The sequence below is a fragment of the Vanessa atalanta genome, chromosome 10 (genome assembly GCF_905147765.1).
Source record: "Vanessa atalanta chromosome 10, ilVanAtal1.2, whole genome shotgun sequence".
NCBI lineage: Eukaryota > Metazoa > Arthropoda > Insecta > Lepidoptera > Nymphalidae > Vanessa > Vanessa atalanta.
In genome coordinates, this window is record NC_061880.1 from 8,313,527 (window position 1) to 8,457,705 (window position 144,179).

The following is a 144,179-nucleotide window of genomic DNA, read 5'->3' on the forward strand; positions in this document are numbered from 1 at the left end:
TAATGTCTTGTCCAATGTTATCCGCACATTTTTAGAGTGGCTTTAAGAATTATGTCATTCGGCTTGATATTTAATTCTGACACAAGACCTAATATCTGACATAAAAGAAAATTATGAACAAATTCAAGAGTTGATTGTTTTTATAATTGAATATATGACTGTTCGACCCACGTTTGGAGTTGAAATGTTTTTTAATCAAACATTAAAACTTTTTACGATCAATTTTACATTTATTTAATTAAATCATTTTACATGATTTAATTAAATAAATGTAAAATTGTTCTGTTTCGATAAATTAAAATTAAAAATATATGATGTATTTTGATTGTTAACTTGACGGACTGAAATTATAAAATTGGGAACAGTGTCCTGTAACTTTTTAATTAACATATTGTGTCTTTATTATTTAACTTCAACAAGTACGTTAATAATACATAATATGATTGTAGCTATTTTGGTGTATAGTTATGTACCATCTGAAATAAATATGATTTTATTATGATAAGACATTTTACTGTTAAGAGCGTCACGCGATGAAGATACTAGTAAGTTACTACTATATAATACTTTTTGTTACAATATACTAGAACACAGTAGTACTAAGAACACGGTTATATTAGAAAATTTATCAAGTTCTTGTGGTAAATTAATAATATGTAACGACAGTAAATTTCCATATTTCTCAATGAGATACTGTTATACTGATATCTTCGCCTTGTTCATTGGTTTTCCATTGAATCATACGATATCAGATTGAAATGCATAAACGATACATTAATTTATCGTATTTAAATCCTATGTTAAGATGTAAATGTGTGTTGAACAAAGTCAATCATTTTAACGAAGGGAGTTATAAGTTTAGTTTCGCTTGTTCATTTGTATATATTTGTGGCATCATATTCCAAAACAAATAAAGCGATGTTAATGTTTTGTAAACCGTGTTTAAATCACCTTATAGTTGAAAACGGCTCCTCAGTCGTTGTGAGTCTAAGAAGAAATATTTATAAAATATAAAAAGATCAAGAGGTTCGAAATTTAAAAAAATACAATTAAAATTAACGAAAATGTTAAATTAATTCTAGGGCCTTTAGTAACATTACTAAAAACTATTACAATACACATGTATTGTAATAGTTTTTTTTTTATTGTTGAAGTAATACAAGTATATAATATAATTGCTTTATTTGTTGCACGTATATTTATATAAAAAAATATATACAACCTCTTTTATATAATTAATAGGAATAAAATCTAAGCTATTGAAACTAAAACATAATGATTCTAATTAACGCTAACAATCCGTTTTAATTATCGTTCCGTCTCATTAATTACATTCCGTACTGAAACCGATTTGAGCCGTATTATAAATGTAAAACAGTTCTCGGAATGAGTTCTCGGTTTCATCTAGAGTATTAATTAGACTAGTCTAAATTCGGCGCCGTCTAACTTGAAATACGTAATTTTAATGTATTGTATATTCAATTGTTACGTTAAAATAACAAAAGTTTGACAGACTTCTCCGAGTAGTTTATTCTGTTTTTCTAAGTATGTTAAATATGTTCTAGTATAAGATTTATAAAAAATATAAAAAAAATATATTTTAGGAGGACAAACAGACAAACGACCTGCTAATCGTTTGTGTTCCTCCTCACCCGTAGACACTATAAAAAGAATAAACTACTTTCAGAACCGTGATACGGTTCGTATCCCTTGTACGTGTAATTACTCTAGCTCGATTGCTGTCATTGTTTATAAAATATCTTTTTTTTGTTGCTTTTATTTTCTTTATTGTGTTTTTTTAAGATTACGTAGTGTATACATGTGTATGCGTAGATTATATAATATAATAATAATTAGTACTGTTTTTGAGCATGTTTGGCGGAAGAATATTACACATAAATCTTATTATAAAATATTCTATACGACGATTATAAAACTAATATGATGAGTACCTACAACCCTATCGATATTATCGATTATAATAAACATAATCACATTAAGGCAAGGGCTTTTGAACCTATCATTTTCTTTTGATGAACATACGACTTTAAATCCTATGCCATTGTGATTAGATATAAATTTGTGTCAAAATACTCAAACCATATTACAACCATATCAAACGTCAACAATGGAGATTCCTGACGTCGGTCTATTGTCATATTGTCCAGCGATCGTGTGCGACTACGTACTATACGAAGGAATATTATTAAAAATTCCATCAGAAAATCCCTCGGGGCCCCGTCACGTATTATCGGCAACGTATAGAGGCTATTTACTCGATTTTATTACGAAAATTTTGAGTGAAATTCCACTGGGACAAATAAGTATTCGAGGAAAATTTTGATGTTCCATATAAAATTGCGTAATTTAAGTAGATATACATAAATTGCGCAAGTAACAATATGATACAGCACAATAGTACTTACGTATATACGTAATATTATCAATAGGAACCATGTCTTCTTTCCTCTTTAATTATTAAGCTTTTTAAAATATTGATTTTTTTTTCAAGCCAGTTATTCCACCGTCCAAGAAGAATGCTATATAGAAATTTATTCTAATATGAACAGTGAGTCACCCATAAGTCAAACTGTAAAATATTACCAACATTGTATACCACCAATAATAAAACATACATAGGAATAAATATTCACTGCAGCGAACACTATTACATATTTATACTCTTTACCTTGAAACCTTTTTTTATTTATTATTGGCATAGTGGGCAAACTTGCATAAGACTCAGACCTGATTTAAAGTGATGAACGTCGCACACAGAAATCTACAATACTTGGGGGCTTCCAGGCTATTTGCTGACCTTTAAGAAATAAGTAGATTATATACTTGAAGATTCTCAAGTCGAATTCGAATAACAAAAATCCTTTCGAAACAATCGTCAGTGAAAGCTAGTTCCATAGAGTGGTTCTGCGAGGCAGAAAAGGCCTTAAAAATTACGCTTTTATAGATTTCCATACACCGAAGTGTAGATGAAACGTAGAATTATTTGCTATTTCCGAAGGTGAAATTCATGGCCCATGTTAATCCAAAACAAATGCTCGGATCATTCGTAATGAAAGAAGCAGTTGAAGATCAAACATCTGTGGAAAGTCAGGATCGAACAGATCGAGAATACGAGCCAAATGAAATAAACTGAGAGGTGGGAGGTGAAAGCAGGACTCCATGCAGAGCTGAATTTTCGCCTTGTATAGTTTTAAGCGATTGGCCGATGTGATTTACTGTCTTGTTTTGCTAAGCATACCAAACTTTTGGACGCCAATTTGGCTTTATCTTCCAATTGACAGCGTAACTGAATGACACTCGAAATATAAACGCAAAGTATTCTGATGCTAGCTGTAGCAGCAATGTTCTCAAAAAGTGGAAATATAACAGATGGTTTGTAGCGGTTACATTATGTTACTATACTAAATAAGTATTAGGTACCATCATAATATCCTTATAAATGAAAAGTAAGTGACATTTAATACCTCGTTACATACTATAAATTATTTATTTATTATTTGAGACCCTTCAAATTACCGAAATATACGTAGCAAATACCCTGTACACTATAATATGCCTCACTGTGGTTCCACGCCCACGCTTTCCTTCAATATAAGAAAGCAATGTTTAAGGGCTTATAAATATTCAGTACAATTATAAAATAGCAAAGTTTTGGAACAAAGTTTTTTTATGCGACTTGCAGTAGAGTTAAGACCTTTCTGATTTAATAAAATATAATTTAAACTTACTTTTTGGTGTTTCAAATCACATGGAATTTTTAATTACAATTTTTTTTTTTTGTAATTTAATTATTCTCTAACTTTGTTAATTTATTCCATTGTGTCTGTTTTTTAATACATAATGTATAATGTAATATGGGTGTCCCAAGATACATTTTTTTTACTTGATTGAGAAAAATAGAACCAACGCGTGCAACATAACCGATGATTTCGGGTTCAAACCCAGGCAAGCACCACTGAATTTTCATGTTCTTAATTTGTGTTTATAATTCATCTCATGCTCGGCGGTGAAGGAGAACATCGCGAGGAAACCTGCATATGTCTAATTGCAACGAAATTCTGCCACATGTGTATTCCACCAACCCGCATTGGAGCAGCGTGGTGGAATATGCTCCAAAACCTTCTCCTCAAAGGGAGAGGAGGCCTTTAGCCCAGCAGTAGGAAAATTTACAGGCTGCTAATTCTAAAAAAAAAACTTTTATAATTATTACAGGCGGTCTGGTTGAGGCCTACACTTAACATAACACATTATCTGCGAAGATTAAGTATGAGTATGAATTAAGAGAGCCGAGATGGCCCAGTGGTTAAAACACGTGCAACTTAACCGATAATTTCGGGTTCAAACCCAAGCAAGCATCACTGAATTTTCATGTGCTTAATTTGTGTTTATAATTCATCTCGTGCTCGGCGGTGAAGGAAAACATCGTGAGGAAACCTGCATGTATCTAACTTCAACGAAATTCTGCCACATGTGTATTCCACCAACCCGCATTGGAGCAGCGAGGTGGAATACGCTCCAAAACCTTCTCCTCAAAGGGAGAGGAGGCTTTAGCCCAGCAGTGGGAAATTTACAAGCTTTTAATGTATGATTGTATGTATAAATTGAGTTAAAATAGGATATAATTTATATATTGGTAACTGGCAAATTCGACACCTAATGATACGTGATCACCACCGCCCATTAAAATTAGAACGCAAGTATTACCCAATATGCCACCAATCTTGGGAACTCACAAACCTTCCAGCCGAAACACGAAAATACTAAGTAGTGCTTTACGTAGACGATTCAAGTGTTTGCAAGAACCAAAGTGTGTACAAGAACCTCTGGTAAGAACTTAATTAAATAAATGTTGTTTTTGTTTACGTTTGGAAGAAAGAATGAAAGACTTTTAAACCGAACACCATTTTAATATCAACATTATCAGTTATAAATACATTGTTAGTTATGGCTATATTTTTTATTGTAAGAGGTAGGCGTACGGACAAATTGACCAGCTGCTGGTAAGTCACCAATACCCACAGACATAGACGCTGTAAGAAATGTTAAACAATCCTTACACTACACCAATGCGCCACCAACCTTGGGAGCTACGAAGCAATGACCTTTGTAACTGCAGTTACACTGACTCAATCACCTTTTAAACCCAACAATACTGAGTAATACTATTTGGTATACAAAATACATTTATGAAATACAACATTCAATTAGTAACCGAGTTTCATTGAGCTCATGTTTTTCGATTTTGTTTAGCTGTATGTGCAAACTATGTTGGCACAACACACTCGTGTGGGGAATAGCTGTCGATATCCATGCAGCGCTGGGTAAAATATAAATAAAGATGGCTGACCCTTCAAAGCGGCTGCAATCACACCGTTGCGTATCGAAACACTACTCTTAAAATATTCATATGATAAAAATAACGTGTTAAAATAATGTTCATTTCATTATTTTTATTTGCATATATATATAAGGTCGTGGGTTTTTCAAGCATTAAACAATTTGATTCATCTAAAAAATAGAGTTTAATTTTGTTAATAACAAATAAATTTTACAATACAAATGATTAAACTAATACAAACCTAAAAAATAGAGAATCGACAATTGCAATGTTCATGCTTTATTTATTTCCTTAAAGAGAACTGGAATTGTCCTTTCCACTCTTAACTGAACTAAAATACTAATTAATAAAAAAAAACGTTTATCACTACGTTTTAAATAAATATTTAAATTAATTGACACTTCTTATGTCATTAAAAAAATATTATATAGTTTTTTACTGAGACGGCCTCCTTCGACTCAACTGCCAACACTCAAATGTAATCACAAAGCTTACATCTCCCCCCTTCGAAATATAAATGAGAAAATTTATATTTCCTCTTAAGTAATATTTAGCTGTGAAAACTAAAAATCAGTATGCATAGGGATAAGCTTTGTGACATGATATAGTCCAGTTGATCTTGTTCCACGACCAGTATTTATTTTAAAAACTGAATCCGATATTTTTTCTTCTATTTCAAATGGGCCAATTCTAATTTCATCCATCTTTTTTTTGTTTAATTTGTTCCCATAGTCAACATATACCATATCTCCTTTTTTAAAATCATATTGTAATCTATTCTTGGCAAATAAAGTTTTATTATAGTCATGCGATTTTATTGACCTTTGGAATGCTATTTTCCTGTCTTCTTCCAAACTTTTTGTTAATAACTGTTTTTCTTTTAATTCATGTGGTAACAAGTCTGTAGATTCCCCAGATAACAAATATTTAGGAGAAAATCCTGTTACAGAATGGTCTGTTTCATTATATCTGTTTCTACATTCTTCAGCTATTTTTGACCAATTTCTTTTTCCTTTTGATTCATTCATTTTGCATCTTATTTTGTTTACAATAGTCTGATTTAGCCTTTCGTTTAAACCATTTGAGAACGGTGCGTCTACCGCAGTAAATATTAATTGAATATTTCGGTTCTTAAGATAATTTTTGAATTCAATCGAATTAAAAGCTGGATATTGATCAGAGAGTAAGATGTCTATTGTTTCTTCTTTAGGATTTTTTTCTATGAGTTTAATGAAGTCTCGAGCGTGTTGATTCTTAGAACATAGAGTATATGCATATCTAGTAAAGTGGTCAACTAGTAGATGTAAATACTTTTTTGTTGATCTTTGCCCACCAAATCCTCCTATTGTGTCCAGTGACATTATTTGAAAGGGTTTATTAGCTGGGCCCAATTGCGATATAAAGCCATACTTTTTATTTAACCTTGTTTTATTTTTTATACAAGTCTCACAGTTTTTGCATATATATTTGATATTTTCTGATAGATTCGGTGCAGTATAAAAGCGTTTTATTTTAGATTCTGTTTGATTTATTCCAGTATGACAATATTTTTCATGGGTTTTTTTATTATAATTTTACTGTAATTTTCACTTAGAAGTATTTTTTTATTACTTTTACCACTTTTTTTATAGTAAATTCCATCTTCTAACACAATGTTCTTTTCATGTTCTTTTATTTGCAAATTTTGTGCTTGATCACATTTTATGTCATGAATATCAATAATATTAACCGTCCTTAAATTATCTTCATTATTAGCATCTATGTCCAACACTGGGTTTCTGCTGAGACAATCTGCTTCTGTATTATTTTTTCCTGGGAAATATTTTATTTCACAATTATATTGTGACAGATAATATGACATATCGCCTAATTCATCATCAGGTCTGTTTCTTATATTTAACTTCTCTAAGGGTTTGTGATCTGTATAGACAGTAAAATAGTTTCCAATCAACCAATGTTGCCAAAATTTTATACTCTCTTTTATGGCTAAGCATTCCAAAAATATAGCTTTTTTATTTCTTTGTGATTCATTTATTTTTTTAGAAAAATATGCTACCGGTTTTTCTTCACCATTATGTTGAATTTGTTTTAAAACTGCTCCTATTCCTACAGCACTGGCATCTGTATAGATAAGTATTGGTGCTTGTGGATTATAAATGGCTAGTATTGGTTTGGAACACAAATAATCTTTAATTTTCTGAAATGCATCCTCACATTGTTGTGTCCAATTAAATATCTGATCTTTCCTCAGTAATTTATGTAAAGGGTCAAGAACGATTGAAACATTTGGAATGTATTTTCCATAAAAATTAATTTTCCCTAAAAATTGTCGTATTTGTTTTCTATTTTGAGGAGCAGGAAAATCTTTAATTGATTTTAAATTGTCTTTTAGAGGTGTAATCGTATTTTTTTGTAATATATGGCCTAAATACTTAACAGAATCACTTGCAAATTTGCATTTTGTAAATTTCAACCTGAAACCCTCTTCTTGAATAGCATCCAACAATTTTTTTAAGTGTGTGATATGTTCATCAAATGATTTAGAAAAAACCAGTATGTCATCAATAAAATTCACTGCAAATCCCGACAGGTCATTTTTTCTTATAATATTTCCCAAAATTCGTTGAAATATGGCCGGTGATGTTTTAAGGCCAAAGGGTAAACAAGTCCACTGGTAATGACCTTCCTGTGTTACAAAACCAGTTTTGTATTTGTCTGTAAATTTTAATGGAATAGACCAAAAAGCTGAATTTATATCTAGAGTTGTAAAATAATTACAATTTATTGTTTTTGTTATTAAGTCTTCTATGAGGGGAAATGGTTGTGATTGAGGTATGATTAGTTTATTTAAATCTCTGAAGTCTATGCATAATCTACTTTTTTTTCCTTCATCCCTTTTAAAAGCTAAGGTCACAGGTGCCGCAAACGGACTGTATGATTCTTCAATCAATCCATGTTTTAACAGTTGTGAGATTTGATTTTCTATCTCTAGCTTGTCTTGAACTGAACATCTATAAGGTCTTTTATAACAATATTTTTCAACTTGTAAATCTATACACGCTTCATAGTTCTTCACTTTTCCAGTGTCAAATTTATTTTTTGCAAAGATATCAGTGTAACTATCCAATAATATGTTTATCTGTTTCCTTTGATCAGTATTTAAGTGTTCTGTATCTATATTAAATTTGTTTGTATCTATACCTTCATTAAAGTTTACAGCATATTCTTTTTCTTCTATATATATTCCCATATTTTTAGTTTGTTCGTCTTCAAAATTATTCTTATTTCTTATTTTGAAATTGTCTGTTTTTTGTATTTGGATATTTAAATTCTCATCATGAGTCAACCCAAATTTATGTATTGAATCTAATCCTAGTATTAAATCATACTCAAAATGTTCATTTTCATAGATAAATGCATTTATTTTAATCTTCTTATGCAATAACTCCGCATCTAACGTAATCAATCCTTTTGTTTTGCCTCCTCCACTTATTGTTTTTATTGTGTTATAAAAATAATTTGGTTTCATATTCGTCACATGAACTAGTTTTGAATTTATTAATGTTATTCGTGAACCAGGATCATATAGTCCCTTGGCTTCTAATGTATTATTTAACTTCACTGTAATCTCAATAAGTGGAGGAAATTTTAGTTTTTTGGATCTTCATTACTCAGTTCAACTTTTAATATTGAATTAGAACTAAGGTTTTTATCATCTGTTGTTTTTTTTCCATAATTATACCAGCAAACACTCTCTGGATGAGATCTATTCATTTTTCCTTTATTCTCACAAATCCTGCATGATTTTTTTTCAGTTTGTTTTATTTCTTGTTTATTGTATTTATTCACAGTGTTTAAGTTTTTCTTTATGTCGTTTTTTCTTGTTAAACTTTCTAATCCTCTTATGCTGTTAAATAAGTCATTTACTTCTTTAAGGTTTTCTCTGTCTATTCTATCCGTTACAAAGTTTGGTAGACCGGTGGCAATCAAATATATTAAAGTTGGTATATCTATTGATTTGTTTATTTCTAGTAACAGTCTCTCCTTTTTTAGAGCGTATTCTAACATTGATCCTTGTATATATTTAAAGTTCATAGCGTACCTTATTGGTGACCAACCTTTATCAGCAAATGTTTCACTCAAACTTTTCTTCCATACAGACCAATCTGAATCTATAGTATGTTTAATAATCATTGAGCTGTACCAATCTACACAACTATCTTCCAATAGCAATCTTAGAATTTCTACTTTTTGTATATCTGTATCTATTTGTAATCGTGCACATTCATTTTCAAAAGTATCTAACCATTGTTTAACATTTGTTGTATTTTTTGAAAACTTCTCTATTGAAAATTCTGATATTAATCTCATCTTATTTTCTGGTTTTTTCAACAATATTGGTTCTGTTGTTAAAGACTCATTTCTTTGTTCTATTTTTTCAAGTAAAAACCCATCAAACTGTAAGTTGTCATCATCTAAATATGTTGATTTCATTTCCTTAGTTAATGTTATCCATACCTGTCTCTTATCGTGCCTTTTCTGAAGAGATTTTTTTATTTTGTCAAATATTTCATGCTTTATTATTTCTTTGTGTAGATGCACTGGTTGGTACTCTCTAGGCACAATATAAGTTTGGTTTTGTATATCCGTAATGGAGGTTATGGCATAAATACTTGTCTTATTATCATCTGGTTTTGCTTTTATAATAAATTCAAATCTTAATTTCTCCATTACGTAGGTACAAAGGAAAATATTTCCTTTTTTTACATGTAACTAAATTGTCGATTTATAAGGTCGTGGGTTTTTCAAGCATTAAACAATTTGATTCATCTAAAAAATAGAGTTTAATTTTGTTAATAACAAATAAATTTTACAATACAAATGATTAAACTAATACAAACCTAAAAAATAGAGAATCGACAATTGCAATGTTCATGCTTTATTTATTTCCTTAAAGAGAACTGGAATTGTCCTTTCCACTCTTAACTGAACTAAAATACTAATTAATAAAAAAAAACGTTTATCACTACGTTTTAAATAAATATTTAAATTAATTGACACTTCTTATGTCATTAAAAAAATATTATATAGTTTTTTACTGAGACGGCCTCCTTCGACTCAACTGCCAACACTCAAATGTAATCACAAAGCTTACATATATAATATATGATACTAACATTTTGCAAAGATAATTACGAATTAAATTAAGTTAACATTACATCGATTGAAAATAATTCATCATTTCACACGGCCACATTATATTTTTAAACATCTTGTAAAATCTTAAAAAATGCTGGTCCAATTTGTAAATGGCAATTAGTATTAACCGATAAATTAATATATCAGAACCATGAATATCTATTTCACTATTTATTTTTATCACCATAACAATGAATTAGGTTAAATTACATTATTACAAAATATATACAACAATACGCTTACCTGGGTTATTACCAAATGAGCAGTACAGGGCACCAATAGTGCCGTGTCCAACACCGAACCTCTTCTGATCTGTTGACATCTGTCGAGCTTCTTATAAAGACTTGTCATTTGAGTCAATTATACAACCGTGTTATAAGACCGGAACTTGATTAATAATATTATTTCCCACATATATATGAATATCATCACGTTTGAAACTTGAAGACTTGATAGGCTAATATTTAAAACTTCATATTAATCCGATCAGTAGTATATCAGTAGTATATCTATCCATCAACTGTCCCGTACTAACATTCATATGATCATCATTTTTTATAAGGCAAATATAGAAAAAAAATATTATGAGATTACAGATGAATGTGCATGAAGCCAGTGAGCGCTGTCGACGGCATTGCGTTTTCAAATACCCACACTACGCATACATCCAATATCGTATATATATATACGTTGTTTGAACCAACTTTCAGTTTTGCTGATGCATAACCATTCGTAAACGAACCTCCTTATCTTCTGAGCGCAGGTCAATCCCGCGAGTACCTTTTTATACTTTTAGTAGGGGACGCTAACAATAAACATAATGGCTTTGATTTCTGAGTAAACTTTTAACATTTTCCCGTTTTATTATACCCTGGTACAACAAAATGCTTTGTACGTCCCTCATTTCGTGGCTATGGATCTTTATTTGTGTCACTGACAATTCAATCATGAAAGTATTTATAGAAAAAAAAACTTCGATCTCTATCAAAATAATTCGGTAAAGAGAAAAACAATTCGCTGAAAATCTTTTAAGCTGAGTTCAATGAATTTATTTGCTTATTGTTTTATTTTTATTAAACAATATTCAATAACAAATCGTCAACTTTATGTCAATTGGCTCTCTTTAATAATAATATATTATGTTTATTCAAATATAACGTATGAATCCGTCTGACAATAACATTTTGTCTTGAGCTATCTTTGTTCGTGTTATTCCAGCCACCTCAATGATTTCATCGTCCCATCTCTGGAACGTCGAGTTCGTTTCCGTTTTGTTCCACGGGGAACCATTTTGTTATTGTTTCATTCCATTTGTCTTCAACTCTTATTGTGTCTAGTCTGTTTCAACTTAAAACATTATTTTTTTTTATATCCCGCTGTTGGAATTAGCAAATTATTTTTTAGCAAATCGCAGCATATCTTTATGACTTTCGAGCTTGTCATAATTTTGTATTGCTTTATACATATTTTTGGATTTACTTTATTATACGTTATGTACCAAATCGGATGTTCATAGATGAGTTTGTGTAACGTTATACCATATTGAGTATTTTGGTATTTATTCTCAACTTTAATTGCTTTTTTTAACAAATGATTACTTATTAATTCATAATTGATTGATCAATGTTTCTGTTGTATTATTCTTTGTGCATGTCAAAAATAGCTCAAAGGCTGCGCAAAAACACGCTTCATAAATAGTGAGCTTCCCTTCTCGATGTCTAAAACGTATTTGACAAAGTCTATACCGTCTGCCATGTTTATAAGCTGTACCATTTTAGACTACCAGACATACTTGTATTCATTATACAAGTCTACTTGCCGCATCACACATTTTCCTATACATGCCGATATCAGCGTCAGCATACTCAATATTTACTTACGCTAGTCCAACCTTCTGACATTCTGCGCCTAAATATTTAAACAAATTTCTACACCCATATATAGATAGATAAGTAGGGGAAACACATCAGACAAACTAAGGGACCTAAGTATAATTATGTCGTATATGACAAAGGCAGTAAAATTGCAGTAGCTCACACTCTCTGAACGGGGACGAGAGCAATTACACCCTGCTTGCTAGGTCTATTTGACATATGCAACAATCACATACGCTTGGCAAAGTGTCTCCTATATATCGACAAGGTTCTAAATTAAGGTGCGTTCTCGCAGGTAATTATCTTAGTGCCCTTAGAATGTTCGTCACACTGAACAACCATAACCCCCAATTATTCACGGCTAAGATTCCTCCCTTCCTTTAATTGTGATTCTGTGGCTAGTAGAGAACACAGCAGCAATATTTGTGCTGAACAGCAGTTATTTTTTTGAAATCGATTCAGTTGCTAATAAAAAAAAAGTAATTACTAAAGTGATTTTAATCATTGTTAAACATTTTTCTTAAATGTATTTATGTGTAAAATTATGTTTAATTGAAATGCGATCGATCGCACTGATATAGTTATTGTTTGATGAAAGCGGTGTATCTTTGATATATTCAATTAATCAATTTAATAATAATTTTCATCGTAAACTTTTATCAGCTTTGGTCTATAATTCAATATAAAACAATCTATCTCATCTATCTCAAAAAGGGAAGAGACACTGTAACAAAGGTCTTACCTATTTTCCCTAGCTCGGGACACTGTCAACTGCCTTTTTATTGGCTGCTTCAAAAATGTCTTGCTTGATCCCGGGACATCGTACCCGACAATCAAACAAATGAACGAGGCACTTAGAGGCAGTTAGCACCTTTGTAGTAGCTTTGATTTTCTTTTTTGTGAGGTTACCCTAAATTTTTCATTTTTCTGTGAAGATAATCTTAATTCTTAATTCTGGACACAGCAAGATTATCAGATACAAATTAAGTTATTGCTAAAATATTTAACATCGTATTTATTGTGTCGATTACTTATACTAAAAATAATGTTCTTTATATTATAAAAATTTTGACTAGATAAAATTAAATACTTATCTTTTTTTTGTAACTTTTTCGAAACTAATTGACGTATTGTGACAATGATTAACCATAAATATTTATTCTGACTCAGCGACCTCGCAATAGGTCGGTCATAATGCTATTTTACTTAGTAACAAAAGTTACCTATCGCAATTTTTTGTGAATTAAATTCCGCCCTGAGATAACTCTATTCAATAGCAAACCCAAAGCGAAAATAGTGAATTTAAACGTTATAACGGAATTTAATTTTTATAACAATTCGTTTAGTTGATATATACGCGAAGATCCTGTGAGCGAGGACCTCGTAAAGCTTCGCGCAGATTCCGCCGGCTTCACGAGACGTTCGCCCTGAGGTAATGTTTGCTGTCCCGTACTATGCTTTGTCTTCAAAGATAATATTTTTATTTTTGGTTATAATTTACTATAAGCTTCTGAACAAAATTATAATAAAAGCTATGAATCCCATTTTAAAAATATTCATAATTCACATGCTACTAATTGAGTAAAACTCAAAAACATAATTTCACTTTATTGCCATAAATATAACTTAACATGTTTAACTAATAAACTAATCAGTCATGATATAATCCAAATTTAACTAATTAATTCCTTTGAATACTCTTTAAGAAAGACTTTGCCAGCATTAAATTAAGCTTCAACGTTGTTCTATGTAAATGTAGATTGTAAAGGTTTAGTTAATGTTCCTGAATGTAGTTTTCTTGAGACACTCATAACATCAACATCATCACGATCACACATCACAAAACCACGTACTAACATTTCATTTCAAAATTTTGAAAATACCTTACGAACTCTTCAAAATATATATAAATCCATATTTCTAAGATCAAAAAAAGATTTATAATCTGATTGAAATATCTAAATACCAGCTACCGTTCGGTGGTAGACTTAGAACGAAGACGAGACTTTGTGAAATTAATATGAATTATTAATCTTGTTTTGTTTTACTTCATCGTATACATCCTAACGCTTGCCTGTCATTTCCCAGAATCTTCTTATTACGATTCATCTTTGTCAAATGATTAGTTTTTATGTCACTTAATATAAAGTAAATGGTAGGGGTGACATCAAAAACAGAAGCGCTAATTTAGCGGATAAAAGGCACATACGAGAGGACAGTGGCCCTGTTATGTCCCCTCTGAAACAGGGTAGCGATGGTTTTATTAAAGTAACATAAGATAGGATTTAAAATGATTTCGTTTAATTGTTTCGAATATTTGAAAATCGAATATTGACTGGAACGTAAATTTAAATGTTCTAAGCTTTAAAATTCCCTTTTTAAGTTTTGATATAAAACCTTCTTTATTAAGTATAAGTAAGAGATGTCATTAGTATAATAATGACAACTGTTTATATTTTCTAAAGACCGACTAAAATCTAAAATCATATCGTATTGTCATTAAAGTTTTATGTTAAAAAAGATTCACTAATAGCAAATACGGCAATCATAAACGGGGATGGGAGATTCCTCTAACGCAGGGCGTTGACCGCGTCATGTTACATTGGGGGGAAACATGAAAACAAGATTATAGGGTAATGTTAAAGGTATTTGAAACTCGGCGGATACAAATTCTATTAAATATATATGTATATATTATAAGTCACTTCAACGAATTGACCATTGATAAGTTTTTAATATATTTTATTGTACAACACAAACATAAATTACAAATATCTTAGGACAAAACACAAAAAAAATAAATAAAACAAAAATATAAACAACTATTTTATGTGTTTTACAACGGGCGGACTTATGGCTAATTAGCCTCTCTCGTCTCTTCCAGACAACCCTTATTTTCTTTTAAAAACCCTTTTCACTAACATTTTTCACATATTATAAATGAATTAGAATTATATTTCTTTAGGATATCAATATCCGCGACCTAAATATTATGCGATGGCTCAGAGAAATATCACTTTGAGATTAATTATGTATTAAATAAAGGACCCGTAGAAACTTTTTAATGATTTTTTTTTTGTCATAAAAAGTATATCTTCATTAAAATGTAATACATTTTATACGATTTATAAATTGTTATTTTAACGAAATTTGAATTAATATTCTGTTATGTACAGTCAGAGTAAGAAAACCTTCGTCAGTTTTCAAATTCATTCCTTTATCAAGTCGTAAACTCTTAGTACCTTTTAAATCTAAAGCACTAATCAAAATATTGTAACATCTTTGAACTACGTCTAGTGTGATATCAACATAAAAACTTTTTTGTGGCCTAATTTATCATTACAAGATTTAAATTAGATATGATATCTTCTACTGAATTGTCAAAGTCTGTTATTGTCATATATTTTCTTGCAATATCTTGCAATCTTAGACTAAAAACGCTTGTAATATTATTCGGCCTTTATTTTAAGTGACGGTTAATGTTATGACGTGACGTGTGATGAGTGGTTCCATCGCCACCGGGAAGTGGTGGTGATTCGTGGGCCTGCAAAAGCGGCGGATATACCCCATCGAAAATCTATGGGGTTTGATGGTGCAGCGGTGGATAAATAATAACGTTAGAACCAAATCAGCTGTCGTAGAACATTGCCGAAGTGTCTTGAAGGGCTTCAGAGCAATCGAAATATACTCTCGCCTTGTTGGATCAATGCGACAGCGACTACAAGCTGTGATTGATACGAATGGCGGATACAATCGTTTTTAATAAAATAAATAAGATTTGTTTAAATGAATAAATTTTAACATAATTACTATTTATTTTTGCTATTTTATTTACTACTTTCGTCCTGTGGTTTCACCCGCGTTCCCGAGAGATTTTATGTTTTCCTGGGATAAAAAGTGTCCTATATGTTATTCCACAGTACATATTCTATCTGTGTGCCAAATTTTATCCAAATCCAAACATACATCCTAGAGAAATCAGCCAGATCCATACACACAAACTTTCGCTTTCGCGTTAATAATAATAGTAGGAAGTAGGATTGCTACCATGCACTCTCTTTTATAAGAGACGAGACAATGTCCTAATCTCCAATGTTATACGACCATTCACGAAGGGCTATGAGGTTTCGTGAAAAGTTATTTGAAATTATCATCCCGATTGACGGCGACCGACAGCCGACTGGAACAATTATATTAGGAGTATATATTATTTTACTCTATATTATTATTATTAGAGCTTTTAAACGCTATTTTACTCTGCTAGATGCGACTTATTATTACATTGCAACGCAAAATGTCATACTCAATCGGTAAAGCATATTATCGCTCATACTGAGCACACGAAAAAAGATCTTAAGGTGACTAACCTTTTCTTACCCCAACTGTACATTTTAGTCTCAAAGAAAAAGAACGTATTGGGTTGTTCCGTTTTTAAAAGGATTTATTTAACTTGCAACATCTATCCGTCAGTTTGTTTGATTAGGTTGACTCCTGACTAAAGTTCTTGTCAACGATTAAGAGCACACACAGAACTTTAAAAACGCAGTAAATTAAGATATATCGTTTTAAGTGTCAACATGATATAGCTATTGCAGAGGACAACTCATGACGAGGGAACTACTGAACGGTCATAAGTAAAGACACCACATTTTGTATACGCATTCAATTATCGTACGTAGTTTTAAACCCTGACATAACTAAGATTGTATTTACATAATTCTATACAAATATCGACAAAATTTAGCTACGGCACCGCTGTAAGGAGAATATTTCAAATTATATTATGCTGGACTTCACGATATATAAAATACAGGGTAGGACTGACGACTTTGTCTATTTAGGCTCGAAGCTCTTCGACGTAGCCCAGCCTTTGTTGCTTTAATTACGGTCAATTCACAAGATCCCTTCCTTAAACCTTATTGAAAAACTAAATAGGAGTAAATTAACAGACAAGCAATTATGCTTTAATTAAATTTACTTAGAAACGTGACCAGCGAAAACTAAATAAAAATTCGCGAGATTTTCTTGTCTATTTTTTTGTAATTTTAATCTACTTATATAAAAATCTTTTATATTACACACATTTAAGTCATAGACGTGATAATAATTATCATTCATAGATTTTTACATATTACAACGTTTTTGTACTGCTGTTGGCCCAAATTTTTGCACTTGGCGCCAACATCTTGAGTACAAAGCTAAATAATAGTCTCTTGTAATAAAAATAAAATAATATAAAATTTATATTATTTGTTAGTATTGTATTAATAAACAAATTCCCAACTTGTTTTCATTCTGTACATATTTCTTCTTTAAGCCGCATTTTTAATTTAGATTCACATGGTTTACTCATTTTTATTACACAGGATAACCTTCAAAGGATATCGGCTCCCTGGTGGAAAAACCGGCGAATTCCCTGGGATGGCCGCTCTCAGCACGGATCACTGGGGATATCGTCTGGCGAGGTCGTTTTGAATAAGTATTCGCGGCCTACCCGTTCGGCGTTGCGCGTGCATTAGACAGAAAACGCCTCAAGGGGCAGACTCGTCTTGATCCCGTACTCTTTCGTGTTCTGCACACAATCAGCAGAACTAGCCTTAGAAGATGTAGTTTACCCACTTTGTCACATCGTTTGCCATTGATGACCAGCTATGGCAAAATAACGCCTATAATAATAAATCTACTCTGAAAGATTTTAGATACCACAATTATTATTCAGTATTTCCGAAATCTATTTTCATATAATATAGTACAAAAAAAAGGTTTTTTTTTTTAAATAATCGTTGTATAGTCACGCGTAAAACCTAGTGATGTATGTAGTTAAAATTCAATTTTATCAATCACGGACGAACAATGTAAACATTAATTAATAATCGTTTCCCAATAAATTGTTTCATAATATATTACACAAGTATTTTATTAAAATTTAACATAAAATATGCGTTGTTAAGCTGAATTCATTACATTTTCGCTTTGTACAGTCTCTAAAAAGAACAATATTAAATATATTATACCGTATTACAATTACAATGATTAATGTTGTAGTAAATTGCTGAACGTTCAAATAAATGAATTCATTGAAATTCGAATATGAACAAACACTTATACATTAAAAAAAATGATTTTAATTGATACTTTTTTTTAAATAAATTTTTGAAGTTGCATTTTTGACTTATTTTGAAAAAATCTAAAAAAAATATGGGGTTTAAATTATCACAAATAATCACCCCTATTACCTCCTAACGGGAATACGTCGAATTACCATTAACCCTGTATAAGCCGTGTCACACTCAAAACCGTTCAAAGAAAATTTACACGTTACTAATCTAGTTAACACATTAACATATAGAATTGCATACTAAGTCACCATCACTCATAAAAAATTCACACTGAGAAACATTCCTTGTATCGTCAATGCGTTACCAACCATGGAAACTAAGATTTTATGCTCCTTTTGCCTCTAGTTACTCGGCCTGCCCTCTTTAAACAGGAACAGAACAATACTGAGTTAATACTCAAACAAATCCGCGTTCTATCGATTGCTATTTGGCGGCATGTGATAAAACATACACAGGCGACTTTGCAAAAAAGAAATCTTTTGATAATAGTTCTAAGAAAAGTATCTGGGTATTAACTTAGTATTTGTTTTATACGGAAAGAAACACGTTCTTGTCTTCTGAAATATATTATTAAATATAAATATTAAGGAATAAGGAAAATTATGGATGGCAAATTCCCCATCTCAAACGGGCAAAGTGCAAAGGCTCAAGATCTCATGTTTTTGTAAGTAGGCTTTGATGCGAAAGTATTAGTGGACTGCAATGACTTAAATAAGACGAGGGATAAAGGTTTTAAGGAAAAAAAAATCTTTTATAATTTTACTGCTTCGTTCCTTGTTACTCCTGTTTGTTTTCGTTAAAAGATTGTAAATAAGTTAGGTAAATAATATATTAATTTAAAAACTATTGATAACTTAATACCGCTTAAATTAAATCTGTATCATTGTTTTAATCATCCCTTTATAAAAAGTGTTGACTATGTCTTTCTATTGATTTATGTATGTATTGATTATGTGTACGGAGGTGCACTATGAAGCACAGCACGGGACGACATATCCGACACGACCGGATACATTCTGGCGCTTGACCGACCGTTTCACGTGCTCTCCGGGGTACGGAATTATAAACCAACACCTAAACTCCATGATGCTAAATTTTTGACTTAAATAATGTATGTTACAAAAATGATTCTGCAAATGTTATAGTTTGCATTTATAACATTTACTAACAGTATACAGGATACCAAAGGCTGAATTAGAGCATCATATCAGTAACTCAAGCGCTGTGTTTAAACAGGTATATAGCTTAATTTTCAAAATATCTTAGATGTTTTATTTTTTCAAGAATTGTAATGCATTTATTGATAGAAATGTAATAATTCATGTAACGATGATTACATTTTCAAATCTATATATCTAATTCTTATTCTTCTGTCTTTTGCCATTTTACAACAACGATGCCAAATTTATTAACCCAGATTAATCCAATGGCTAGAATATATAACAAATATTATTGATCTTTACTAGTTAACTAACACTAACACTAACATTAGTGTTACACATACAGTATTCTAATATAAAGATGACCGCAATAATCATGTTTAAAAATTCTAGGAAATTAATTTTAATTTCCTGCTCTAATTACTCCAAGCACGCTAAATGTCAAATCTTGCGTATCCAGTTTTCAAATAACCGTTAATTTAGTGGTTATATGTATGTACATACCAACACAAAACGCACACAATATGATACAAGACAATAGAACCTTTATCAATATACCTCATCCCTTGTTCTTCATTGTAACTATGCTGCCAAGAACAGATATAAGTGACCAGTGTAAGATGATCCGCCTTATTAGACGTTTGTGAAGTTACTCGACGCATATTCTTATGTCTACAAGATGTTATATCAAGTTATTATGGTTGCCAGTCATTATTACATTTTTCATGACGTCGTTATATATTTTTATATACAAGGCCATAAGCATCTTGTTTATATGATTTTATAAAAAGTTATTCTTATAGTCAAGCTGCCGCTGACGCTTGGGACATTAATAATGATTATAGTTTGTATTTGATCAAATTCTTTTAACGCTTCCTTTAAATGACACATAAAAACTGTCATAGATATTTGTGGTGAAATGGCGGTACAAAAAAATATCGACTTAAAAAAAAATTCAATACAGGACTCTAATTCTACTAATGCTTACACTTTAGTGCGACCAAATCACAATGTAATAGTTTCCGTTTATTCCGGTTCTATTATTCATAAGGATCCCAGTCATTATGGTTCGATTAGATAACGGTCGAACGTAAAATTGATTTAAAAAATATGACCCCTTACAGTAGTCCATATGGAAATTAAAAATGATAAGTATAGTTTTAATGGGTGGCTAATTTAAATATCAATGATCAATATATAAAATATTATAGCCCTTGTATTGACATCAAACAAATTTTATTAATCCATATTATGTTAATTTTTTGTAACGCGAATATTGGATCCATAGTAATAAAAACTTCAATCGCAAAATAGTTAAGCTATTGACTTTCCTTAAACGTTGGCATGGTATTGTATTGTTATAAAATTTGTATTACATATATTTTTAACAAAATTTCATTTAACATTTTCGTGCTTATTCCATCGAGCAATTTTAGAACGCATAGTTTCAGCCAAGACCATCTCAAAGTGAAAATCTTTATTCAATTTAGAAGCACTACACTTACTTATTGAGTGTCAAAAATCTTCCACTGATTCGGAACAAAAGACGTCAGACTGGAAGACCAGGTGTAAAGACAGTCAATGAGTTTTTTTTAGGTAATATTTAAAACATCCTCAAGGATAGTTTATGTATGACAAATTCTTATTCTTGTAATGTAATAAAGTACAGTTTAATCACAATTAATTGAATATACCTAACACTATGTTAACATGTTATGTTTTGTTTCAAAATGCGCAGTTCAAAGGTGATTCGCTCAACGCTGCTCAGCTTGAACAAGCACCAACTTCTATGGACACACACAATTGTATGGTATGAACGATAAGTTAGCCAGTAATTAACAACAAGTAACTTAACTAAGATACCATTGACTACTGCATTTCAAAACGATACCTTTGTTTCGCCTGGTTCCTTCCTTGTACTCGAATAAGCTGTTTTGAACAGATATGACGACCAGCTTAAGAAGGTCCTCTACTTTAGTTAAGCAGCGAAGAATTTTGTTTTGGTGTTTTTTATTATATTATATATTAAAGAAATTAAAGTAAGCTCAATAAAAATGTAGTTTGCCTTCCTGTGATAAGATATACTTTATGTATTTATAGTCTATCGAAGAAGAATTTGATAAAATGAAATGTAAATTTACATATTCCATCCGTTTTACTAATGACTGTACTGTATATAGTATATATAGTCCTTCATTAATATATATTTTATATTATAAACTGTTCTTATTAACATCTTGTATGCACATTATTTTATTGTAACTTCTAAAATTCATAATGACTACCGTAGATAAATTATGATCTCGACCAATAACATCATATACATATATACTCGTACTCTATCCCAACCAAAATAGGAGAAAAGCCAAATAAACAACATTTGACAACAAATTGATATCATTGATTAATCGATGATATTAATTATGGTTTTGCGAAAAAATTGCGTTTTGAACGTCGACGAAACTGTTATCGGAATATTGGAAGTAAAATTAATGTGGAAATAAGTAGTTAAGTGTTATTGTATTCTATTATAAATAAAAATTAATCAAGAACTGTAAGTAGTGCACAATATAGCTGAGCTAGTAGGAAATCGCATGAAATACGTAAATCTAAGGTTTGTTTATATTTTTTCTTACTTCCATTGGAATAGGCTATAAGTACATGTATCGATTCAATATCAAACTTGTTTATTTATCTCATTCTCTACAATTTTATTCTTCTCATTGGAATAGTTTATAATTTAATTCTACTAAATTCGTACTCCAAATATATTTTAATATTCATAGACTAGACATAATCTCACAACATTATAAATATAACTGTAATGAGTATAGAAACGTTTATAACCATGCATGGTATTAAATTGATAGACAAATTAACCTAATTGTTACAATCTGATTATACAGTCGTTGTTATTTCACAATTTACACTGTATTCAATCGTGCTTGCATAAACCGATATAATGCTTTTGTGTCTGTTTTTTTAAATTAATATTCTAGAATAATCAAGAATAATCATATGTGGAGAGTAAATAAATATGAGCGCAGACTATAAGTACTAACATGAAAGTTCAAGACAATCTGGTTCTTCTACCCTCACTTTCCACACAAACACATGTATATAAAGCACTAATTGTTTGCTCGGTCTTCGTATATAATATTTGTATTTTGTGCGGATCAAAGACACGGCAGGTGGATTTAGGGAGGGATCTGTTTGTTCATTTTCTTTTGTACCGCGGTACAGTCTTTGCGTAAAGATTTTTTTTAAGTAGCTTAAGAGGTTTTTAAATTGTTTTTTTTTAATGGTTGAGGCTGTCTCTAGTAAAAGGAAAAATAATAATATGTTTCCTAATACAACACAGTTAGAAAAAATGTAAGCTATTTAAAAAAAGGACGATAAAGATAACTAAAATTTTTCATGCATTATACCTAAAAATCTATTTTTTTATATATATATATATATATATATATATATAATAGTATAATAAATAAAATAGATATGTACACACCATATAAAATGTACGTATTTTCCTAACCTTAAGCCAAAGAATCATCAAAATTGGCTTACTATCAGCGAAGATAACGCGTGACGTGCAAACAAAATAATGTCGAATAAAATTGACAACCTATTTTAAAGTCGGGTAAAAAATTGTCTCTAAAGCTACGGCTATATACTCGTTTGTGAGATCAAGTTACATAACCACAACAGAGACTTGATAATGGCTTGGCCACACAACAACAAACTTTTGCAAAAGTAACGACGGATTACAAACAATATTAACAAGTAAGTTCTCTTCGGATTTACAAACCACACAATTATATAAAACAATAATGATCGCTTCAATGAATAAACGAATATATTTTCGTGTCAATGTGTCTATAAAACGGCTAACGAATTCGTTAAAGCCAATTTAAAAATCTCTTCAATAAATAAGTATCGAACACATTTTTAAAAACCCCTCGGCTATAAAAAAATATTAATTACTTAAATTTAGTGAAGCAAATCTTTAAAGCATTTTTTTTTTCAAATCTTGTTCATTTTATTTTTTTATTTTAATTTGAAATTATAGAAATACATTCTAAAAATAAATGTTCGAAGTTACCAACTGAGAACAATACAGCTAAAAAGCGCTTTAAATTACAATATCAACCAAGATCAACTATTCTATGCGAGAGTCACGATATCACATGCAAATGGATTCTAAGTTTCCTTGTTGGAGTGGAAATGAGTAATGCAACTTTAAAGCACATTTGCAGGTACGCTACATGAACTAGACTTAACGACTTACAGCCAAAGTACTGTTTGTATATACCTACTTATTAGTGTGATAAAATAATAATGACATTTTTAAAAAAGTATTATGTTTTTAATAAGACTATTAACTTGAATATTAATGGTTTTTTTTTCAACTATATTTTCTCATTTATCACTACCGCAAGTTTAATTGAAATCTTAGTTTGAAAAATATGCCTTTTAAAACAATGAATGAATTAAAAACCTACGTAATATGTCAATTCTCACGCACATGATAGATAGTTGGATAAAATTATCAATATAATTAATTATTGTGACTTAATATTATTAAAATTATATTATTTTTCAGTATAGTATTTATTTAAGATAAAAAGTTTTAATAACATAATTAAAAAACGTAATATGACAACTTTGACACTTAATTTTTGTATAAATACCCCTTGTAAGTATTTTACCGGTTTCTTTTGGTGGCGATCTGAAGTGTCAACATCTACGAGATACGTAAGTTAAGTAATGTATTTTTATTTTTGCTAGTGTTAGTAAATTATTATTTTAAAATATTTGTGTATAAAAATGATACTAATATTTCCCTATAATGTTATTTTGTGTGTTAAAAATTGCAATAAACAGAATATTTCATAAATATGAAATATGTAACATTTGTCGTTTGTTTCATTTGTTTTTTGATTTTGACAATTTTTAAAGTCTTTGTGTTTTTATAGAAAAATAGCTTGATTTTACTTAAAGTGAACAGTTTGAGTAATAAAACTTATTAATATTATGTAAATAAAGTTTCCTTTTATAGCTCTAATTTAATAAAATCTCACACACACATATGCATAAGCTATACACACAGAAATATCACCGCACAGATCATCAATAATTATATGCAATGTTTATTTACTCTCAACTGAATAACTATTCGAATCAAATTTGTATGATATAAGCAATCTAAATTATACGACAAAGTTGAAAAGTTTTAACGAATTCACTTCAGCCAACTCAACCATAAATGCCTCTATCTGATTATACTCGTAGTTCGGTCAACTTAGACCATTCCAGATGGAGTTCCTAAGTTCATCCATAAATTAGCTCAGAATAGGTATTGGAACATTCTGTGACATACATATGCTTAGACGATTTTCGGATACTAACTCAGATACTAATTAAAATTCTAATAAATGTTATTTTTCTTTACTAGTTCTTACTGCAGTTATAGTAAGGAACTTAGAGTAATAATACTTATAAACAAAAGTAAAAATTACTGGGTATTTTATGAAACTAGACTAGATTACAATTAGCCATTGGTAAGTTTCACTATCCTCTGAACTCTATCCTTAGCCATTGTGCTTAATTCTTGTGTTTCCATTCGACTTACATTTACTCATTTCAAAAATACAAAAAATACACTTTTACGAACGTTGCCCTCGTATAAAATGTTTGCAAACATCGATGGGGACATTTAAAAAAACTATTAACTTTAATATAAATTATATTATAACTTCTTGGGAATTTAGACAAGGTTAACCCTATTCTAAGGGCTAACTTGACCGGTTACATTATCTTTCCCAAACTTTAATTCTCATTTTCAATACTTTTCTTAGTTAAATGCTGTCTGTGTTGCCAACATCATGCACACGACGATTACCTCTCTACTTTTCTATCTCTGGCGTCATTCAGTCTATTTCTTTTCAAATGACACCTTGTATCAACTTCCTCGTTTAAGCTGCATACAATTCTCTGCATCTATTCTCAAAGTCTTCGATTTCGATCGATAATAATCAAAGGTCTTATTTAAGTTATATTATGGGATAACCACGATACCTAACAGGTTCCAATGTACAGATCTGGCATTTTGTTTGGCAAGCAAGCACTTGCTGTCATTCTGATCGAGTTTTAGTTTTTGGACATAAATCAAAGGCAAGCTTGTGGCAATCGCTTGCAAGCTCAAAAGCAACTAGAGCACTCACAACCGCTTCAAATATTACGTACATCAACCGAAATGCGTATGATATTTAACTTACCTGCATTTGCTTAGTTTTGGATACGTGTGGTTTTGACGAGCGTGTATTTGTGGCATTATATAATAAGTATGAGGCAACCAATAGTTAAGCTATCTTTTGCTATAGTTGAACAGCTCGATTGCTTTTTTTTCGGTTTCTCATGCTGTATGCATCGAACTGTTTTTCTCCCCTATTATTTTTTTTAATAAAAATGACAAATACGTATTATAACACAACAATTTAATAAGAATGGGTAGTATTATTTATGCGGCTTAAAATAATTAAAAGACCCTTTATACAATTAGTGACAAAAGTTAATGGTCAGGTGTGCTAGGTGTCCTTGGGAATTAACTATCGTCGCCAAGTAATTTTCATTGATAAAATACGTAGAACAAAATGTGATAAAGAAATTTTAAATGATGAAACAGTGTAATATTAACCAGAATTTTATTATGTATTTATTATTGCTTTTTTATTAATATTCCAATACTACAAATGGAGCTTAGACTAAGCGCTGTTCATTTTTTTGTCTTTTAGTTGTAATTTTTTTTACAAACAATATTGTTTCGATAACTTACAAAACTAATAATTTATTTAATAACGGATGTTTTTGCGTTTACATTGAAATAATGAAATAAAAAATTCTGTCTTATATTCTGTAAATATTGTCCAAATTACGTCCTCGGTTTACGGCGTGTTACGTCTCGGTTTATGGTTTAGGCGCGCATTCTCAACAGAGAATAACCAAATGCGCTGGACGTATTATTATTATTGTGCTCAAGTATGTGCTCAAATATTCCTCGTATTCTCTTCTCTGATGATCAAATGGGACGGCAATCTATTACGACCGGAGAGAGCGTGATCTATGGCATAACGCGCTTTTCTATGCACGGGAGGTTCAACATTATCGACTTCCGACCTTTGACCTGCTATTGATAATTTTCCACCCCGAAAATCATGCAGGCATTAATCAAAACTGCCAAAAGTTTTTTTATACATATTATAATGTATGTAGGCGGACGAACAAATGGACCACCTGATAAGTAGTCACCGCTTCTCAAAGACGTAGAGACAAAAACAAAGACGCTGTAAGAAATATTAACCATTCCTAACACAGCCGATTCGCGATCAACCTTGAGAGCTAAGATGTTATGTCCCTTGTTCCTGTATTAAAAAAATACTAACTACTGCTGTTTGACGGTAGAATAAAAATCCTATCACCAAGTTCAAAGCAGATTCGCGAGTTAGGAACAAAAAAAAGGATAAAACAAACGACTATAACATATAACAAAGTTACACAATTCGAATCCACTAAAATGCTTTGTCTGTTTCTTTTAAAAATAAACTTCTCGTACATACGATGGGATCTGATTTCGTGCAGCTCTGATTAAATGTTTTAGCAAACAGCTTGCTCCACTGTTTATCCGTTTAATGTTATTAGCTATCGATTTCAGACTTTTGGATTTTAAGACTATTCTATTTAGGCTGACAAAACAAATAAAACACAATCGACAACTTTAACATAGTTTCTGTTACTGTTCAGGTTTTAAAAATTTAGGAAACTTAGTAAGTAGCATATATACTGCAAATACAGTATTTAATTTTGCTATAGTAATCAGCAATGAACGTTAACGGCGTCGTTTATTGTTATCGAAGTTTTTTTATGTAGGTTTTATATATAGGACTTTCAGTTTACGAAAAAACACTTATTAACGATATCAAATAACTACTACTCAGTTGTTCTTAATAAATAAATTATTGAGTTCATAATATTTACTTTCTTCATAAAAATGAAAATCAAAACGATTCAATTCTTTTGCAACAATACATCACTAAAATACATTATATACGTATAATAATAGTATAATATCCAAATCGAATATATTATCCGCAATGGGCCATTATACGTAAAATTGGAAACGTACTACAATGAAACGGTTACGTAAAATACAAAGCACAATAAATTCCTATCCGACTGGATTATAGCCTTCGTAATTCGAGCCTTTAGCTCCTAAGCGTAACTATCGCACTAATAGAATTGGCTTGCAAAACGATTAAATAAATGCGCGCCGCCAGTAGCGTGGAAAGCGTTCGATAGAATGGCCTATAAAACGACCGTGTGTAGACTAACCTGCCTTACTTTACACTGCTATGTATATTAAACTACTATGCTATATAATGTATTATTATCATTTTTTAGGGGTGATTATTCTGAAATGTTTTTCAGTGTAATCACAGGCACAAGGGACATAACATCTTAGTTCCCAAGGTTGGTGGCGCATAGGTGATGTAAGGAATGGTTAATATTTCTTACAGCGCCTTTGTCTATGGGCGGTGGTGACCATTTAGCATCAGGTGGCCCATTTGCTCGTCCGCCAACCAATGCCATAAAAAAACAAACAAAACGAACATGTCGAATAGATTATTAATACTAATTTCTCGATTGCAACATTGATGGATCCGCAACAAATATTTGATAGCAACAGTTGCTATGGAAGAATCGTAATAGCCCCACAGATAATAGGGGATGGGAAATACCTTGCATGTGAGATGTTGCATCGTTATTGCTTTTATCGATTTATCAATACATATATACATTATACTATAATAAATACATACATAGGTAAATACATGTTACAGTAAATTGAAAAACGCCTCGAGCATGGAGAATTTGTCTTTAAATCTACTACACGAAACATAAATATATTATATCACATATTTTTTTATAAATTGTAACTACATATTTTGAAAGTATTAAAGAAATCGTACAAATCGATCGATGCTCGTTATCTCTGATTATTGGGCTTCCCTCGAAGTTGTTACGAAAACTTTTATAAAAATCTATAGACATTTAATTCCTTCCATTCCAGAAAACAATAAATTTTCATAAAGTAAAAATATAAACCAAGTACACTCGTAATACTTAATTTCACCGTTAATAAGATTAATAAATAATTGGTCTCGTGAAAAGATTCCCAAAGGACGCTGAAGCCTTCCTTAGTGTAAAACCTTCCACGGCAGATCAAAAGGCGAATTTATTATATTTTTATTTTGTGGAATAATGTAATAAAATAAATACTTTTAAAATACCTGTTTTCATGGATTTGTCTAGCCTTGTAAATCTATACAAATTTATACTATACACATAAAATAATTATTTACATTGACTTCTTCATATATGTATATACTATAAGTATAATTTATACAAAATAAAAATTTTATACAAATACTATACTAGATAATGCAAGCATTATCAATGTAGTAGTTTTTAGTGTGTAGTTATAGTATTGATAGCAAACATGCTAGCAACATTTCCCCGTTAAATCGCTTGAAGGTATCTCTTTTATAAGTAATTTTAGCATTTAGTATACATATACCTAATTTATCGTAGTGTAGAATAGAAGATAGACAGTGGCAAGTTCATGCAAGTTTTATAGGCGTACACGTGGTTCGTGCAATCAAACCTGTTTGACCAAGAATTTGAAAACTTGAAATGACTTGTCTACGAAGCAAGTGTACCAACATCGCAAACATACAGGTGAAGCGTACACGTAATCAAATATACTAAAGCAATAGCTCTAGGAATGTTTTTAAAGGTTGCTCTAGGTATAAGAAGTCATTATAACAGCATTTTATAATTATCCATACTAATATTATAAACGCAAAAGTAATTTTGTCTGTCTGTCTATATGTTGCTCTTTCAGGGCCAAACGACTGAACTGAATTTGATGAAATATCGTATGATTTAGACTCGAAGTCCAAGGAAGGACAGGGTGCTTTTTATTCCTAAAATTTTCCTTCAAACCAAACATAACATGTGTTTAATTTTTTTCAAAACGGTCTAACCTAAAAGAAAATGGAAAAAGGACAAAGACTTATCACCTTAATGTTGTCTTAGATTTTCGCGATTATTACACATTGAAATAAAACTAGTTTTTAACGGATTTAATCGCGTATATTAATTATTTTAATGTCTGCCAGTCTGCCCGTGACCACGAACACTGCAAAGTGCTCGAAACGTCGGGATGTTAAAATAATTAATATACGCGATTAAATCCGTTAAAAACTAGTTTTATTTCACTTATCACCTTTTCAAGAAATGCAAAGGCATAATTAAACGGCAAACAATATCCAACCTCCGTTATCTGTAGATCTCCCACTCAAGGCGTCAATGACCTTCGTACCTTATACGTTTCATTATTAAACGCAAAAGCATAAAAAAACAATTATAATTGACGCAGACATTATTTTAAAAGCAATCCAAGAGAAAAAGTAATAGTAGAAAAAATAAACTCTTCTTGATCATAAGCCACCGATGACCAGCAAAAAGCTATAAACAAAATGGTAAAAGACATTACTCAGAATAGAATTATTAAGAAAAAGTGCATTTACTTCACCAAATAACGTTGGTTTAGTTTTACTATACGTACGATTTACAAAATTATTATAAAACATGATATTATATGCTAAGAATTTGGAATCTAATACAATAGAACAATCTTGATCCCAATTGCAAAACTGTGTATAACGCTGCTCCAGCTATCACAAAGCCTCATAAGAATCCTAAAACGCCTTTCATATAAGCGTTATAAATGTAATCGCTGCAAGCTATATGAACGTCAATTCACTAGGTAATTAAGACATCAAGACCATAGAAGATAAGATTGTAGAATTACTCGGTAAGTTTTTAAATAAAAATGATAATGACTACAATCTTTTGTCGCATATAAAATGACATAGGCTCTCTCATAATTGAATATATTTTTCTAAACCGTTTTTCTAATCTATTTGACTCAGGACTAAGCTTGATATATAGAGACGAAAAATTACGCGAAAACCTTACATTACTTTACATCGCTTTATCAACAAACCTGTTTAAAATATTTATCAAGCCAGGGTGGCTATTATAGAAATACTTCTATTATACAAATGAAATCTAAGAAAAGTTAATACAAGTACTTTTCCAAATTATCAGTCTCTACAAAACCGGAAGATATTATAAACTTACTCACTATTGACAATTGGAAGTTCTTTATGGTTATTTTACAGAGCATTTCCAAGATATTATAAACATGAATACCGAGTTGGTTGATTGGTTGGTTAATTTTCGATCATTTCGCAATTACCAGCAAAAAGTTATAGACAAAATGGTAAAAGACATTACTCAGAATAGAATTATTAAGTTATTAAGGAGATGCAGATTGTCTGTTTTATGTGGTGAATTTACTCAAGAATGATGGAAAATAGAAGAGGATTCGTAGAACACAAGACTAACAAATTACTCAACTGTGCTTAAGCATGAATACCAAGAAATCTGACTTCAAAAATGAATATCAGTTCCCGAATTATGAGATCAACCACAGAAGTTAATAATAGCATTTTCTTTATCCTACATGGCTGAGTATTCAGTTCAGTAGCTAATATACCGTCAAAGAAGAGGATCAGACTACACTTCACTGAACATAGCAATCTACGATTGATGGTAACGAAATTGTAGATATTTTTCAGATAAACAAATTGTTAAAATTCCTCTAGCCTAAACATCTAATTTATTTGTTTTTTAATTCGTAAAAAATAGACAAATGTTGTGTACATTTGGTGGTGTTATTATAAATTTTTACTTCATGATTTAAACGGCTGAATTAGATGCAGATATTATACTACTATAATTTAATATTTCATATAAAAATCATCTATTGAATGTAATATTGCGTCGTTGATATTTTTCTTTTCTTGAAGGTTATTATTTTTCTTAAAGGGATAATGAGTATCATGGTCTACTGTAGTTTTCGAGCAGAACAGTTTGCATCTTCAACACTAAAGGGTTTGCTTGTCAAATTTTAAGAAATGAGTAAGCTCTTTTCATATGACGGATCGATTAGGAAGAACCGCCGATGTAAGCTGGTACCACAGAGTGGTTGTGTGAGGCAGAGTATACCTTAAAAATCGTACTGTTATAAATTTTCAGATATCAAGGTGGTTTGGATGAAATTTGGAATTCTGACGTGATGTCCGAAGATGATTTTCTGCGATTGGTATTGGTATTAATCCAAACAATTCCTCAGAACAATTCACTTGAAAAATACGGTGCATGCCGATAATTTAGCGTCGAGGGCCGCCTTCGTGAGTAACAAGTTATATATGACTCTACAGTTTCTTAACGAATTTCAGTTAATAGACAATTTCTAATTTTGTATTATTAATTTTGATGAATTTAACACCTTTATACATAACATTTGGTATTTGGATTTATCCAAGCCTCCTCTTCCCCATATCGGCCAACGGAAGCTACGACCAGCTCGTCATATTTTTAAATTATTCGAATCCGTAACGGAATATTTTGAAATGTATATATTCAACACTACAAGATTCACGAGATTTCATCGTCTGAGCTGTCCAAATAAAAGAAACTTTACAATTCAAATAGCGCCTAAGGAGCACTCCTGTAGACTAACGGCTCTCTAATGAGATCTGCTTATTTTTTCTATTCCAATTCACAATTTCCTTTGGAAACGCGCAGCTGATAAAAAATTTAGCCACACTCATTTAAAACGGGAATTTTCCGCTCGTCAAAGCGAATGGACACAATTGCATTGTTCATTCTTTTTTGTTTGTCGTCACGGATAAGAATCCTTGAGATTGTCATTTGTTATGACGATGTTATTCAGATGATACAATTTGTTTGTGCAAACTGACAACATTATAGTTTGTTTTTAATATATGAAAGTACTTTGATCTCCTTTGTAAGAATCAAAGATACATACATTTTTAACTAACGTTACATTAATACCACAGATTTACTAACAATTAAGTAGCGTGACGATATAAGCTCTATACTTTTCCCTAAGCAGAAGTGAAAGTCTTTGACCAACAATGGGATAAATACAGTATGTAACTTGATTTTACCCTGTATCTCACGGACACATGAGTTAAAATTATTACCCTCTACGAAAAATTACGCATTGTAATTTATTCGTATTACTTTGTGAGTGGGTATTCCCTGAGCACAGAATTAAGCAGGCTTATCGGAGCCGCCTCGGATTTATTACCTCGACGACCCACAGACGCATTAATAACATAATTACTTAATATTTATACACTTTCTTAGGGTAGTTGACTGGGAACGTTATAATATAAGCATTGGGATAAGATACGATTATATTAAATTACTGTTGTAGCTTAGAATGTAGTACAAAGAGGTTTTAGTAGTATTTAAATTTGTGGCATACTACGAAATATTATTCTTCATTTAACTATAATGCCACCCATGCGAACTTATATGTTACGTTCCTTATTTTTGTAATTACACTGACTATCTTGCTTAAACCAATGGATACTTACAATACTTTGTATCAGAAATATGCCTTAGGCGACGTGAGCATAGCCTACAGTCTCGCGGTCAAATAAACCTCATGTTTCAAATGTTTAGGGTAATTACATTAACTTCAGTTTGGGATACTTAAAAAGCCTCAAATATCTTAAAAAGTAATGGAAATATTTTTATGTTTTTCGTAAATAAAAGCCTTTACTGTATATTGTCCAAAACCAGTATATATACCCTATAAATAAATATATATGTATTTTATATACAAATATAATATGACTTTAATATGTATGAAATAAAATATTTATTTTATTTTTATCGAATTCGAAAGCACCACGAGTAGACCTTGCAAAAATCTTGTCCTCATAAAGTTTTGGTCTTGCCACGATATTGATTTTCATTGCATGCACTTGCACGAAGCAAAACCACGATTTAACAAAATCATCAAGTAATTTTAAAATCACAAAAATCGTTTTCGTTATATTGAAATTAAATTTAATCTCGTATATTTAAATACTCGTAAATACATACATTTAACGATTTAATTGTAACTAAATTAATCTTTTCCGGCTTGTTTTGACAATATTTTGACTCTAGTTATATTTGAAAACAGAAATATTCTCATTGCATTTTACACACATACAAAATTTTGTAAATGTGAACACGTCTTTCTGAAAACGAACTGAATACATTGCATTATATTCATGGAGGGTAATAATTAAAACTGCGGATCTAACTTTACATATCCAACCACGCGAATCAACTCGTGGATAAAGCATTTCATTGCATAATAAATGTTACAATTTAAGCACTTCTGATACGCATAAGTTAGAACCGGTGGTGTGCAGCTTAATTCTAATAATGGCTAGTAGGTACCACGGGTGCTAGCTTATTTATACTCTACAAAAGCAATATATTACACCTCAAATGCATCCCTGTGTCGCCTGACTCGAGAATCCTTCCGAATACATAACCACACTTTATGGGAACATACAATCTTGACGTCGAAACTCCTTATATATTACATGTTAGTGTAGATTCTCTATTTATTAAGAGACAATAATAAATAACAATCGCCTTACAATTAATGGCTTAATATATATTAATCAACTATTAAACTAATTTTAGTTATGATTTTCATCTAAATAAATGTCTAATTAAAACATCGTGAGGGTTTCCTCACCTGCATGTGTCTAATTTCAAACGAAACTCTTCCACACAAATCGCATTGGAGCAGCGTGGTGTAATATGCTCCAAACCTACTCCTCAAAGGAAGAGGAGGCCTTAGCCCAGCAGTGGGAAATTTACAGGCTGTTAATGCTTAAATGTCTAATTTACATGTTAGATGCTATTGATGTTAAATGGATATGATTTATATTAATTTCAGAACATTATTCAATAACTGTAATTGTTTTTAATACATAATTTTGAAAAATAACTATTTTCGTATTAGTATTAATAAAATAAAATTTGATGTGTTTATAACTGTATTATTAAAATTTACGGCTGTTTATTTTTTTAACGAAAACGCCATGCTCGAAAAATTATCGTTGATTTGTAATTCAGTACATACACTATTATACAAATAAAAAAAATCAAAACGTCTGTTTGACCAAAAACCTTGCAATTAATAAGAGCGATTTAATTGATCGTGTTTAAAATCTTATAATAAAATTATATATTTCACTTTAAAAAAACTCAGAGTAAACATTGAACCAGACCTTTTCACAACCAAGTGTAGCCAATAAATAAATTCCCATTTCATATCATGTATTATAATATAATTTATATAACACGGAGGCATTTCTAATGACCCTTGCCCTAGATGCTACGCAGGCGTAGCTGTAATTGTATAGTATATCTATTATAAAATTGATAAAGTATTTGTTGGTAACAAGTAATACTTTTAGTGTAGAAAAACTATGTGAACTGAATTGACGACCTCCGTGGTCGAGTAGTGTGTACACCGGTTTTCATGGGTACGCCACTCTGAGGTCCCGGGTTCGATTCCCGGCCGAGTCGATGTAGAAAAAGTTCATTAGTTTTCTATGTTGTCTTGGGTCTGGGTGTAAGTGGTACCGTCGTTACTTCTGATTTCCATAACACAAGTGCTTTAGCTACTTACATTGGGATCAGAGTAATGTATGTGATGTTGTCCAATATTTATATTTATTTATGAATGAGCGAGCAAAAACTAGTTATTGTATAGCAGAAAATGTGAAAGTCACGGGCTGACAAGCAGATGTGAAAGGAATTTGATGGTTATTGAAATAAATGTGGAGTCAAATCAATAAAAACATATCGTTTAATTAGATAAAATTATAATTTTTTTATTCTTATAATAATACTAGCAACCCATACCAATCAACAATGGGTTGTATTCGACTTTCAAATGAAGAGCAAAGAGAGATTATTTTTTTCAGGATACGAATATTAAGATTCTCGAATATTCTTGCCTAATATACATGTATTGTATTGTATTTCACTTGAATCACTTTGTTTATTGATGAAATATGCATTAAAATCCGTTGCGTAGTTTAAAAGATCTAAGCGCATAGATGGCGGGAAGCGCCTTTGTTTTAATACTATGTAGAGATACGCAACGAATTATATAGTATATGCACGTACATATAGGGGAGTACACAACGGCGGCAGAGTGGCCATTACGACATAAGAGAACCTATAATACTAATCATGATTTTGAAACTATAGGCAATCAAATAATATTTCAATAACATTCAGTAAATAATTAATCTATAGGTCTAGGTTGTTAATGTTTACTGTCATCTATGTACTAAGATTAGTAATTATGTAATAATAATAATATTATTTTTTTTGTTCAATTTCAATGGGTGCCTCCGAAATCCCGGGTTCGATTCCCGGCCGAGACGTTGTAGAAAAAGTTCATTAGTTTTCTATGTTGGCTTGGGTCTGGGTGTTTGTGGTACCGTCGTTATATCTGATTTTCCATAACACAAGTGCTTTAGCTACTTGCATTGGAATCAGAGTAATGTACGTGATGTTGTCCAATATTTATTATTTATTTTATTTAATTAACCGTTAATGTTCATTTTAGTTAAATTATAAACACACCATACAAATTTATTGGATTATGATCTATCGATTTTTTTCTATCCGTTCACAATTTTTAAGCGGTTTACGAACTGTCTGGAATTATTATAAACTAACAGTTTGTTGACATATGTAAAGCTATCAAAGTTTTTTTTTCATATTGAGTTGTCTTAATAAAATGACTCATAATATATATGTTTAACCATATATCGATTTCCGTACGATATAGGTTGATATAACAATAGACACACAAAAGGTGAACGCATCGTTACTTGTACAAGATTTATCCCTTATTGCGAGGGTGCGGAACCATAAGTTACGATGTCTGTCCACTTGTCGACGACATGTGCGAATTGGGATGGTAAAATGTTGCTATACGCTATCTAGTTGATTTTACGACGATTATAAACGAAAAATATTCGTCTTCTTATTAAATAAAAATGAATGCATATCAACGTGACATAAATATTACAACAAATCCTTATATTCCTAAACGATTTTGATGAAAATAGAGATGTTCTGCATAGGCCAGCAAAAGCTCCGTTAAAAAAAAATTGGCTTTGTATTTTCGCCCTTTAATATAAACTCTATTAATACATAGACTACAAATACATAGACATAGATACTATTAAATAAAAACTCTAATGTATTTCGTTATCATTCGTTATGTATAAATCAAAACAAATCAATACCAATACTAGTTCCATGATTTTTCAGTATGCTTAAATTTATTAATTTGTAAGAGTTTTATGATATTATGTCCCAAGAAGGATTTGTTGACTTCCCGGTCGGAAACTTGGTGTTATAAGTTTGTGTTTACTTCTACCAGTTTTCTAACCTATATAATTATATTACCTCACAGCAAAACTACTGACAAACTTTGGTCTTGTGGGTTAATAAGTTTTTAACTTTATATTCTAGGTTAGTGAGAAAACATCATTATCATATCATAGCAATAAGAACAACATTAAGGACTGACATAAGATTTCAGATTCGGACGAACAATTTAGACATCTCTAAGCGATCCACATACCGTGCATCAAACTATTAACTATATAGCTAAATGAAATGAAGAAAACGTTTAAAGTAATATCGTATAAAATCATGAACCCGATCCACGTATAGGACGTATAAAAATAACGTGAAAAAAATCCATAATCGAACGTATTTCTACAGAAAGTAAAAAACCAACGTCTCTCTTATTTCATTCGTATATCGAAGTATATGTATTTCGAAGCAATGCTGCCAAAAACATAATCTGCCGCGCAGCATTTTACTCGCCGTCACCGGCACGTGTCGTGCGATCTTTATTAGCGCGGTTTCAACAAATAGCCCGCTTTACTAGTCAACGCCCGTCTGAAGCGTTACCACGGTTTTTACAACGAAAACAATTTGAAAAATAAATTCTTAGATTAACTATTTATTAAAAAAAATTAAATACAGGTTTTTTCCAATGTCTGTTTATGAATAACACAGTATTTTTATGAGAAAATATTAAATTTACCTCATCAATAACTTTAATTGTCATAATTAGGTACTACATTTATAATAACCTAATTATTTAAATTTAAATTTAAATAAAATATACAATTTATTTTTCTCACATTATTCTCGAAAACTAAACAAATTCATGGTAGTAACTCAACACTGCGGATTATGACGCACGCTGAAACGTGTAGATAAGTCATTTGTTAAATACATCCAATGAAAAGTTCGTTCATATTGCGCAATTATGAAGACGCCCCATTTTGGCTATTGCAACTTAACTGTGGTTTAGAGTATGTGAATTAAACTAAAGTTATTTGAATTTATTGTTGGCGTTGAACTAAATGCGTTATTATAAACGAGTAGTTAAATATATCAAACTTTAACAGATTTTATTTAAGTTATATAGGTAGACGGTTTGGCACATAGGTCACTTGAAGGTAAATAGTAACTACTGATATTTGTAATATAAGAATTATTAGCATCATTACATCGTCAATACGCCACCTACGAATTTAAATATTTTTTCCCTTGTACCTGTAGTTATACTTACTCACACACCTTTATAACCGGAACAAAACAATGCTATAAATATTGCTGTTTGGTGGTAGAATATATGATGTGTGATTAGTATAGGTACCACCCACTCATGGGTAGGACCCAGACCGGCTTTCAAAAGCCCTTACCACCAAGTATGTAGTAAAAAGTTATCACATCAATGTTTATTTCATATTTATACTTAGTAGTCATACTTAGTATATTTTAAGTCCTTTCAAGAAAATTTTAATTGTTCTATAAAATTAAGAGCCCGTAAAGTCTTACCTACTTTGATAACGCTAGTTATCCTTTATAAAGCTTGGAGTATTCTACCACTGTACTGTACTGTTAATTTGGTTTGGTTATATATTGATACATATTTTAGCAGATTTTTATCAGATTTCCGATGCATTATACGCACGAATTAAGCACTTGAATGGTCATTGGTGATTGCCTGAAATGTAATCTAAAGCTTTCGGATAAGGTTTAGGTTTTCTAACAAATACGCAATACCTGCTCAAATGTCATATTACGAGTTCGTTAAACTAAACTACTGGAAGCTACTAAGTTAGGAATTTATATTCTACCGAAAGCCACCAAAGTACATAACAGCATCACCTTTTTTACTTATTTAATGACATTCATTAATTCATTTACAGGTAATAATAATAATAAATAGCTTTTGTTTTCCGCGAAGATGTTATTTATGTTATTTTTAATTAATGATAAAGTTCGATATACTAATAAATAAAACGTATGTATTTACACAACACATTATTATTAGCATTTCGAAAATAAACATTATCCCAAGTGAAAATATTTTTTATTTCTATGTATGCTCAGCTAATGCTAAATGCCACCTATTATTGGACTAATTTTTATCTCAATTTTGTTACTCTAAAATAAAAAAACACAGTTTCTGTTTATTAATTAAAAGAGAAACTGTAAAAGGAAACAAATATCACTAAACTTCTCCAGTGCAAAATGTAGCAGGAAATGGGGTATATTAATTCTCTACGATATAACGTAGGCAGAATTCGTAGCTCTTTGCTACGAAGCTCTACGAACGATGAGGTAATTAAGCCATACATACAACTCATTATACAGCTTAATAACATTATAAGTCTGTTTGTACAATGTTAATTGATAATTAACGGCCTTAATATAACCAATAATTCTTAATCTAAAGTTGTGTGATATATTGAATAAATAAAATATTAATAACTTCAGAAGATAAAAAAGTAGTGTGTGTACCTGTGTAACCTTCTTTGTAAAATGAATTATGTGTGTGTGATTGCTATCTTTCTCAATAAACGTACATATATTATAATATTTAGGTATTATCAGATATTGCAAGGGTTGGTTGGACATAAGAATCAGACACAATTAAGTGCAGTAAAGGCCGACTATAATAGGTCTAAGTACCTGATATTTTTAGACCAATACTACGCTGCCTGTTGCGTACACAGTACACCCGTACATTATACCCGTACAGTATAGTGATATTACTGAAACATTATATGATTAATAATTCAAAAGACGTCCAAATATTTTATAACTTAACACGTTTGTACCTCTCAAAATTAAAATCAAAATTTTCCTTTTATCGAATGCTGACTTTCGACATACTCGTATCAATACGTGACAAGATTTTCACACAGAAACCTGGCGCATATTGAGGAGCCTACTGCTCTATATTTGAAATTTAAGGCAAGATCAAAATTCCTCAAGACTAGCCACGAGCTCTTGAAGAAAGAAATATATCCTTTATTAATAGAGAAAGTATTGGTCCAAGTGAACTCCTATCATAGCGATAGTAACAATATCTGAAGATATAAATATATGTGGTGATTATTGTAGGTCTTTTAACTAAGCAATTGAATTGCAACACAAAGCCAACACTACTACCAGTGATATGTTTTCTACTCCAATAATCTGTAGCATCAAAATGTGCGCAGGGCTTACAAGCTTCGAATGAAAAAGAAAAAGGTCAAGCCTTTATAGTTCTGATGAGAGATTCGTATTCCAATTCGAAACTTATATTATAATGCTGAACCTATCATCAATTTATTACTTACAAAAAACGTATGTGGTAATAGTCTTGTGTCCGTGCAATACAAGTTCAAGTACAACTTGAACTTCCAACTTCCAGACTTCGGAACGCTACTAAGAATTTTTCAACGAAAATTCAATAACTTCATATTGGCCGAACTTGAACCCAGGACCTCAAGATCTGTTTTCTTGCCCTCTAGTTCTACGAAGCTGTCATTTATTTAATGAAAATATAGTCATATTCTTCATATATAGTTCTGATAATAAAGTTAGAAAACCTTCTTCATAAATATGATATCAAATAAATAATCTTTTGACAATCTTCTGTCACTGTATGACCATATATCACAAACTTTGATCGTACTTATTCCTGCAGAAAATAAGAAAGCGCAACACATTGAAATACCAAATAATAAAGCAAAGTAAATTGACATATATAATACATCAACAATAAGTAACAATTTTGCGTACACCGTTATTCTAGTTAGAACAATGAGAACCTTTGTACGTGGTCTGCGATAACACGCAGCTGTTATTCAGAACTTATGCACAAACATATCAATCACATTGACAATAGATGTCACAGGAGAACTGGATCTTAGAAGGAACAAAGGCATACTGTGATCTGTATTATTCTATAGTAAAATAAAAATAAATCTATAGTATTATTTTAATTATATATATTAGACTATACATAAATTAAAAAATATAAAAAATCTATATGTTTCAACTTCATATCTCATTCAATTGAAATATTACCATAGCTATTTTTACTTAAGAGTTGGTGCAATGATAGTGGTTGATTTGATTATAAATCTATTTTTGAGTATGTTAAAAGTACGATTTTTTTGTTGCTAGTAAGTACTTATAGATACGAATCAGTACTGTCACTGATTCATACATATGAGTACACATCGGGTGTAGAATCACCATATAAATAATAAAATTAATTTAATAAATTTTATCTTTCTTTAATTAAATAGTCCTCGGTGACGCAGTTTATAAGTGCTTGTGCTAACTTTACCAATGGAAACTTACACTTCAAGAGATATAAACCATAACGAACACTTATTTTTGCCTCTATCATTGTGTAACCATGGCGTATAAAATGTTAAATGTATGTAAAATGCTTGTCGTAACTCTGGCCTAGGAGGATCCGCACAAAGCCGCAGTTAATAAAAAACTATATCTGACAATTTATACGACATGAAAACGAGTATGTTCCTTCATATTGTAATAAAACTTACATCATAACGCTTATGACTGTTTTACCGACAGCTTTTAGGGAGATAATTAAAATATACTTCATCTGAAATTGTGAGAATTAAAGTCACAACTCTAGCGCTCTACGCCACTACTTATACTAATTGATAAAAAGGAAAAAAAATATACAACTAATATCGAATATAGAAGAAGTAAACACATTACTACAATAACCGTAGTAAAATGCATATATTTTATATTGTATTGAAGTTTTTTACACATTATAAAATTAAAATATCATAATCTTATACATCCTAAAAATATTTATATCGAAACTCTGTCCCTGTTTTTGTTTTCCCCGAAATGTTATTTTAATGAATTAATTATAATTTATTTTACAATGCGTGACATTTATTCTTCTTTGTATTTTATTTACGTTCGCGGCTTTCCCCGTTCGTAATACAAACATTCTTATTAATATTTATACTTATGTAAAGTATGCTTGCTTTTTACATGCCAGTATCATAACAAGTATAAAACATATGTAACCTTGTTGTATATTTGAAAAAGATATCATTTATAATAATGTATATGTATAAAATAAATATGTAATGTATATTTATTTTATACATATACATTATTATAAATGTTAATTATTTTATTATATTATCAATTAATTTATTATATAATTTTTTATGCTCGGCGGTGAATGAAAACATCATGAGGAAAACTGCATATGTCTAATTTCAACGAACATGCTTCTAAAACTTGTCCTCAAAGGGAGAGGCTCTTGGACTAGCAGTAGAAAATTTACAGACCGTTACTGAGTCTACGACAACAAAGACTAGTTTATAAAAAAGAAATCATTTATAATAATGTACCTAATATTAATTATTTTATTATATAATCATAAAAAAACTTACTTTTAGTTATTTATCTGGTGGATATGAAACTTTCATATAAGGGCAACAAGGTAATATAATAATATAATAGTAAGGTTTTATAATATAGTTATATTAAAAATAATATAGTTATATATAAAAACTCAAGTTAGGCATGTCTTGAGTTTTTATATTGTTTAGTATTAGTGATATAGTTTATGTGTACGTTGTAGGAAGACATGTCGCTTCGAGCTTATTCCAAGTAAATGCTACTAAAACTATAACGTATACATGGAAACTCTGCGTGATCACTTAAATGTCTACATAAATATACCATAGTCGAATATGTTTGAAAAAAATAGTATAAATAACACATTATTTTAGCGTTATTATAAAATAGAATAAGAACCTTTTACAGTAATCGTACCGGTACTTTAAGATATATTACAAGATATTTACTTTGTGCAAGCCCGCCGGGTAAGTACCATCAAGTCATCAGATATTCTACCGACAAACAGCAGTACTCAGTATTAAAAAAAAATATCTTTGTTTGGCTGGACTATTTTAAGTAATCGTCTTTTGAATAAATTTACTATATTTATTGATAGGGTTAGCTCACGTTATCCATTTACTAATCGGCATAACATTGGACTGCGGTAAAAGGCGGTGGGTATTATGTGTACGTAGATGGTTCCAGACGGTTCCTCAGTCTCGAATACGCGGGATTAGAACAGGGATTACATATCTGGAACGGTACTGTAACCGGCTGGCATTAGGGTAAGACGATTGCGTAGGCTTTTGTTTTGAGGTAATCAAAGCGAATGATTTGTTATCTGTTTTGGTAAATATAAGTATCAGATTAAAAAACAAAAGGCAGTCGGTGCGACAAATAATACTACAACAAAAGCGAATACGAAATCAAAAACAAATACAAATTCCCGGTAGTTCATATATTTTATTTTTTATATATTAACGTGTTAATGAATTTAAAATTACGACACACAGTACCGGCAGCCCTCAGTCTGACTTTTGTTTTATAATCAGAGACATAAGTATTAAAAGTACACATTAAGTTTTACATGGTTAAAGCACAAACGGAAAGAGTTCCGTTTTTGAGGAGAAGATTTGAAGCTTTTTCCACCACGCTACTCCAAAGCGGATTGGTAGATCCACATGTGACAGATTTTTATTCGAAACATGCAGGTTTCCTCGCGATGTCTTACTTCACTGCAAAGCACAAGATGAGATATAAACACTAATTAGGGCATAGAAATTCAATTGTTCTTGTTTGGATTCGAACCAGCAACCATCAGTTAAGACTCTAGTGTGAGTGTAACTCTAAGTGTTCTAATTACTGTAAATCCAATACGTAAGTGATATGTCGTAATGTATATGTAATAATTCCATCGGTGTGTATTTCATTGAATATCATATTCGATGAAATCAATAATGCGTCAAACGCAAATTCATATGCGATGATGCCACCAAAGCGAAATCAATCATAATATCATCCAACGAACCAAGTACAACTATCAAGTATGTACTATAAGTAATGTAACCTACCAAAGTGGTTATTCACATGTTCCTTATTGAAAATCGATAGGCATAGTAAACATCGCATCTAATGGTAGTTGGTCACCACCTAGTTCCGACTTAAGGGCAATAAGGGCCCATGTGCACGTGGTGAATCGGCGATAATCCCTCATACCCAAAAACGATATCAATGGTCCAATTGTGATGTTCTAAGACTTGATCGTCTGTTTTTAGATAGCATTTTGCATCAAAAATGTATAATAAAATTCAAATCTGGTACCGGGACTACCAACCTAAGAGGTACATTGCCTAAAAGATTACCACTCGGCTTTGTACATAGTACTTGCACTTACCACCTACGTAGCTTGACAAAGTGTAACGAAATCCAAGTATCGTCATCATCAGACATCAAGAATGGTACATCTATGATAAAAATAATAGTTTTTTTTTTTATTATTACCTGAAAGTTTTTTAATATCTAAATACATATTACAGAATTATATCCGACAAATACTAACTTTTGATGATAGTGATGTTTGGTAGTAGACCACTCATGGATTTTTTATATTTATGAGCAAAACGATAACATAGACTGCAAAGGCCGAGATGGCTCAGTCAAGGCCGAGATAGCGCAGTGGTTAGAACGCGTGCATATTAACCGATGATTGCGAATTCAAATCCAGGCAAGCATCACTTAATTTTCATGTGATTAATTTGAGTGAGTTCATAATTCATTTTAAGCTTGGCGGTGAATGATAACATCATGAGGAAACCTGTTTAATTTCAACGAAATATTGCCACATGTGTATCCACCAACCCGCATTGGAGCAGCGTGGTGGAACATGCCCTTAAGCTTCTGCTCTAAGGAAGAGGCTCTTAGCCTAACAGTGGAAAATTAAAAAGCAAATGAACGAAACCGCAGTCTATAAAACGAACTGAGTATTTGTATGCAGCACGTATAAGTGACCTAGTGACATCAGTAATGAAATACAAGAACGATGTTGTACACAATTGCGATAGTAATGAGAGCAAATTCAATTCCGATATCGCATTAGGTCTCTTCATAGAAAACCTGTTCCAGCTCGTACTATAATTAGATCTGTGTTCTAAAGATAGACATTTTACAATTTCTTGGGACATTATCTTATAATACAAATACAGAAACGTTTACTTGGAAGATAAATTTAGATCTTCACAATTGAAGCAATTTGTCATATAAACAAAAGTCGACTTAGAAGACTCAGAACTGGCGATCAGAGGAGGCATTCCCATTAGTAAATTAATAAATTTAATTATAATTAATTTTAATAATAATTGCACTAAATATTGCCAAATGCACTAAATAAAGTTTTGTATAAAAACTATGATATACAGAAATATTTAAAATTTTGTTAAAATGCTTCGTTTAACAAAACGTTTATAGTCCGTTTAAAACAGTGACAAGCGTAGACAATACCCGTGTGAAACTCGAGGTGCACATGACATTTACCCTCTTTACCTACAATGTATTTTATGCTACAAAACTCTTGCATTTTCATCATATAAATATAACATACAGGTGACACTCTTAATATCCGAACTGTACAACTGAAATAACATTTTCGTCAAGCAATACAAATACTGAGATTTCATTGGTACTTAAAATCTATCTTGGATTATCTATATTTATAACAATATTTACAAAGTAATCTGATACCTTTTCTCATTATAGTTTCAATAATTATTTAAATAGAAAGTAATTAAAGATATGTATCATGAATTTAATATTTTTGTTTTCTAGAGTTTGTTTGTGTAGTATATGTTTTATATACTAGTTATGATTTTTTTCGTATTCGACATTTGTATTTTCATAATTATGTACAATACAGATTTGTACTGTCAAGTATATTGGTGTATACTAATGCTTTTAAAAAGTAATATATATATATATGTACATATGTTTTGCACCACATACGTGCATAATTATATGTTTTAGTGTGTTCTAGCACCGGTTTAATAGCACCCATACTAAAGCACTTACTTGTTATATTTACGTCCTTATAAAATATATTTTGGGTCAGATACAGTGTATGTACAAGGATTAGGCAGACTTAACATCCTTCAATCCTTTTTGACCGGGTCACCTGCCTGACGCCAGCTTTCTTCCTCCTTGGGGATGCTATTCTTGATTAGTAGGTTACCCGGTTTGTGTTTTGGAGACTGGACTCTATTTAATGTGCTTGAAATCAAACACTAAACGCACGTAGATTTTAGTGATAACAATAATCAAGCAAATATATATTTAATCTTTTATAAAATATAAAGCCTATTATTACAATGTTTTTAAATGTCTTATTAATCCATTATTTATAAGGTTTCAGATGCTGAGGTATGTGTGTATATACTGTCCATCAAAATATTCAATGTCACGCTGAGTTTTACCAATGATAAAAATAAAAATAAAATCTCAACATAAAAACACATGATTAAATCCATTGGAACGTTAATTTAAAGTCTTAATAGCACTAAAATTATCATGACTTAAAAGGATTTTAAATACTACATATCTCCAACTTAATAAACCAACTGGAACTGCACTGCACAACAAAATGATATTGCCTTCCTACGCCGGTAGACGCATAAAGAATAATGAAAAAGATTTTCTTTATTGCGGCCCGGCCATGCTGCAACTTTATCTGGTTACGGAGGGTCTTAATTAGATAACTTGAAGTTAGGTGCCCCCGCTCATACTGTTTGCTATAATATCAGCAACGGCTTTATTAAGGTTACCGCAGTTCATACTCAGTTAAATTCTCGTTGTTAAAAGTCTTAAATATTTCATGCATATTTACGTAATTTTTTTTTTTTTCATGAGCCACATTTAGGGTGGCTCGGAGACAGCCCAAATAAATAATATCAGTATCTACGATTCGTTTAAGAATTTATTATTTGTTTTAAGTTCATGTTATATGTTAGTATATTTTCGGTTCACATGAGTAAAAATTTTAGATTCAAATTCAAATTACAAACATTATAATAATTATTGTGCAATAATTCGAAACTTTCATTTATTAACAATCTAAACGACTGATAATAATACAACAACAGTTTAAGACCCAGTTTGCGCACCATTGACTGGGAGGTTGTAGTAAAATAAATGCTATGCACACATGTATAGTCATCGAACGAGGCTTTTCTTTGTTACGGGGCTCATTATTCCAAAGAAATGTTGTATGAGCCATGTATTGATTTTAGTATGTACATACTTTATCAGGTACTATCAATACAAACAAAATTTATTATTATTATGTTTAAATTCATATTTTGGCTAATTTCTATCTATTGTACAAAAAAAATACACATATATTTAAGTTTGACGCGGGAGAAACTTCGAAGCGCAGCTCAGTCGTATATAATAATATTATATACTGAAACATTTTCCGAAACCTACCTCATTTTATGGTACCAGTTTTATTCAAATTGGTCAGTGGGTTTTTTCAGTTAATTCAAGCATTCAAAGAACCTGATTAATTAAAGATAAAAGTTAACATTATAGGTACATTATCCACTGTAGGTACATGTGACTGCATTAAGAGATAACATTTGATGAAATCAATATTAAATTTTGTATATTACCCTGCAGCTATAAAATTGAAGATATTTATTCACGCTAAGCAATTTAGTATTTTGTATGGAGGTTAATTAATTAGTCTTCAATTACATAAATATTGCATTCATAACGCATTCATCATTAAATAAATAAGTTTACTTAAATTAATATACGTGACTTTCTATTTAATTTTCAGAAATTATCAACCATAATCAACCAGCCAAATGTAGGTGCGCCAATAAGGAGGAAAGAGAAAAAGGTTGAATGTAAATCCAAGAAGACGGCATTTTATATTTTCTGACGTCATTTTATTTACTTCTTACTTCTGATGCGAGTGTGTATCCGATGCACCTTTTCCAAATTTCTGATTAAAATTCCAATCACACGCTGCCAGAGGTTGAGTAATGTGATAAAACCTCTAATCTGCTTCATGAAAACAGTAAATTTCTTCGAAATCCCTTTGTAATTTCATTATACAAAGTTTGTATTCGGGGTTGAACGCACATAAGTCCGACGATGAGTCCCTAGACAGCTAATGCGACGGACCTTTCCAGAGATTAAGTGAACAAATCCAGTCCAACGCTTCAATTAAAATTTGCATACTGTCACGCATTACAAGAGAAAATGTGCTTATGACCTTAAAGAATGATTACTTCATCAAAATATACTGACAAAATATATAATTTATTCTATATATAATTTAGCCTTACATTACATACATACATTAGCAGCCTGTAAATTTCCCACTACTGGGCTAAGGCACCCTCTACCTTTGAGAAGAAGGTTTGGAGCATATTTCACCACGCTGCTCCAACGCGGATTGGTGGAATACACATGCGGCAGAATTTCGTTGAAATTAGACACATACAGGTTTCCTTACGATGTTTTCCTTTACCGCCGAGATGATTTATAAACACAAATTAAGCACATGAAAATTCAGTGGTTGTCAGTGGGTGTCAGCCTGCCTGGGTTTGAACCCGAAATCATCGGTTAAGATGCACGCGTTCTAACCACTGGGCCATCTCGGCTCTCATTTTAATCTCAATAAATAAAATTATTAATTAAATGTATGTAGGGCATCAGATGTTATGCACCATTGAAGTTGTGATATATTAATATACCACAAATATATGAACATTTAATAGTTGTATTTAAGTAATACGACTCAAAAATATAAGTGTGTTTGTATCACTATACATTGCCAACAAAATGAATATAAAGAGTAACAAATAAAAAAATATTTGTACGAAGTATTTCGTTTTGGAGGATCAGTGAGCAGTGAAATAACATTGTATGTATATTATAAAATAATAACATAAAAAAGGTATTGGATCTATTGCTTAAATCATCACTTATTTGTATTTTTTTATACTACCAATAAGAAACACCGAAATTACAATAAAAAATACGTTATATTTGTCATCATTAGTTCAAATAATAGCTCTAGCGTGTTATAAAATAGTATACCGAAAAATATATTGAATTATAAGCAACACAACAGCGTCTGTAAATAAAATATGAACAAAAAACACGAGTTCAAAACAAACCTAAACCTTTATAAAAGTAGTTTGAAGCTTTGAAACCGATCGCTCACTGTCGTACCGTACTTCAGTCATGTTGTTGTTGAACCTTTGTTTAGAAAATACCTACCTATTTTTTTGCATTTAAATATGACCTATTACGTTATTATTATACGTGTGGTAAGTACTTGTCATCCACTAATAGTATACTTATTTTATGTTCCGGTTTGAATAGTGAGTAAGCCTGAAAATACAGGCACAAGGGACATAACATCTTATTTCCTAAATGTGTGGTCGCGTTGACGACGTAGATTGTTAATATTTCTTAGAGCAACGAAGTCGTCGGTAACCGTCACCACTGTAGTTACATAACTAACAGGTAACTTACCTTTTTTGGATACATTATTGTAAAGACATTATGAAAATTATCTGAATCGTGAACCTTATTGCAGGACTAGAACGTAATTACAAAAAAAATACTATTTATTATATAAATATTAATTAAATGATGATGAAAACAGTTTAAATATATTATTAATAGTTTTTCAAAGTTCTATATAACGTTGTGACGTATTTAGGAAGTAGAGTTGTTTTGTTTACTTTTGTATAAATACGCCATAATAGCGCCGTGTTTCTGTTTTCGAAATAAACTGCATCAAATTATATCTGTTTTTAATTCGGAGTGTAGTTTTTAATTTTAGTAGCGTATTTCAGTTTAGTTATCTATAAGTAGATAATTATATTTAAAGACATAAGAACATCGCGGACTAATAAAAGAGACGTTTGTTGTACAAATATTATAAATAGGTAAGTGAAAATTAATACTGTACTGTTTTTTGTAGCGTTAGTGTGGATACCAGTATTGGTCAATTTTTAAGAAATTTGCAACTTAAAATTGTACACTATATCAGCCTATGCGGGCAGCATAAGCTATAAAGATACAAACTAATATAATTTGAAAGTATGTACTATATTAATTGGATTAGCAGTTTTTGGTTAATTCGAAAAGTACAAACAGACATACCTCGCCTTTTATAATACTAGTATAAGTTAGTTTCAATTAATACAAAAATGCGTAAATTAAAAAAATGCGATTTAAATAATTCGTTTACAATAATATGATTTTGATAACAATTAATTGTACTAACCTACGTACGTACTTACAAGTAAAATCAAACTTTTAACAAAGATATTTTATCTAATGTAACGAATACATTTAATGTATATACTGTAATTAATCTTAATCTAAATAATAAGTAAAATATATATACTCACCGTATACTATACTTTATTTCATTAAGTAGGTACAATAACTTGTACTGCTTAACGGAGTTTTCAAAATGGCTACTTTTTTATGAACTGACTTTTTTATGGACAGCCCTGAATACTAATTCGCGTATTTCTTTAAAAATGACGGACTCCATAAAATCTTCCATTCTCTATATAAATAGGAGGAGGGAATATAGGAGGGATGAAAGTAACTTATTTCTGAGTTTAGATGAAACTGAAATTTCAAGCTGAATAAAACTTATATAATTATTATGTTTTATATTGTTATGAATATTTAATCTGTTATCGATTCGCAATATTTCACAATCTTGGTACACATACGGATTAAATAATACTTACCTATTTATTCTGTTTTGGGTGCTTAAACATAACTGAAATACTATCTTTCATTTGGTCTTCTAAAAACTCCACTTTAGGGTCTTCATTACCATTTAAAGTGCGGCAAACGTTGGAACGCGATAAGAGATTATGCAAATTTAAATCAAATTGTTAGTGGCCAGAGATTTGTCCAACTAAGCCTTAGATGGGCTCCGCATACGTATCTAAGGTTTCTTTTATGTCCCAAGGAACCTTTCCGACTTTATATTTGAATTTGTTAAAATAAATTTTACTCTTCTTTTACTTAATTACTGTTTGCTATGGATGTTGACAAAGTCACGGCCATTTTTTAATAAAGATTTGTTTTGTTGAGTTAACGGTATTAATTTGGCCTAGACAGATGTTTGCTGTTGTTTCATTTCCAAAAAAACAATTCAGATAAACGTGAAATTGCACTAATTTCGGATTGGAGATCCTAAAGAGAACAATAAGTGTGCTGTAAAAAGCGATCACATACAATATTTTGATATATATATATTTATCGAACTCAATTACAATTACAACACCCTATCCTATATGAAAATTAAAGTTTATGAACAGGTTTTTCTAATACAAATAAGTTTATGGCAGACTGGCAAATGAGCATAAAAGTGCTACAAGTAAATTTAATCATCCCTCGCATGACCCATCGTTAATGCGCCATTAGACTTGGGAACGGTATGTACCTTGCGTCGGAAGTAACACTGTCTCACTAACTGAAACACAACAAGTATTGCTGCTTGCTGTGCCGGTAGAATATGTAATGGTAGGTGGGATTGCACAAAGACCTATCATCAAGTATATTCTTTTTTTTTATTATTTATTTAATAATATATAAAATTATTGTTATCTAGCCTTTTACTTTATTTTATATATTTTTTTTTTATGTCAAAGGTGGCAAACGAGCAGGAGGCTCACCTGATGGAAAGTGACTACCACCGCCCATGGACATCTGTAACACCGGGGGGCTTGCAGGTGCGTTGCCGGCCTTTCAGGAAAGAGTACGCTCTTGAAGGTTCCCAAGTCGTATCGGTTCGGACAAAACCGCCGGCGAAAGCTGGATCCACAGAGTGGTTGTGCGAGGCAGAAAGTTTGTTTTGAAGGGAAGGTAATCGCAATGCTGCTTATTTTTATGTAATAATAAACTACTAAGTGCAATAAAATTGTTGAAGTCTGTTAAAATTTTCGATTTTTAGTCAAACAAGCTTTATAGTTGCATATTGAATAGTTTGAACTTGGACTGTCCTAAGGTCATGTTCATCGGGCATATCGTGCCAGGATCAAAAGAAAACTTCTGAACGTTTTTAGGTTTATTTATATGTATATATACAGGTTCAAGTCATACAGCTCGGTAGGAACAGCTTCGATTATGAAACCGATAGATGAATTCGCTTGGGACGGGCAGGCATTTGACAACCTTCGTTAAGAACTTAAGTCGCTGAAGTACTAATCCTAAGAATGAAAACTTAATTTGACTCTCTTTACGCTTGGAATCTTCTTACAATAAATTAACAGTCAACCACAGTATAAAAATATGTATCATGAAATAAACGAACATACATAAAATTTTAGAAATAAAACCAGTGCATCTGTAATAATATTAGGTATATTTTGTTTATGAGATTTCTAATAAAAACAATGAAAAAATAACGAAACGAAACGAAACGTAAACTTGCGGGTTTCCTACCAAAATTTTAGTCAACCATACTGTCCTGACATCGTCAAAATTAACATGTGCTAAAAATCCAAAACATCTTGCCGTTCAAAATTTCAGTCTCCTAGTGCTGTCTGTAGATTTAGAGAACAGTTACTAGACAGGAAATGTGTGGCGGTCGATGTAAATGTGTTTTAAACATAATATATATATTTAAAAATATGAATGTGCAAAATAAATGCAAATAAATATTTTACAAGAATAATTTTATCAAAGGATTTTTATACAAAAATTCACACCACTGAATACTGGCATTAATATCAGCATGCAGATTATTGTCAAACATGCACCGAAAAACACTTTACTTATTGCGATACTTTAGAAACTATACAATGTTGTATATACTATTTTATTTTTTAAACCAATCTGATTTCATTCTTTATATGAATAATTTTGTGATTATGTGACGTCAATTAACTTGTCAGTCTGTGACTGAGTGATGGTGATAGATAAAATAATATGAAAATCGACGTATTCAAATGCACTTCACCACCAACAGATGGCGCTAGCTATGAATATATCTGTAAAATACATAACATAAATCGTAACAATGAATAATATTGTTATATTATTGTTGTGTAACAATGTTAATATTTATAAATATTTATTGGTTATGTTTCTTTATTTTCTCCCGGTGCACCGACGAGGAACCATCTCGTTCGCGCTTTCACCGCCATGTTCCTTACTAGCCTCTTTTTGTCATCGAGAGATGGCGCTAAATCTATTAAAATGTCCTGTTTGTAGGGTAGAAGTAATCTCGTGTCATATGAATTCGCTATATCGTATAGACATTGTAAACTCTTTATTCTTACATCCTGAAATAATTTATAAATTATCATATATTCCTACATATTTTGTATTCTGTGTCCGAAGTTTAGTGTCAAAATTCACTACAAATAAAATGTATTATGTAAGGCTGTTTATATACGCGTCGCTGCATTAAAAGCAGCACCGCCCCAACGGTTTTTTCCGTGTGTAAAATAATTAAATAAACTCAAAACATTAAGTAAGTAGTAATAAAATAAATGAAAAATTAAATAATTACTTTTTTAAACAAATTAATCCCATTCAAAACTTACCATCGATTTAACATATGTAGTCAAATTTATTATCCTAGGTAATATAGTCTGTAAGCTCTGAGCTAAAGCGACGGTTTTCGCCTGAACGAAGTAAATGAAAATATCAATCATAACTATAAGTAGATCTTTATTGTCATACTCCAGTGCATCTATAGCCAAGGAAGCAATCTGCAAAAAAAATTATAATAATATTTTATAAATTCGAATAATCTGTATTAAACCATAAAGTAGTAAAAAGTTATAAGTAATATTTAGATGTTTTCGGTCGGTCCACAAAAAAACCTAAACTCCATTCTACGAGTCAGACATCAAGGGAAAAAATCCATCGCACCTCATTAGTCGAAACGCACGGCTAGAAATAAACAAGACGAATCTGGCATGTCTGACAATGAGCGCACAAAGGCAATTCCTCTTTTTGTGGAGTCTTAATAATTGAAAATATTTATAAACTCTAATGACAAAACAAAGATCTCTCTAGGGTTAAGTGATTTGAAATATTGAGTTATTGTATTTTATAAATAGGGCTTTGAGGAAGCCCATCTGGTTAGGTACATTTATAGACACAAGGTAGTGCTGACCACATACCAACATGTAGCACATTTGGACACCCGCCTAACAACACTAGAAAAATAAAAAAAATACCATATTAATATTAATTTTACATAATTTACAAACACCTACCTTATTTACTTCATTATTAAGTACACTTTTCGGCGTTTTCTCTAAAATATACGCCCAACTTAAAATGTAAGCCTCCTTAGTCTCCGGACAAATAGACATATTTTCAGTCATTTTTGTAAAAGTCAGGAACATCCTCTGTTTGTAAAGTAGACTTGTTCTACAATGGTGACGAAAACTGAGACAGTCGGGGAAGTCTGTCATGATTATTCTTATAGCTTCCGATCCTTGCTGACTACATTCAGGATTTGATATTGATAACAGTATCTGAAATCACAATATGATATGAAATATACTCGACTTTATTCTTGTATAATAAATTATTCCATCCATATAACGTAGACAAGATTCTAAAATATTCATCATATTGATAAAATTAAAACAAAAATTTCGGAAATGATAATGATCCTTTTTTTAAATTACAATTTTGGGTGTACACCATTAGTTACAAAAACAACCAAACTGTTGATTTCTAGCATAATTGTGTCACCCATGAGTTTTCCACTGAATTTAGTTAATTAAACCATGACGCTGCATTATATCAAATGCATAAACAAACAAATAAAGGCAGATATTTCTTTTATTACATAATTGTTACTGTTTAAGATAAAATTTTACTGGTCGTCCATAGAATAAAAACATACCACTGATTTATGGAAAATGTTTCTAATGATATTATTTCAGTTGTGTGTATTTACAATTATTAAGCTCTCATAAAAACAAAAACTACACTTAACCCTCTGTTAATATTTATCTTACCTTTTTCAGCCAAAATTGAAATAGGTCACTGCCTCTCATAACAAGGGCCTTCGTTATCCATCCATACAAAAATATTAATCTTGGACAAATTTTCAAATCATCTCTATTACATGAGGATAAATTATTCTTCAACCCCTCATACATCAATTCAAACTTTTGCCCATTCTCTGCTTTATTTAAAAAGTGTGCGATTAAATAACATGCTTTTAAACGTACCACATCTTTATCATTATTTAATGCAAGTCTTAGAGCTAAAGATAGGATTTCCTCGAAATGTTTATTGTACACATTAGGTCTTATTGATCTATATAAACATTCTAACATTTGGAAGTTTGCCTCATTCATAGAACACTTTTCAATAAGAGCGCTTGTGTGATTTGATAAAATATTTAGCTGCTTATCCGCAGGTAGGCTACAAATTGTATTGGATACCAAAGAGTAACCATGTTCTAATGATTCATTAGACGTCGCAATTTCATTATACAGCCAAGTTAGTACAGAATCTATTAAGCCATGATCACTCTCTATTTGGGCTACTTTATCATACGAATATAAACTTGAATTAGATATCGAGCTGCTTAATGCTTTGATAACTTTAGAAGCTTCTTCGTTGCTTGAAGTTATGACTTTAAGCATTTCTCCAATGATTACTTTAGTGAAATCATCTATACTAGCCAGACTTGATAGGAGATTAAGACGTTTCTGTAATGCAGTTTTATCTTGAATCAAATTCTCTAGATCACATTTTCCTTTAACAACAAAGTCCATTATTAATTCCGGATACTTTCTTGCAATTGCATGTACAGTTTCTACACTAACGCTTAGTACTTCATCATCTTCTAAGTGTTGAATGTTATATGATAAAATTTCCACAAATGGTACAACAAGATCAATTTTAAGAGCATCCTTTGCTCTAATAAGTGTCCTAAATCCTACCACTTGGTATTCTTTTGTTCTTTCACTAGCTGCTGTCAAACACAACTGAGGTATTTCATCAACTTGTTTCTGGATTTGATCCAGCACCCCCCAATGTTGGGCCAACTCATACAAATCTCCTAAAAATTCTATACTCGCGATCTGTAGTTTTGGAGATGTTTTGAATTCATAATAGGCAAGAACTGCAGGGATCATTGCTTTCGTAATTATTTCACACGACTCTTTCGACGCATTAGCTGCCGTCAGTAATATTTTTGTTGCTTGTACAAATTGTGCTACAGTTGCGGACTCTGCTAGTGCTGTTTGCATGGAAATGAGTATCCCTTTAATGAAATTCTCAAAAGATTGATCCGTATTGGCTATTGTAGACAATTTGGACACTAGTGCAGATAGAGATTCATGAGCAGCTAGTTTTACAACATCATCAGTTTTATGTGATATCTCACGTTGCAGAGATGACCACAAAGCTTTTAAAAATGGTCCATAGCTTTCTGCCTTAAATGTGTCACAACTTTTTGTCTGGAATAAAAAATAGAAACATTTTACTTAACTTAATCAAAAGTTATTCTATACTTTAGTAAGAAAACAACTTACCAATAAAACAAGCGAATCAATTTTAGCTACTCTTAAACTAGAGTCTAACTTTTCTATTAACAAAACTAAGCAATGCTCAGCGAATTCTGGAATTGCGCACAAACATGGGCACAGGGCTGCAGCCAAATCATTTCTCGTTACTGGCGCCGGGTCATTCGGGGAAGGATGGAAATCAATTGGATAATAACAAGATATAACTTCAAACATTTCTTCAACTAAATGCCCTAAAGGAATTTGTGCTAGAAATTTTGGCAGAAAATTAAAGAGAAACAGCAAATTACGAGGATCACGTTCACCATCCATTGAGGATATTACTCCATATATAAAGTCTGGACCTAGTGTTTTCATATCTGAAAAAAGAAATATTGCTCTACAACTTTCCTGTTAAACAGCAGACAAAATTGGGTTTAAAAAAAAGTAGCCTATGTCCATCTTTGTGGCTTATGATAGCTCTGTACTATAAATTTTATCAAAATCAGTTCAGTGGTTTAGTCATAAAGCATAACACGAAGACAAGCAGAGTTAATATCTTTATAATATTAGTAAAGAAGTGTAGATTGTATATAGAAACTTTAGTTTAGAATCAGCAGAAAGTCATTAAAATCATGAATGCAACATGTAAATAACATACATACATTTATTTCATATAACAAAGCATCACATTCATAAAAGACAAAAACAATTATTTTCAAGAAACCAAAAACTAGTTTTGAAAGCATGAGATAGACATACTGGGGAATTTTGAAGACCTTTTTGAGGTGTACAATACATACAATAGCTAAAAAGGTGTTTTTTTATAATATCACTTTAGAAACCTCTAAAATTATCAGTGTTTCTCTACTATATTGGGCATGTATTATACATATAAACCTTCCTCTTGAATCAATATATCTATTAAAAAAAACCCTTCAAAATCTGTTGTGTAATTTTAAAGATCTAAGCATTCAGAGGGACAGACAGGGGTAAGCGACTTTGTTTTATACTACAATACTGTAATGATTACATAGAATGTAACTATAGGTATATAAAGATACAGACATGGGTGATAACTGCATAATTGTAATTTAAAAAAAAATATGACTATTGGTGTTACTTTGTGATAAACATTTGGTAAGTATCCTTAAGGCCAGGAGAGAAAGAAAAAATATGGACCATGTTTTGATAACAGAAGATAAATATAGGAAAGTACCAAGATGAAGAATAAATCTGACATTGCCCAGGCTTACATTGTCAGTCTGCACTGACTAGTCACTGTAGAAATTGCAATCACAAGGGGCAATTATCGGTCCAGTATCTCACTTTGTGTGGGAAAGTTAATTGACGGTGAAATTAAAAAAAATATTAAATACCTAACCGAAAGTAACTCACTGGTTGGAACTGGCTCAACTTTGTTTTCACGGACCCAGTAGCTGTCAGACTAACTGACTTTCACTGCCTGCCAGAAACTGTGTCCTTGAAAACTAGGCTTAAAATCTGAGTAGAAATAAACCTTGACCTGTCTACATACTAACAATGTACTACTTAGTATTTTCAGTTTGATATATTTTCCATCCATTAAACAGACGAGTGAAGGTTGTTTCCTATTCAGATCCTCTACTATTAAATAATTTCAAACATGAATATACAAAACTAAACGTAAGAATCAGTAATTTTGACTGATATTTTTAAATACTCTAATATTAATTAATGTAAATTCAGTGAAATAAAATCTAATTAAGATTCTATACTTACATTGAACATCCTTTTCCAATAACTTTGATATTGTCAAATAAATATTATATCTGTCTTGCCTCACTTGTGATTGGCAAGCTACCTCTCTAAACAAAACATTAAAATATTCACCGCTTAACTGTACACTATAGTTTTTCATATCAATAATATAGAGATAGCCTTCTAAAACAGCAGGTATTACTTTGTGGTTATCTTTTAAGCGATCTATATAAAATTTAGATATAAATTTGATTTGCATATCTGTTAAAAAATCTTTAGAAATCTCTTGTAATATTTTTGTAAAAAATCTCATTCCTCTTTCTCTGTTGTCCACTTCTTTATTTGTTAATACACCAGCCATATTTTCGACTAGGATGGTTATTTGAAGCCGACCTGACATGATATCTGAAAATTAATTAAACTATTTTAGTTTAACACCATAATATACGATTACTATATTCGTCAAGTAAAACTTTGTATTAATATTAACCCGAAAAATAATCTTAATCTCACCTGTTACTATACTGTGTGTTTGTTCAAAAATGTCATTGTTCTTTATAATTTCGTCAGCTAAATCCGATCTAAACCAAACAGGCTCCATTTTCACAAATTTTGTTTTATATAAAATAGATTTTTATAAGATTTTATAAAAACGAATTATAAATTTTCTTAACACTGTAATTTTATATCTTTGCAATAAAATTTACAATAATTTAGACATTGACCATTATTTACAATAAGAAATCATTTTGTATAAATTAAACTGTTGAAAATACGGAATTGGTAAATTTTAGGTTATTGTTTCTTGTGTCATTAGTGATTTATTGAATAGTGAAAGTGACATCACAATTTACATCAATTACGCGAGATAATATGTCCCACAAAATAAGTTTTGTGTGTGTTAATTAAATGAGTTTATACTTCCTATTACAGTTATAATTTAAATGTGTAATAATTTAATGCTTATTAATACCACTGTTTAGTGTATACTGTTAATCAAATAATCAGTTAACACAAGTTTTTATTAAATCATTCTGCATGTGAGGTACACATGTTGTCAGCCAAACGATAAGAATACGAAAAATACTTATCAAAATATGTATAGCTTTATAATAGTATTTTATCTTTATAGATATCAACTCAATTAATAATTGTAATTACACCACACTTAAAATTATACTGGCAATATGAAATCCTGAATTTTATTTTGACATTGACATGAAAACAACGTGATTTTGATGTTATTCAGGAACAGTAAAAGTGATGCAATCTTGTATTTAAAATTCGTTTTTCTGAAACAATAGTACAATGTCTCGAAAATCATTAATTGACTTTGTAGTAAAATATCACAAGCCACGTCTATTAAACAACGTGGTATGTTTTCCAAGTAATGGCAATTCATTTTTCGGAAGGCGATTTTTGATCCCAACTGCTGTATCAACGCCAAAAATGCAATCACCAAGAAATTTCAGTACCTCATATTCAAAACTAAACGAAGTCCAGCTTACTAACGAGCCAAAGAAGACTGACGGAAAGTTTCAGTTGATGTTTACATGTAAAAAATGCAATACTCGTAATTCAAAGTTCATTACAAAACTAGCGTACTACAAAGGTGTTGTAATTGTTATATGTGACGGTTGCGATAATAAACATCTTATTGCCGATAATCTGAACTGGTTCACCGATATGAATGGAAAGAAAAATATTGAAGATATCATGGCAGAAAAGGGGGAGACTGTACAGAAGATTATGTCAAATGATTTAGAATTTATAGCCAATGAAATTGTTAGTAATATTGAAAAGAAAGCATTAGATGGATAGGTTTTTTATTTTATTTGAAATAAATTAATGTAAAGTGTATAAAATGTAAGTTAACATACAGAAAAGAGAATTTTCTAAACTTAAACATGTGGTTATAATTAAATGTTATTCAAGCTTTTTAGTAGTTCAGGGTTGTTGACTTCTTATTCTACTTTTTATATTTCACTGAAAGTTATTGCAACTATGGAATTAAAATTTTGTTTCTGATATATTTATTAACATTTTACATAAATATGTTATAACAATAAATTTAGTTAAGTCATATTATGCTGCATATAAATCATAATTATTAGTCCTGTATACATTTTTACTGAATTGTTAATAATTGTGAAGATCTGATTGATACTGATATTAGTTCTTAAAAAAAATATCATCAACTTCAAATCATTACAAGGTTAAAATGGATAGTTTTTATTGCTATCTTTAATAATTAATACTTATTTAACTATGTCCCTTCAAGGTCTCTACAATTAAAACAATTTTATTAGTGAACTGAATACATTGAGGTAATTAAAATAAAACATTAATTTAATGATTACATGACTTATTTTATTTTATTATATGGCTGACATAGTAAAAATATAATAGACAAACTTTTGAGTAAGTATCTTAGCAAATGACATATTAAAAATGAATTATGCACTATATAAGACAGCACCATAGTGCTAATAGAAATTATTGTACTTAACTTGGCACCAGATGGTAAACATTAATATTAAATCTAAGTAAAATTAGTTTACATGTAAAAAAAAGAAACATTAAAATAATCCAAATCATATTATTTAATCTATGATAATGTTTTCCCTATTTTCATATTCAAAAAAACTATATATTCCTATAACTTGCTCAGAACAGAAATATTCCTATCACCTCTGCTGTTATTACATACTTTTATTTTTAATTTTACATGTAAACTAACAAAAATAAGGCACATATAAATCACATTGTAATAATCTCTAAATATCTTGTGCATCTAAATAATATACTTTAAAAACACTATCTAGATTATAAAGATTTCTTAGAAATATAAAAAATATCAAAATGGGAATGCTACAACAGTCTCAAATTTTAGATAATACTTTTAAAACAATTCAACAAGCTTTATTTTACAAAAAATAATGATTCAATTTATGAAATTCATGTAATGTATAAGTTACTGAAAATAAAATTACTATTAACACATGCTATTATTGGACATTTTCTTATAAACATATGTCATGATTAAAATAACATAGATACATAGGTTTATTTTAAAGTTGAAAGTATTAGTAGTAAATAACTCGGGAATGCTTAATAATTTCACAGTATATCAATATCACTTATATAGAATGTAAGTTAACTGTAATTTTCAGTCTTTAGGATCCAATCTCATTGACAATATTTTTGATTACACTATTTTTGGACGGCTAATAATTGCATAATCAGTTCCATTCCAATTAGAATGGGTAATATCCTCCAACCCAACTTGATTTTGAAGAATCTGAGCTTGAGCAGCTGTTGGTACTTGGGGTCCAGGAGTGTTTGGTTTTCTTATCATACCATAACCTAAATGAGAATCATCAGCCAACCTTGCTGTTTGCATAACATTTTCCACTTCATCATAATCATTCCAAGTGTCTTTACTTTTTGGCTCACTGAGAGCCAAAGTTGTTGGCCTTGCTTCTATCTTCTTATATCTCGATGATTTGTTTAGTTTACTTGTTGAACCAAAGTATTGTAACCTGTCATAATTCTCATCCTCCGGATCAACAACAGAGCTAGGTAAGAGAATAATCCTAGAAGATTCAGGTCCAGATGTGTTTAAATTATCCTGAGATCTGGATATAAGCTTCATGCAATTTGGAGTATCAGCTAGATTTGGAGTAAATTCAATATGATCTGGGTCATCAATTCCTAAAGTCCTCCAAGCTTCACTTCTCACTTCTACTTTGTCATATGGCACAGATGGGGGACTATGTTCTCGCTTTACTTGATCTATTGGTTCATAGTTGTCTAGCTTTTTATATCGTCCAAAGTCAATACTCTCGTCTGATGAACTTGGCAGATCTTTACTTATTTTTTGGAGATTTATAATTTTACGAGGAGGCTTTTGTGGTTTCGGTTTGAGTGCAGGTTTAGGCATCAACAGTGGTGCAGTATCTCTATCAGTGCTTGCAGACTGATGACTTGAAACTGATGCTGTTTTAAAGGAAAGAGAACTTAGGTTCAGATCGTCTGGTCTAGTTCCTACTAAAGGACTTTTTGACCCAGGACAACAAAATTCAGGACTGTTAAGGTTTTCATTACCAATCATTTGTTTCATCGTCTTCATTTTAAGAGATAAACATTTAAATATTTCCGATTGATTAGGATGTTCTAGATGAAAAATGCCTTCCCCTGTATCACATTTTCTGCCAGCTTCAAATGTAAATTTACCCTGTCTATAACCATATCGCCTAATGTATCTATATGGCCATGTTGCATAAAGCTTGTTATCATTGACATCTCTTAATTCAATAGCAGTTGTAGTTAAGAGAAGGAGGTATCTAATTGGTTCGAATCCACATCTTGTTGATGCATCAGAAGTACACATTTTTACTGAAAATACTCCTTCACCTGATGAACAGTACAAGTCATTATCTTCATCACAACTAATGGGACTGATATCTCTCCCTTTAAAAGCAACAGACTGTAAAGCAGTCACCCATTCTAATGTTTCTGCTTCTGATTGGGCACTGACTTGCTGAGTATGTGACTTAGTCAGTATAGTTATTGTGTTTGGACTAGAATGTGTAATTTTTATGCAATTTTCAAGAGTCAAAACTTTCGGAATTGCACCAGATGTAACATCATCTTTATTGTCGTAAATTTCAAGGCGTTCGATACCCTGTATGCTAGCATTGAATAGCATACAGTGTTTTTGTTGCCAATTTTTCTGAAAAAAGTAAATAATATACAAAAGATATTTTTGCTATCATTATGTTGATATACACAATAAAAATTACGTTTACAACACATAATATGTAATATCAAATTTAGGATTTATTGAGATAAATTAACGAAATTATAACGAATTATTCAGAATATAAATTAGTATTCAGAATGACACTTTAATTGAAACAAATAGGAAATGCAAACAAATGAATTTCCGCTTGTTATACGTACAAACTTACTGAATTCGTAATCAGCATGCAGTAATTCTACATGTACACATATTTCGAAGTCCTGACTCATTAGAAAGCATATTGTCATAACTGTATCATGCCTCGTGTTTATTGCTGTTTATTACTTACCTTATAAATGTATAGTTTTTTTGTAAATAATTTATAAGCATTAGAACAACTAAGGTACCTTTTTAGGGAATTTACTAAACATGTTTCCTCCCGCTGGTGGAAATAATAAACATCCCGATTTTATTTCATCGTCCGGTTCCATAATGATATTTAATTTTTTAAACAATATATATATTGTTCACGGTTATATTAAACACATCACGTTCAATTTCTTGAAAAAAAAATGCAGGTAATTTCAAATATTAATATTTTTAAATTTCACACGGAAGACAATATTTTTGTGTTATGTACCTACTCTGAAGTGCAATGCAAAATGCAATATTAGATGACAGCTAATATAGATAAATAATACTAGGAAGTTCACAGACTTGAAAAGTTAATTTTATTCAAACACGCGGGAATTTTTAAAGAGAAAATATATTATATCACCAAAAAACGTTTTATCATAATTTTTAATTCAATTTGCAATAATAGAGAAAATTCAGAAACTGAATAAAACGTTGAAATTCGTGACAGGAGGTTCGTTTTTAGCCCAGAGGATCGGAATTGCGATTTAACGGGGAAATGCTGCTAGCATTCTTGCCACCATTCCACGCGGTCAAGATTTATACAGTAACTATTTTTAATTCATATTTGTATATATATTTAAGCACTTAATGTTGTCTATTCTTATAAGTATGTACTTTATTTATGTATGACATAACATATATAAAAACAATCATTTGAAAACTGAAATTACCTTTTACAAATAAAACTCCAATCTAATATATTTTTAATGAACTACTATTTTACACACAGGTACATAAATAAAATAAATAATATGTATAGAATACGAATAAAATATTATGAAAGTTTGTTTTGAGTAACTAAGAAGTAGGATAGAACATAAACGTATGTTAAATTTAACAATTTTATACGTTTTGCTAATAGCTTAGCTATGTTGTGCACTACTGACTGACTGATTATTATATATTTATTTATAATACAACACTATTTCACTTAACTACTTATATCCATTTTAATTTTACTGCTTATGTTGCAATAACATCATCGTCGATATTCAAAGCGTCAATTTTCACAAATCCATAATGAAATAATGAATGTTCATTGTTTATAGATTATTCAAGCCCTCGATCAATGATATCGCATCAATTCTATGTCAAATGTTGTTTATTTGTCTTGTGACCTCTTCTAGTTGGTATAGACAATAAACTTTAACATAATTATAAATCAACTTGGGGACTGCAGCTCCTATCAAGCTACCTGTAAAATAATTATAACATTTATTTGGTGCCTAGAAATCTTGTAATCCGCAACTATAATACAACCAAACCAAAGACTAATCGATGACAATCTGTCATTGAGATTGTCAGATGTCAGAACTCAACTACTCAGTCAGTGGTCACTTGTCAATTGTCATACTTAACCGGGTAGGAAATTGGAATACATTTTTGCTAATGTTTCTATAAATTTTATTTATTGCATTTATTCTAAAATAAAGAATCAGGATGTCAAATAATGTTAATCCACTAGCAGGAACAGCACATTTGTTGGACGAATTGGACAGTAGGTTCATTAGTTATAAAGTTAAAAATTTATATTTTACATTTAATTATACATTCATGATAATAAACCTTATTTCATTAAGAGAAACTCATGGTGTTGCTGCGCGATGGCAGGACATTAATCGGCTATTTACGCTGCGTGGATCAGTTTGCAAATTTAGTTTTACACAAGACAATAGAAAGGATTCACGTCGGCCGGGAATACGGTGATATTCCGCGAGGTATATTTATTGTTAGAGGAGAAAATGTTGTCCTATTAGGTGAAATTGTAAGTACTTTACTTTTAAACAATATTTACTTTTTTAATACATTTAAAACATTAATAAAAAAAAAATACCATTTTGTACCCTTTAACAATATTGTTTTCAAATCTTAATTATTAAGATTTACTGTTTTTTTTATTACTACTTACTTTGTTGTGGGATGGATGATCTTTGTTTACTTATGTTTTAATGCATTAATATGTTATTCAAGAATTGATAATTCTTTCAGGATAAGGATAAAGAAGATAGTCTGCCATTGACGGAAGTATCAGTTGATGATATCCTAGATGCTCAAAGAAGAGAACAAGATGCTAAAATAGAACAACAGAAATTACTTTCAAAAGCGCTCAAAGAAAGGGGACTTAATTTATTAGCCGACTTGGGTCATGATGACATGTTTTGATATATATAACTACAACAAATCATTACTCAACACCGAAATATCTTACTGTGCTAGAGGTTAAGATCTAAAATTTTTAATATAAATTTAATGAATTTGAGTTACAACTTTTTCTTACTTTATTTTTCTATCAATAATTGTTCCTTTAAGAGTATCTGTTCATTAAATTTAAATATATTTTGCCTTTTTCAACATCATACTTTAACAAATTATATGTGGTTCTGCTGTGGTGGAATGGAGCCCAAAAGAAAAGAATTGTCAATGAGGGTCAGGTAGGTTTACTGTTCACAAAAAGTACTACTTAAAGGTGGCCAAGAAACTATGATTATTATTGAGGATGATCATACTAACTTATACATCATAATAACTTGCTATGGAAATTTTATCTTTAAATCGAAAAATATTCGATTTTGGATTTGAGTGTTGTATATAAATAAAGAAATATATTCAAATCAAGCTGTTTACATTTGAATAGAGAAGATAAAATTAAACAAACATATTCAATAGAGTTTCTTGACAGAAAGTCAAGCACTTTTTGTTAGACCAATCAGAAATAACAGCTTAATAGAATTACCTATAGTCTATTCTAACCACTGGAGGTCAAAAGCCGAATAAACACAATTTGAAAGCAAATTGACGCGATTTCATTGGTCCAGAGCTTGATTAGTCTCTTAATCATTATGGATTTGCGAAAAAATGCCGTTTAGGACGACGACGCAACTGTTATCAGAACTTTAGAAATAAAATTAAAATGAATATATGTAGTTAAGTGTAGTAGTGTTGTTTTATAAATAAAGACATATAAATCAAAAATTCTTAGTAAAGCTACATAAATATTTTATAGCTGAGCTTTTAGCAAATCATCATCAATGAAGAATGTTACTAGGTATGCCAAATCGCTTGAAATTTTTTCTCAGTAAAGCCTGTATGTATACAAATACACTAGTTTTTGTTGTAGTCAAAAATACCTAGTAGTTTTGATTTTATAGGCATTCAAAGTTTCGAAAAAAATCGTGTCCCGCTAACAGCCGCTTGAGTACCTGTGACGTCATATCACAACGCGTCGCGCGGGCAGCGTACCGCTTAGTATCAAGTCGCCAGCACTTATAGTTGTTGAAATAGCTTGCGCAGTATTTTGTCGTGTTTTCGTTCGCGTATTACGTTAATAGTCTAATAATAGTAAATATTATTCGATTATTTATATTAATAAAAAGGACGAAGGATTCGAAAAAGGGCAATCGGATAATCTACCTAAAATAGATGGATTAATGGTTGCTCATTATTTATCAACAAATAGTGATTTTGTTGCCACCGAAATGCGAGGGATAAAAATGCAAAGGTAAGTAAACTTTCCAGAATTAATGAATTTATTTAAAAATGCACGAGTATTTATACAAGCATAGGAGTGGGCATAGACAGAGCTACCTTATTTCAATGCACACTTGTTTCAAACGAATGCACAAGTTTTTATACAAAAAACAGACGTTGCAATAAATAATTATTTTCGGAGAAATAAGTTACAAACGACCGCGTGCTACTTCAAATTCCAATAACAAAATCTGAAAGCTTTTCATTGTTTCAAAGGGGTCGTGTAATAGGTGTGGCATGCGGTTCAAATAAGTTAAGTTTATTATTAGTTACTTACATACTTGACATAAGTTTTGGTTTCTGTTGATAATGCGACGACGTATTGCTACAAACTCAAATAGTAGAAGTACCTACCTATCATTAAATTTAAAATACGTAAGGTCATTTTATTTTATTTTACTCAATTTTTATTGCAAATATAGATGTTTGGACAGTTGTACTAAACCTTTTTTATTTATTTGTATTTTTTTACTAACAAAATACGTAAGACCATTTATTTTTATTGAAAACTTATTTCAGATCGGCAAGAGACAGCTATGGCGATGATGCTATTGGTTATGTTCAAGTAAAAAGAGTAGGTGATGTATGTACGGTTAAATGTAGAATCACGCCAGAACACCGCGTACGTACCACACCTTATCATTGCAGCTTAGAATGTAATGAAAAGGATGGAGAAGTTTTAAATGTAACCTGCGAAGATTGTGCCGCCAGCAGAGGTGGCTGTAAGCATACTATAGCATTTTTAATGTGGCTACATCGTCGAAGCGAGGAGCCTTCAACGACTGCTACCAAGTGTTATTGGAAAAAATCTAAGCTCTCAGGTATTGGTACCACACTGAAAATAATTAAAGCTAAAGATTTCGGTACAAGTGGTATAACACTTCATTCAGTCGGCCAGAATGGAAATATTTTTTTTGACCAAGTAGCATTAAAACTTAGAGAGCTTCAAATACAATGTTCTCTTTCACATTTTATATGTGAAAAAAAAGAAGTTGAAAAGATGTCCATTCATTATTTAATTAATCGTTTCAAAAAATCCTGTGTTGATTTTCACTTTGAAAGTTTTATAACATTTTGTAAAAACGAAATGACGGAATCAAGATGTCATCAAGTAAAAGAGGGTACAACAGCTCAATCAGATTCAAATTTGTGGTTTGAGATGCGCTACGGACGTATAACAGCTTCAAAAATGTACGAAGCTGCTCAGTGCACAACAAAAGATGGCTCTTTAGTTGAGGAAATATTTGGTGCTGTAACTTTTAATCAAACGAATGCTATCAAAAGAGGAAAAAAATTAGAAAAGGATGTCATAAAAGAAGTCTCGAAGCTACATAGTATTAAGATAGTGGATACTGGTCTTTTTTTAAAGAATGAGTGGCCTATGATTGGTGCCTCGCCTGACGGACTTACTGATGACTGCGTTCTTGAAGTAAAGTGTCCAACCAAGGCAAACACTTTTACTACGTATTGTAGTAAAGGTAAACTAGGCAAAAAATATTATGCTCAGATACAAACACAAATGCAAATGACCGGAAAAAGGAAAGCCCTATTTTGTATTGCACATGTTGACTTTGAAAGCTCAAGGAAGGTTGATGTGCATGAAGTAGTTTATAATAAAAAATATTGTGATGATATGTTTGAAAAATGTATTAAGTTTTGGAAGGAAAATATTTTTGATAAATTAATAAAATAACATTATCCTAATGTAAGATAGTTTTATTAAAACTCTATAAATAACACAAACATTAATGGAAAATGGAATGTACGTTACCTCAATATTTTATATTTTTAATACAATAAAATAAACTTAAATGTATTTTGCTTAAAACACTAGGAAGCTACTCTAAATTAAACAGACTGCTTTGAAGATTAACTATTCCCCATGCAGAAATCACTACTGAATCTAGCAGGTCAACTTGCTTTAGATCTACACAAGCGTGTTGTACAATGACGTCACACCGTCACCCGCAGCCCGCGTCGTGCGGTTGCAGCTTGTTTTACTTATAAATCGGAAACTAATTGACGTATCGAATTAATTCTTTCGCTATTATTTTTTATTTTTGACAGAAAATATGGAGTGCCAATAATCAAAATTAGTTAACATTCTTCATTATCTTTAGTAAATCAAACATGAAATACATAAATCTAAGCTTTGTTTATCTTTATTCCTACTTTGATTGGAATGGGCTATACTAATTAAATTTAATGGATTTAAAATCTATATTATATACAGGTAAAATTGAAGTAATTAATTATCAATTACTATTTATAATTGCACTGAATTGTTTTCAATCGATTTCAATTTAAAGTATGATAGTAAATAGTACGCATACAGTGAGTTGTAAGTTTCAATAATCATTTGTATGTAACACAATAAAGTTGTAAAAACCCGTACTGTTGACACCAATGAAACCAATTATAGAAACAAAAAAAATAATAAAATTGACAATAAATATATTTTTTTTTTAACAAATATATATCTATATATTTATTTTTAAACGAGTTAATTCATTTATCAGAATCAGATGACTCTGTATATAAAGTTATAAAACTTTAAGAGGTTAAACCAGTTTAAAAATACTTATTTAGAGGTTGATATTATAAAAATGCCTAAAAAAAACATAAAACTAAAAATAGATTAGACATTATAAACCATTTCTAAAAGTAAAGTATCCTATTTAACCAATATATACTTTACCCAAATTTAAATATATATATATCTTTTACCCAAATTTAAGATTTCACATATTGCTTTGAATTGACTTTAACGATTTTCTTCACGTTTTTGAACGTATTTCAATTTAACCGTTGTGACTGACAAGGACAACTGACGTTTCATTTAAAAACAAAAGTACCAATAATTATTACTATACAGAATTCGTTCAAACATTTTTTTTATATAAATACTTTATTGTGCAAAAGTAAAATAAACATTACTTAAGTGTTTTGTGATGAACGACGAAAAGACATATTTATATTAAGTAATGGAAACTTCCGGTACGAATGCGTAATAGTAGATATCGCGCATTGTGAATTATTTTTTATTTTTCGAAATGTGTTCCTCTGATACGAAACTAATAGAAAGGCTTAGACATGAAAATTTGGAGCAATTCTTTACATTAGTGCGCATGCATTTATCTTTTGTTGTAGATATAAACACAGACGAGTAAGTATACCCTGTGAATTAATTCATGTGTGACTGTTGAAAAGTTATTAATTTTATTAATTATTTTAGTGTCGATTGTTCGACGGATAAACCAAAGCAATTTAGATGGAATTTTCACAAAAAAACAAAAAACTCCAATACAAATTCTAGTCAAAATGTTGTTAACACAAAGAAAAACGAAGAGGCAAATTCTATTACTGAAGATGGGATACTTAGGCTTTATGAGCTAATAGAATTCTTATCTAAACCAGATAGTAAGTCTTATTTAATAAATGTACTTAAATCAATATAAAATTATCTCTAATGTACCCGTATTTGACTGGTATGTGGTTAACAAAAGTAATTGTTTTAATTAATTTTCTAGATGTAACTCAAGAGGGTATATTTCGCCGCACTGGCTCACTAAGCCGACAACAAGAGCTACGTCAGCTACTCTTAACTGGTTCAAGTCTTGGTCTTGATGATGGAAAATTCTCTGTGCATGATTGTGCATCAGTTCTTAAGGGATTTCTGGCAGAGTTGCCTCAACCTTTACTAATGGATCAGTATTATCAAACATATTGTACATTAGCTGGTGAGGAGCTTCTAACATCTTAAATTTTGTATTATTATTCAAATATAACATGGCTTATTAAGAGTGTCAAAGATGTGTCAAAATTGATTTAGTTTTTCTTTTGTATTCTTTTTAAAATAGTAATTAACTTTGTTTCTCTTGTCTTATTCTTGAATGGAATTATGCTTCATTACAAATAAATAAACATTATTTAAGAAATATTTTTATAATAAATACACCATAAGCTCAAAATTTACTTAAATAATATAATAGCTATGTAGTTTAATTTGAAGTATAAATGTACACTTGACTATTGATATGAAAAAGCTCTTCAAATTTTGTCTATATTTTTGAGGTGCTATTAATAATCTAGTTTCTAGTTTTGTCTAGAAAACATTTTAGTAAATTCAATTAATATTTTATGAAATAATAAAGTAAATGTTTGATTCCAATGCTGATGTTTGCAATGGCGATGACCATTAAGGATGGTAATGGAAGATACTGATGCCAGTTTGCTTGCATAATTAAAAAGATGTGCAAAAACAAATTCATTGTTACACAGTTTCTTCTGAAACCTAGATCTATCAAAATGTATATGGTCTGCAATACATATATTTTGACACTGATCTAGCATAGCATAGCTTGTAAGCATTATTACGGTCAGTGGTGGTGTACAAAACTGCGACGCCAGATGTAGATTTCGATCTACTTTCGTGATCTGCAGTGTGCAAACGTCTTTATAATTTTACATATGATATAAAAACAATTCTCGGTAAGTCATTACAAAGATTTAATTGCATGAAATTTGTTTTTTCAGCTCAATATCCTACTCATGTTGACTCATCAGAAACCAAATTGCTGACGGCTTTACAATTACTGCTGTTACTTCTGGCACCTACACACAGGAATTTTCTAGAAAGATTACTCAGTTTGTTGCGCTTAGTAGCCGATAATGAATCTAGTAATAGGATGTCACCAGACACACTGGCAACTATGTTTACACCACATTTGTTGTGTCCAAGAAAAGTAAGTTACTTTATGTTATAATTTCAATGTGTGTGTGTATGTGTATATGTTTCTTGATGTCAACCTGTTTGCACTGTAATGTCTCCTCTCAAATATCAAGTAGGCACTTGATACTCGTCCGTTCTGGCAATACATCTTGGCATTTTAATCTAACCTGCATTAGAGCAGCACAGTAGAATATGCTAGAAATTTCCACAAAAGAAGAGAAGGCCCAGTAGTGGGATAGGTTATCGACTACTGCATATTATATTATATATCAATAGCAATATCATACAGTATCAGTAACATATACAATGTTACTGATACTGTATGATAATGCTAGGCCATAACCCTTTTAATTAATTGATTTTTGAGTAAAAAAAAAGGGAAATCGTATCTAAGTAGATCAATAAAAGTAATTAATTTGTCAGTAAAATTACAGTTATTATTTCGATTATTCCAGCTATCACCAGAGACCTTCCACGCTGACTCCATAGCTCTCTCTCCTCTTATCAGTTTCATGATACGTCAGTGTCAGCGTCTGTTCGAAGCACCAAAACGATTAGCTACAGACGCGGCTGCATACTTTACGTTACGCGAAAGGAAACGTGCAATGTCTCCAGATGTGGATTTAGATGAGAGCATTACGGACAGGTGAGATAATTAAAATTATATTGTTTAGTTTTATTAATAGGTAAATGTGTGACAAGTGTATTTATGTAATTTTTATACTAGGTAAACTTAAGTAGCTTAAAAAAAAAATAATATCCCAAGAACAGATTGTAGTAAAATATATTTAAGCGTATCATCAATAATGTTTTTCCTTCGAACTTTAATCGATAAGAAATTTAAATTGAATACTCATTATAAAATTAACAAAAAATAGTTTTCTACTAAATCTTTCGCATAGTTTCTTTGTCGTTATCCATACGAGCGTGGACGTCAATGTGGCGTTCCGTAAGACCCGTGAGTGCGACAGAGCGCGACACACGGGCGTCCCGCTCGCGCGCGTGTCCGTGGAGCTGACGGAGAGCCTGTGCGGTTGCAGGACGGCGGCCAGCACGGTGTTCACGTTCGTGGACCGCGGCCGCACGCGCGCCGAGAACGCCAGCAACCCCACCGACACGGCGCTGGCGCAGCTCTACGCGCACATCCAGGCGCTGCCGGACTCGCAGCACAAGCGACGGCTCGTCAAGCACTTCAACAGGCAGAATGGATACGGTGAGTCGCTAAGCAAGCGAGGAATGAGCTCTCTAGATGACATTGTCAGCCGCAACTAATTATGCTATGCACATATGATTTGTACTTGGCTGCAGTTTTCTAGATTGGGTAAGGTTGACAGTCAAGCTAAAGAGTTTTTAAAGAACTTTTGAGATTAGCGCTTGTTCTCTAACACAAAAAACTAATAGGCTACTAGAAATTCTGTGGTATTAGTATGAATTTAACGTTTAAACTTAAATAACTAGCTGTGCCGTGGGATATCCCATCGATATATATGTTACCGTAAATTGCTATCATATTTCACGGTTCACAATTTACAAAAGTTTACAATCTGACGAGAAACATTGTAATCTAACTATGTTTGTTATCTTGCAGTGACATATACACCGCAATATTTAGTATTAATATGATCCAGTTTGACGAGTGAGTCAACCAGTGTAACTATAGGCACAAATGTCATAATAAACATCTCAGTTCTCAAATATCTTTTGCCACCTGATGGTAAGGGGCGACCACTTACCATTAGGTGGCCCATTTCCCATTCTGCTTTCCGATGCCGTAAATAAATAACTAAAATTGTGTGCAATGAATAAACTTATAGATTCCACGGAATTGCCGATTTTGGTCAAAATGCTCAATTTACACAACTATTTATGGTCAAATTAGTTGATCAAATGATGCTTGAAGTTCTATTTAACATAAATAAAATGGTTTTAATTCAAACTTAACAAATTACTGTAAATTATACGTATAGTTCAAAACTAGTCTTAAAACTCTGTACCGAAGATCTTGACTGCGTGATTAAAAAACATACATTAATTAATTGCCGCCACCTTTTAACGCTCAGCTGTAACAAATGTACTTAATACTAAAGAAATAAATGAAAATATAAAAATAAATAACTTAATTTTAATAATTAGTAAAGTCAACTCACATCAGAAAAATTGCACATCAATTCTTTCACTCCAAATTTTACCCTTATGGGTACTAAAAGGCTATAACAGTAGTATTTTATTCATTAAAAGAATTTCAAACAACGAATTCCATACTTTTATCATTCAAAAATGTTGAACTTTCATATACACTGCTCATTGGAAGATAAAAAAAGGGAATTATAACATCTTTTTTTAACTTATTACACATATGAGTCTAAATACCGATTTTAATTTTCCTGACATAAAAAAAAAAACTAAATAAACTTTCATCTCCTATTAAAACCGCTTCAAAGAAGCTTTTCTCAGTGGTCACGTACTTTTTTAAATTGTGATCCTTATAATTATTGAAATTTTGCTCACCTTTGTGTGGCTGTGACTTGAATGATTTCAGTCACCTTAACATTTTATATATAGATATTTCTTAGGAATATTATTTAAACGTATGTTTTAATTGCCTCGTTGATGTTGAAGCCATTAAGGCTCGTTAGACTAACCAGATCTTCAGTCTTCGAGGTTAAACCCTCAGAAGGAAAACATTATTTTAAAATATCTTTATTAATTTATTGCAGGAACACCAATACAAATACAACGGACAGGTAAAGTAGCTGGTTCTAGAAGTTTCGGAGATTCGATCAAGAGGCACATTTTCAACAAGGGATTACTGAACAAGACACCAAAGAAAGGTTCCAGCTCCGTTATTAATACAGTTGAGGAGGTGAGATTAATCAAATATTTATATGTTTCTTGATATGATCTGCAGAATTATATTGTAATTAATAAATATTACTATAAGTATTTGAAACGGGATATTTACCATGTTTTTTATTTTTATTTGGTGGATCTCGATATTTCGACATTATCTACGAATGTCTTGTTCACGAACAAGACAAGTTGACGAAGTTGTGTCGAGCTCCACCAAATAGAAATAAAAAACATGGTAAATATCCCGTTTCAAATACTTATAATAATAAAAATAACCATATTAAATTAAAATCTTAATAAATATGGTTTCGTTTTTCGAAACAGCTCTCAACAATCACTTAGCTAAAATTATGAGTTTTTATTTTATGATCGTTTGTCTTAATCGTTAACTCAAAGGTCTGTGTTATATAGTCAATAATTTAATTTTGCAATCATATCGAAACCTCGAAGCATGTCTGTGTAACTAACAAGTTTGTAACATTTGTCTTTGTCCTTCATACGTGTTCGTCTTCTGTCTCTGTCCCTCATTAACTTTCGCTAAAACGACGCTAAACGCATGCGTTACTTTCAGAAACACAAAGGAAAACGATATACCGATGATGGTAAAGTTGACGTGTCCCATAAAAATATCATATTAAAGAATTTAGCTAATAAATTAGTTAGTTCGGAATCTCTGGATGATGACGATTACGATTCGGATGCGAGCAACGAGAGTACGTTATCCGAAGGTGCGTTAAACAAATCTAAAAAACATAGCCCGAAATTCGTATCCGAACCTAATTTAAGTAATCTAGATACAAATGAAGAAACTCCAAAAAATACGAAAAAGCGAAGTTCAAGACTATTTCGATCCAAAATAATATCTGGATCACAAAATTTAAACAAAAAGTACCAAAAACGAAGTACCGTTATACGCAGTACACCGAAGTCTTGCGTGTCGTGCATAGATGATCAAGATTCGGAAAACGATATGCCTTACCCTGAAAAAAGTTTGGAGGATACACCAAAGAAAAATAAACTTTGTACAAACGATATAGAGTTTAAAATGCATTATTTGACAAGTACCCCGGGGATATCTGAAACGGTCTTCGACGAAGATTGTACGACGCCATACACAGTTAACTTTAGAAGAGCATCTATGTCGCCTATAACGAAATCTACCCAAAAATTGTCTAAAGCGATGCAGGTTTGTTGCATGTGTCAATGTTGCTTAAATAATTGCCATGTGCTTATATTTCTAAAAATTCATACAAATCACAATCAATTATGTTACGCTATATATAAACTAACGAAAGGCGTTCCCTTTAATCTATACTCGTACTAATATTATAAATACAAAAGTAATTCTGTCTGCCTGTTGCTCTTTCACGGCCAAACCGCTGAACTGAATTTGATAATGGTTTTCACTTCTGGTCAACTTTTTGGACTAAGCCGATATTCACGATTACATGGTCTATAAAATATATAACAAGAACAAGGAAATATGATTTTTTGTAACACAATAAAGTTTACTGACTTTCAAAATGTAGTCGTATAATATATATACTTTAAATAATTTTCACGTCGACATTTTGTAGAAATACGTTATTGTTGACAATGCTGCTTGATTATTTAATTATCATAATAATATATTTTTTAGTTTTTTTATTAAGATAGATACAGTAGTATTTGTATAGATCCTTCGTCCACGACAGCGCTCCCCTCCACGTTAAATTATTATTGGCGTGCATTGGTACGAGTGAGTTTCACTCGTGCTTACGAGATGTGTTGGTGTGCGTGAGACGACTAGGAGTAAAGACAGCAAAAATTAAAAATACATTTATTTTATTAAAACGCCTATAATTCACCGCAGAGGGGTGCACCTTCTTGTGTAAATAATGCGTAAATCTAATATAGTCTCCTCATTCAATTAATTAAAATGAATATAAAACGGTTAATATCTATTGAGCATTTATGTAAAAAACATTCTTTATAGTCGAAAACGAAAATTTCCTCTCCCTTTGAGTATAAGGTTTATTATAGCTAATTCTTCCACACTGAAATGTGGTGTTAATATTATCATGAGAATATTTTTTTGAGAGAAAATATTTACTTACAATAAACGTTAAGCTTTCCAATCGCCATTCGTTAGTCATCATAAAGTATTTACACATTAAATTTAGCTTTAATCTTCGGAATGAATCTATTAACATTTAAAATGCCTTTATTGATAATTAAAAAAGGTCTTCGGTCCATGAACTACACAAATAAAATATCATTAAGGACCATTTTTAAGTTAATTCTACGAAAACTAGGTTAGCTAGGTTACTAAAGCTACATTATTCTTAAATTAACTGAATTTAAAAAATCGGTCCGTTATCTTAGGAATGATATAAATTTTAAAGTCCTGATTCCGTTATAGATTGCTCCATTTTAGTAGTTCATATAAAATTTTTACACTGTTTTATTGAAAAAAGTTAAAAATGGACAGGACTGGTTATTACTGAAAGAATGTTTGTATTTTTTAGGAATCCATAATGACACCTCGATCTCGTAAACCCTTAATCATAACATCAGAACAACCAGAGAGTTCAGAGCGAAAGGATTTATCGGTTAAATCAGAAATTTACCGATCAATATCTCCCAAGAACGACAGTGATTTTGTATCATCCGATGACGATATGATGTCGAGATCCTCGTTTTCTTGTGGAAGGTAAGTTTTGATTATGAAAATTAACGAACATGTTCAAAATAATATAATTATTTAATTAAATTTTTACAGGTCAAATCATTCTACAAACGCGTCTCTGCGAATGAAAACACCGTTAGACGCAAGGTCCGATTCGCTATCTGACGTTAGTCTAATACGTTCAGGAGTAACGAGATTTGTTATCAGCCATGAAAAAAGGAATTATGTAGACGAATTAAATACAACTCTATGCGAAGATGTAAATTTACCGAAATTCAAAATAACCCAGGAACCAACGAATTTGGGAACAACAAAATCGTTATCAGAACCGTTCCGAGAATATTTGTTAAGCAGATCTGTGTTAACAGCAACGCCGATCGATCTATCGATTCTTAACAAATCGGACGCAGACGATAAAATCTCGGATTCCCTCATGTATTGTTTGGATGGAAACGTTCCGTCCGATTTAACATCATCGATTAGTAATCTAGCAGTCGATTCTAATTTATCAGACGGCTTAAGATCGCCGTTGAAAAGTTTAAATAATGTAAATATAGATATAAGTCCGAATAGAAAGCGATGTGCGAGCGCTTCGACTTGTGACACAGATAATAAAAAGATTATGTTCGACAAAGAAAATATAAACGAGAACCAGTTTGATTTACGGGAGACTGATCTATAGTTTAATTTTACACAGATTTATATTTTCTCTGCCTTTGTCATTAGTGCCTTTAAAAAACTATTTACTGGTAATAGTAACATTATATTAGAACTTTTTTTTTAATTGTATTTCAATAATGAAAGGTGTATTACCAAGCAGTAAACGCCTCGTAGATTAACAGTATATATGTGAAATTCAATTATAGACTACGGAAAACAAAATATGGTTTTATTTAATACGTTACACGATAAATATAATAATAAATGTGATTATAATAATGCAAGTGAGATAGCAATAGAGTTGACAACAAAAGCGGTAGCAACAATTGACGAATCTCGTTGTTATGGAATCTCTTGGATTGCTGAAAAAAAAAAATACTTTTACTGTTTAAAACTTTGTCATAGTAAGTTAATTAGTGATTTTTTTATGTCATCATTGATAACATGGAAATCATATTTTTTAGACTTATTCTAGACTCCGACTGTGGCTCATAGTTTGTTATCGCATATATGTCTAATATTTGGATTTTCCTGTGAACATTACTCTTGATTCTTCTATACACAATGTAAGTTGAATTTGTTGTATGATAGGTCAGATTTCAATAACTGAACACAAAAAAATAGCAAGACAGTGAAGAAACTACAATGAATTTCGCTTTATATATACGTCATATGTTAATGAAAATTTTCCTAAATTATTTATTTTAAAATCGAATTGAATTAGAAAAATATGGACTCATTTGGATCGGGGCTTGTCTGTGTGAACATTAATTTCAACTTTCATGTAATTCTAAACTGATAAATATCGATTTGTAAGACAACATAATTCTAACTATTAATCATCATCCTTCTGCCCTCATCCCAATTTTACTTGGGATCGGCGCAGCATGTCTCCCTCTTCCATACTTCTCTGTCAGAATTCTAACTATTAATGTTGGTAGTAAACTGTAACATGTTGCTAGTGATTGCTAAGGTTTATGTCCATTTAATCATATCTGGATTAAATCATAAAATCAGCCTGATAAAGCCAAAGAAGACAAAAGTGAATAAATGCATTAAGAATTCCAAACACAAAACTTACTGCTGTTTTACGGATGCGTATTTAGAACGTGCACGAGGTTTTACAATCGCAGTTTTATTTTTGATATGTATAAATTTCTTTCGAGGAGGTGGTAATGACTGATTCCTTTGGGTTGTCGTTTTTTCCCATTTAAAACTTTTCAGTGAAGATGGTAATGAACTCGCTCTTTGATGTTTCTCTTGATTCCAATTAATAAAATCTATTATACGCTCTCTTTCATACTCCTCTCGTTTCTTCTTCTTTAATAGTTCTTTCTCTTTTTTGTGTTCCTTGATCAACTGTTTTAAAGCTTTTCGTCTTTTATACCATCGACAGATTGTAGTTGACTTTGGTGGTTGCGATTCAAATTTTTGCCGTTTACGGATTTTCCATCGATGTGGTTTCTCAAAAAATTGGACAGTGGTTGGGCTGTGCTTGTAATTTTTTTCTGTATATTTGTGATGCGTACCGTTTTCTAATTCTGGAAGACTTGACTGTTTGATGGTTACATGTGGACTGCAAACAAATTAAGGTAAAAATTTTACACAATTAAGTACTGATAATGAAAATTATTTGTTAAATCAAGCGTACACAATGTGCAAAACGTGTACACAATATGATCTTGACTTATATTGTGGTGATGAATACGACCCTATATATTAAAACTCATTGAGAATATAAGAGAATTAAATTGGTGTGTGTTCCTTTATACAAAATAAAAATAAGATAATTTGTGGGAGAAATTACTGGACATTTTTCTTTGCTGTGCAATTTGAACATATCTTGCCTGATGGACAAGAACATGGTTTTCCTTTTGCCGATTTAAGGATTGAATTAATCATTTGCACATTGTTGATGTTAAATGTTATTCCTTGTCTATTTCAAATAATTTAACATATCTATATAATTTTGGCGTTTGTGTGACATAAATGGTATTTTGTCAATTGCGGATTCTATTCAAAATGACTACGTGCTTTTTTTGTTGCTAGCAATACTTTAACAATCTTTCATATTTTATACAAAAATATTAAAGGATTTTTAATTTGGAGCATCGCAGGTGTTATATAGAAAATCATTATGTATACATTATTCCGGAATAAAAGTAAAATTTCAATCCTATCCGTTCAAGCACTTAGAAACCGTTTGATAAACAGCACTATACAGCGAATTGACGCAATTTCATTGGTCCAAGGCTTGATTTATATTAATTATGGATTTGCGAAAAAAATGCGTTTTGAACGTCAACGTAACTGTAATCGGAACGTTGGAAGTAAAATTAAAGTGTAATAGTGTTGTATTATGAATTAAGAAATGTTAAACAAAAACTCTTAGTAGTGCACAATATAGCTGAGCTGTTAGCGAATCCTATGAAATACCTAAATCTAAGGTTTGTTTATCAAATAGGGACTTAAGTTATTATGTGCATGTTATGTCTACTCACCTCGACAGCCTTACAATAACACTCCAAATAATAGCCCCTCGCCCTGACTGCGTCACCATCGCACCACTGACAACTACCATTATTATTTTGGTTACGCGTTATAAAAATTTAAAGGTTGATTCTATAAAGTGTTCTTAGAAAATAGATCAGATAATATACATTATTTTCGTGTTACTTTAAGGCAGTGAAAGCTTTCAAGATACAAGTCACACTCAAGTCATTGGACAGATATCATCATGAATTAAGCTAATTCATATATGTGTAGGTATAGGTATGTTTATAATGTTTTCAACTGGGCGTGGAAGACCAAATCCTAAACTACACAGAATAGTAAAAAGTACTCAAAATAGGCTCGGGAACGATTTTCGTGAAAATTAAAATTGATACATTGGATTTTTAAAAAATCAATATTCCTACCCTGGATTCGTACCAATGTATGTTATAACACTATTCGATTGTGTAGTTAAAAAAGATCATAATCGGGGAAGTTAAGACATAATATGGCACATTTCTTGACTTAGATTCGTACGTTATTGAGTATCTTTTTATTTTTTTCAACGTACGCCCGGCGCTCTGTTTCCCTCGCGTATGTTGTAATTTTTTTTTAATATCTCTTCGTGTTAAAAAACACAAAAAAGAATATTTCACGAACTTCGCTTGTCAATTAAAACGCGCACATTATTGCATATCGTAATTAAAAGTATTTATTTTATTTTATTTGAATAAGAATTTATTTATAAATAATCAATTATTGAACAACAACATAAAGAAATAACAACAAATTGATTTATTATAAAATTGTTTTAATTTAAATTCCGGTTTCATATCGTTCCATAATTATTATGGTTATTAAATTATTTTGTTATAATGTTTTGCGTATTTAACTAGGTACTATTGTTTAACGTAAACAAACTTAACAATGACCTTTATTTTATCGCGAGACCGCGGAAATATGATTTAGTTGAAGTGAAGTAAGTACATAATTATCTACCAGTTACTATTATAACGATACAGCTGTATTTTCGTATATTAATAAGGATTTGATTTAAAAAATCATGTCTATTTATTATAATTTAGATAGAAAGACTTAAAAACAAAAATAAACAAGAAATAAAACATTATATCTTAAACATGCATTAACAAAATTATCCATTAAAAATATATATGAAGATTTTTTCACAATACTCAAGAATATCTGCAAAAATAAATTCCAAAATCTCATTCAATTGAACGTTAATATTTAATAATTAAAAATAAAATTAATTCACTTTTAAGGCATTAATTAAAAAAAAAAATCAAATCGAAAACTAAAATGATAAACTGTAATGGCCTCAGTTAGTGCATCTAGAATCTAGACATGATTAAAGCTTAAATAGATCTGTAGCACGAGTACTGTTTATATCTTTTAAATGATTACGCATTAGACAATAAATAAACAGTAGGTACACTATGTGATAAAATACGATACATAACACTCGTTTATTATCATACACGTCATTTTATTGAAACAGAGTGGTCGCAATATTAAATATCACAGGATCGATGGAAGACTTTAAACGTTGAATACAGTTAAAAAAAAATAAAAAAAATATAACAAGCTGAATAATTTATTTCTTTTCATATTTATATTATTCATCTTTATTAGCTATGTGTAATTTATTAAATATCTGTGCAAAAGTGAGTTTTAAAAATGTCACGTTACGAAATTCAGCGGTAATTTCTACGGCGCGAAATTTTAGTGTTAAATGTCGACATTACGTAAGTAGTTGTTTATTTTTTTTATGAAAAGGTTTATTAATTATTGGTTTGTTACTTTTAATTCTAATAAGATAATGTGCAGTTTAATTATCAAGCTTGAAAATGCGTCTATTCCTATGAATATTGGGATGATAATTTTAATCGATAATATAAAATCATAATTTTGAAGTTGCATCAAAATCGTCAAAAAATATTATTGGTTAGTTTATATAGTCTAACTGTATTGGACAAAATTATTAAATAAACTCAAAATCTTTTGTTATAAACATTATTCAATTTAAAAGCATTGCACTTACTTATTCTATTGTTACGAAAAACATCATGTCCTGTGAAGAAGTGGCAAAAGTAACTCAGTTGTAAATTCCAATGACCCTCATGACACGGAACTACAGCGTTTTTATAGATATGAGAGAAAGAAGTTTTGATAAAATTCCTTGACAACCGTTCACAATCAAACGCTTGGAATATTTTATCTCAAGAGTCTATATATTATAGTCTATAGTCATATAGTAAATAGTAATGTTTATATCGTTATTTCATAAAATGGAAAAGACAAAGGAAGGTCTGGTATAATGCTTCACAAAAGATACTTTTTTTTTGTGAATGGCAAGTTTTAAGTTTACTATCGTGATTGTACCCAACTATTAAAGCATAATAGTATAAAAATAAATAATTATATAAACAATAATCCACACTAATTATACGCACCCTTTGAACCGGAACCCAACAATGCTAAGTGTTGCAGTTTGTGAGTGGGAGGTAACCTAATTAAACGGGCTACAAGCTCAAGGGACATAACATATTAGTTCCAAAGGTTGGCATTGACGATGTGTACAATGGTTAATATTTCTAACAGCGCCAATGTATATGGCGCTGACGCTTACCATCATGTGGCGGTTACATACAATACTAAACATGGATTGGGTGTAAAAATTCAAAAATTATCCCGTCGGGAAATTTTACACGGGTAAATGTCATAGATATGACGACGGAGGTTTTGATAGTTAAAAAGGATATGGGATATAGTACCTTCGTCAACGCGAATTGCACAAAATGAAACTGGCATTGTAGGTCTAATACGTTCCACAGAGCCAATGTATATGTCCAGAGGTAACCATTTACCGTTGGCTCGGAAATTAACACATTTGGAGACTAAATTAAACATGCTTATACATGACTGTAAATTACACATTCAATTATTTTATGAACCAAAACAAGTTAATGTGCTTAAAAAATAATAACACAGTTTTTCATATTTATCATATACTTATACAACGTATAGCTAGACCAATATAATAAAATCTTTCATGAATTAACTTTAATTAAACTTTATTATCTTAATAAGTAAAAATGAACGTTTCTTTGTATGTTTGTCTTGTATAGGTTTCGAAAACGTTCATCCAATTGCGATTAAACTTTTGTGACTTTTAGGATACCCTTGTGAAAGTATCTGGTCCAAAAAAATACACATTATAGAAATATACCTAAAATTTTTATCATTATACACATCTACGTAAATATTAAGTGCTATTTCTATAATGCCATTAACAAGCTTAAGATAGCGATCACTATTTCTTAAATAATCAAATACTTCTGATGTTACAATCAAATAAAGTTTCGCTAGATATAGAAATCTATACAAATATTAACATTGAGGACCCATTTATTTATACAAATGATGACCAGGCTCAGAGCGATGACAATGTTAGAAGCTAGGTGACAAGTTCAAGCGTTCCCTTCCCCCGTTTAAATAAATATTAAAGTTGGACTGAGATATTGTCATCCGTTTGACACATGTACATCACGTATGTGGCGACGTATTAACTTAAAAAAAAACTTTGTGAATATTCTCATACAACTGATGTAAAGATGATTTCTCATTAATGTAATGAAATAAATAACGTTAAAAATATTCGCTAATTAAATACTTTCAATGGATATTCAGATATCGTTAAGAGCCAATTGAACTCACAATAGACAATAGTGATCGTTGTGTAAGTATTCACGTGATATAATTAAATAACAAACAATAAATTATCTCAACTGTTTTTTGTAGTTCTTCAAGAAGTTAATTTAAGACGCTCTTCGTTTATTCTTTTGTTAATTCAATGAACGTCTAACCTAAAATCGTGATTAGAACCCAAAAGAACCGAGTAAAACAGACATTTTCATAATTAACTCACTTAAATCCCGAGGGTTGTTTCTAATTTGTAAAAAGAATAAATTATACACTTCCTTTGTTTTTAAACTTAAAAACAATACACATTTTATGATAGAGACTATAACAGAAAAACCGCATTTGGAACGAATTTGCATTCTTAATCGCAATTGTACTCTCCCAGATATATTGAAAAATAATTCGATTTAAAATGACATTTTTTTTTTTAATCCATGTTTTAAATGTGCTCATATAAATTATTTATCAGCTTGTTCAAGCCCGGCAGTGTGCTGCAGTGAGCTGTGCTCAGGTACTCCTCTGCCAATAAGGTTTCGAGATTATTTCACTACGCTGTATCTGGCACACATGCATACTTAGCTTGAAATTTATAACTGGCAGCATCATGCATATTTGCAGATTTAATATCGGATAAAATTAATTTCTTACAAGTTGATACAGTATTATACAGGAGTTTTGGTTTCAAATTTGATCGGCTGTATAACATTTGCATCTTGCAAATGAATATTAGTATTTATTTACAGAGATAAAATGTATGACGTGATGCTAATTTTAGTATGGCTTTTGGAAACTGATCAGACATCTAAGTTCTATCTACTGTTCTTCCTATAAAACTATTCGAAAATAATGGGTGTTCCGAATCTATGATTTCTAAATACTTACGTAGAAATTAGTTTCTTTGTCAAAAAAAAAAACAAAAACACTTTAATTTGTATTTAAAACGGGGCCAACATGATAAAATATTTTCACATTTACTTTTTGTCAAATCGAACATGATAACCCTCACCCTTCGGATATAAATTGAAGTTATGATAACATTTGAATCGTGGGCTCCAATAACTCGAAGTTTTACGGATCATTTTCACGTTACATAGTAATATATGTTTTCGTACATTCTGACTGATATTTTTATGTGGATAATGAGGATGAGGATATATTGGATTGAAATATCTACGAATTGATTCGTATGATATATTTACATTACACACATTAGCAGCCTGTAAATTTCCCACTGCTGGGCTAAAGGCCTCCTCTCCCTTTGAGAAAAAGGTTTGGAGCATATTCCACCACGCTGCTTTAATACGGGTTTGCGGAATACACATGTGGCAGAATTTGGCCTGCCTGGGCTTGAACCCGAAATCATCGGTTAAGATGTACGCGTTCTAACCACTGGGCAATCTCGGACATATATATCGTATAGTAATATATATCGTATGATATATATTATTACTTAAATATTAAGTACGATGAATAAAAAATATTAACAGTCATTAGCTTTTATTGTTAATATTTAATTTTTATAAAGTAAACAAAACCTAATATTGTCTGAATACACAACTGATGAAAAATACAAAGCTATTGCTAGGTGAATATGTTGAGTGTTTGATAACCGGTAATCCTTCACTTATAGCTTTGTACGCGTTATAATATAAACAGTTAATATTTGCTTATTATTAGAGAACAACAAACAAGTAATTATAATATGTTATCTATTCATAGTATTGCATTCATTTCCTAATTATAAATTAATATACATATACTTTACCCCTACTTTCCATACGGTACAGAGAACGTTTTTGGGCAATGGTATACGCATATATAATAAGATACCGGGAAATATAATCAATTTACCATTTACTAAATTTAAAAAGTTTATTAAGACTAAATTAATAAATAATAATTGAAAGAATACTTTTTAGAAAAAAACCCTTGATTTATGCTCGGGTTCCATCACAGGCACTAATTATTGTAAAAAAAAATGTTTATTTGAAAACACTGTTTATTTGAAAAGTGCAACTATGCGAGTTTCTTGCCGTTTCTTTTCGCTAGAGGCTGCTTTATGAAAAGGTGGTATAGTATTTAAATATCGACGATTCAAAAACGCTTAATTGTGAAAAATTGATTTGATTTGATTTGAATTGTTCAATGGTTGATGCGTATACTACAGGTTATTGTGTTTCTTTTTGGTATTCCAATTTTGCCGACCACGTTATATGTTTTTGTGAGCTAAATAATTGCAGGTTGAATACACATTGCTTTTTCCTGCATATTATACATTAAAATAAAGTATATTCAAATAATAGAGAATCTATAAAGAGACTATATGTGGAGATATGATTATTTAAGAATAAAAATATACCTACACTGGGCGCTCTTCGCGGCTTTGCAATTTATAAATATGTTTTTTTCTCAGAATTCTTGTTTCGCATTCATCGAGTTTGTATAAAAATTTTGTTAAGCTTTTTATACAGTTGTAATTTTTCAAATAATTTATAAAGAACAACATAAATTGGCAACCTAACCTAACCTTATAAATCTGTTCTTCTCTCGGTCTACTACGTGGTGTCAGTATTTATTTATCAATATAAAATCATCCAGTTTATTATATAAGGTCAGGTTTATAACTAACGACGTATAGGAGTATTTGGAGTACAACAATATTAAATACTCAACTTTACAAACCACGACACTAACGAGGTAGTTCGATTGCTATCGTACAATTATTATAAGAAAACCAATTTTGAGAGGTTAGTTTCTGTTTTAATGTCCAAATTCATGTTAAAATATTTAAGGCCCGGTTGGTTTTACTTACCGAGAGAAGCAAAGAGGCGTAATTAAAATGGTTTATAAGTTTAAAAGTTGCATTTATGTGATGTAAAAACTCATAGGAATGACTGTAATTATTTAATACTCGGCAATGCAACTGCAAGCCCCCCGGTGTTGCAGATGTCCATAGGCGGTGGTAGTCACTTTCCATCAGCTGACTCTCCTGCTCGTTTGCCAACTATGACATAAAAAAAAGAAAAGGCAAATGGTTTGTCTATGTTATCACCTACATCGTTTATATTTACAGTAAATAAAATTTATTGTAATTACAATTTATTGTTGCCTACTAGATTTTGTAGAAGTTGGAATATGATTTTCTTACAAAATCTCGGTCGATCGGGAATCGTCTCAATTTCTCAGAACAAGATAATAATATATGCGAGTTTTATTGACATTCAATATCCTCGGTGCGCATATGGAATGATTTCAATACTCGTAGTTGTCTTTTAGTATTTGCTCATAGTCATATTATTTTAAAAACTGCTATGTACGTTACAAAAAATAACGTACTAATTCTTAAATACGTAAGGTTTTTTGATTCGTTGATTTATCGACACATTAATGGAACATTTTAGTTACAAATGAAATACAAAAAATATATTTATCTCTTTATAAACTTACATTGAAGTCTTAAGAAAAACAATTATATTTATAGTAATAATATAGCTAATATATTAACAGTGGAAGCCCTTGAGAGGTTTATTTAAATATTTATATATCATGGTAATGTATTCATTGCAGTGGACCTAAGACAGTTGTGTTAGTGCAAGCGTATTGTGAATCAATTTGTTGAGATCAAAAGATCAAATGAATCGCTAGACGATTTTTTCATATCGATGATATAATAAACTGTCGTTTATTAGTCATAAACGTCTGTTTATAGTATTATAAAATAAAATATGGTATACTCAAAGTTATGTTTCCAAATTATTTAATTGTTTTTAAGCTTTGACTTGTAAGATTTTGTAGTTAATATGTTGTATTTATAAAAATTCTAAAATCATTTGAATGTGTTCATATGAGACACTATATTTCTATAAATTATCATCATCTGCATGCAACTAACCTATTATTTTCTTTTGGGCCAGTTTGTTTAATTAAAGACACAAGGGATACATCTTAGTTTCCAAGGTTGGTGTTGCATTGGTGATGTAAACAATGGTTTATATTTCTTACAGCGCCAATGTCTATGGGCGATGGTGACTGCTAACCTACCAGCAAGTTTCCCATTTGACAGTTCGCCAACGTAACATTAATACATTACATTAACAGCCTGTAAATTTCTCACTGCTGGGCTAAGGCGTCCTCTCCTTTTTGAGGAGAATGTCTGGAACATATTCCACCACGCTGCTCCAATGCGGGTTGGTTTAGAGAAGGTGAATGAAGGTTTCCTCACGATGTTTTTTTTCACCGCCGAGCACGAGATGAATTATAAACACAAATTAAGCACATGAAAATTCAGTGGTGCTTGCCTGGGTTTGAACCAGCAATCGTCGGTTAAGATGCACATGTTCTAACCACTGGGCCATCTCGACTCGCCGACGTATAAAAATAAATTTTGGAAAGAAGGCGATCCATGAGCCAAGTTTTTGCTGTATGGCTTTTGATTGCTGAAAACAAAATACCATTTTGTCGATTCTTACGATACAGACGTCGTAAACAACGGAGCCAATTATTATGTATTATATTGGTTAATATACTGATTAGTACAGCTCGGTACAGGATCACCTAGAGACGATTGTATTCGATCATCACAAGTGATCCCGTGGCGCTCTTCGAATTAACGGAGAGGGTGGGTACTGCTGTTTTTTTTAACGAGTATTCCGTCGTTTTGCCGGTGAGATCTCCATAAGCCCCACTTCATGCGGAGGATGTGTTTCTTTAGTGAAAAAAAAGTTCGACTCTAGAGTGACTAACAATTCACAGACTCAAATAATCCACTAACGAGCATAGATGATCTTAGTACGGGTAGTACAATAGTAATATAGTCGGCAGAGTAAAATAAATATCATTCAATATCGAAGTCTTAAAATTTAGTGTCTTATGGTTTTTGTTAACTTTGTCGAATCACACTATTTTGCCTATAACACACGGGTATTTCCATTCAATTCCAAAAAATTGTCCGCCTAGTTTAGTTATACCCAGGCGGCAATTGCTACAAGAGAACCACTTAAAAACTTTTCTTTCTTTACATTATACAGATAATAATCAATTTCATTTTTACTATAAACTGAAACCTTGAAAATCAAGTAAATACCAGAGGTTACTAGTTAAAGTTAAACAAACTGATCGTTGCTTTGTTTGTTAAAATTATTTCAACGTTCAATATTTAGTTAGTGCTACTATCAAATGTTGATAAGCGCTCTCATTTGGCTGAACATATTTATCACAGACGAGCGCGTTTATATATAAAACAACAATATAAAAAAAATAGTTTATTACGAAGTATGTAGTGATTTGATTTTTTACAACAATATAAACATTATAACAGTGAGAAAAATGTTGCGCAGCAATTTATTTTTGAAAAGTATATTAGGAAGGAGGTTTTATACCGTGGCTGGAGGTGACTTCTTACCATCGGGAAAGATTAATTTTGGACAAGATGTGAGCATATTATGTTCATTATTATTAGAATTAAAATTTAATAACACAATCAAATCGTTTATATATTAAATCAATTAATTAAAAAAAAAATCTTTGCAAGCTGTATTTTACCCGAGGAATTGAAGCAGGCTCTTATAGGCATAAGCAATTATGAATCTTCATACAAGATTACCTAAATCAAATTTAAATTGACCACTCTATATTCCCATGTAGAGTCTACTGAAAATAGCCGACATTAATATGCAGTAGTTACTTTTTTACACTGATTAAATTACGTAATTAATTGAATGATAATTAGATACAATAAAATACTATATAACTATAATAAAGAAGTGTATTCATAGAGTATATCTATTGTCGGTAAATTAGTAGGTTCATTCTAAAAATATATGACAGCTTTAATTTATTTGTGACGTGATATTAATATTTACCGCATTGGAGCAGCGTGGTGGAATATGCTCCAAACCTTCTCCTCAAAAGGGAGAGGAGGCCTTAGCCCAGCTGTGGGAAATTAACAGGCTGCTAATTTAATCTAATGTAAATAAAACGTATTAATATTTATATTAATTTTAAATACTTTCTAAACGTTGAAAAAGTCGTTTCGAAATATTACATGAAGTTCGAATAGACTTAAGAACAATAAATCTAATTTTATTACAATTATTTTAATACTAAAAGATAATATTGATTAGGCTCTGATCCGGACGATCTTGTATATACAATCATTGAATATTATATTGTATATATTTACCATACTGAAATATTGCAATAAAAGCACGTCACGTGTGTGTATAATAATTAATTTTTCGTCGTGTTTTCTATTCACCAGTAAAATATAAATGTATTATTTTTCGACGAACACTTTCGTTCAATCGCAAATTATCGTTTATTTATTGTGGCGTTAGTTGCGTCACTATTTTAATCTGTGTTTATAGTCGATGATCTCTTTATAAAGATATTTACGATTTAATTTTAAAATATGGCCATATTCGTTTGCGATGTCAAAGTTTTTATATATTTATTTGTGAGGACATTTTATTGGGTAATCGCTCTCAAAAAGTCAATTACGAATTATTCTTAATGTTTATTTCATTACAGATATAATTATATGTACATACAATGTATATTACAAACAAGTTATAAATAGTTTGACATAATAATACCTGTTCTTTAATTATGTTCGTATGCTTAGAAATATAAGTGTATAGTTCTAGGACAGTACTTTAAACGTAAACAAAGACTTGAGACTCAAATACACACAAAAATCAATCCAACTATTTAATCCTTCTTCTGTTACAAACATACATACAGAAGATTTAAATATATCTAAAGATTAACTCCATATTATCTGCTCGTATTGATTTAATTTTTGTAAACTTTAAATTAATATTTTTAATATTGTTTGTTTGGTATATTTTAAGTATTCTTATTAAATACAATTTGATATAAAAACATAATTCCTCAATATTGAAATAAAATGTTTTGTATTAAAAGTACGTCATCAATATTGACGTTCCATTAATCATTCCATTTATATATGATTAATTATAATTATTAATAACTAATTATACTAATGTTTGAAACCGTTGATACTATATATATATGTATATACACCTACGTTTGAATACATTCGTCCATAGAGTAGTTGGTACTATTGTTTTCCTACTTCCTTGTATGCGACGTCACATTACTCGTAACCATTATTGACTAATAAAACAATCCGTTATATCATATGGCCCGGGAAAGGACTTGTTCTAGCAATAAGAGGTTCAGAGATAGTGTGAGAATTTGTTTTGATTCATGCCTTTTCTTCACAATATTTTTTTTTCACTCCTAAATACCAAATAATATAAATAAATAAATAAATATTGGACAAGATCACATATATACTCTGGTCCCAATGTAAATACTTAAAGCACTTGTGTTATGGAAAATCAGAAGTAATCACTGTACCATTAACACCTAGGCCCAAGACCACATAGAAAACTAAAGAACTTTTTCTACATCGACTCGGCCGGGAATCGAACCCGGGACCTCGGAGTGGCTTACCCATGAAAACCGGTGTACACGCTACCCGACCATGGAGGTCATCATTTATAAACATTAACATAGTATGAAAAACTTAGTGGTGTTTACACAGGAGTGCCTAACTGGCATTGACCTTTTTGTAAATACATCCGTTTAATCCAGTAGGATAAATCAAGGATTATCATGTTGATACAACATTGTAACAATTGGACTATTCAAAATAAATTTGTTCAAATCTTATGATTTAAAATGTAGCCAAAAACTTTTTAACGACGTTTAACATTGGCTTTAAATAAAACCAACAATTAATCAACTATTTTTCGGTGATTAGCTATAAAATTGCCAACGAAAAAATGTGCTGTAATTTTTTATTTTAATGACGAATTTGTTATCTGGTATCATTACCTAACTTTTCTTGTATAGATCATGTTATCCTTACGCTCAAAATTTCCGAGTCAAGTTTCACATAGATCATAAGTTAGTTTTCTGGTAAATTTCGATTTTCAACTTTGACCACAAGTTCTCGCTGAACCAGACTTACTGTTCAATTGCAGGCTTCACTTGCGGCTCATACATGCAAATAGTGTTTAATACTTAACTTCTGTCTATTCTCGAAAACTCATAACAATGAAGATCTAAAGTAATATCTTGTCCGTCCACGAAAACTTACATAAACCAGTTTATCAACGTGCGCTAGAAATATCTTCCGTTCAGATGAGTCCAAAGGACGATGACCGCGATTTATGTATATAAAAACTATCCCAACCCGACTTAAGAATAAAATAAGGAAGAAGAACCGATCTATTGTCTATAACGTGCTAATCGTACATTACATATTTAGTAAAATTTCTTAACTATTGTTTTGAATTACAAAGACTTTATTGATATATGTGAAACTATTAAAATTAATATGTTATTAATCTTCATAAGTATAATAAGAAGTTGGCGTTGATTTTATTGGTGTTTTTTTAAATTATAGAAATACTAAGAAGTGGAAATAAGCGGAGAAGGAATGAGATGTTCTTCCTATAAATTCCGTCAAGACCGAGAACTTTTTAAATTTTATAATATTTTGTTCACTATTTACTTGAATCGAAATGGCAAATAGTTGTTCAATCGTTTTATAGTATCTATATCTATAGATATAGATGTTAAACTATAAATAGCAGACACTATAAAACCTAATATTATAAAGAGGTACATACGTAAACTTCAAAACTAATGACCCAATTCCAAAAATGGTAGAAAGCTTATTCCTGAGAGCTATCATATCATTATGAAGAGGATATCATATCATTTTCTTTCTTAATAAATTACCCCCGTGCGAAGCTGGGGCGAGTCGCTAGTATTTATAAATTAAATTTGTTTCAAATTATAAATTAAATTATATATAAATTAAATTTGTTAACCTATTATATTTCATTATAATACGTTTTTTTGATTCGTTAAATACCATAACAGCGATGTGATAACAAAAGAGACCATTATTGTAAACGGGAACAAGTTTAATTTATAGCTTTAGGTATCTTATTTAGGGTTGCAATTCCTCCTGTCATCAGTCATGTCTTATAGTCTTTCGACGATAGTCATGTTTGATAAAAACAAAAGCTTGCTGATGCCAATTTAACCCTTCGCTTACCGTAACAATTAAAGGAGAGATTTATCTCTTCTTTAACCGTTTAACATATTTATTTTGACAATACTGAGGATTTTTAATGAAAATTACAAAAAAGTTTTTATTAAATTATATTTTTTTTAAGGAATTGACAGCCCTATTTATATTTGTATAAATGACATGCATAGGAACATCACGGTGCGGTCGGGAGCCAAGGTCCAATCGTATTAATTGCACATGCACGCGCGGTTTGCGTGTTCCGTTTGCATATATAATAGAATAAAATACTAGTGTTTTATATTTATATACTATGATCTTATAACAAAAATCGGCAGAACATTTTATATTTATAATAAAAATATGCATAACTGTTATCCCGTACATGATTATAGATTGATAAATGATAAAGGATTATATGTATTCGTTGATTTTCATTCAGGATGCATTTTAATTGTTATTGAATACATATGTTTGTTTGATGAAAAAGTATAACATTTGAGTTACGTGTCCAATTCTTCTCGGTACCTAATTAACATTCCGAACCGGTGCAGTGGTCGCTTTACAATAATTCTTGTAAACTGAATATTAAAAAATGCCGATTTAAATAAAGTATGTTTCGCTTTTTGTATTTATATCACAAATAATTAATAAATATATCTCAATACTTTTATATTCGTTACTATCATTGCTGTTGTATATAACGAATGCTGAACTTGTTCTCCTTTGACGTGTTATTCCAAAGGTCACGATTTCCTGTTAAGAAATTTCTTCTATTGGAAAACTTTGACTTACACTTTTAACTTCTTTGTATGTTCTTGAACTTTTCTTACGTCTCGTATAACTCGAGTTCTAGTGACGCTATTGACACCTAACTATTTTTGTCATACTCCTTAACAAGATATAAAATTCGCGTTTTTAATCCAAATTTTAAAAAAAACAACTTCACCCGTTATATAATATTTAAGTACATAATGTTAGCACCTATTATGTACTTAAATATTCTCCGAATCACGCTGTATCTTCTAGCTATATAAAATAAAATGGCTCCTCATTGATCATAATAGATGAATATCTAACTATGTTTTGGAACAACTGTTCTGTTGTTGAAGGTATGTTATTTAATAATAGATTATTACTGCCAAGTTCTTAAAATGAGAAGTATATACCGTTAGCTTTCGTCATATATTTTTGAATCCGATCCTTAAAGATAATTTGACTTGAAATAATTGTTTTTTACAAATTCTTGATTGAGTTTTAAGGATTAAATTGAATGCGAAATAAAATTACAAGGAAAATCACTTCATTTGTCACTCCCTAACTCCTCAAACTGTAGAAAATGTCAAACTTAATTTACATGGAAGTAATTTTTTAAGAATCTTCTCTCGGCCTTATTACTTTTTCATTCTTCATTGATTTCATTTGCTCGTCGAATTCTACTTTGGGATTATTATTACAATTTCAACATATTAAATCTAAATGAATATCTATGTGTGTTTATATTTAATCGACTTAAGAGTCTTCGTGTCATTCGCCCACATTATGTATCGTAGCATAAAACGTCTAAAGTTGTTTTGTTGTATGTTGCTTACACCTTTCAAGACGTATCACTTGGAATGTTGCCCACATCAGATATAAATTTTAAGTGCTTATTGATAAGTTGATGGTGTAACTTTATCAATAAATAAATAAATAATTTGGTGACGTTTCGTCACCCGCAAGTAACATTGCGACTCTCTAATAATTTCGACGTTTCACAATTGCCAGGCGTCCCGCTATGGCTCATTTTATTGTCACAATTGTATCAAAAGCCTGATCAAATAATGATAAAGCAAGGCGAATAAATCTATTTTCTTTATTTTTATCTATGACATTATATAGGACATGTCGATGTCATGTTATTGGGATGACACAAAAAACTTGGAAATCCATCAATCTTCTTCGTGTTTTCTACGTGACATTCTCGAAATTATCTGTAATCTGATATGGTATCTGATCGTTTACTAGATCAGATATCGGAATTCCCCATTGTTTATGTAAGGATGATATGTTTTGCATGTACGTTATCTCAATAAAAGTAATTCCAATAATGTTCTTTAATTAATTCACTTTAAAGCATAACTCAACATATTCGAAAGTCGCTGATAATGACTTGATGTTCAAGGTCAATTGTCATTGGAGATTTTCTCTACTAATAAACTGGAATTTTGACGTAAAATTTGATCCTGATATTAAGTCGGTAAGTATTCTGTAAGAATAAACTCACCTGAATTTCACCGACGCAAACGATCATTAAATGTCAGAAGGTCAAATTTATGATAATAACATAGGTTTCCGCTTTACGAATTGTATGATGAGTTCACACAGAATAGCAATGCTGGATGTTGATGTTCATAAGCGACATTAACTACAAAAATTAATAATATTTAAATGCTATAAGTGCCATAACATCGTGTATGGTAAGCTGTTTTTTATCATCTCTCGATTAGGTGTCAAAATTGTTTCTTACAGAAACTATTACTTACTTGATTTATATGTGATTAATATGTTTCACGTATGTAATGTATTTTATTTGTGTATGAAGTATTGCTTAAATTTTGTAATTTAATTTCGTAGTTTTTAACATATTTTCAGTCAAACACATAATATCTAAAGATACTGAAAATTGAACTCGCTTATTATTCAACTTGTATTCATGAATTGTTTCGAAAGAAAAAAATGTAATTCAGTTTGGCGCTAAAGATAAAGTCTTCTTAAAGGGATTTAGTCTTAAGTATTTTTGTGAAATAAATTCATAGCAGTTCGTGGAAATTTCAATTCTATTTGACCCCATAATATTTGAACTAATCATTTTCCATTCCAAGAAAAAGCTATATTTAATAAAAACTTTTCTTTCTGTCACAAAAAATCATTCTTTGTGGGTATTTTTGATTTTGACACATTCAAATGATTTTTGGACTTTTTATCTAAAAACACTGAGTATAATACCGGACGTGTGGTGTTCCCCCAGAATTCATTCTCTTATTTAATATCATAGCTAAGCGGGTAAATGGGTCACCTGATGGTAAGCGGTCACCACCATACATAACCAATGGCGCTGTAAGAAATATTGACTATTCCATACATTACACCTATGCGCCAACAACTCCTTTCCATATTTTTGGATGTGTGTATTTTGAGGAGTAGTAGCAATGCTCATTATAAAAAAAAAATCCTGTTAAGCGTCCTACCCCCCTTTAAACTCTAAGCTTTTGTGTTGGGAATGGGGTATAGCCTCAGGGTCAAAATCAATCCTGCAACTTTTTACATCGCTAGGCGTCCCATAAACCATTGTTTTATTGACGCTTCCATATATAAACGAAATAGTCAATTTAAATATATCAGGATATTTATCAATTCATGCAGGTGAAACTAAACTTTTCTATTTTACACAATCCATTCACAAAATCATAGCAGAAGCCCAAATGGATCAATTGGAAAGTTAAATCAATTGTTTCTATATTATCTTCTCACAATGAATATTATTATCTTTTGTTTGTCAAAATATAAGAATATGTGAAATTCAGTGTTGAATGTAATAAAATACCTAACTACTCAACATATATAGTAATATACTAAATATATTAAAAATGAATAATATTTAGGATTAAATGAAAAATTTGTATAAGACTCATTTATAGACCACACAATTGCAAACCAAAAATAATCAAAATTTAATGTTAGTATAATTTGTTTAAATTGTAGAGAGATTAGTCAAAATGGATTAACTCGAAATAAAATACTTGATTTATATAATGGACATTTCGGTGTAAATACTAAAATGTTTATATTTTTCATATCTGAAAAAGTGAACAGCATGTACTTTTAAAGTGGATTCTTAATCTGATTTCGGTTTTAAAATACTACATTATTGTACTAATCTTTGGAGAGTTTGCATAAAAGCTAAGTGGATTGGTTTCGCGATACTATAGGGGTGGTCGAGTAGCGTATGTACTCAGTTGATGGATGCGCTTACAAAAAAATCCTCACTCGGACTTTTCATATACATATTTATTGAAAAAAAAATGTATAATAATATTTTTTTATGATTACGCTCAAATCGACAAAAATATTTTCATTTAAATTGGTTAAGTCATGGAATCGGTCAAGGGTTATCTTTTTTATTTTATAAATTCTAAATTAAACATATTATACGTAAAAAAAAACTTTGAATGTTAACCCATAAAAGCTAAACGTCTATATCACTAAGCGTAATATATTAATAACATTAATATTTATCTATATAATATTAATATGGCAACATTATAAACTACTGCACATATTAATATTAGTGAAAAGGAAGGTATTGAAATTAAAATAATTTCATTCCCTTTCTACCTTCTGCCAAGAATGTGCATTAACATAATTTCGTAATTTCGAGCGCCGTGTTGTTTTTTTTAGAGAAATGTCTAGAAATATTTTTCAAATATTAAATATTTTTAATGGTTTTGCTCAATGCATTTTTGTGATACCACAGCTACGCATTTTACCTAAGTTAATATACGGTTCCTGGTGTGCCTACAGTCGGAGTATTACTATTACAGTATTATTTATTACTTTTATTGTATTATTTTATTACGTCTATGTAAATATACCAAGTAGGTCAAGAATAATATACCAAAAAATTTAAAACAAACCACAAATGTCGTAAAATTTAGTTTCATCAACGGGTTACCGATTTTTTTTTCTTAGCATAAATCTGAACGCATCTTTAAATGACACAGTTCTATTAAAATTGATTCGATATTGATAACTATGATGATGGAATTTCTAGAATTCTGGGAAAGGATATAAAATATTTCTTATATTTTCAAGAAAAAATAAGAGTTATACTGTTAAATGAAAATTCTCGAAAGAGACGCCGGCTACGAGATTGGATTTCGAATAGACAAATGGAGAGTATCATACATATATATGCTTCTAAGGATATTTTCTATTGAAGATATTTCAAAGTACTAAAATCGTCTACGAATGTGAGAAGTTCAATATAAAATGCTACTTTCTGAAGCTTTTGAATCCCCATCTCTCGAGGATTTCTACTTTAAAGTTGCAGATCTTGGGGTTCGAATCCCGGATCAGTTTAATAAAAAGTAATTGGGATTTTTAGCAAAGTATTTTCCAAGGAAGTTGGTAAAGTATTTTGCCTGATCTCTCTCTGGTTCATTAGCTTGCTGACTCAAATGACTATGAGTAAAATAGGTATTGCATCTATGATGCATAGGTACTGGTTCTTTATATAGGCAGCCGAGGTCATTATTTTATCTATATTGTTCTACAAACACTCGTGTCGCTGAAATAGTTGATAGAAGCGGATCATGATAATCAGTACATACAATAAAGTAGTTATTATCTTTTTCGCTTATATACCTAAATAATAATAATTGATATTGAATTTGCCTTGAATGGGACAGGTGGGTCAGTCGATTTCAACAGAAGACATAAATAAAAAAAAATTTATTATTTTATTCAGATGGATCAATTCGTTTTCAGAGTATATCGACTTAACTGGATTTTATTGAAATGAAACAATTTATAATTTAAAACTCATGAATATAAAATATTATTACTTTTTTTACTTCATAAATCAATTCGATACTTCGAAGAATCAATAAGATAGACAGATATAGATACTTTTACTTCAATAAAGACTTTGACAAATAAGAAAAAAATAATCTTAAGGAATATAGTAGAATAAATTCCATACACCTTGGTTTTGTTTAGCTTCTAGACTTGTTCCCGATAAAATGTTGAGACTTTGGGATTTTATAGTGACGTAAAAAGAAAACATATTCTTGTAAATGGTATACGGATAAATTTATGAAGGGCAATGAAGCATCGTATTTGATAACCAAAAGCGTTCTATCCATAAGTGTGTTGTACTGATACCGTCAAAGAATAGATTTTCCTTACAGTATAATATATGTATAATTTAATTAGAGACTCGCGTTTATATATACTTACTATTATTTATAAATTTGAAATAATTTGAAATATTTTGTTCAGAATTACTGTTAATGTTAACTTTTATCTTAGCATTGCTTTTTATGTATTCATGAAATCGGATCAGGAAATTGAAATAGAACCTGTATTTCAATTTCCTTTTTTAATCCCTTAGTAAAATACTCGAAGGCTTCCTCCTTTTATTTCACGAAATAAAAATATTCTATACGTTGACTACGGTTGGACCATTTATAGAGCCGTAGACGATCTGTCGGTCGAAAAGGTCACTAGTTTAAGCCCGCATAAAGCTAACTAAGTTTGTCTTAGGATAAATTGGAATTTTTAATTTTTAGTCACATTTTAAGATACGATTTTTGACAAATGTATGTCCTAATCCGTATTAGAGTCGAGCTTACTTAATAGAAGAAATATGGCGTGGTATATATCATTTATCTTTTTAAGTAAACTAGTATACTAGTGTCATAAAACTTGAATGATCCATTCATTGACTACTGCGTGGTAATTAACAGTATCATGACCTATGAACCGAATGCCCTCCTAATTTTATCTCTTGAAGGAACGTGACTAAAATCTACACGAATAAAAAAATAGTTTTTGTTGATAGTGTGATAATGTCTTAAAATATTTGATATCTTATTTTATTTACATTAAATTTACGTTACTTAATTACGTAATCAAGTTTTTTTTTTTTATTTCAGGGCATAAACGTTGACAAGCGGACTCTAGTCAGCGCAGAGCGAAAAAAGCAGACTTTTTCAGATAGATCGCAGTTGAAGTATGCCAGAAGACTTGTTGTCAAACTCGGCAGTGCTGTTATTACCAGGGAAGATGGTAATGGCCTAGCTTTAGGACGATTGTCTTCTATAATCGAACAGGTAACTGTTATTTCTAAATTAGCACTAGAATGCGTAGATCTACTCACTATTAACTATTTCTAACAACTTTATATTGCACTTATACAATATAAACACTCGACACAGTCGCTTCTACTTCTGACGATTCTGATGTATCGTAGAAATAACTCATTCCATTAGAGTTGGTTGAAAATAACACCGCGGATTTTTGTAATTCGTTATTTCTCAGAGATTTTTTTTCATCAGACCTAGATATGATGAATCCTACTGTGTACTTGTGTATTTAGTATTCACTCATTAAAATTTTAGCTTCAGTACAATTATTTAGTAAAGGGAACCGAAACAGGTTAACACTATCTAAGAACTAATACACATTAATAAAAATCAATTAAAATCATACAAAGGATTACGAAACAAAATTTGTACTTGTGTGTACATTTGTTATTATGATCATATATATAATAAAATAATACAGAGACAATATTTACCCGGTTGATGAATTTATCATCTTTCTCTTAATTTTATCATCCAAGATTTTGTTTTAATAAAAATGAAACAGTTATTAAAATAATATACAATGCGTGTAGTCTTTGTAGTAGCAAATTTTGCGATGTAAATCCTGCTCATTTTACTTTTAATCACACACACAATTACCCTCGTAAGATTAAAAACGATTCTTTTATACTTAGTTTAATATTCACATACGATCATATTTTTGACGTATCTTCAAAATATCTTAACTTTGCGTATGTAAACACGAGATTAATTATCAAAACAAATTAAAGATTAATTGGTGATGACAATCATTCGACTAATTTCCACGTGTTTTAATCACTGGGTCATCTCATGTCTATTAATTTGTCCTCATTTACTTTGACGTGTATTCATAATTTGATTTATGTAACATTTTCTGAGCCGAGATGGCCATAGAGCCTAGATGGCCCAGTGGTTAAAACACGTGCATCGTAACCGATAATTTCGGGTTCAAACCAAGGCCACTGAATTTTCATGTGCTTAATTTGTGTTTATAATTCATCTCGTGCTCGGCGGTGAAGGAAAACATCGTGAGGAAACCTGCATGTGTCTAATTTCAACGAAATTCTGCCACATGTGCCGCCAGCCCGCATTGGAGCAGCATGGTGGGATATGTTCCATTCCTTCTCCTCGAAGGGAGAGGAGGCCTTAGTCCAGCAGTGGGAAATTTACAGGCTGTTAATGTAAATGTAATGTAACATGTTCTGTAGGTAGCAGAATGTCATCACGAAGGTCGAGAATGCATAATGGTTACAAGTGGCGCTGTCGCGTTCGGGAGACAGAAGCTCACTCAGGAACTGCTCATGTCCCTGTCTATGAGGGAAACATTGTCACCAAGCGACCACACACGAGAGGTAAAGTAAAGTTATTTGGTATATATACATTACACAATGAAAACCTTTCCTTTCTATATATCTTCAACTGAATACAAATAGTCAGATAATCAATATAATACGCATTGAACTTTTCTATGATATACGTATGCGGACGAGCTAATGATAAGTGGATTTCCTCCGCCCTAAGACAATGGCGCTGGTAAAAATACTAATCATTCCTTACATTAAACATTCCTTATGCCATTAATTTTGGGAACTAAAATGTTATGTCCCTAGAGCCTGTAGTTACACCAGTTCACTCACCCTTCAGACCGGAACAAAACAATATAGAGTAATGCTGTTTGTGTGTGTGTGGTACCTACCTAGACGGCTTACACAAAGTCCTACTACCAAGACCTAACCTAAGAAGGTCCTACCTGCGTTTGTGTGTATGTTCGTGCTAGTGTCTTATGTAATTTTAATTTATTATTATTTTGTGCAAAATAAACGAAAGTTATTATGTTTAGATAAATATACGATATAACACAAATATTATTTCATCAATTTAAAATGAAAAGTCTCGTTAAAGAAATGTATAATTAAAAAAAAAATTATAATCATATCTAATATATATATATATACTCGTATATATCGAAGCATATAGTATACGTTGAACGGAGAGAGGGCATATCAACCAAAATTGTTTTCGTGTCAAAATACAATTGTTGTTTTCTTTTTTTAAGTATATAAAATTATATAAAGGTAATATCTAGAAAGGTAAATAATTAAAACAGATTGAAACAAAATAAATCTCTGCCCTAATAGTACATAGTATATAGGTAGTTACAGTTGAAAGGCATCCCTCGACCTCGTCCTGAATACCAGCGGTTAAATCGTAAAGCAGGGTGTATGCATTCGCAGTGTATTTTGCAACTAATTATATATGTGATATTTTGGTATTACCAGTACCAACCAGGCAATACAATTCAAATTCGTCATGTTGGATTTGATATGACATTATGTTAAGCTCATTATTACCACACTCGGATTTATAGGTCTGGAGGCTCTGGAGCCACAATTGAGTGGAAGCCTTAGAGCAACAGAGGCGTGTAGGCCCTTATAATTACAATATTAATTAATTTGAACGTTTTAATTTCTGTCCGTAAGTTATAATTTATTTAATTGTATCAGTAACTTTTAAAACAATAATTAGTAACATTATATTGATTATATCTGAATGTTTCCTAACTCGTCGGAGCTTATGTTGTGGGACTCTCATGTGGAGGCCCCATGCCAGTTGCCCGGTTGCCCTCCCCTAAATCCGGCCCTGACTAGTAAATTGAAAGACCACTTGTATATAAGTCAGATTATAACTAATATAAGAATAAGCAGACATAATAAGCCATAACAGATATGTACAGACTTTCTTTTATCATGTGAAGTGTTTTGAAAATGCCTTGAAAAATATCTTTACTATTCAGCTCATCTGGTTGTAGATATCTTGGGGAAGTCACAAGTTACATATGAAGCAAGCAATCAAGCCTTATCGTGTATAGTAATCTTACAGATAATCTCTATAATAAAAACCCTATGTAATTCCCACTATCATAAAAATACTATTAATAAATCGTTATCACCAGACACATTATCAACTCAAACTTACAAGATGCACTCAAATAAAAATGCTCTATCAATTTCTATCAATGTTGATAATCTTTACACGAGAGATAATTTTTCCCAAAGTTTTGATCTAATTTTAAGTGACGAGAATTATTTTGAAAACCTTTTATTGAACGGCTGTCTTCCATGATTTTTATTTTGATGTACAATGTTTGGTATTTGGCTTTGAAAGGTAAAAATTGCGAGCACATATCCATTGTAGGTTCAAACAATACCATGTGCCACTGACGTACCCAAAACGAGTATTTGAAAAAGAAAATGCCCCGTCTAGTCGCTTCGTTAAGAGAAACTGAGGGTTTTTTTCTACCTACCAATATAATAAAGCAACAACATAATCTAATGTTGAATCGAGAGATTAATATTTAGTAATACCTTTATCCCGTTTATATGTTATATATATGGACCACGAGTCAATGATATATCAGCTTCCATTCAACTTTTATGATACGGAAGCTTCCCTCTAGCGCGCTCATTTCTTATGCTATACATTTTTGTCACCCCACAAATCCATGCAGCATTCACATGCTAGTTCACAGAAACCCATTTTATTATTCCTTATAAAATCTTAACGTACCCGAAACCTGCCGTTATGGGTGTTCACAAATTTTCAGGCTGTTTTGCGAAATATTCAACAAAAACTGAGCTTCAACGTTAAACACATAGTCACTCTTATTAAATGTTATATTAAATTATGAAATGTTATTGCAGGACGCGGGAAGCATTTTGGACCCGCGGGCGGCGGCGGCCGTCGGCCAGTCGGAGCTCATGTCGATGTACGACGCCATGTTCTCGCAATATAACGTCAAAATTGCGCAGGTATGTTGATATTAAATAATTTTCATATTGCATGTTATAATATCTGAATATCTCATATATAAAAATTTATGCCTGTATATCTGTTTGAGTTCAATAAACTTCATGTGATCACCATGATTTACGACCTATATTGTCGTTGTGTCATTTTCTTTACTGTAAAACCGATCAATAGACTAATTTGAGTACAGCATTTATATATAGCACGAATCGTATTAAATAAGTTTACAAACAAATTTTACGAGGCATGCAATGCATATATATTTTGGTAAATGGTTAGTATAAATAATTAAAATATACTAAAGTTTCACATTGCCTTATTATGATGAAATCCATCGTGTTTAAATAAAGATTGTCGTAAGCGATAACGGCGTATTTGCGTGATTAAAGTTATTTGTAATTTTTCTACATGACTTATGTTTGTACTAGCAAATATATTAAAGATTTTAAAGACATTCGTAGTATTCGTAGTACAAAAAGTATTCTATTATGTGGAAATATCGAGCTCCACCAAATAAAAATAAAAAAAAACATGGTTAATATCCCGTTTTAAATACTTGCAGAAATATATTAACGTTTTATATTTTATGAGTGTTTTAAGCTAAACCCTCCTATCTAAAAATCATAATAAATTCACATCAGTAATATTTAAATAAAGATTATTTTCTAGTTTATTTCGAAATTTAAACAGGTATTAGTGACAAAGCCGGACTTTTACAATGAGGAAACGAGGAAGAATTTATTCTGCACACTCTCCGAGCTGATCTCATTGAATATTGTGCCCATCGTGAACACGAATGATGCTGTCAGTCCACCTATGTACATACACGACGATACTGTGGTACCCGGAACCGGAAAAAAGGTAGGGGGAATTATGGTCAAGTATTACACAGTAGAGAGGCAAATTTTGGGTTAATATGGGATTAAAGTGGCTCCAAATGGTTCGTGTAATTTAACACATAGCTGCTACATTTTTTCAAGAGCCGAGATATCGCATTGTTTAGAACGCGTGCATCTTAACCGATGATTTCGGATTCAAATTAGGAACCGATGATTTCGGATCTTATTTTACTTTGGTGATAACATTAAAAATATAATTGACGTAGCTCAACGTGATTTAAATGTTATTAGTGAATGGTTTGTTTCTAATTTATTAACTATTAATACCAAAAAGACATCATATATGATCTTCGCGCCTAAAAATAAAAATATACCAAATCATGACCAACTAACAATTTGTAACGAACCAATAAATAAAACTGATCATGAAAAATATTTAGGTCTTATAATGGATAGCAAGTTAACCTGGCAATATCATATTGATCATCTTAAAAATAAAATATCCCCTTTGATAGGTGCACTACGTAAGATTTCCTTATGTATACCTAATAAAATTCGTCCTATTATTTATAATTCTTTAGTAAAACCTCATATCGAATATCTTATTGAAATATGGGGAACTGCTGCGAAGTCTAACATAAAGTCATTACAAACTTTACAAAATAAAATTATTAAAGTTCTTTATAAATATGATTATATGACGCCATCCGTTGAATTATACAAAAAAACAAAATTTTTTAATATAAATCAATTATACACTTTAAAAACCTGCATGTTGATTAGAAAAATAATAACAAATAAAACACATTCACAATTACACTTTCATAAAAAAACACATACATACCACACTAGAAAACGTAATAAACTAGAACTTCCAAAAACCAGAACCAACTATGGAAAGAAAAACATTTTATTTGAAGGAGTTCAAATTTATAATAAATTATCAGACTTAATCATTAATAGCAAGAGTTTTCCTATATTTAAAAAACGTGTAATGGAATATGTGCAAAATAATTTATAAGTTAATGTAACCCCTACCTAAACATGTTTGTGTAATATAACTACCCGCAACATTTTATTTTATTTTACTGTATATAATTCATAAGGCAGACTTTTAAATGTACCCCCAAGCAAAATTATTATAATTTCTTATTATAAGTGAACTTTTGTGTTCTTTATGAGAAATAAATGTCTTTAAACCGAAACCGAAACCCAGGCAGGCACCACTGAATTTTCATGTGCTTGATTTGTGTTTATAATTCATCTCGTGCTCGGCGGTGGAGGAAAACATCGTGAGGAAACCTGCATGTGTCTAATTTCAACGAAATTCTACCACATGCGTATTCCACCAACCTGCACCATGGAGCAGCGTGGTGGAATATGCTCCAAACCTTCTCCTCAAAAGGAGAGGAGGCCTTAGCCCAGCAGTGGGAAATTTACAGGCTGTTAATGTAATGATGTAATGTAATATGCTGCATTTTTCTTAGCCTTTGACTGGACGCGCTACCTCTTGTCTTATTAATCGAAGTTACGGAAGCTGTAAAAAAAGTAAATTATTGTAATGGGAAGGTAATTTATTTTCAAAATAATTACGCAGACGTTTTTAAAAAAATAATAATAATATATCTTGTCTAGCATATGCCTAGAATTTCACTTTGTTATATTGTCTCGCTCACTCATATAGGCAGTATGAGTGAGCGTGTACATGAGTTGTACAGCCAATGAGGTTCGTTGCATTGCTGCGTTCGTTTGTTTCATACTCAATATGTTAAGGCCCCCACGCCAAGTGTGCGTTAAGATACATCTTACGAAGATTACATTGGTGTTGGTATGATTTGTTTTGTAAAACTTATCGAGTTATATATAGATAATATTTTTCGAAATGGTATAAAAATGTTGCAAGTTTTGCGAATTGGCGCAGACATTTTATATCAACCAATATAATATTATAAATATTGAAATATATGTATATATCAGTGTTTAATACAAAATTGTAACTTACAAAAAAAAGGCTTAGTATTATCAACTATTTTCCAATGAAATTATATTTTAATTATTAACAGTTGTTTATCCAGACAAATGTTAATCTTGTAATAGGTACATTTATATTTAGCCACAAAGGCCTTTTAATCGCAAGTCATTTACAAAGATTGCCAATTAATATTAATATTAAAAGCTTTCCAAAAATAATTTCAATATAACGAAGTCGCGGACACAACTCCTCGTCTAAAATGCTAGTGGTATTGTTGTCGTTGCCAGAAATATCTTTACGGTTACAACGGGATGCTTTTTGCCATTCCGGAACATTATACTTAAACGAAATGTATGCCAAAGTGTACTCGTGTCTATATTGGTTGTTATTTCTCATGATACGACAATTTCTAGATACTTTTAGTCGCTTGTTTTGTTTATACCAAAGGATTACATTACTACAGTTTGCTTAAACTAAACTAAATATATAATGTGTTATGATTATAGATATATATATGTGTGTGCCATGTTTGATGGTCATCCAATACGACCTAAGGGCTTAAACATGTTAATTTTACCGTAAACTATGGTTCCAAGTAACACGGAGCTTCAGGGGTCTATTTTACGTTTATAATTATTCACTTGATAGTCGGCAATGAAGGAAAACATCGTGATGTGATGCATGTGTCGCAGTTACAGTCTACATCTTGTTACAAGTACATTTTTTTTCTAATATTATAATGCTCAGCTAATCATAGGATGTATGATAATATTCTTTATATTTATTAAACTACATTGAGTATGTGGGTGTGGACTCACACATTAAAACTACCATCAATACCAGACTGAACTGTACTGTGTGTCAAGTAGGAACATTAATACACAAACTGTATTTTGTAATTTCCGACGAATTCAAAAGCAAGATAATATGTAAAATGGGAAGTGTGTACATCGTCGTAAAAAAATAACGATACAACTAAACCAATTATTTCTATAAAACAAAGGTATGACTTAAGAATTGACGGAAGACTATTCGGGCTGATAATATCATGTTCAACTTTCTGGGCGATTTACATCGACATAAACAACACTTTAGACTTGATAACTCGATTATCTAACGAAACGTTAGTCAATTTCTAAACGCTTATAAAGTCTGCATGATGTTCCATAATGTGGTCGATTGAAGCTCATGCAATTTCCTTTTTATCGGCTTGCACGATCTGGTTGGACTTCATTGAACTTCATAAATTGTCTTTGCATTTTAATAAATGAAGGTTTAGGTAAATTTATTTCAAACAGTCAGAACTATTTCTACTCTCTTATTTTTCTATGTTATTCAACCGTATAGTAAAATTAAAGTTGACTGTAATGAATTTATATTTTCTAGATATATTAATGAATTACCATGCTTATTCGTATTCGAGGTGTGTATCGATCTCAGTATAAATCTACTAAAATATAGTAAATCTTTGAATGAGTTACCATCTGTCATAAGCGTCGCTAGAGATGTATACATATTATATTACGGATGTCGACGCGAATCTCATATTATATTTTACTGAGAAATGTGAATACGTTGCTGAAAAAAATTATCAAAGATGGAGATTTATAATACAGTAATAAGAAAAGTGATATTCATCTTTTAAGAAGAGTTTATCCATTTAGCTTATGTACTTTTAACTTTCATTCTATTTTTCGAAGGAACTTCGAAGAAAAAAGATTAATTTTAACTCGGACAGAAATTTAAAGTAGGAGAAGATTTCTCTATTATCTTGTAAGCTTTACAAGCAAGCGAGGCCGAAGTGGGCGTTATTAACTGATATTAGGACAGTACTCAGTAGATATTACAAGGCACTGTTCGTGCAAATACAGATACACTCTCCATTCCTTAACTCTCATAGTCTTTTTTACATTTTTTTTTTACATTAACAGCCTCTAAATTTCCCACTGCTGGGCTAAGGCCTTCTCTCCCTTTTTGAGGAGAAGGTTTAGAGCATATTCCACCACGCTGCTTCAAAATGGTTTTGTGAATCTGATGAAAATGTGAATCTTAATCTTTTAGTCTTTTAGAATAGTCCAACATAGTTAAAAGACAGAATGGGCTAAAGATGTTCTTTGATAATTTTAACTTCTTACTATCGATAGAAATACTAATTATTCCAATCTAAGATTTGAACTCAAGACTTTCGGATCTTTATAAACTAGCAAATAATGAGGGAATTAATGTGATGCAATAAATATTGGACCGTGGCTTCAATTGGAATGTCGATAGGAATGTCGACAAAACAAAACATATTGAGGCATAATAATAATTAATGACAATAAATCTTTAATATAATACATTCCGATTTCCGTTGTAAGAAACAAAAACGTCAGGTGCAAAAAATGTTTTCCGAGAATTCATATTTATCGTTCTCATTATTTTCTTTATATTCTTTTTTTAATGTTAGTATATATTGGTACATAAAGAAAATCCGAGTATAATATGAAATGATACATTTTTGGCTATGACAGTTAATCTGTGATCTTTTATTGTTAGTAGAGCAATTGTTAGGTTTTGCATGATAGGTTGCGCGCTTTAATCCGATCTGTGTGTAAAACTTCAAGTTAAAGAAATAAAGGTGAAATAGAATCGGAACTGAGCTAATACCGTTTTATCTCGATTAATTTCGGATAGAAAAGTGCGCACAAATGTTAAGGTCTATAAAACAGCACCACTGCAGCGTTGCCGCTTGTATGACAGCCCTGTGTGTACACAGCCTTAGATCTACCGTATTGAAAAATATATTTTTTGAATATTAAAGGGTATAGGTATAAAGGACAACGACAGTCTCTCAGCATTGCTAGCCGCTGAGATACAATCAGATCTCCTCATCATGATGTCGGATGTGGACGGTATCTATAACAAGCCGCCGTGGGAGGATGGTGCTCGCATGATACACACATACACGTCGAAGGAAAGAGATCAAGTGCAATTCGGTCAGAAATCTAAAGTAAGTGATTTTTTTTCTTTTAAAACGACTATTGACAAATTGAATGTTATGTTACAAATAAAAAGTACCAGAACAAATGACCATCATAAAATCACTTATTATTCTGACGCGCGAAACTTTTTTTGAGACTAGGGATGAAAAACATCCATCAATTTAAAAGGAATGCCGCCATACATGTGTAAAAATAAACGTCGAGGATTTTCCTCAAACAAAACAATAATCAAATTAGGGGTTATCAATACATCATTTTGTAACCTTTCATGGTAGCGTTCTAAATTAAGTTTCAACTTACAGAATATTTTGCTTTAGACAATTGTGTCAAAATATTTTAAGGCTGAATGAAATAATATTTTTAAAATTTAGAAAACGTTATTTAATAATTTAAAGACTATATTATATTTCGAATAAAGAGTTTTAATTTAGATATTATTTTAAGTTTAAACTATCGAACATTTAAATAATTTGTTACTAAAAATTGTTATTATTAGGTTGGTACAGGAGGTATGGATTCAAAAGTGCAAGCAGCCACATGGGCGATGGCTCGGGGAGTAAGTGTAGTGATATGCAACGGTATGCAAGACAATGCTATCAAAACGATCATCAGCGGACGTAAAGTAGGAACGTTTTTCACCGATTCCGCAACTACTTCAGCAACTTCAGTCGATGTTATGGCTGAAAGTGGTAAGTAAAATAAATTATATAATTAATAAATTAAACTAAATAGGGATGTGCTCAATATAATGATGCAATTTATTTAGAATATTAAAGATATATTGTTTGTCCTTACAGCTCGATCTGGTAGTCGAGTTCTACAAAAGCTAACTCCAGCCGAAAGGGCATCAGCCATTCATACCTTGGCAGATCTCTTACTGGAAAAGAAAGAGAAAATTTTAGAAGCAAATGCGAAGGATTTAGAAGAAGCTACAAAAAGTGGCCTCGAAAAACCTTTATTAAACAGGTTGTCGCTGAGTGAAGGAAAGCTCAAAACTTTATCTATAGGCCTAAAGCAGATAGCTGACTCTAGCTATGAGAATGTAGGGAAATTATTAAGGAAGACAAAATTAGCTGACAATTTAATGCTCCGACAAGTAACAGTGCCTATAGGAGTTTTGCTTGTGATATTCGAATCGAGGCCAGATTCGTTGCCCCAAGTGGCAGCTTTAGCCATCGCATCAGCTAACGGCTTGTTATTAAAAGGTGGCAAGGAAGCGGCCCATTCCAACAAAGCACTGATGGATCTTGTCAAAGAATCTTTACAAACAGTTGGAGCACAGGAGGCTATAGAGTTAGTATCGACTAGGGAGGAGATAAGTGATCTATTGTCAATGGAAAAGCACATAGATTTGATCATTCCTCGAGGCTCATCAGATCTTGTAAGAAGTATTCAGAAACAATCTCAACATATACCAGTGCTGGGTCATGCTGAGGGTATCTGTCATGTCTACTTGGACAAAGACGCTGATCCCGTCAAGGCTTTGAAGGTTGTTCGTGACGCAAAATGCGATTATCCAGCAGCTTGTAACGCTATGGAAACTTTGTTGCTCCACGAGGATCACATGTCTGGTCCATTATTTACGGAAATATGTAATATGTTGAAGAATGAGGGCGTGAAAATACATGCAGGTCCAAGGTTGGCAAGTCAGCTAACGTTTGGACCACCAGCGGCGAGAACCATGAAACACGAATACGGTTCTTTGGAGTGTTGTATTGAAATAGTTAAGGATATGGACGAAGCGATAGACCATATTCACAAATTCGGAAGCTCCCACACAGATGTTATAGTCACAGAGAATGGTAAGCATATTGAGTAGTATTTAAACCGATAGCTGTATGAATAATCTATACAGGATTTAGCGGACGATATTCGGCATTTGGCTAATTTTCCGAATGTGACGGAAATGTGCAACAGGAAGTGGGGGAAAATGAGCCAGTCAACTTACTATATTATAAATTAGGTTAAACGGTACACGCGAACGGATTTGTTTGGTCATTATCATAATTAAATTTCGCATTTGCTATTTCATAAACTTAAGGCATATTAATCTAATTACTAATTAAATACATAGATCTTTTAAACGAACAGTGGGATATATATGCACGATTATTGAGATCATTTTTCAGCAAGGTTTTAATAACAATAAATTTGATCCTCTGTATTAAAGTCGTTAAAAGCATTTAGCAAATGTAGGTGATTCTGATTCAATTATAAAAGATATGCTATAATATTAATGTACGTAGGTCTATAATCATATTTAAATGCCGAAGAGTTTGGTGTTTGTCTGTTTGAACCCGCTTCTCCAATTGGATACTCCATTTATTTGTAAAATTAAAAAAATATATAACTTCGTTTTCCAAACAGCGATACTTGATATTGTTGTTTTCCGGTTTGTAGGGTGAGTGAGCCAATGTAACGTAATACAGGCACAAGAGACTTTACATCTTAGATCTCTAAATATATTCACCATATTAACTGTACGTACTTGATTTATTTCTTTATTTCACAGAAAATACAGCGAAACAGTTCCTAAGTTCAGTGGACAGCGCGTGTGTGTTCCACAATGTGTCTTCTCGTTTCGCTGACGGCTTTAGATTCGGTCTTGGAGCTGAAGTTGGAATTTCTACAGCCAGAATACACGCCAGAGGTACTTGATTGTATTACATATTTTTTAAATCTTACTTATACATGTACTAGTCAAGTCATTTTATTTACGTGTTTTGTAAACATTTTTGAAGTGATAACTTCAAACCGCTTCGTTACGTAACGCGTTACGGCGCCAGTCTCTCTGGCTTCCCTATCTCTTACGTATACGGCAGCGATTAGTTTAAGTTATCACTTCTGTCGGGCACGTAATTTTTTTTAATTTATTAAAAGAAATATATGAACATAATTTTAATAATAAAAATAAAGATAACTAATAATAAAAATAATTTTAATAATAAAAATAGATAAATTGGATTTAATTTTTGAAAAAAAAAGTTCTAACTTTAAAATTTTTTTTAAATGTTTTTTATATTATTACTTTCATATATTGTTTTAATTAATTATTTATTTTACAAATGTATTTATAAATAAACAATAATTTTATAATTATCAAATAATACGATGCATTTTTTTATTATTGCTTACTGATCAAATTCAGTCAGTATGTACTTTAATAATTATTTTTAATTGGAATACCTAAACATTTGTCATATCATGTGTATTGATACCATTAATATTAAAACGAAATAAATAATGTTTAATTTATAACAGGTCCGGTTGGTGTAGAAGGTCTTTTAACCACAAAATGGATCCTCGAAGGAACCGATCACACAGCAGCGGAGTTCAATGAAGGAAAACGGACTTGGTTACACGAAAAGTTACCCGTTAATTGACTAAAAACGAATATATTTAAAACTGTTTACAGTTATATAGTAAGTAGATTTTTTAGTGACAAATGTAAAAATATATTACGAGTATAACAATTATATATAAGTAATAAAATTGTTCAGTCGGAACGAAAGAAGAGAAATGGTGTGTTTATTAATTATTATTTTTTAAACTAAATCATGTTTTATACTTGCAGTACTCGCATAAATCAATATGAAAACGATTAAAACAGATAAATAGTGCGTTGTTTTTTATTTTACAAATCCCGATTCCAACTTACAATTCTCGATTTGCTTATCGATATTTTGTAATAAATATAAAAAAGTGCTTGCTTTAAGTTCTATATGTTTATATATTCATCGGTCATTGAATTTAGTGTAACTGTTATTTTGTACAGTTTTTGTTAATACTGTTTGGCGGTAAAGTATCCTAGAATTGTACCATAAATTAATCATTATAATATTATTATATTAAAAAAAAATGTAACAGGGATACTGCCATTGTAATATTAGTTTTCTCTTTTTAATCCAAAAAAAATTATCAGTGTTTTTGGGGGCGTTTTTAGCACAAACGACCCAATATTAAAAAAAGAACAGACTTATCATGGTATAAGTAACGAAATCCAAATAAAAATGTATATGTATGTAGTCGATGCTTGGCCAAAAAAATATTTTTCAGAAACTTCATTTAATGTTTTCACGAAAAAAATCTCCGATGTCTTTGTGAAAATATTCGTGGTTAAGCTTTGACCTTTCAGTAGCGTCTGTGAACTGCTGTTCAATTTAATACGTCTACCATATTGGACACGTAAACGGGGCAACGCAGCACTTTTAATTTTATTAAAAATGTAAATTATTTAACAAAAAAACCATGTTTTTTTTTCATTAGTAATTATAAAACGCAATCAGAAAATATTTGGCATTGACAATTCGATGTAAAAATTAGCCTTAAGAAATAAAAATACATACAGCGAATTTGATCTTATAGAAATCCTTAAATTGTTCTATATATATGATGACTAAAATAAATGAAGCATAAAAAAGCGTGGATGAGGTTTCGAAAGCGACATACATATTAATGCTGAAATTTTAAAATATATTGTAAATACAAATGGAAAAACAAAAGTCACGGTACTGCGAGAGAAATATTACGGGACCGATTTTAAATTGTTTTTCGAATTGAACAGGTTTTACCTCGAAAGGAGTCTGATTTCAATTAAGAGAAATAAATCGACCCATTTTAATCCAAGAATCCATCTCTATACCAAGGTGAATAATGAAGAGATTTGTCACATGTATCACTGTAGATGTTAGGGGTACGGTTGCTCTCATCATATACATATTCTACCACCAAACAGCAATACTTACTATCATTGCGTTCTGGCTTAAAGATTGAGTGAGGCAGTGTAATTATAGGCACAATGGAGTCACGGTATCATACGAAAGCGATCCTGTGACGCCCTCTGAAGGGACGGAGAGGGTACTGCTGGTTTTTTAGTGGGTATTTCGGTGTACTAGTCATCCTGGGCACCAGTGAGTCTCACATACCCCACTTTACGCGGGGGAACGGCCTAATGCGTTTTTTCAGCGACAGAAATTAATAAAATTAAAAGAAACAATAGACATAACATCTTAGTTCCAAGGCCATTGTCCCATTGGCGATGTAAAGAATAGTTAAAATTTGTTGTAGCGCTAATTACAATGGGCAGTTGTGACCACATACTATCCGGTTGCTCGGTGGCCCGTCTGCCTACCTTAGTTATAAAAACTTACTAACTTCTCAAAGTAAGCTCTCTTGATCGTGATGAGAATTGTATCGCTTGAAATTCGGCACCTTGGTGTGCAGTCGGCTCTAAGTTCTCTTGGATGTTGTGTTTTTACGAGGGTATAATGGATGGTCAGCAATTTTTAATATCATCAGAATTACTCGTGACTGTTTTTTTAATTCATGTATGTAAACTTTATTGTAACTGATAACATTTAAAAATATATTTATTTTTAGATGTTATCAGTAACATTATCAGTTACATGTTATAAGTTACTAACATAAGGTCTTAATTATACACAAATAAAAATTTAAAATAGTTACTGTACAAATCGTGACCGCATGGGATGGTGGCAAGAATGCTAACAGCATTTCCCCGTTGAATCGCAATTCCGGCAACATTGGGCTGAAAATAAACTAGCCCCGGTCACCAGTGGAGGCAATAAGGCGAGGTGTTATACTTTTAATGAAAGTTTTTGACATAATTTGGAATAAGAGACGAATAAACATAACAAAATATTTCCTTTGCCTTTTAATATAGTCGCAAGTATTTTGTTTATATTAAACGTCTTTACATCATCATAAAACCAGCGTTTTGAATTACATTTTTGCTAGTTTTATCAAAAATACGGTGTCGAAAATACTTCGTACACGAAGAATGCAATTAAAAAGACACAAAACAAATGTGTTTTCTATAACTTTTGCAAATCCTCAGAAAGTAGTAGTTGTTCAAAGCTGTTTTAGAGGTGTTGGCAATGCAAACGTTAAAAACGTATATTTGGCGGGGATTCATAGTATACTAAATCTTTTAAAAAAAGGGTTATTTTTTTCAGAGATTAAAAGTAAAAACCTTAAATAAATAATAATTAAAGCTTGACAACTCTGCATAAAAACACATTTCATAATTTATACGAGTGAGCTTACACATTGAATACGTTCACCATAAATATTTATTAAGATTCACGATTCCTATTGGTCCGTTTAATTTTTATATTAACGGAGATAATTTATTATGGAATGAATTCTCAGTGTCATGGTATCCTTTTTTGGGAGGATAGATAACGTTAAGTAGAGTCATTAGTCATTATACATTTACGATGGCCAAACGGTCCACATGGACATTGGAATAGGGTGTGAATGCAAATTACGTATTATCTTTCCGGTCCGCTATAAGTTAACAGACACACAGATTTAATTGCTTGGGATCAACTCCATTTACTCGTACCGTGGACCTACATATCACGATTCAAGGGTATGCTGATTAGACAGTTAAAATTATGGCCTTGATCATCTTTGTGGTTTTGAAATACAATATTATCATTAATCGAATTTTCTAAGCAACAAAACGTAATTCAATTATTTTTTAATGTCATATATGTTATATAACTGTATTTTAGTTCGTCGTTTGATATCATTGTCTTCAAAACTGTGGAGCTATTCTGTACGAATAAATTTGAAAAACACTGCAGGTTACAGTCGTAAAATGAAAAAGATCAAAGCTTGTGCAATATAGTACACACTATGGTAGAAGATAAATCTTCTCGAATCTGATCTGTTTATCTCAAACGTTTCATATAGATACGTTCTATCTAAATACAATCATCATTTCATTTCGCTAGTCAGATTAATGTAATTTCTCATATAAGGGTTGCTGTAATAGCTCTTCAAATTACGTTTGCCGAGTACACAGGTTTGAAATAGATATTACTAATAAATAATTGAAGTTAGACTTAAATATATCCATATAGTTCTCATTAGTTATTCATAACAATAATGTTTCTTTATCGTTCATTTTATAATGTTCATTACACAAATTTAAAAGATCGTTTTTATTTTTTATTAATCTATTCCTTTTTATTTCATCAATGGGAATAAGTATATTATTAAGATTTGCTATGTGTTTATTAAATGTATATACAACTTCTAGATTTACTGATATCACTAAATACAGAACGCTTATCGGTCGCGTGTTGCGTTATAATTGTCAGACCAATGACTATCATAGTTTGAATGACTACACTCAAATCAATTAATTTGTCTTTGATCGGTGTATCAGAAGCTGAAAGAAAGTAAGAAATATGGTTGTATCGTTGTTTCGTTGTTGTTATATAACGTCATATGTCGGAACTGGTTCATAAGTGTTCCTTCATTTGGTCATAATTCTTGATTGTCGGGCTAATCGTTTCCATTCAATCAAACTATTCGTTTATTTCATCTAACTACACAATTAAATAATCACCATTTTTACGGGTAGAAACAATAATGTTTTTTTTTTTTTTTCATTCTTAAGTTATATATTAATACGAATTCTATTTTATGTCATTTGGGTTAAGGTAAAGCAATTTAATTTAAATCTAAGCAGACATGAGGAAGCAAAAGCATCTATGTTTATTATAAAAAATAATAATTTAAATCAAGGAGGAAAAGCTTTAGCCATGATTCCAAATAAACAATTTAAAGTGTAACCATGCAAAAATGTAACAAATTTAGCAAATTTATTGCTTGTTACGTAAAATTGTACGGGTGATCGCATTCCCTTCGAACCGATGGATCGTTTCAAAGTAAGATATTGGATACATGTTATTTGACGCAGATGGTACAAATTTATCCTAGTCTATTTTATATTTAAAGTTAAAATGCATAGTATTGTTCATTCGAATAGTAGATTTTAGTATGCATGTTTTTATAATAAATCTTTACTTAAAATTAATAATGATAAATTGTTATGAAAGTTCCTGTTGTGATATAAATTGGTCCGGGAACGGTAGCTATAAACGGAATGGTTCCATGTATGTATAGGGACCTTATTAGACGGACACTTAATATAGCTGGGCAGGGCAGCGCTTGGAAAACTTCGTAAAGTCTTCCCATCGCCCATGTCTCAAAATCAAACGATGGTTTTCAATCAGGTCGTCGAAACTGGTGGCCACTGAATGGCTTATCTACCAGGTATCAGCGAGCTATGGATAGAGCTATACTGGGAGTTATTCTTAGGGTTCGAATCTGGAACGAAGTTATGAATATAACTTAGAGTTATAACCATAGAACCAAAATTACCGAAATATCTCAGTAAATCAGTGACTTTCCTCCTGTACTACTTATACTTTAGCGTGCTAAATGCAAAGTTACATGTAAGTGGAGACCGAGTGTCGTCAAACATAGTGTAGGTCGCCCTGTAGCTAGGTGAGTGATGATATTTGTAAGGATTGGAGAAAAAAAGCAGAAGATCGAGCTAAGGTGCGTGCCCATGGAGAGGTCTAAGTCTAGTTGGACTGCCCTGGGCAGATCGTAAAATTAGTAATAAAATAAACGCTTTCGAATACCGAATGATAACAGACATCGTTAGTTGTTTTATTATCATCGCATTTCATTCTTATTTACATTTCATTGATTGTTATAATACGTTCGCGGAGCTATTATTTTTCATAATATTTTTGATTTCCTTCTCCACATATTAAGGGATGTCTAAGCAAGAGTGGTTTTAGTAAAGCACTTAGGAGGACACGTTAAACCGATTTCATGGGTATTAGGGCAGTTTAAATGGAAATGTCGCATTAAGTGAAACTATTCGTCATATCGCCCTATCCTTATCCTTACTAATATTTTAAGCGGAAAAGTGACTTTACTTGTTTTTACCACTTTCATACTTCAAAGCTCAACTTTTTCTTAAGGCGAGTACTATTCCTATGAAGTTTAATGTCATAATCTACATATTTTTATTTATTCTTATGTTAGTTACGCATCAATTTATTCTCTACACACATTTAGGCATATATGATAACTACTATTAGCTCAACAATTAAAATAAAGTTATCATAAAAAAAAAAAAAAAAATGTGTTATAATGTCTACCGAAAAAAATTGTGAAATAAACAAATTTGGCAATAAATAGTTTCCGAATTAATTATAAACCAACATTCATAGTGACCGTATATTAGACATATTGATTTGTATGTATGTATATCCAATTATGTCCAGGTATTTTATTATTTCTTCATATGTATTATTTCTTCAGAGAATTAAAAAACGACACATTTTCTCAAAAAAAAAAAATGGTGACACAAATGAATAGTCCAAAATTTCACCATATTTAGAATATTTACTATTCTTAAATTTCTAGACTAGAACTAATATTTGAGTTAAGCTAGTTTCATAAATTAGATTGAATAGAACAAATTTCTCTATGATTTCATAAATAAGATGAAATGAACAGTTCCGTAAATCGTACAACTCGTTTCAGTTTTCAATATCAATATTTTTCCTACGTTTCTTTGTTGATTTATTCGTGATTGAATTTTGATGTTCAGCTTTGTATACGTAATGCAGACCTAAACGACTTCATATACAGTCGAGTGCACAAGTTTTTTTTAATAAACAAAAATTGTATATAACAAATTCTAATAAATATTATTCAAGAGTTTTGCAATACAATATGTATTAAACAAAACAATTCATTTGTTTTATTTAATATATTCATGCAAGTACTTTGTTTGTAAAAAATATTACTAGGTTATAACTTCGTTTATAACAGAAATGGGTATTCAGTTAAGACGTTTTATATATTTTATACTTTTCAATAGAACGTGCTATATAGCTGATGTGACTAATTCAATAGTTCAAGGTACGCGATCAAAATGGAAATTAGGGGGGTTCGCTTGGATCTTACGATTGGGATATTGAGACTATAGATAGTTTAGATTTGAAGATAAATATTCAGTTATGTTAAATTATTATAATATGATCTATCAAGATTTAAATAAAAATGTCTCGCCCGATTTATTCATAGACTCCTAAAACTTTTCACAGCATATGTATGATTGATTTTAAATTGTAAATATACTGAATATTTTACGTGATAAATATATAAATGAGAATGGGAACGCAGTTAAATTTTAAAGATTTTTTATTTTATTTAGATAGTACATCAATGTACATTTTAATATCTCAGATTATAAAACAAAATTCAGACGGAGCGAGTGTAAATATTGGAGCAACAAAAGTGAATACAAATTCCCGGTAGTGTGTATAGAAATCAAAAATTGTTTAACACGTCAATAGTTAATTATTAAAGTAACTAAGTCACTTTTGGCACTGTTGTGCACTACCGGGAATTAGCATTCGCTTCTGATTTTGTAATATATGCTTTTGTTGCTCCATTATTAATAATGTTCCTTTTCACATTCCATTTAAAAAAGAAACACTCTTTTTTTAAGTAAATTTATGATACATATAAAGCGATAAATTTACGTCAATTTTGTTTTAATATAACATTAATAAGAGCCGAGATAGCCCAATAGTTAGAACGCATGCATCTTAACCGATGATTGCGGTTTCAAACCCAGGCAAGCACTCGTGCTCGGCGGTGAACGAAAACATTGTAAAGAAAACTGCATGTATTTTATTTATCGAAATTCTGCCACATGTGTATCCCGCATTGGAGCAGCATGGTGGCATATGCTCCAAACCTCCTCCTCAAGGTTAGCCCAGCAGTGGGATATTTACAGACTGTTAATGTAAAAAAAAATGTATACATTAATAATGATTGAATTTGCATTTATAATACTTGTTTCTTCAACTTTGATTGAAAAACAACGGAAACCAAAACACGCAATTACTTAGCTCCACCGAAACCTTGTGAATGAACGATAAGACCCACAGGATAACATTCCCTCACAGTACTTCCTCCAACTTTACGAGATTAAATTCACTGAATCCAACAACCGTGTCATATTCACGTTTTGGAACTGATATATGCGAGTGATTATGAATGACTTTAGTATTTTTATTAAATCTATTATTGACTTTGGACTAATACCTTCACTCTTTTTGAAAAGATTTTAGAGTGTAATCCACCACAGCTCTTGTTGGTTCTGATTAAATATACTCGGTATTTAAATAGTCGACAGCTGAAGCGAACAAACGATCCAAATATATCAAATTAGTATTAGTCCATTTGTAGTTGAAACATGAAAGTATAACACCTCGCCTTATTGCTTTCACTAGTAATAGGAAGGCTGGTTCATTTATTGCCCTGAGGATCAGAATTGCGATTCAACGTGAAAATGCTGCTAACATTTTTGTCACCGGAATGGTGGTCGCGGTCATAATTTGTACATTAGAGACTTAATGTTAATAAATATTATGTAACTTAATAAATTAAATTTAAATAGCAACATTATTAAATTAGCATCAGCATATTATTTTGATATAAAATGCACTAAGCAGTTTTCACATTGAAGTCGCTACAATTACGACCGGATCTCGGAATGTCGCTCTAAATCTGTATTCAGTGTCAGTTGTTCTTTACTATCGAAGAGGTTATATTGAGAAAAAAGCCTAGAAAACCCGTTCCAGGAGGGACCGGTAACTTTCAAAGATTTCCCTCGCGTCAAAAATAAAAAGATAAAAGAAACGGCATAGCTGTTTCATCGTATTCGATTTTTATGGGGAACCGCTCGCGGTTTCGCTTGCGTTTTATGGGTTGGTCGGGTAAGGTGTTAGGCAAAAAAAGTAGCTTATGTCTATAACTAAAGAACAATAGTCATACTGACAGACAGGGTTTACTATTTAAGTCGGTTTTTTAAGTTGGTTAAAAAGTAAAAGATTTAAAAAAAAAAACACGCTCAGTGTGAATACATCGACAATATTGTCGTATTTTTTAGATACATTATAAAATTAGGGGTGTAAAAAATTATATAATTTAAAAAAATTAATATAAAGATTCGTTGAAACAACGTAAAAATTAATACCTTATTTACAAAAAACCTTAACATAGATTGTACACACGCTTGTGAAGAAATGCTGATAAAATGTCTACTCGACTCATTGAAACTGGTTTTAAACTCGGATCGATATTTGATTCAGGCATATCCACTAATAGGGGAAGTTAAATGGGAACTTGTAAATAAAAATCTTCAACCACACACAATACTAAACTTAAACGTCTTCAATTCAAGTAAGAATGCACTGGAACTCTAAACGTTCTCTATAAACTCTCACATCGTTCAACAACAAACAAATTCTGACTTTATATACTCTAAACTTTATTCGTAACGATCTTGGTAACAGCACTCTGCTTATGTTTGCCAACTTGGAAAGCGATTTGAATCTGTGCGCTATTATTTAAATAATATTTTATATTTTTATACTTTAAACGATTTGTTCTATGCTTGGATCTACAGTTTCATTTAATATGTAATGAGGATTAGTGATTTATAAATTGATTGATGACAGATGTGAAATTAATTCAGTTCATTCGTCGCGTTGAACGAATACAGTCCGAAGAAAAATCAAATAGACATTTTTGCACACCTCGAACGCAAAATAGTCTGTTAATTCTGTTATTTTTAAATGAGTATGACTTTTTAAATTCTACATTTGTATTGAAATGTCTTGTGCAGGCCTGTCGTCTGGGTTCCGCGTGTAGTGGATATCTCATCCAGTATTCTTCCACCAAAACAGCAATACTTACTATTATTATTTTCCGGTTTTAATGGTGAGTGACTTATGGTTACGTCTCTTGTGCCTGTAGTTATACTGGCTGGGAAGTGACCTAAGTTACCAAAGTTGGTGTTTTAAGGAATAGTTAATATTTCTTACAGCTATTAAATTCTATTAAAAGAATAAGTCAGCATTGAAATTATAACTGTAGTGTATTATTTTAACTTCATAAATATTATGATTTTATTATGTGATATGGTATAATACTCACATATGTTATCCGATTTTTTGCAAAGCACGAAAAACAAAAGTATTCAGGGATTCAGGAATATCTTATATTCAAGTCTGTTCACTCCGCCCCAATAGTTTTGTTCTAAACTGCTTGAACGTTAGCTTCAGATTTTATGGAGCGGGTATCTTGAACTATCTTAAGTTGATTTTATACCAAGTAATGTTCTGTTAACTGCTCTTTTTCAGACGCCATATTATTTGCACAATTCTTACAAAAGAGAGTTGATTATATTTATATTATATATGATTTTATAGTATATTTATATCTAAAATAGAGATGCAATTCTCGGTTGATTTTAACGAAAAAAATAATGCTTTATCAAATGTTTAAAATTTTAAAAAACATGATTTGAATTATTTTTAATTAATATTAAAACTATTCTTCATCCTTGTATACTTATTTTGACTCATATTTATTTTCTATATTATAAGTCACATATGTAAAATAAATATTCGTTTTTTTGAAGATATCTTAGGTACAGCGTTACAATTAAGATATGCTTCATTATCTTTACTAAAAAAAACACAAATATAAATAAACATTACATGGCGCATATATTTTAAGGAAACTTATAGTATAATAAAAAGAGCTTCGTCGAGGTGTGTCCATAATTTTTTCATGGCTCAAAATCTTACATTTTCTAAAAAGCGCAGTTCTTTCGTCGTACCTAATAATCATATCAATAAAAATCAAAGGGCAATTTCAGGGGCCGTTACGATTGCTACATCACTGAAATTAACACTAGATGCTGGGATCAAAACGTATTTCAAAAGCCATACTAGAAGCAATAAAACTTTATGAGGGCCATGATCATTTCGACTTGTCTGCTCTGATTATATTACCAATGCGAAGCACTGCTACTTATTATAGGCGCTAGCGGGAATCAGTTACGTCTGTATTCTGTCTCATTATTCGCTTTTGGAATTTACAGAGGGAAAAATGACACTTTTTTATTTAGGTTTAGCATACTCAAATAAAGTTATTTAATTAATTTTAATTTACTTATCAATTGATTATCAGTTTCATAATATGAAAGATTTTATGTTAAAATAAAATGAGCTGTGGGACACCCGGTTATAACGAAGTTTCTTTTTTTATATATTATGTATTATAAAAAAAGGTTATTAAAATTCCGTGTGAATCAATACAATCACATTTTTTTAACAACGAAACGTCGTTGAAGGAAAGAGAGCATAACAGCATTTTTCCTTACATGACGGTTTCTGCTAGGTCGCTCTACTGTAAGTCGCGTAAAAGAACTTCGTTCTAAAAATACCTTAAATGTAAGTAAAGGTCTTGCTTGTATCTTTCTTAAATCTCTTCAAGACGACTTTTGATAAGAGGATTTACGAACAAACAGAAAAGGGCCATGTGTCATAGAATTACTGTTTCTATGATAAATCCATATACGGAATTAGTTTCTCAACATTATAAATAAACAAAAAAAAAATCAATATATACTTTATTCAAGTAGGCTTTTACAAGCACTTTTGAATCGTCATTGAACAAACTTTTTTAAGTAAAGCTACCACCGGTTCTAATTCATCTAAATATAAATTGTGAATATTTACTTATACATATATATTTATCGTAAATACTTTCAATTTTATTGCCCGTGATACCTATACCCAATATATAATACATTAGTCACAAACTCTTTAATAATTGACATACCTATATTGTACTGCTGCGCCTGTAATCACACGTGTTAACTTACTCTTCAAATCGTAAAGTAATATTGGGTATTCAGTCAAATTAATGACTGATGGGTCGTTGATACCAAGAAGGGCTCGTTCAAAATTATCCGCATCATATACTAGTAAGTACAACAGTAGCAAATACTAGTGTTGGGGTTTTGCATCATAAGCAGTAAATAAATAAATAAATATTGGACAACATCACATACATTTTATCCCAATGTCAAATGTCATGTCATGTCATGTTCATGCCAAAGCACTTGTGTAATAGAAAATCAGAAGTAACGACGGTACCACTAAAACCCAGACTTGGGTCTGACATAGAAAACTAATCAACTTTTTCTCCATCGACTCGGCCGGGAATCTAACCCAGGACCTCGGAGTGGCGTACACATGAAAACCGGTGTACACACTCCTCGACCACGGAGGTCGTCCGCATCGTCCGCAACGGTCGTCGGTCACGGAAGCAGTATACTTCACGATGCATTTGATGCATACTTTCATTCTTAAACATAATTTTTTTTATGGCATTGGTTGGCGGACAAGCATATGGGCCATCTGATGGTAAGTGGTCACCACCGCCCACACAAAGGCGCTGTAAGAAATATTAACCATTTCTTACATCACCTATGCGCCACCAACCTCGGGAACTAAGATGTTATGTCCCTTGTGCCTGTGATTACACTGGTTCACTCACCCTTATAACCGGAATACAACAATGCAGAGTACTGTTATTTGGCGGTAGAATATCTGATGAGTGGGTGGTACCTACCCAGATGGGCTTGCACAAAGCCCTACAACCAAGTATATCTTAAGCACATTGAAATTGAGTGGAGCTTGCATGGGTTTCAGTTAAGATTAATGTATTCTAAGCTTGACCAAATAGATTCGAAAAGCATGCCCTTGTATAGGAAAATAATTTAAGCAAATACCATTTTTTCAAACAAGTTTTCGTTTTAAACAAATAATAAACATTACACGACTAGAAACGAAATGTAATATGTAACAGTTCATTAAAATCTCAAGCTCAAAATATTCGCAGACAGAATATTAGCTATATTATGTTTTTGAAGTAGCGAATAAACGAAATATGGAGTTTTGGTGCCTATCCAGCGAAGTGATGAATTGCAAGCCACAGAGGAGAGACGGGAGGAATGAAACTCCGCGCCGCATCAAAAAAATATGTCGTGTTTGTATACAGCGACGTGCATCCGCCACTGGTTTGATAAGAAATGTATTTTGTTTTTATAATTTAGAAAAAAATATATTAAATACATTTAAAGTTATTTTTTTTAGTAAAGCATATTATTACCAGATTATATTGATGACAAAAGAGCTGGGCGATAGTTTTTGTATTTTTGTATGATAATCATCAGATAAATATAATTGTTCAGAAAGAGTAAAAAAGTAAGTACTAAATACATAATCAAATCGGTTGCAGCTTTAATTTTTATTTAATCTTGACAATTCAAAAGTACTTGTATTTTGATTATTTTGGCTGAGCTGATCGCGACTTGAAATCCAAATGTAAACTTTACAATGCAGCATTTTGGGCGTATGTTAAATATGAAAATATATAATATACTCGAGATTTTCCCCGTCACTTGCTACATGCGTTACGTTACGGATTTTTTTTTTTTTAAATGCATTTTTTTTCTTTTTATATTTACGTCGAAGTTCGATATTAAAAAAGGATGCTAAGGAAAAAGCGTAGGAAGAACGGTAAGATCCATTAGCGTTGGTAGGCTGGTACTGGTGAAACTACTGTTCTAATTACAAAGTTTAAAAAGCAATTTGTAACGGAAAGTTTTACAGAATTTGTATGAAGTTTATTTTTATAAGGATTAATGTCGTGATAAAAAAATCGAATTAAAGTTACCGTTTTTTTTTTAAATATTCCATGTGTCTTTAATTTTTAAAAGTAGTTCTTGTGACTTGGGTCTAAATTTTGTCTTTCTCCACATAACGAATATCCCTTATATGTATATACATATAATAAACACTATTTTTAAGTTAAACTTGACTTAACTTTCCTCATCAAGAGAATTAATGGACAATATTAGAACAAAAAACCCTTATAATTTTAAAAACAGTCCCGTCGGTAAAGATGGAAACAGTTGTTATATAAAAACAAACTAATTGCATTTAAAAATTGCATTTTATTCCTATAGTAATTTCAAACAATACAATTAAATGAACATTCACGCTCATAAAACATAGCTAAATGAAGTCGTATTTCATCAAAAATAAGGTATATAATGCAACAGCACGAAATTTACTTGTAGGTGGAATTAATCCTACAAAACAAAAATCACAGTAAGACCGTTAAAATAAATTGGCTTTTCTTTTAAAATGGAAGAAATTTTAAAGAGCACTTTTATTAATTATTAATTTTAGAAAACGTCTCAAATTATTAATATGCTCAAGGAAAAGGCAATTAAGTATATATGATCCACTTACCAGCTAAAAAGCAAGAAGGTATTACAAAAAAAGTATAATTTTAAACAGAATGCAATTAGCGTAAATTGTGATTTATTTATGTATATATTTCCAATGCACATATTAAAAAAGTGTCTTATCCATATAAAATGTAGACTATTTTGTTGGTCTCCCTGGTACTTAAAAATCTTAAAATAATTATTATATTATAATTACTTTAAGAAGAATAAAAAAATATATTTATTTCAACAACAATTTTAAAGTTGGCAACAATATTATCTTTATTGTTATACATATCCATTGTGGATGAATTTTGGATAAAATAATTACTGCGATACTGTATATCCATATTAATTAAATAACATTATAGTCCAACAGCAATAATGCGTTCAACTTAACTCTCTCAAACCGGTTCTTCTCGATGGAATCTACTTTCCGAACCAGTTATAGCTTTCCTATAAATTAAACACTGTAACTTGACTATTCAAAAGTGCTTTTATAAGCCTACATTAATGTATTGAGCTGAGATGACCCAGTGGTTAGAACGCGTGCATGTTAACCGATCATTGCAGGTTCAAATCTAAGCAAGCACCACTAAATTTCCACGTTAAGTTTGTGTTTATAATTCATTTCGTGCTCGGTGGTTAAGGAAAACATCGAGAGGAAACCTGCATGTTTCTAATTATATCAACCCGTGGTGGAATTAAATCCATACATTTTACTCAAAGGAAGAGGCCTTAGCCCAGCTGTGGGATCTTTACAAGCTGTTACTTTTTATATAATACTTAATACAAACAATACGTTTAAATACGTATCTACTTATTTCTAATCAGTATCCCAAAAATAAAGTTTCAAGTTTCTGACTTCAAATCTGGCGGACTTCCAGACTAACTTATATACGAAATGGCAACCCCTATTACACCCTTTAGGGCTATAATATTTAGAAACGCTGAAATACGTATCTACTTATTTTTTATCAGTATATCAAAAATAAAGTTTCATGCTTCTAACTTAAAAAAATGACGGACTTTCGTACAAACTTTCAACCCTTATTTTACCCCCTTTAGTTAGTTAGTGGGTATTTACTCAATAAAAAGATCCTACTCACCAAATTTCAAGGCCCTAACCTTAACAGTTTACTATGTGAGAAATTAAAGGAGAAACGTTAATAAGTAAAATATCCTTAAGCTTTATGGATATTAAATATTAATTTTGTTATTTTAATTTCCGCCACATAAATATTATAAGTCTACATATCTTAGACGATCTTGATACTTGTCCCGTATGCCTGGTTCATTCGACCCTTCAAATCGGAACACAATAACACTAACATAAGATAGGACTGTAATCCGACACCACAAGAGAGGGATCACGCGCAGGACCAATGGCTGTGCTTAGAATTTCTCGAAACAAGAACTAAATAACTTTTTATCCGCCCGATCTGGGGTACAAATCTTGATTCCAATCAACGAGGTAGTATAATAGACATCGGTACACAGTTTAATAGACAACGTTAATTAAAGTTTAAAAATGCGTCGTCAACAAGGAGACGTCGTCATGAATCTTGATAGCGTAATTAAAGACGATAAAGACTGGCTCCATTTTATGTTCCGTGCAAATTAGCTTATAAATTCAAAGGACAATATTAAAATAACTTCAAGAAGAACATTATACATCTAAATAGTTACATACGAGGCAATTCGACCTGATCAATAAAATGATTCTACCTTCCTAATGATTCACCTAATGGTAATCATTTTATAGAGCTATTTTTCGTCTTAAAGGGTGAGTTAGTCAGTGTAGTAAAGTTGTCATTATTGGTGGTGCAATAAGGATAAAAAAAATTAAATTAAATTATTGGCTATAATTGGCAGGTTGATTACAATTCTGTATATCTATATTACTATATAGATAGATATTTTCATGCAGGTCTACGATAGCCCGCATCGAAACCTATCCACAATTATAGGTCGTTAAAAAATAATGATTTATTTGTCCATAAAATCTATCCGCAACATTTGTACAATCGAGATATTTCGATTTTGAATCCATGAAATTCAATAACATAACAGTTTAACGGGTGGCCTTGTTTGACGTTTACGGGTGCGTTCAGAAAGTGTGTTCCGAATAATATTTTCGTACAGGGGTACGGGTACAGTATATTTATATTTGTTTAGTTTTATTTATTTTACCCAAGCGAAGCCGGATTTTCATCTACTATTTATATATTACCGCACTTCCAAAACTGCGACCGATACCGACAAGTAAATATAAGTACAAGACTATGGCGATGATGATGAATTTAAAATGCTTTATTCTCCTTTCCACCGTAATCGAGTAATATCACCGTTAAGTAAATTATAATTCAATTAATGCTCAGAATAGATTTCTACTTTTATTATATGATTTATGTCTCTTACTTCCGAGCTTGTTCAAGAGTAAGTCCCGATAAGGATATTTTATAAGAACGTTTTGCAGAACTAGCGTCGAGATTAGGAAACAGATTATTTTCCTAAACGTAATAGCAATAAGTAACGTCTTCTTGTTTAATCTTTTGGTTTGCTATTGAAATAAATTGTAAAGTAGTAGTTTGTTTTAATAATTTATTTTGTTTGCGTATGAATAATTTACACTGTTTTATTAATTATAATTTTTTTTTACATAATATTATGTATAGGAATTATTTCCATTCTGTAAGCCTTAACGTGTAACTACAGGCATAAGGAGCATAACATTTTAAGTCCCAAAGTTGGTGGACCTGGTGGTGCATTCTTGTAGTACCAATGTATATTGGCAGTGGTGACCACTTACCAAAAGCTATTCCAATTTATTTAATAAATCAAAATATGGCAGTATTTCAAATGAAAGTCGCGTTATAAAATATAGGTTCACGGATATGACTGAGAATTTTCAAGAGCTGTAAATTTGTGTTTATTATTAATTTCGTACGCTGTTGAAAGTAAACATCGCGGCGAATCTTGCATGTGATGGAAAAATTGTGTACACTTCATATCCAGGTTGAATTTTTCAACTGAGAAGGTAGGTCACTTTGAAACAACAAGGAATATCGAAAAAGGTTTAAAGAAAAACTTATACTTAAGAAAACAAAGTACATTGTCAGATTTCATAAAAAAAAAATATATATATATTTTGATTCTAGATCTTATCTAGGATTTTGTTGAATCCTTAGTATTTTAACTTCTATGTAATGTATTTGCAAATTCGTTTTAATAAAAACAAAATTAGATATAAAATAATACTTTACTTATATATTATTTTGTGTGAATGACACTTATTGCTTTTTTCCTACTTTATCTGTACCTAGCCACTTTCTCATGAAGTCAGTGAGAGTTTACTTTAAATATATATTAATAATAATAAAACAAAATTGTATACATTAATGTCAATCTAATATAAGTGGTGCGGGAATGGGATGATAGCACAATTGTATTTCTGTAACTTCCTTGATTTCCATTTCGAAAGGGACGTCTTACGTCTGAGTTTCTCTGGTCGTGTCAGTTTACAGTCCTGCCTAACTTTGAGTGTGAGAGCATTGTAAATGCAACTGTATTTGTGCCTTATAATATCTCCAACGTAGTTGGCTAGCCTTTGAGACAGGCCGCCCACTGTATCCTAAATCCGGACGAAAAATAATCCCTTGAACGAATGACATCTATCCATTAAACGTAACATCAAGATATGCCTACTATTGTTATAAATCCAAGAGTAACGCTCTCACTTAAATCATTGAATATAGTTTAGTTTATAGTACGGAAATCATGATGATAAGAAAAGGGGATAGACGTTTGTATGGTGAGTCGAACATTTCTTAAGGAAGGAATAATAAGGAATCATAAATTCAAAACAAAAATGAGTTACTCTGTTTTTATTATTCCTCGTTCAGGATATTCAGCTCACTTCCACTGTTCTTGCTATGCTGCAATGCCGCGTTACGCAGCAAAAGACTTTTGCTGTAAAGTGCTTACTTACCTGCTCTTCCTGCCTTTCTGTCTTTATAGCCAATTTAACGAAGCGTATTTCTGAAATTTGTCAAAGTGGAACCAAATTATTTACGAGTCTTATTGTGTTGAGCCATAGGAATGAAAGATAACAAATCTTTAAATTCGCAATAAGCTTATATTTATTTCTTAATAAGTCCCTACAGTATTCTCCTCTTGTGATAAAATATCCATATTATCGGAACGGTATTTTGACCCAAAACATACGATTATGACATTTATATAATTGTGTACCCCTTACTATTATAAAAGAGTGGAGCTAATACTAGTTGAATTCCATTCTTTACTTGTTGGTTGGGTTTTCACACGCATCATAAATATTCTACCGCTAAGTAGCAATACTTAGTGTTGTTGTGTTCCGGTTTAAGTGTGTAAGTCACTGTAACCAGATGCACAAAGCACATAACATCTGTTCAAAAAGTTGTAGATGTAAGGAATGGTTAAAATTTCTTACGGCGTGAAAGTCTATGAACAGTGAGCGTTTACCATCAGTCCATTCTCCTATATATTTTATAATAGTCTAAAACAAAGTAGCTTCCCTATGTATGCTTTAATCTTAAAAACTACGCAACGGATTTTTATGCGGGTTTCTTTTATTGATAGAGTGATTAAAGAGGAAGGTTTATATGTATAAAAAATGCAAATGAGAAATATGATAATTTTGGAGGAGTAATTTTTCTAATGTGATGTCGCAAATAAAATTATTTTAGCGCTTCAATCTTAAAAAGATCTTCAAAGAAGTCCGCGATGGTATATGTCTATTTCTTAGGGCTTATAACCCACATTGCACCCGTGCGAAATGCACTCCGGGGCGGGACGCTAGTATTTTATAAAAAAAGTTTCATTTAAATTTTCCCTATATTCACAATCAGCGAGATTTGAATATTTAATGCACTAGTGGGAACAGACGCTATCTCCTCTGCCCGATGTACAAGGATCGTTTTTCATTTATTTTTTTGTATTAACGCAACAATGGTGGACATCAAAGGCATTCTCTTGAGCCAACCTCATAAAATTAAGTGGAAATCACGAGTCGCCGAGTCAGATTAAATTGCGAAATTTTGAAATATTTAAATAAAGGAAGGCGCTTTACGAACATACGTTTTATCATACACAGTAAATACAATACAGAACAATTGCGTTCAAAGGATTTTCGAGTTATGTGTTATTGTATGGTGATTAAATATATATATATGAATATATGAATACATAGTTATCTAATACTTAAATGTACGTTGATCGAATATTCGTCGAAATCGAAATCATTGTTTTATTATATAAATATTGGAACTTAAATCAATTTAAAAAAAACTATCTTACCATATAATATAGAATAAAACTTTCTATTTTTTTAAAAAAGGTCTTTAGCCCGGAAATTGTAACGCAGTAATTATTCTGTCTTTGTAGATTGCCTTTATCCGCATTATATTAAGGAAGTAATAATCTTAAATTCTTAGCAAAAGCTCCTTAAAAATAAAACGGTCTTAATCTCTTGCTTTAAGTTTGGAAGGAAATCGTCCAACAACTAATTTACTTTCTGCTAAGATGTATTCTGTTTTTTGGAGATTTGACAATTATTACGAACAAAACAATTTGAAAAGGTTACTTTTAATGAAATTAAATTCTTGTTCATAATTGTTTGGTGAAACATAAGCTATCTGGAAACCGGCTGTCTTGGTATGGTATGGGTATGTTATGCGGAGGAATGAGGACCATGTTGTGAGAAAGGTTTTGAGAATGGATGTTGATGGATTTAGAGGTAGGGGACGACCCAAGAAACGATGGATGAATTGTGTGAAAGACGATATGGTTAGAAAGAATGTTACTTGTGAGATGACGTCCGACAGAGAAGTATGGAAGAAGAAGACATGCTGCGCCGACCCTAAGTAAAATTGGGATAAGGGCAGGAGGATGATGATGATGAATTGTTTGGATAACAATATCGCTTAGAATAAATGATAGGTCCTCTTATTTATAGCAAAACGTTGTAGTGTAACTAATTCTACAAATAAATCAGAACATAGATTGTCATTGTCCAGCAACAATATTCATGGACTGGATTAGGAACTCTCTCTCTGTTTTAATGAAGTGTAAAATTATTTCCTTAGTTTCGATCAATAATTGTATAATCATTTTAGTACGAATTAAAAATACATCGACATAAACACTCGTAGATCTAAATTTAATTGCGGATGCCGTTTCAGTGAAATTGGTGCGGCGACTCGTCATTTCATTTACATATACAGTCCCGCGTTTTATCGGTCTTAAGGTGCAGTCGATACTTTTCGACTGATTTTAATAAAGTTTTCTAAGGCAAATAATGAATACGGATGTCGTCATATAATTGGAGACGATACTAAATAATAATGTGTAGATATCTACACTAATGTTATAAATGCGAAAGTTGAACTCTGTTTGTCTGTCTGTTGATCTTTTACGGTCAATTTTCTGAATAAAATTTGACGTTTGAATTTGCCTAACATCTGACGAACAACCCCTAAAACACGAGCGAAACCGCGGGCTACAACTAGTTAAAAGAGATTTAACTTTCGAGATATTCGCAACATTTAACTGTAATCCATAGCAACATTGCAACATTATTTGGTCAAATTCGTTACATTCTTCATTGTAGTAGCAATTTCCACTCGGTATACAGTGTGAGTATATTTGAACTTTAATATTGATTGTTTATTCATTGATGTAAAAATATATTTATTAATAACATTCGTGAATTCATTTGTTTCAAACAAATTTAGATAATTGAAACATTAGCATATCTATTGCTGTCTAAGTAAAACATTTGTAGTTTCGGAAGGCACGTACGCTTAACCATTTAGGTATTCTATATGTCTAAGCCTTTCCAGGCATTTAGAGCGCCATATCTGCCTTTATTGGTTCGCTTGGTATGAATTTGAACAGAGCCTAATGCTAAAATAAAATCCGTTTTAACATAACCTATTATATATTGCAGAAACGTCTTGATTACAATATGATATTTATGATTACAGTATTCGGATTATATTTATTTTTTACAATGGAAAATTATTTTTATTTTTAGGACGTTTTTGACTTTTCTGAATTGTTGTAATTTTCTGGTATCACCTTGTTTTTTTAAATCCTAATTTTATTTTATTTTTATTTAAATTATGTAGACAATGTAAGTAATGGTTTAACTCGAAGGGACATAAACACACTGGTACTATAAGAAATATTAAATACCCAATACATTTTCAATGTCTAAACCTCAATAACTAAGACGAAGTATAAGATGTCTCTTGAGCATATCACACTTCAAAACCGAACACAATATTTTTCTTTTTTCAGCTTCTCGGTAGAATGTGTGACGAGTGTTTGGTACCTACCCCGGCAAAAAAATCTACCTCGAAATAAAGTTAGTCAAAGGTGAAGTAAATTCTTATTATTTATGTGTTTATTTGGTGAGACATGAACGATCTCATTGGATGTTTATTAGGTCGATCTGACTATAGAGAGATGTATCCAATGTTAAATATTCTCAATTTCTCGGCCAGTCACACGCAACCATTTCAAAATTCTATCTGAATTGCTCGCTGGTCTGGACGACCCCGAAATCGTTTTGTTGTAACAGTGCACAGTGAACTGTGCGGCTTGTGTATGAAAATATTATACAACGCAAAATATTTGATATTTTTCCCTGTAAAAGTCACATCCTTCTTAGCATTTTAATGCCATCTATTATTATATTAATAACGAAATGACATTATTATCAAATGCCTGTGATGCGGATCACTCTATTGCAGAATCACGTATAAAATAAGTTCAGAAATTGTAAGTTGTCAACGAACTACTTTAAATAGACACATACCGTTTTTGTTTATGATTACAAATGGCGCATAATTGTAAATTCAAATTAATATAAAAGTAATTTAATATAACGTAGTATTGTGGCTTGTAAAAATGATAACTTGAAATTGTTCAAAACGATATTCATGAATCAGGTTTTAAAATAAGTCAGCATGTCAGCTTAATGTGAAATTAATTTTACCTCTCCCGTCATTTTAATGAGCTGCTTACGTAAGCACGATTTATAATTCTAACGAGGCACCTGTATCGCTTTATCGTACAGATTTTACTTAAAATTACAGAAAAAATATCAGTAACATTGAAAATGTTCATTCATTCACGTTTTATTTTTATTAGAACATTTGGACACCGACTTCTCATTGCTTTGCTTTTATTGTATTGTTACTAATAAAAAAAGAGATTTGTCGAGAGACACCGGATCGGAAACAAGTTGCTTTATTGTGCATATTGCATGTATTCAATAGAAAATGTATATAAATTAACAATGTTCGAAAAACAAATGAAAAAAAATTCTTTGTTATTAAAAAATTAATTTGAATTAAAACAATAAGAAAGAATGTGTTATATTATATTTACATATATAATCGAAAGAGAAAGAGAGGGAAAGGTCGTCTGGAGGAGGGGAGTGAGGGGGGTTTTGGGGCATAATGCTCTTTCCTTACGTGACTATTTCTGCTAGTTCACTCTACGGTAAGCCGCGTAAAGGAACTGCTTTCCAAAAATTACATCCCAGACGTAATAGGCCGTTATCAATTTTTATTTGACTTCTTATTGTGGTACCATTACATATTGCACAACTTTCATTATGTAATGAAAGTATATCACATTAAAGTATATCGTATAGCTTTTGAATGTGTTCATTTAAAGAAATGTAGTTCAATTGATACATAAACTCTTTATCTATTCCTGATTTATAAAATATGATAGTATGTCTGTTTGAGGTTAAGATACTTCGATACCGTTTGACACTTGATAAATATGTATTTATCGTGGAGATTTTTACCATCGCCCTTGTTGTAACTCGCAGGGAGAGATTTGATAACTTGGCTGCTTCACGAAATATTGAATAATGTTTTTGGGATGTCCTTTGAACACATTTTTAAATTTTCAAACATTGACTTCTTTTTGGGTTCACTGTTGAAGCAACTACTAAAAATACATCAACCAAGTTTAGTCATCCCTTAAATTTTTGTCGGCCTATAAAATTAAAAATCCACCCCTGGTATTGGCCCCTATACTATTATTTCTATACCGTTCAAATCACCAAGAAAATTGGTTTATTTACACAAGGAGGACAATGTCTGTTATTTATTTATTTAAATTATAAAACTGCATTAAAAATTTACATGTTCATACTATGAACATTCCCATATACGGAACAAAGACACTTTAAACGTGAGCGTGAAACATTTACAATGTTGTATGTTAAATAGTATTCTATTTAATTAATTAACAAGGGTTTGACCTTAATATTTGAGAGGTATAATTTTATATTCTCGAGTACTTGTAGTGAAGCGTTCATTTAATTATAGTCGTATAAGATTCAAAGTAATCCAAATATTATTTATGGCAATAAAGTTTGAGGAATTTGGGACTTACATTGTGTTATAAAACCTTATTTGTTAAGTATACCTAATTGTTTTATTTATTTTAATTTAATTTTGTTAAAATAATGACACCGTATACGACGGCGTACTTCAAGCAGATTAAGGAATTATTGTGGAATTCATTTAATCAGTTTCGTTCGTAGGATTGTGTTTCGAAAATTAAGGAATTATGTTTGATCATCAGTAGTTGAGAAATTGTTTTTTGTATCATGAAAACAATTTATAATTCTTTAAATTTAAAGTTATGGTTGAAGTGTAAATTATTGATACATTAAAATTTTAACGTTTCTGTTACTTGTTGATTCATAGCATTAATTGTTATTGACCTTAAACTTGAAATTACGACGTAAAAGATTAATAAGGACCTTGCATACTACTTTGAATATAAAATGACCCTAGGCACCAATAAACTTCGACAATTTACGATCCAACAAAGTGCAGTTACTACATTATTTTAGGATAGGGTCTTTATTAAGTTTAAATTAATTAAGGGAAAATAATACAAATTTAAAAGATGTTTTTGATAAAGATCATTCTATATCTAAGATTATATTATTTATATCCCTATATAGACAAAGCGAAGCAAAAACGAAACGCAGAACGCGTCGAAAAAATCGTGGTGTTGGCCAAAAAGTACACATACATTAGTAAAGTTGTATGACGTTTAGCGAGTGTCAAGCACAGCTGTAACGCACGTAAGATAACGAAGTTGGCTCATTTGTTTCACTTATTTTGTAGTACGATACTATCTAGATTCTAATAAAATAACGCTACGTAGCTAGTTTTATCCGTATTTGCGCAAATTACAAATTATTATTATATTTCGTCACAGATATAAAGAGCGCGGTGGAATTTTCAAGCCTTACTATTAAAAGGACTTGAAGTTTGTAGATTTTTGAAGTTATACTTTTCCTTATGAAAAAATATGAATGTGTTTTTTTTTGTCGCGCGTGCATAGAATGTCGTGTGAACTATAATCATATAGTCACTTACGCAACTTCTGATGAAGTTGCTCGCTAAATCATCAATTAAGTGTCAATTCGCTTGGAATAGACAACTCCACCTATATTTGATTTTATGATGTTTATTTGATTACATATTTAAACCGCGAATGTTTAATTTGATTTTTTACGAGAATTTTATATTATTCCATCGACTCCTGAAATTACATTTATCACAATAATTATTATGTTATTGTTAATAAGTAGATTAATAGTATTTCATTGAACTGAATCATTTGCGTAAAACTAAACTAATTTTTAATTACGCCGAAGAACTAGAACACCATACGCGCACATAACTACACGCACTGTTATGTTTAATACTTTATGTAACATTTCCATGACACGATCCTGACAAAAATACCTCTCTATATGATTATACCCAGTTGCATAGTATTGCAAATATATAGTAGATGTGTCAAACACAAAAACCTCAACACTACGCGAAACTAACATTGTTATTATTATAGTCATAGTAAAGTAATTCGCAATTCGCTTTCTGAATACGCATGTCCAGTTGGAATTGAAAATCTCCTTTCATTTATTTTACTACTAGTTGTCGGCCACAGCTTCGCTCGCGTTTTAGGGGTTGGATGTCATGTGTTAGGCAAAAAAGTAGCCTTTGTCCTTCATTGGAGGACAAGTTTGCTTCATACCAAATTTCATCAAATTCGGTTCATTGGTTTTGTAGTTAAAGAGCGACAGACGGATAGACAGACAGAGTTCCTTTTACATTTATAATATTAGTATATAGAAGTATAGATAGTATAGATTAGTTTAGTGATTCAGTTAGAACATGTTCCTTTGTAAATATAAATTTTCAAAATTTTATACATACTACTTTATTTTAAAGAAATAATGATATCATATTAATTCATTTTATTGTGCAAAATTTAGGTAAGTCGCTAGTTTTTACGATAAAACTCTTCCTATATAAAAACAGACTTCCTATCAAACGCAAATATTAAATCAAAGCGAGTTTGAAGCTAAGGGATTGTGAATAATCTCGAGTGGATTATGATTTGTATAATTGGTTTTCGATTTATGGTATTTGTGAATTAGATTTGCTCGGTTAAATGTGTGTCAATTTTAAGCAAGGAAACCTGCTTTAAATTAACTATAAATACTTCTTAATTTACTGAATATATGTTTGCACTAGCTTAACCCACGACGTCACCTGTTTGTAATTCTGCTTGCGACGAAAATGCTTCAAAACTTAAAACTCATTCTCAAAAGGTATAAAAACCTATATTAAAATCGATTCAGTGCTTAAACCGTAAATTCGTAATAAACAAACAGAGCTACTTTTTCATTTTAATATAAGTACAGAATAGTAGAGAGAATTGGTACAGATTACTTTTTTTTTATTTTTTTTAAACTTGTGGATTTTTACAGTTCTACTCTGCTCAAACTACACTAAATTAATCATTCCTTCTACCCTTGTAATGAAAAGGTCAAATGAGGTGACTGAGGAAATTTTCGGTAACCGTATGATGGAAGGAATCAACCCACCGATAAAAGCATTCCCAAGGAGGGTTAATGTCGGGTAGCGACTAGCCTCAAATCTGCATAAGACGAGCTATTAATTTTCAAAGTTTCCATGAGTAATAATGCGTGATATATTTTTTGATTATTTATTTAGAAATAGTATAGCTTAGAACTTATTAAAACACTCTTATATTTTTTTCCATGCAGTTTACACTGAGTCGTCTCCGAATAAATGTGAATAAATAAACACATATTTTTATGGTACTAGTTTGTTTGCTATATTTTTTATTTAGTAACGTTTTAATATTATTGGCATTCCAGACAAACAAGTTTAAAAAATAACGAAAATATTTTCGATCGGAATACGAGGAAGAAGATTAGAGGAACATTAAAGGTCAGATAGTAAGTAGCAGCCTGGAAATATTCCATACGAAAATTGTAAGAATGGATGCAATGCATTTGAACATTCGGGGCTGCTTGTCCATGTTCGAATTCAGATTCATCGGTTAAGATTCACGGCTCAGAAGACGAAGAAGAAATAATGGGAGCATAGCAAAGTTCCTTCGGTGGACGATGGCGCGTTGATTGGTCGATAAGAAAATAACTAGGCGGGTCTTTGTATTTTTATCATGTACGTTTATTTTGTTATTAAAAGTTTATGTTCTACTATATTAAATTTAGTGTATGTATGTTTTATTTTAGGTATTTCTACTCCTCCTAAAAGTTCCTTAGAGACTCTCTTATTCATGAAACGAGATCTAATTGTATTAAAATAACTTATTGGCCTTTTTGTCGTCCGTAAATTATTTTTATGAAAAAATTGTCAAAGTTGATCTAGAAAATTATTAAAAAGTTACTTAGACTTTGTCGTTGTAATTACTGTTAAAGTAAGACATTTTTGCTGCCCCATTTCATAATTTCCTGGCTATATAAGTATCTGTGAAATGTGTTTGGACCCGATTGCATCCCGAAGACAGATAATTGTAAGGTATGGTAAATAAACAAAAACTTAAAATAGGCTCAGAAATTCTTGTTTCATTTAACTTTTTTTTTTTTCAAATAGTCACATGGAAGTCGAAAGCATGTTTTTATTATACGTCGACAATCTGAAACAATATTAACAAGTATATATAATGCTACATAAATAAAACGAATTTAACTCAAAAAACCAAAACTGATTAATATGTACTGTAGGTACTCCCCGTGTAGTAGCGCTAATTTTGTTGATGCAATTTTCGTAATAACTATGAATTCCCACGAGAAATTGCCGTAATCGTATATTTTATTTGAGTTGCTTACAGCAATTCGGAAGTTATATATTTTTCCCTAGCCATTCAACTTTGCAGTAGTTTTGCAAAGCTTAAATCTCGAAACAATTTCTTACTGAATATATTTTTACATTTTAAAATCTTTCTTCTACCCCTAGTGAATATGTTCTTAGCGACAAGTTCAAATAGATTTATTTGGAGTCATATCAATCAGCCATGGCGATCAAACTAATGAATTGCGCAGGACTGCAATATGTATGGCAACAATGGCAACTTGACACAATCGAAAAATTTAGCGGGTTCCATAATAGAATTATGATGCGAACTCTCAGGGGACCGACGGAGGAAGTTCACCGTTTTTATGCCGGCATCGTGCAATCGATGGCCTTCTACAGACTGTCGGGCGTCTATCTCTGCAGGACTAAGATCCAAATTTTTCAGCGAGTGTAGTTATCTGCATAGTGAAAGCTAATCGGACGAAATTGGTCTTGGGGCGCCTTCCGCCTTTGTATATTTTGTAGAACATTCAGGCGGAAGAATAATAGAGTCTAGAAAAACCATGTCCTGTGTCAGAACAGAACAAAAAAGTTCGTAATGTCATTATGTAGCTTAGTAGGCACGATAAATCCAAACAATGAGGACAAATTTAATCAATGAGGTTTCTCAAAGTACCTTTAAGTTTTGAAAACCTATTGATAATCCTAATTATCAATTATAATGCGGTTTAAACCAAGACAAAATGGTTGATTTAAGACATTTTAAGATATTCATAAATATAACAAAAAAAAATTATTTATATTTTTTGCAAAACTAACGAAAATAACTTAAATTGTATAAGCATTGATTAATAAGTCGACAGTAAATAATACAAATATATCTAATTGTGAGGACGCTTTTTAGGGTCAGATATCCTGTAATATTTTATCAGCATTCACAGTTTAACAGCAGGTGAAATAGATTGACGTAAAATTTATAAGCCTCAGCTAGTATTATAGAAAGGAGAAAAAAGTCTTGGAGGCAAATGAAATTAATGCCATGAAATTGTAATTCTGAAATAACTTTCATCATAAAATTTATATGAAAAGTTATGACTGATGGATTTTCAACGTCAATCAACTCTTAAATATTTTTCGTAGCTACAGCGATTGAGGTACATACCTTACAGTCACTACACCACGTTACACTACCTTGATCAGAAATATTGTGTTTCAAAAGTGTTAAATAATTTACACATATTTTTTAAATTACTGAAAAACGAGACGCGCGTCGTTAAAACCATTAAAGTGAATCGAATCGAGACATAAAAAAAACCTCGATGCTTTCTGTACGTACATTTACTTACGTTGTTTAAATTTCGCTAAAGTCCGATCGCGTTCAATTTCCAACGTATTTTCGTTTGGAGATTAAAAAAGATTTTCGCTTAGTTTTTGTTAAAGGTTTTTGAATAGATCTATACAAAAGTGTCTATAGATTTAATTTATTATCGCTTTATAAATGTTTACATTTGTTGATTGCGGTGTAAATATTTTAGTATTTCAATGTGTGTTCGTCTTTGTTTTTAAAAAATATATTCAAATAAAGTATTTTAAATTGAAACAGAATATGATAAAATTATTTTACCATTAAATATATTCATAACATTTATTTTTAACCAAATCAAAATTTGTTTTGTTATAAACAACAAAATAAAGTATTGAAATAAATACACTTGTATCGTTATTTTTTAGGATTTAATTGATTCTATTGAGAACTATCCGTCAAAAAAATATGTATTTTTCCTCAAATGAAAAAAATAAAATTGTATCACGTCTTTTGAGATATAAATACCATACATTTTTTAGATTTTTTTATGATTCAAAACGCTATTTAAAAATAATAAGGAATATATAGGATATGATAGTGATGGCATTGCATGAAGTATATATAAGCCAGTAATTACATCGTTTATGCGATACCAATTATGAGATTTAAGATATCCCAAATGGATAAGATTACACTGGCTTAACTCTCTCAGTCTTGCTCAACCAAACTTGTCCTGTGTAAAACCTATACTACCAGTTTCAAAGAACAAGTAACGGCTTATCTTATATCTTTTAAAAAAAATATGCAATTAAAAACAAATTGCTACGTACGCGATTGACTATAACCGAACTGGCATTTAAAAACAAAAGTATAAAAAAGTGGTTGATTTTTACACATTATATATAGTTGAAAAGTCAAGAACCTTAATATTTGCCGTGTAAACTTTTGTCAGTTACTACTCTTAACACATTGTTTTATCAAACTGTAGGAATACAAAGGTTTAAAAAAAAAAAAAATCAACGTTTATATAATATTAAATATAAATATTGGACAACATCACATACATTACTCTGATCCCAATGTAAGTAGCTAAAGCACTTGTGTTATGGAAATCAGATGTAACGACGGTACCACAAACACCCAGACCCAAGACAACGTAGAAAACTAATGAACTTTTTCTACATCGACTCGGTCGGGAATCGAACCCGGGACCTCGGACTGGCGTACCCATGAAAACCGGTGTACACACTACTCGACCACGGAGGTCGTCAAAGGTTTAAATATTAATATCCTGATATCAGATTATTACCGAAAAACATTGTAAAACATCGTAACGACTCAACATTAAACTGCAATTATTTTTCTACATCGACTCGGTCGGGAATCGAACCCGGGACCTCGGACTGGCGTACCCATGAAAACCGGTGTACACACTACTCGACCACGGAGGTCGTCAAAGGTTTAAATATTAATATCCTGATATCAGATTATTACCGAAAAACATTGTAAAACATCGTAACGACTCAACATTAAACTGCAATTATCTGAGGAAAAGCTTCCGGTGATTCAAATGTTTCGTAGTCTTTAATAATAAAAATAAGTTTTTTTATTGCCAATAATTCGAAAAACGTTCTTGATTCTGGATTAAATCATAGTTCACGGGATAAGAAACTCATGGGATAGTTTTAGAACAAGAAAATCTGACAAAATAACAGCATTTTGATTTATAGAAAAAAAACCGTGACAAATTCGAAGTATTGTGAATTTTTTTATTTACAAGATGTAAATAAAAAAAGTTTTTAATTTTGCGGGCGAAGTTAAAAATGGTTTTGTTTGCTATTTACAATCTCAGTTTAAAAGTGCTTCATGAAATGAAACTTACATTTATACGCAAGTGAATTCGAAGCGGGTCGCTAGTATACCGCATACTAATGGTTTTAGTTACGTGTCAGCTAAATTATGACCATTAAAAGGATCTCGAATCGTCATTGAACGTTTCAAAATTTTTAATGGATCCTAAGCAACAGATTAGTGAAGTGCGATTAGCATGATTATACATCGTAATACCCTTGGATACATGTCATTTTATTTGTATAATATTATACAGGCGATTAGCACCCTAATATTCAGCGAAATACCTGACTGACTGACTCATCACGAGATCCCCGAAACTGTAAGTCCGATTGATTTGAAATTTACTATTCTTACTCCTTTTGAAAGACGCGCAATAGGAAAGGATTTTTTGAAATGTGTACTTTAAGGTGGTGGGGAGTGGGGGACGGGACATGTAACTCTGTATGGATTTAACCCATAAGAAGTCGGAACGGCAAGTATGCATACATACATACATACATACGTATGAATGCCAAGGTAAGTTTTGCTTATTTTTATATTATCTATTACTTACCCGTTTCTCTGGGTATTCAATAAAGAAGGGGAAAGTATCAAGGGTATTTCAAATATTAATAGCCTATAATCATCGGACGGACGATTTCGCGTCAACTGGTCATATTTGATACGTTGATTAATTGTTAACTTTCTTCCGAGTAAAAGTAAATTGACTGAATTATTATGGAATGATTTTTAAAGTCACCTTTTTTTTTAATAAAAATAAAAATATAAGCGATATAATGATGATTTCAAAACACAGCAAATCCGACTAGCACGTAGTTCCAATCCCAGGAATGTCGGAACGTTGAATTTCAGAGAAGGATTAACACTATACATAAAGTGGATGATTATGTTACGAAGTAAGTAAGATGGGATTAGTACTAGCTGAATATATTAAACATAGCTCCTCGACAGAATTTTATATCCTTAATGTTTCCATATATTTAAATATTTGAATTTAATTAAAAATATTAGCTCATTTATAATACATACATATATGCAAAAAAGTCATTGATTGAGAAAGTTTTCGATTTTATCTTTAACTAATATTTCTTTAATAGCTGTTGTATATATTTTACGAAAGTTCTACATCA

At 31.1% G+C, this 144,179-nt stretch overlaps 7 protein-coding genes across 9 annotated transcripts; 4 read left to right on the forward strand and 3 right to left on the reverse strand.

Moving 5' to 3' along the window:
* Positions 1 to 52,401: 52,401 nt before the first annotated feature.
* LOC125066765 (MMS19 nucleotide excision repair protein) lies at positions 52,402 to 59,090 on the reverse strand. The gene is made up of 7 exons (XM_047675025.1): positions 58,795 to 59,090; positions 58,303 to 58,686; positions 56,572 to 56,921; positions 55,042 to 56,496; positions 54,286 to 54,549; positions 53,605 to 53,772; positions 52,402 to 53,340 (listed from the first exon to the last, which is right to left on the reverse strand). The coding sequence occupies exons 1-7, from the start codon at positions 58,880 to 58,882 to the stop codon at positions 53,137 to 53,139; spliced, it is 2,913 nt and encodes a 970-aa protein (XP_047530981.1). The 5' UTR covers positions 58,883 to 59,090; the 3' UTR covers positions 52,402 to 53,136.
* A 409-nt stretch (positions 59,091 to 59,499) lies between these two features.
* On the forward strand, positions 59,500 to 60,682 carry LOC125066769 (DNL-type zinc finger protein-like). The gene has a single exon (XM_047675031.1). It carries the CDS (start codon positions 59,590 to 59,592, stop codon positions 60,100 to 60,102), a length of 513 nt encoding a protein of 170 aa, XP_047530987.1. The 5' UTR covers positions 59,500 to 59,589; the 3' UTR covers positions 60,103 to 60,682.
* Positions 60,630 to 63,675, reverse strand: LOC125066768. The gene is made up of 2 exons (XM_047675030.1): positions 63,433 to 63,675; positions 60,630 to 63,016 (listed from the first exon to the last, which is right to left on the reverse strand). The coding sequence occupies exons 1-2, from the start codon at positions 63,514 to 63,516 to the stop codon at positions 61,490 to 61,492; spliced, it is 1,611 nt and encodes a 536-aa protein (XP_047530986.1). The 5' UTR covers positions 63,517 to 63,675; the 3' UTR covers positions 60,630 to 61,489.
* Positions 63,676 to 64,756: 1,081 nt separating this feature from the next.
* On the forward strand, positions 64,757 to 66,054 carry LOC125066770 (U6 snRNA-associated Sm-like protein LSm1). Its single transcript, XM_047675033.1, has 3 exons — positions 64,757 to 64,940; positions 65,023 to 65,207; positions 65,432 to 66,054. Exons 1-3 carry the CDS (start codon positions 64,883 to 64,885, stop codon positions 65,603 to 65,605), a joined length of 417 nt encoding a protein of 138 aa, XP_047530989.1. The 5' UTR covers positions 64,757 to 64,882; the 3' UTR covers positions 65,606 to 66,054.
* A 3,778-nt stretch (positions 66,055 to 69,832) lies between these two features.
* LOC125066766 (rho GTPase-activating protein 19) lies at positions 69,833 to 78,085 on the forward strand. Of its 2 annotated transcripts, XM_047675026.1 has the most exons (10): positions 69,833 to 70,136; positions 70,206 to 70,390; positions 70,501 to 70,710; positions 71,507 to 71,715; positions 72,158 to 72,348; positions 72,743 to 72,915; positions 74,420 to 74,565; positions 75,124 to 75,738; positions 77,060 to 77,244; positions 77,314 to 78,085. In XM_047675026.1, the coding sequence occupies exons 1-10, from the start codon at positions 70,024 to 70,026 to the stop codon at positions 77,900 to 77,902; spliced, it is 2,616 nt and encodes an 871-aa protein (XP_047530982.1). In that variant the 5' UTR covers positions 69,833 to 70,023; the 3' UTR covers positions 77,903 to 78,085. The 2 variants fall into 2 exon arrangements, with proteins under 2 accessions (XP_047530982.1, XP_047530983.1); XM_047675027.1 differs by lacking the exon at positions 75,124 to 75,738.
* A 36-nt stretch (positions 78,086 to 78,121) lies between these two features.
* On the reverse strand, positions 78,122 to 80,461 carry LOC125067090. The gene is made up of 3 exons (XM_047675468.1): positions 80,382 to 80,461; positions 78,962 to 79,456; positions 78,122 to 78,242 (listed from the first exon to the last, which is right to left on the reverse strand). Exons 1-3 carry the CDS (start codon positions 80,459 to 80,461, stop codon positions 78,122 to 78,124), a joined length of 696 nt encoding a protein of 231 aa, XP_047531424.1.
* A 1,394-nt stretch (positions 80,462 to 81,855) lies between these two features.
* LOC125066767 (delta-1-pyrroline-5-carboxylate synthase) lies at positions 81,856 to 113,278 on the forward strand. Of its 2 annotated transcripts, none has more exons than XM_047675028.1 (10): positions 81,856 to 82,139; positions 99,865 to 100,041; positions 101,265 to 101,408; positions 103,758 to 103,865; positions 104,554 to 104,724; positions 109,478 to 109,666; positions 110,155 to 110,347; positions 110,456 to 111,460; positions 112,171 to 112,308; positions 112,920 to 113,278. In XM_047675028.1, exons 1-10 carry the CDS (start codon positions 82,029 to 82,031, stop codon positions 113,039 to 113,041), a joined length of 2,358 nt encoding a protein of 785 aa, XP_047530984.1. In that variant the 5' UTR covers positions 81,856 to 82,028; the 3' UTR covers positions 113,042 to 113,278. The 2 variants fall into 2 exon arrangements, with proteins under 2 accessions (XP_047530984.1, XP_047530985.1); XM_047675029.1 differs by lacking the exon at positions 81,856 to 82,139 and adding an exon at positions 89,395 to 89,526.
* Positions 113,279 to 144,179: the final 30,901 nt, after the last annotated feature.

Excerpts from the sequence above, each read along its gene's own strand:
- LOC125066765 (XM_047675025.1), bottom strand. The coding sequence starts at position 58,882 with ATGGAGCCTGTTTGGTTTAGATCGGATTTAGCTGACGAAATTATAAAG. Across the intron at positions 56,922-58,302 it reads ATTGGAAAAGGATGTTCAAT|ATATGAAAACACTAGGTCCA; the intron begins GTAAGTATAGAA and ends TTCTTTTTTCAG. Across the intron at positions 56,497-56,571 it reads TTGATTCGCTTGTTTTATTG|ACAAAAAGTTGTGACACATT; the intron begins GTAAGTTGTTTT and ends TTTTTATTCCAG.
- LOC125066769 (XM_047675031.1), top strand. The coding sequence starts at position 59,590 with ATGTCTCGAAAATCATTAATTGACTTTGTAGTAAAATATCACAAGCCA.
- LOC125066768 (XM_047675030.1), bottom strand. The coding sequence starts at position 63,516 with ATGGAACCGGACGATGAAATAAAATCGGGATGTTTATTATTTCCACCA. Across the intron at positions 63,017-63,432 it reads TTAGTAAATTCCCTAAAAAG|AAAAATTGGCAACAAAAACA; the intron begins GTACCTTAGTTG and ends TACTTTTTTCAG.
- LOC125066770 (XM_047675033.1), top strand. The coding sequence starts at position 64,883 with ATGTCAAATAATGTTAATCCACTAGCAGGAACAGCACATTTGTTGGAC. Across the intron at positions 64,941-65,022 it reads TTTGTTGGACGAATTGGACA|AGAAACTCATGGTGTTGCTG; the intron begins GTAGGTTCATTA and ends TATTTCATTAAG. Across the intron at positions 65,208-65,431 it reads TTGTCCTATTAGGTGAAATT|GATAAGGATAAAGAAGATAG; the intron begins GTAAGTACTTTA and ends TAATTCTTTCAG.
- LOC125066766 (XM_047675026.1), top strand. The coding sequence starts at position 70,024 with ATGTGTTCCTCTGATACGAAACTAATAGAAAGGCTTAGACATGAAAAT. Across the intron at positions 70,137-70,205 it reads GTAGATATAAACACAGACGA|TGTCGATTGTTCGACGGATA; the intron begins GTAAGTATACCC and ends TAATTATTTTAG. Across the intron at positions 72,349-72,742 it reads GATGAGAGCATTACGGACAG|GACGGCGGCCAGCACGGTGT; the intron begins GTGAGATAATTA and ends GTGCGGTTGCAG.
- LOC125067090 (XM_047675468.1), bottom strand. The coding sequence starts at position 80,461 with ATGGTAGTTGTCAGTGGTGCGATGGTGACGCAGTCAGGGCGAGGGGCT. Across the intron at positions 79,457-80,381 it reads GTTATTGTAAGGCTGTCGAG|TCCACATGTAACCATCAAAC; the intron begins GTGAGTAGACAT and ends ATTTGTTTGCAG. Across the intron at positions 78,243-78,961 it reads TACGCATCCGTAAAACAGCA|CAATCCAAGAGATTCCATAA; the intron begins GTAAGTTTTGTG and ends TTTTTTTTTCAG.
- LOC125066767 (XM_047675028.1), top strand. The coding sequence starts at position 82,029 with ATGTGTAATTTATTAAATATCTGTGCAAAAGTGAGTTTTAAAAATGTC. Across the intron at positions 100,042-101,264 it reads TGTCTTCTATAATCGAACAG|GTAGCAGAATGTCATCACGA; the intron begins GTAACTGTTATT and ends CATGTTCTGTAG. Across the intron at positions 101,409-103,757 it reads CAAGCGACCACACACGAGAG|GACGCGGGAAGCATTTTGGA; the intron begins GTAAAGTAAAGT and ends ATGTTATTGCAG.